Raw genomic sequence first — 144,179 nt, 5'->3', positions numbered from 1 at the left:
CATTATAAAAAGCGTTAAGAGTAAGATATCAAACTGAAATTTCTTTTAAAATGTAGTTGGACATATTGTCTAATCGAATGTGAAAAACAATTGTCTTCCCCGACGAGCACGCCATCGGGAACATTTGCTGAACTTTGCCATTTTTGGCTTAAAATATTAGCCGTAAAATAAGGATAAAGTGCTTATAAAATATTTACTTTGGAGAAATAACTGCAAATTAAAACTTGTTTTGACAGAAAATGGCAAAATTTGAAAGTTTGTGACAAAAAGACAACATCTTTTCGTCCGTCTGTACGTAATTTAGGATAAAAGCTGTATTTCCGTACTTTAAATAAAACTTCAAATAATTGTAGAATGTTCCAAACACAAGATATTTTAATAAAATAACTTTTATAAATTATATCTAATCATTGTCTAAACAGATATGTAATTTGTATATTTTTACCGCCGACAGTTTCATCGGAGGACCGTCTCAAAATGTATCATTTTTCGTGAAAATATGCATACTTCTTCATATATTAAATAGAGGGGCGGGCCTTGTCAGAGGAGTCATATTTTCATAACCTGATGTCCGATTTTAACGAATGATACCTTGTTGAAAAGGGCAAGCAAGTATCTAGAGAAAACCGGCCACGTCAGGTTCGAACCCGGTCAGCTAGGGTCAAGGTCAAAATCCGGTAATATTCTCAAAATATGAACTTTTCAGAGCAGTCAAGGCACTACCTTCACTGAGTCCAATGACACTATTGGAGTAATTCTCACGGCTCCCCGGGTTGGGCCAGTTTAGTCTTGGCCAGCACCCTACCGCAAATAACAAGTTTGGTCATTTTCTGATACCTGTCCTGAGCTCTGATGGCATCATATGGACTTGTAAGTAGCTTAAATGTAAAGCTAAGACATCTACAAACATATTCATATTTGGTATAGGTAGGCACCTGGGGTGTAGAGACTCATACAAGGGTCAAAATCTGACATAGTGTCATTATCAAGTGAAATTCAGTATATCCTCCATGTATTACCTCCCCTGACACCTATGGCTTTTTGAACATGGTCTTAATCTGTAGCCAGGACCCGTACCTAGTCGATCATGTATAAAAAGGGTACAAGTTTATGTCAAAAGGGACCCAACTGGGTCGAAAACCTTCCAGTCATGGTCATAGAAGCCATTTCGAACCTACTTTGTAGCCATGACATGGCCATACATCTAATAAATATAAATCTATTACAGTTAATTGTAACTGTGTACATATAAACAAAAACTGGCGGCAGCTTTGCTACCTAGTACCCTATTTTTTTAGCATGTTACCAGAAACAAACTTTTTAAGGGCCATATCTTCACATTCACGTCGTTTTTTTTTTCAGGGTCAAAAAATGTTACTGTAGTGATGCTTAAAAAGTTCTTATAGCCACTAAACGGCACTGTAAAACTTTCTATTTTTTACTATGTGTTTACGGGACGTATTAGCGTAAAATATATTCAATTTTGGTAAAAAAATAATACGGATGGATATGTTTTTAATGCTGAGCGAAGTTTTTTTTTGTGGAAAATTTAAGTAAAAAGAAAACTCGTTTTCTGGCTCTCATTTTTTAAGCGAAAACGTAGAGCAATTCCGATTAAATCATCGTCTGGAGATTCATGTCAGCTTTCATTTCATGTATAATATATGGATTTAGGTTAAAAAATATTGCCGGTACAATAATTACAAGGCAGATTTTGTCCCCGTATATCTGACGTCAAAAGTGCTCTGAAGTGGTCATGTTTGCGACGTCATGGAAACGTCACTGATGCATTAAACGTAAAAATATACACAGATCTAAATCAGAAATATCTTCCAGTTTTTGTTGGTACCAGTCAATAACGTGGGCTCTGAAAAAAAGTTATAGTATGGTTCCTCCTTAAATAGACTATATAGTGTGAAGAGGCCTGTTGTATAAGTATACATATATATATATATGTAGTTGTATACCTGGACTTCCCTCATATACTGTTCGCTGCTTTTCCGAAAAGGAACTAGTGATAACAATTATATACTGCGTTTAATGCAGTTTGTTCTATGCACCATGTATCCCGACAGACTTCATATTTAATCAGAAAGTAACAAATTGAACTTATATCCATTCAATCACTTCATCATCGTATAGTCTGTAAGGCACGACAAATGTACGTAGTTAATCAAATGCCATATACTTATACAATCAGTCTTACACATGGAGTTTTTTTTACATGGATAATAACTAAGAATTTATACTTATTCTTGCTGAATGTAGGCTTTAGCAAAAGGAATGTCAATCTATATTTCAGAAAATTCCATTTTTACATTATTGTTCGATTCTCGTATATGCCATAACTGTTTTCTTTTGGAAACAAAATTATTTTTCTTTCTAATTAAATTGTACTTAGCATCATATGCTGCATTGTTTGTTTCAGTCACAAAATCTAAATTTTGAATTTCATACATCAATTTTATCAATAAGAGTTAATATGCGATCCGTATTAACGGTTTCGAGTAGAAATCAAACGAGTACCTCGTATTACAGTATATTGTTTTGCTATTTCAGGTGAAACAATAAATCCCATCGAAGATTATGATTTCTGCTTGGATTACAAACGACGAATCAGTCGGATGTCGGCAATGTTTTGTAATTATATGTTGAATGGCTCAGTGGTTGGCTACAGAGATCCCTTGAAAATATTAAAGCTCTCCCAGAGTCTGGGCTTGAGGGACGGTTCCTACTGGCTAAAAAGTAAGCAATGGCCAGTGGGTTTGAAAGAATTATTATGCTTACCCGAAAATCGGTATATATACTATTAGATAGACAATACTTTGTTAACCAAATGTCTCGTATTGATAGCCATCATATTTTTCATGGAAATATAGTCAGCAAAAGAACAATGTGGATAATAAGACAAATTGTCTCGTGGTGAGATTTGTAAAAAATCAAGGTTACTTTATTGTACCCGATTATTATTAACTAGCAATGAAGTGTCTTTGATAGCATTTTTATAGCATATCGAATAACGTGTGATAGATTTTGTTTACATCATAATTTAGTCCTGTCCACACCGACAGAAAATTTTACCTGTCAAGAGGTCTGCTTTAACGCTTTAAGTGCTACTGCATGCATGTTTGCTGTTTTTTTTTGCAAGTGTCTGGTAATCTTTGTTATAGCTAGAACAACGCAGAACTGGTACATCAGTGTTTTTGTTTTCATGCTTGTTAAAACATTAAAATTAAAAATAAAGAAAATAAGAATGGTGAATGCTGACAAAATACTTTCAACTTTGGAAAATGGAATACCAGTTTCGACTTCCCGTCAAGCGAAACTTGTTTTCTAAGGTTCATGACCCTCTATTCTTAAGGCTTGCATTTTTCAGATCACTCTTCCATTATCTTAATGTAGCCGTTACTGAAATGCTTCCATTATCTTAACGTAGCCGTTATTGAAATGTGATGTTTAAAATCAAAATCTGTAATATTTAATTCGTTGTTGTCAAGGTCAAGGTGACGTTTCTTTACCTCTCACAAACTGACTAAACCAAACCGAGTCTGCTATTAATTTGCTTGGTTAAAGAGTTATGAATTGCCATGAAATTGAGTTGAGCTCACTAATTAAAGGAAAATGTTCAGATTTTATTCTTAAACGTTTCAAGATATCAGCATGCTTCTTGTATTACATTTTCAAATATATGTGTTTACTAGTAAATAAAAAATATAGCTTTCCAACTTCGGCAAATCCATTTTAAAGTGATAGAAATAAAATAAAGTTCATATTGTTTTAAGACATTTCAGGCGACAGTGTGGAGTTAGGTGGGAAAGGTCTGACGTTAAAAGTATTGGGTAAAGAAAGTTACCTTCAAGCAGCCAATTGCAGGAAGCGTTTGTACGGCATCTGTGCCCGTTCGACAAATGCCACAGATGTACTTGCAAATCCTTACTTTATTCAGATACTGCGAAATATGACGGTGGAAAAGCAGCTGACCAGTAATTCACAGTCTAAACTAACAAGTGCATACGATGATAGGACAATGGCTAAAGTTCTTGGCGGCATTGGTGTAACTGTTATTGTGGTTGTCATAGCTTTACTTGCCGTTACTGATGTACAGAAAATAGTGGTGAATTGCAAACAACGATGGTGTTGTAAGAAACATATAACAAATACCAGAGTGCAGCCGTTACAGGTGTTGTAGGTTATAGAGTGTTACTTTTCACAAAAAAAAAACAAGGTTTTTTTTCTTTTATTTGCTGGCATATATAGTGTTTCTTGTTTGGATATACAAATATATTTGATTAATATTAACTAACATGGATCGATTAGATGGCCAGCTAATAAACAAAGAAGGTCAAGCTTAGTATGCATCTTTTTAATAATTCCGAGCCTTCTCATTGATTCAGAGACCTTAGAAATAATACTCGTGCAGCTCTCGTATCCGATATATACGCAATTTTAGACGAAAATCAAGCAAATATTTCTACCGTGTGAAAAAATGAAAAAAAACAGGTATAAATTCCCAAACTGTTAATTCTTTGGTGTAAATGCATAAAAAATCTTACTAAAATGACCTGAAATTCTCCAAATTTCCGATGTTTACACAAAACTAATGTAATGTCACGTGATTAATATTTCCTTCTCCATCAGAAACTGCAGTTATCGCAAAAATACCGTGGAGCTGAATTTATTACAGTCAACTTAAATCCAGTTAACTTCCTAGATAAATATTTGGCCCTGTTACATGATTCATATTTGTAAATAAATGCAAGATTTGTTTCCAGACTTCCCCCAGGCATGGTTCAAAGAAAAAGCAATGTTACAATTCTGAAGCTCTGATTAGTGCATTTAATGCTGTTAAAAAGGGTGTGCCTGTAAAGAGAGCATCACTACAGTATGGGGTACCAGAGACTACTTTGAAGGATAGGGTCAAAGGGCGTGTACATCCTGCAGAGTCAAAAGTTGGAAAATATACTTTCTTTGGTCATGCAGAAGAGCTTTCTATAGTTTACCTTGTTCAGACTATGGCTGAACTTGGTTATGGTTACAATAATATGAACTGCAACATGTTGCTGGCGGAACAGCTTACAGTCTTGGTAAGAAAGAAAATGAATAAGCCCTAAATAATAATTGGCTGTAAGGGTTTCTTTCAAGCTGGAAAGACACACTCTCCACACTAAAACCGTCTATACTTGATAGCAGTCGTGCAAAGTGCATGACCCCAGAGGCTGTTACGAAGTATTTTGACAATCTTAAATCATGTAAGGGTTTCTTTCAAGCTGGAAAGACATACTCTCCACACTTAAACCGTCTATACTTGATAGCAGTTGTGCAAAGTGCATGACCCAGGAGGTTGTTACGAAGTATTTTGACAATCTGAAAGCTATTTTTGATACATTACTTGCAAGACAGACCTCATCACGTCTACAATTTGGATGAAACTGGCCTGCAACCAGACCACAGACCCCCAAATGACAATGCCCTGCCTAACAGTAAGCCACAAGTCATTACCTCACCCAGATCAACTACAACTACGCTCATGGACGTGCAAATACTGCTGGTAATTCCCTTCCGCCTTATTTCATTTTCAAGAGAAAGGGTTATAACTCTAACCTTATGTAAGGATCAACTCCAGGAGCACAATATGAAATGTCAGATTATGAGTGGTTCAATTGAAAACTATTCACGCAGTATTTAGACGAAGACCATGTTCTACCAAATATGAGAGGCCCATGGGGACAATCACGTTCTTGTAATTTATGATTTACACTCTTCGCGTTACAATGAGCCATTGATAAACTGGGTCAATGCATGCAATATTATTCTGTCTGTTCTTCCTGCACATACATCGCAACTGTTGCAACCCTTAGTTGGGATTTTTGGACCGTTGAAGTCTTTCCATTACACAGAATTTGCAGTGTTCATAAACAAACACGTGGGAAGAAACATGTCCTGTTATGACATGTGTCAGATTGCCTGCAAAGCATACCTGAAGTAGTCAATAACTCCTATGAGTATTTAATAGGCTTCAAATAACTAGAGTGTTTCCATGTGAACCGGAAGAAATACCCGTGGAAAAGCTATTTTCATGTAAAAGCTTCTGGAAGAAAAAAAACGCAAGAAAAAAAGTAAAAGCTACGAAAAATGGAAAAGAGGCAGTAGAGGAATTCCTGATAATGAAGTTTGAAAACAAGACATCCCAGGTTGAGGAAAGCAGATGCACTGAATGTAAGAAAAAATAGGTAACAATTAAAAACCTAAGTCCTGGAGAAGGAGAGGTATTACAAGGGAAGATAACATTGAGGAGATGAAGAACTATCTAAAGGCCACATCCTCGTGCGTCGGAAGAAAGTGTTGACGAAACAAATTAAGTACGAGAGAAGACAGTGGAAAGGTTGAAAATTGTTGAAGATGCTCCCCTGACATCAAATGCCCACTGTCCAGTACTTTCCACAAGTTAAATAAACATCACTAATGTCAATATTTCTGACACAGGGTCTGACAATGATAAGACTGAAGATATGAAAATGAGTTATGCTGTGTATGCAAGCGATTGTCCCTACCAAAGCTGAAGGACTTGTCATTCTTGAAAATTATAAACTGAGCCCAGTGTAATAATTGCTATTATTGGGTTCACCTAGCCCTGTGTACAAATGTACATGTTGCAATGAGACACTGCACATTCTTGTGCCTCCATTGTGAGCATTAATGCTTACAGTTAACACTTGTACATAAGCTTTAAGATTTAATTTGTTGACTTATTCGTACAGTTTTGACTATTCTTATGAATTAATTTAAAATGTGTCTGTTAATTTGTTAATTTAAAACCAGTAATGTACTTTATCACTAAGTGTTATAAAACTACTAACTTACACTTTAAACTCGTTTTTATATAGCAATGTGCCTGTTATTAATTATCAGAGTATACTTTGTAAACAAACTCTTCAGTTTCGGAGAACAATGGGAACAAATCACAGGTCTCGGTACAATGAGAAAATTACATAACGATTAACAGGATCGAAGGTCAACATATAAAGGTCACACAAGCATAAATAGTATTCCCTATATATTCTACATAAAGCTGGCATATTTTGAAGAGCTGCCAAACATAGCTAGAATGATTTCAGACAAAAAACCTTGCTTCGTTTTAAAGAATTATGATAAAACTGACAAAAAAATAAAGAGAAAAGTAGGGTTCATGTATCTTCTAAGGGAGATTTCTCTTGTCACATTTGCTTATTGTAAAATTACATCAAAACCACACTGCTGTGACCTGGTAGTACTACTCATCCTAAAATTGACTTTCACTTCACCAAATACAACCTTTTCTCCCATGTTTCTACCAAAAATGTCAGAAATACATCCACAATAAAACTTAAACAAAAACCATTTTTAATTTAGACCTCTGTGACCATGCCAAGTGAAAAGTAAGTGTTCAAAAACCTGTCCGCCGTTACGCGACCAGATGGCTCCCATAGTCATGCCTAAATGGTGAGATTTTTCATTGTTTTCGTTGTTTCGATATTAACATTTTCTCATTAGTAACAGGTCTGTGATTGTACTTGTGATACATACTAAAAGGACTGATTACATTAAATAAGAAGTGAGTACTCCGAGTTATATAATGTGCAGTAATCCAAAATGTAGTTCTATGCTGTTGATAAAATCTGTCATATTAGGATTTGGCAGTTATAGTTTTGGCTTAGTTTTCTTGCTTATTTTATTAAAAAAATATAGATCCGGAGCATTTTCTTTGTGAATTTACAGGTTTTAGTTTTATTCATTGAGAAAATGTGTACAAATTTGTAATTATTAGCTAAACGGCAATTTTCATTGGAGCCTTTTCAGAAAGTGGTGTTTTTCAGAACAGATTATTTTTCTTATAAAAAATATGTAACATAAATATAAGATCTTATCATATTTATTAGCATCAATATCTTTTTTTATTTTTGGTAAGAAGACATTTTATACTAAATGACTATATATGGTTTTCGTATTATAGAAATGCTCTAAAGCACTGAAAATCAGGTTTCAAGATTTTATTGTTTATATGAAATAAAGAAGTCCTGTGCATCCGAACAGTGATAAATCAGATAACACGCCACTTGAAAGCAAAAACAATAAGCATCAAGTTGTCATGTTTTCACGTCATATGCTCATGCATTTGATAAACATTTCTTTGCTCGTGTATTTGATAAACATTCGTTGGCTCATGCATTTGATAAACATTCCTTTGCTCATGCATTTGATAAACATGCCTTTGTTCATGCATTTGATAAACATTCCTTTGCCCATGTATTTGATGAACAGTCCTTTGCTCGTATATTTGATAAATAGTCCTTCGCTCATGCATTTGATAAACATGCCTTTGCTTTAGTATCTGATAAATTTATTTGCTTATGTATCTAATAAAGATTCTTTTCCTCATATATTTCCTCGTATTTGTAAAACTTAAACACTTCACTGCACCTCTTTTATGTTTAACCTCATAAGTACACTCAGAATGACGTTATTTTGTAAATACACTAAAAGATGCTATGTGAAAAAATCACAAAAGGATACATATTAAGACTAGGTTTCAGCAAAGATAGTGTACAAAGGCATATAATGGCAGCACAAAAGTTATATAAAACAACACAAAATAACTGATAGTTTAAGGCATCTAAGGCAAAGTAAGCAAACATTACATAGTATGGCTAAAAACTAAAACACAAATACAAAATGAAGCAAAACTGAAAGACAACTAAAAGCAAGCTGGATAATACAACAGAATCACAAGCAAGCATTCAGAAATGATACAAAAAAAAAACAAGCAAATAAAAGACAAACTACATACATAGGGAGCTTTTACAGAAAGGTCCAGTCCAGGTGCGGATCAAATAAAGTAAAAGTTAAAAGACAACTAAAACAAGCTGGGTATTACAAAAGAATAAACACAAGCAGGCATTTAGAAATGATACAAAAAACAAGCAAACTAAAACAAACTACATACATAGGGAGCATTTACAGGATGGTCCAGCCCAGGTGCGGATCAGTCTCCTGAACTCTTTGAAGTTATCCACCTGTCTGATTTCATTTGGGAGGCTGTTCCACACCTGCACTGCCTCATACCTGAACGACTTCTTACCATAGGTAGTGGATTTTACAGTTGGTACTAGTAAAGTATTTACATACCTGAAAAAATAAGAATCATTTTTAAAGCTAACAAGATCATGAAGATAGGAAGGAGAAATCTTGTACAAACATTTGAACGTTTCTATAGCCAAAGCTCGTATCCTGCTAAGATGTAAGGTTGGCATATCAGCCTTATGTAAGAGGTCATTATATGAGGATATAAAATCATTGAAAGTTATTTTCAATGCTCGGTGTTTAAGTTTTTCTAATTTTTCAGTATTAGCTTTATTGCAAAAGTGCCAAACAAAAGGACAATAGTTAAAATTGGATCTAATAAAAGATTTGTATATAAGTATTTTGTTTTCAGTATTAAGAAATTTGCTCATGCGTAAAAGTACGTTCAGCTGCATTGCTGCTTTCCTGCACATCTTGGCAATTTGGTCATTAAAGTTTAGCATAAAATCAATGTTTACACCCGGCAACTTAACAGTATCATCACAAGTAATACTTACATCTCCAACTTGAAAGGTAGGAGAGACATCATGCGTATATTTTCCAACAGAAATTGCTTGAAATTTGTCAGGGTTTGTTTGCATCTGGCTAAAGTTGAACCATTCTATAAGATTTAAACTTTCTTCTTCTAAAACAGATTTTAAAACATTTATATCTTTATGATTAAAAGAAATGGTATTGCCATCAGCATAATTATACAGTTTAGATTTTTCCACAAAATAAAAAATATCATTAATAAAAATGTTGAAAATCATTGGTCCCAAAATTGACCTCTGTGGAACACCTTTTGAGAGTTCCAGCCATGTGCTAGATGCCTCTCCTATTTTGACCGTTTGTTTTCTATTTGACAAGTAGTTATGTACAAGTTTGGAGGCTCTGTCAGTCAGCCCATATGCCTGTAGCTTGAGGACAAGAAGATCATGAGGGATACAGTCAATAGCTTTTGACAGATCCATAAGTATTGCGGCCACGTGGTCTCCTCTGTCCAGTGCAATCTTCCAGTCCTCAACCACACGCAAGAGGGCTGTCTGACAGCTATAGCCTGGCCTGAAAGCAGAAAGTAAATCATTAAAAAGTTTGTTAAAATGTGTATTAAGCTGATCATTTAAAACTTTTTCATAAATTTTGGACATTGTTGGGAGGATGCTTACAGGTCTGTAATTTTTTACAACAAAAGGATCATCTTTTTTGAAAATTGGTGTGACCTGTGCTAGTTTGAGATTTGATGGAAAAGATGAAGTGTCAGTCATAGTGTTGATTACTCTTGAAGTTGGACCTGCAAGTACCCTTCAAGCAGATTTTAGTATTTTAGGAGGGGTGCAGTCATATCCAGTGGCTTTTTTAACATTCAAATTTTTAAAATATTTAAAGACAATTTCAGGCGAGACATGACTAAAACTAAAATTATCTATATCAGGGTTTCTATGTTTAATTTGAACAATGCTAGGATGAGTATTATCCATTGGGGTATTGTCCTGGATGCCTATATTTTTGGCTACATTGATATAAAAATCATTTAGGATCCCGCAGACATCTCTTTGAGATTATTTTGTTTTCTTCTTTTAAAATGATTTCTGATGATTTACTTGTTGACTTATTTGACAAAAATGGTTTGATAGTACTCCAAAAGTCTTTTGATTTTGGTCCTCCACCACACCTTTCATGAAAGTAGATAGAACTAGATTGACGTTTTATTTTTTATTTTTGATTACGAAGTTTCCTAAAGTTTTCCCAATTTTGTGGACATTTATTTTTAAGAAATTTGTTGTGAGCCTGACGTGTTTTATAAATAATTTTTCTGTACTCTGCATTCATGTAAGGGGGTGGGTTTTTTCTTGGACGTTTCTTTTTTATAGGAGCATGATCATCAATAACTTGCTTTAGTAATGTTTCATGAACTAAATAAACATCATCAATGTCATCAAAAATATGAGCAATATAGAAAGGAACATGTGAAAGATCCTGATTAAACTTTTCTTCGTCAAAGTTTTTATAGCTTCTGAACAAAATCTGTCGGTTTTTAGTACTTGGTAAAGATTCACGTAGCGTTGTTATTATCATACAGTGACAATCACTAATACCACAATTTGTAACGGTAGTGTTGCAAAAAAGATTTGGTGAGTTTGTCATTATTACATCAATGAGTGACGGTTTATTATTTTTTGTAAAACAGGTTGGCTCTTTTATCAAATTTGTTAAGTTATAAGCATCTTGTAGATGTTGTAGAGTAAATAGAGAACAATAACATGGTCATAAATTAAAAACATTTTGTAAAGGGTAGAACTGATATCATTTTCAAAAATAGCATCTTACATAGAGGGGGGCCTATAGGAACACAAAATGCCCCATTTACGTTTGTCCATATGCAACTCAAAACATAGTGTTTCTACCTGGTCACATTCAAGGTCCTTTCTCCTCTTTATTGGTAAGTCAGCTCGCACCAGAGTCATAATGCCACCTCCACGTGATGTACGGTCTCTACGTTCGAGTTTATAACCATCTACTGAAAAGAGATTATTGTTAAAAGAATTATCAAGTTTGGTTTCAGCAGTTGTTAATATGTCAACTAGTTTTTCATCAAGAATCTCGCGAAGTTCATGAAATTTGTATCTCACACTATTCACATTGATGTAGGCAATTATTGGGCGTTTTATGTTTGCCTCACGTATTCGTTTAAGTTCATCAAATACACTGGAATTGTCATTCTCACCGGAAATTGTTGTTGACATTGACGTTTCATGGGCGCCGCCATGTTGGATTTGTAAGGGGACATCACCCCAATCTTCTTCTTCATCGTGAGAAGAGAGAAAACTGTCGTTTAATTTGAGAGTACAACCCTCATTTGTCTCCCTTTGATGTGGTTCGTCCCCACATTGATTCGTACCCGAAGTCAAAGTTTCAACATTATTTGTCTCATTTATTTGGCTGCTGATGTTTTCTATACATATCGGACAGATGAAATGATTCGACTCAGATGATGTATACTTTTGTGATTTATACTGAGTAGCAGTCAAATTTGAACATTTACGATGAGTCCACAATAAACAGCTAGTACAGTTTAGTACTCGTTGGTTCAATCTTACGTTGGCGCAGTAATTCCAATACTTATATATATAATACATGTAACATTTATTTCGAATAGTGCTATCCTAAGACCAATGAATAATATTAGATATTGGTCATGTTATTTTAAAACATTGACATAAATTCGTCCCTTTTCTGCAGAGAGTAAGTCAAATATATAGCTAAAATGCGAATGATATTTACATCAGTATTTGACATTAAACTATAAAAAAAATTCTAAATTTGGTAACCTAAAATATTTGTCTGGCAAAAATGTCTCTCTTAGGTCAAAATATAACGGACATATGAGAACAAAATGATACACGTCTTCAATGTGACTCTCACAGTACTGACATACACGAAAGTCTTTACAAATATCATAGTATCCATAGTATCTACCTTCTTCGATTGAGAGATTATGACAAGAACTTTCAAACTTTACCATACAACTTCTGAACTTTTCAATATCAAATACTATAGTCAGCTTTATAGTTAATATAGTGATATAATTTACTGCTACATATACACATTGACCGCCAGCCTTGTATATACTCATCTCTAAGTCTTTCGATATATTCTGAAACAAAAAGCTCTTTATTTGTCTCATTCTGCAGTTCCCATATTTAGCCAAAACCATTTGTGTGCAAGCTATTTCTGATATCAGTTACCATATTGCAAAAACCTAGACTGTCATAATAAACAAGTATTTCATAACACAATTTTATATATCTATTTCTTGGTAAATCTAGCAGACGAAGCCAATATCTAATAAAACGTTTAGATGAATATATATATATATACATACGTAATTTTCCCAAATCTCCAAGTACTGTGTCGTTACATGTCCTTATGGGTACTTTCAACAGGCGTTTACATGCATATGTTTGTACAGTTTCTATACAGTGTGGTTTCTTCAGCCCCCATAATTCTGATCCATACAGAAGCACAGATGAAACTTTGAAATCCAATATTTAAAACATTGACTTAACTGGCAAACCTGGTATACCTTGAAAAGAACTATATATTGGCATAAGTACCCTTTTTGCTTTAACGGACATTTCTTCAGCCATTTTGTAAAAAGATATTCTACTGGAGAAATAAATTCTAACGTAAGTAAAGCCATTTACAACCTCTAATTCAGTGTTTGCATAAACCCATTTCTCTCTTCTTGCCAATTACTTCCCTTTTTGAATACAAGGACTTTTGTTTTAGATCTGTTTACTACAAGTTTACTTTCAATGCAGATCAGATACAGTATATTTGATTGTTTTTGCAAACCAAAAACTGTGTCAAATAGTAGAGCAAATGTCGTCAGCAAACATAAGGAGGAATATTTCAATAGTATCAGGAAAAAGCTGATACATCGCATATCATTACTACTTAATAATGTGTGTACTGTTAATTCATTTATAAACATATCGAAGAGAATCGGACTTAAATTACATCCTTGACGCAAACCTATGGAACATGAAAACGTACCAGAGCACCCTTCTATAGTTTTAACCGTTACAAGCTTTTACAGATGAGTATATAGCTTTTATAGTGTTTAACAAACTTCCTTTAATACCATTCTCCTGCAAGATTTCAAATAATTTCAAGCGGTTAAGAGAAGTGAACGCCTTTTGTAAATCTATAAAGGCCACATAGACTGTTCTATATACCGTTCATACAAAAATATCGGCTAACAATTGAGTAAAAGAACAAAAGCATTATCTACTGTCGAGTACCCACGTCTAAACCGACCTGGGCCTCTGAATGTTTGTTATAAGCTTCAACTTAAAATGTTACACGTTTGCTTACTAAATTGATATATACACTTTACTTAGTAAATCTATTAATGCTATTCCCCTGAAATTTTTTGTAATAGAACATTGAGACCATAAACTAAATGCTGTGGGATAAAACTACCCCCGGTCGCGGGCTTTTATAGCTTTTATAGACAATGAATTATCAACTTCTGCTACATTTCCTTGTAACTCAATACCGTCAGATGAAAATAGTTTACTACAATGTTCATATCAATCAAGTAACGATATATTTGGTTCAGATCTAGATTTACATTTCAGTCGATTTACCTCACGCCTAAATACTTTGGTGTCATTCACTGAAGCGTCTAGCTCAAAATCCCTTGCTATATTCAAGGCGTTTCCGTTTACATAGAGACTGATATTCTTGTTTACTTAGAAGATAGTTATTTAGACTATTCTCACCTCGATTAGCACAAAAATGGTTTAACATTTTCTTGGTATCCGATTTAGCTACTTTGCAATCTCTATCAAACCAAGGTTTATTTTCCTTCTTTAAAGTAGCTTGCTTTATTTTACAAAATTTATCACTACTCTGAGTAATTGCTGTAAGATAAGATAAGATATGTTTATTATAGTCTCACTCTGCATGAATACAAATATAATACAGTTACATTTACATATAAAATATTCATGCAAACCTTTCTTAAAAGAAATATGAGAGACTAGGAGAACAAACATTACAGAATTAAACTTTAAAAAAGTTTCATATTAATATTCTATTATTACTAAAACTTTTAAAAGGATTTTATACAATTCACAGTAAAATCTCCATCTACTAAAAGAACAATATATTGATATTACACATTATACACACACATGCCTTTAGCCCTTGGAAACAGACAGACTGTATCAGTGTATCAGGGACAAATTTCTAAATGCCTAAAACATATATATTCTTTAAAATCATCTAGGATCTTATCACAAAATACAGGTTATCATCATCCAGTAAGTATACCATGTTTAAATTCTTAATATAATATAGAGATACTATTAGACAAATAGAATTAGTGACAAATTCTTTAACCATAACCCTGACATCCAGTGAAGTGGAGTAAACTGAAGTATGTAGTATCACCAGAAGTACTGGAATGTAGTGAGTATGTGAGTTATGGAGTAGAACATCAAGTGAGTGAAGTAGACTGCACTAAAATGTTTGATGAAGCGGCGTATTGGGTTGAAGTTGAGATACTGAGTAAGAATTGAATGAGAGCAAAAATAAACAAGAGCCCCACCGACGAGCGCCATCGCTCGTCTGAAAAATCATAGTTCAGAATTTCTAAGTAAAAAAAGGACCCTAATTCTGACAAAATGCAGGATAGGGTTATGGGTCTTGGCCTACATAGTCATATAATAATGATAAACACGTATGCCTTAGCTGTTACAGTTTTTGAGAAAGGGTGGACATAAAAAAAAAATAACCAAGAAACTCAAATTTTCTAAGTACAAAAGGGCCATAAATTTTAATAAAGTGCATATCAGGGTTATGATTATTGGCCTATTAAGTCACCTTATGTTGATAAACAAATGTACAACGTTTCAAAGCTGCAGCTTTTATAGTTTTGAGAAAAGATGCACCTAAAAAACAGAGACGAGCTAAAAAGGCAAATAGTTTTCCATAAAATTAGATATTAAATGTGATACAGTATAAAATGTTTCCAAGGACCAAATGCATCATTACTTAAAGATCAACCATACCGTACTATTTTCCTTCTGTTTAAGATATTAAAACAGGTTTTGGCACTTAAAAATACAATGTCTGTGTTTGAGAGCAAATACCCAACTTTATCAATATCGGTAAGTTCTATAAACTTTGTATTAAAGTTTGAAGCTGTTTGTATCAGTTCTGCTCGGAAAGAGCTATACAACGGACAGTGTAATAGAACATGTATTTCATCTTCAACCGAATCTCTACAGTGAAAACAAGTTCGTTCCTCCACCGGTATACCATTATATCGTCCTAGCTCAATACCAATTGGGGCTGTGCCACTTCTGAACTTTGCTAATGCACCCCTATACGATCTATTAAAGACTGTTGTACAATATTGCTCTGCATAAAAACTTTGTTAAATAAAATGTTTCCATTTATGAAACCTGGTATTGTATAGTATGTGAAATTTTCTTTTGTTCGGTTCGATAACTGGGCAGAAACTAGTACATTTTTAAGATATTTCCATAATATTCCTATGTGATGTATGATATACTTTTTCGGTTCGATAACTGGGCAGAAACTAGTACATTTTTAAGATATTTCCATAATATTCCTATGTGATGTATGATATAGTTTTTCTTTACACCATAGGACTATGTTTAAGTACCTGTATCAACAGAAGATATGTCCTTATAAACATTTGTTATTTTCTTTTTGACAATAATTTCCTCTGGAAATAGAATAAGAAGAGAAACTGCATTTTTAAGTGTCAACAAAACATAGAAATGCTATTATAATAGTATTTTGAAAGAAATTCTTTTACATGCTCATGATCTTCTCGCACCAAGTTTTTTTTATATTTTCTATACACATTTTGTTATTACACATAACCCACATTTTAGAAATATTTTTCATAGAAGTTATGGAAATACTATCCATGTTCGGAAATATAGCCATTGTTTTATATGGATGAAATAAGTATCTTATCACTTAACTGCCGTGGCCTAGATGAGAACAAGAAGAGAATAGATGTCTTTAAATTTTTGAAGGAAAAAAACCATCACATATACTGTCTACAGGACACACATTTTACCAAGAGTCAAGAAAAATTTATTTACTCTCAGTGGAATGGAGAGTGCTATTTTAGTTTCTCGAAGTCTAATGCTAGAGGTGTAGCGATTCTTTTTAATAAAAATGTTGAAATTGATGTTCATAAATCTGTAAGGGATGATGTAGGGAATTTTATTGCATTGGATATTACAATAGGAAAACAACGATTAACTTTATTAAATTTGTATGGACCGAATAATGATGATCCAAGTTTCTACAATAATGTCTTCCGAACAGTTGAGAACTTCAACAATGAAAAAGGTATAATTTGCGGTGATTTTAATTTGGTCCTAAATCCAGATATTGATTATTATAATTATAAAAGGATAAATAATAAAAAGGCCAGAGATAATTTGATAAAATTTATCACAGAACATCAACTGGTAGATCCATATAGGGAAAATTTTCCAGATGTACGAAAGTATACTTGGAGAAGGAGTAATCCTATACAGCAAACTAGACTAGATTTTTTTCTCATAAGTGAAGAATTGTTACCGAATGTAAAAAACTGCGAAATCAAGTCCAGCTATAAATCAGATCATTCCTTCATCTCATTAAAAGTTGGCTTCTCTAATATAAACCATGGTAAAGGACTTTGGAAGCACAATAACTCTCTTTTTAATGATATTGAATATTTAAACTGCATTAAGGAAAAAATTAAAGAAGTAAAGAGACAATACTGTCTACCAGTTTATAATTTTGAGAATATAGACAATGTACCAAACGATGAAATTCAATTTGTTATAAATGACCAGTTATTTTTGGAAACACTTTTAATGGAATTACGTGGGAAATCAATATCCTATGCAAGTTACAAGAAAAAAAAACAGTGTCGACTAGAAAAGGAAATTATGAGTAAGATACAATCTTTAGAAAATACATTAAAAGAAGAGAATTCTGATGAACTTTACTCATTAAAGAAACAATTTAATTCTATTAGAGAAGAAAAACTTAAAGGACATCTATTAAGATCAAAAGTTAAATGGATTGATGAAGGAGAAAAGCCAACAAACTTTTTCTGTAACCTTGAAAAACATAACTATTTAAATAAAACTATTTCAAAGTTAGAAAATGAACATGGTAAAACTGTTGTATCTCAATCAGAAATTTTAAAGGAAATGCATGACTTTTTTCAAAACTTATATGAAAATAAAGATTAAAACTTAATCAATGTAGACTTAAAAAAAGAATTTGATAATTATAACATTCCAAGCTTATCAAACTTAGAAGCTGAATCTATAGAAGGAATGCTAACTTTTAAAGAAGCAGGAGAAACTTTACAGTCAATGTCTAATGAACAAAGTCCGGGAAGTGATGGCTTCTCCGCTAATTTCTTTAAGGTCTTTTGGAAGCAGTTAGGACATTTTATTATTCGGTCTTTAAATGATGCTTTTAACAATGGTTTAATGTCAGTAACACAAAGACAGGGAATAATTACTTGTATACCAAAAGAAAATAAACCACGTCAGTTTTTAAGGAATTGGAGACCTATTACACTTTTAAATACAGTATACAAAATAGCATCTGGATCTATTGCTAACAGATTAAAGACGATATTAGATAAAATTATTAGTAAGGAACAAACAGGGTTTTTAAAGGGCAGATTTATTGGTGAAAATACTAGATTACTGTATGATATAATGCATTACTTAGAAATAAACAACTCACCAGGTCTTCTTCTACTTATTTATTTTGAAAAAGCATTCGACTCCATTTCATGGCACTTTATACATGAAACATTAGATTTGTTTCATTTTGGCAACTCCATAAAAACATGGGTAAATATTTTCTATAATAATATTGAATCATCTGTAGCACATTGTGGTTTTTTAACAGAATTCTTTAAAGTAGGCCGCGGCTGTCGTCAAGGGGATCCTCTATCACCTTATATTTTTATCCTCTGTACGGAAATACTCATTCATAGAATTAAAAAAAAATGATGCAATAAAAGGCATTAATATTGGTGATGTAGAGCACATTATATCTCAATATGCCGATGACACTTCCATCCTTTTGGATGGATCAAAGGAGTCTCTAGATCAGACATTAAATGAACTGGAATATTTCTCTAAGTTATCAGGTCTTAAAATTAATTTTGATAAGACATGCATCATTTGGCTAGGGTCCAAAGAATACAGTGCAGACTCTATAAAAACAAAATTTAAACTACTTTGGGGACAATGTAAATTTAAATTACTTGGAGTTCATTTTCATGTTGATTTAGAAAAAATGATAGATTTGAATTATAATGAAAAAATAGAGAAAATTAAGAAGTCAATAATTTTTTGGAATCGCAGGTATTTAACTCCATTAGGAAAAATCACAGTGATTAAAAGTATTTTAATACCAGTTTTTAATCAGCTATTTCTCACAATACCAAATCCTGAAGGAACAATGATAAAAAAGATAAATGAACTTCCATTTGAATTTTTATGGCAAGGTCCAGCTAAAATAAAAAGAACAGTAGTTATTAAGGAATACTTTGAAGGTGGTCTTAAAATGGTAAACTTAGAGGCATTCATTAAAAGTATGAAGCTGACATGGCTAAGAAGATTAGTTCTTCATGAGGGTCAATGGCAATCTCTTACTAATCTCTATTTTGATGAAAGTAAATTGTTCAACTGTGGCAAACACTATGCAGAAAAAAAATGGCAAATATATGCAGTAATTTGTTCTGGAAAGATGTACTTTCTGGTTTTGGAGAGTTTATTTCTGTAATACAAGTTGATTCAAGTAACTGTTTAAAAGTACCTCTTTTCTATAACCATAATATTTGTATTGGCAATAAAAGTGTTTTCTTCAAATCATGGTACTTGAACGGTATCAAATACATCAATAACATTTTTGAAAATAATGAGATTATGAATAAAGACAAACTACAAAATAATTATAATATAAATATTAACCTTCTTCATTACATGGGAATGAAAAATGCCATTATGAAATACTTCAGTAAAAGTCACAGGGGAAAACAATTAGATAAACATCAAACTCCTCTAATACCAAATCCTATGTCAATACTCTTAAAACATAAACAAGGAACAAGGCCATTCTATGATATCTTTAATAAAAACAAAGAAGTTCCTACCAACCAAATAAAATGGAACCACCGATATTCCATTCAACAAGATGAATGGAAGGTGTACTATAATATGCCTTTTGACTGTTTTAAAGACACAAGTATGCAGTGGTTTCAAGTCAGGATATTACATCGTATTTTGCCACTAAATGATTACCTATTTAAACTTAAAATAAAAGATACACCTTTATGTTCATATTGTAATGTAGAAAATGAAAGTATTGAGCACTTATTCTGGTCATGTACTCATACATCAAATCTCTTCAGTGAAATAAGGTCATTGTGTGAAGGAAAAACTATCACTTTTTTGCCAAATGAAAAAAATGTTATCTTAGGTACCACAGATAAGCCATTGAATATCACTTTGTCACTACTTAAAAAATATATTTTCCAAAATAGGTCTTTACAAAGATCTTTGACACTCGGTGGATTTGTATCCTTTCTTCATCATAATTATAAACTCAATAAAGATATTGCAATAAAAAGAAAGATAGTGCAAGTTTTTGAAAAAGAATGGACCATGGTTAAGAATATATTCCAGTAAATTTTATTGATCCTCTTTCTAAAATTAGGAATTTATTTCCTCCTTAATCAATATTCAATCTGTGGATAACTATATCAAGATTTTTCTGTCTAAAGAAAAACACTGAAATCATGTGGGTTATGTTCTTCTTTCTCTCTTTCTTTTGCTCTCTAGTTTTTTTTTTGGTTTCCTTTTTGCATTGTAGAAAAAAAAAAAAAAAATATTGTCTCTCAACAGAGTGTGATGAAATATTGTTACATAGATATAGTATATGTTAATGTAAAGAATTTGTCTTGAATTCTGAGCTTATTTTATGAATAATACTATAGTATGTAATTGTACTTTTGATTAGTTATCACCAATTTAATAATTATGCCAACTTTGTAAGGTGCTGAAGTGGATGCCCTCGACCCTTCAGTAACCTATGACGAGGATAATAAAGAGACAGTATAAAAAAAAAAAAAAAAAAAAATAAATATATATATATATAAAATCATCAAGAATTTTAGGTAGCATGTATACATCAACTTTATGAAATGCTGTTTCAATATTACAAAATATATCACAACCATACTGTTTAAACTTTTGACCGACTTTGTAGTTCCAATTCTTACATCTATTATTTGACATTCTGTCTGACCAAACAAATATTTTCTTATTCAATCTTAACTGACTCATACTACTAAGTCTACACCAATTAGCAATCACAGATTTCCAACAATTATAAAAAAATTGGCGTCCAACCTATATCACCACAAACTGCAGCATTTGGAGTGTATCTACCTACATTTAGGAAATACCTAGCAGCTCTATTTTGTACTGCAGTGATGCATGAAAAAGTATCACACCCCCATACCGATGATGCATAAGTTATTACTGGAACAACTGTGGCCTCGTACAATTTCGTAAAAGCTTCATACGGTATGCCTCCAAACACTTAAGTTCGGGCTATTAACATACCTAAAGCTCTATTTGCAGACTGTGCAACAGTTTTAGCAGTAATTGCAAAATATAAATGTTGAGTTAATAATACTCCTAAATACTTATACTGTGTTACATAATTAAGAGTTGTGTCACCAATTCTAAACACAAATTCTGACTGATTCACGGACGGATTGCGAAAATGTATAATATCTGACTTTAATGGGTTTACATTCATTACATTTGTGACACACCATAAATTCAGTACATTTAACATACACTGTAGGTCATTTTCTGAAGCTGCTATTAAAACAATACCATCAGCATACAATAATATAGGTACATTTTCACCATCAATATCAATCCCATTACATGTAGCTTTAAGTTTTAAAGCTAGATCATTTATATGATGGCAAGGTTGAATAATAAAGGTGACAATGAACAGCCTTGTTCTAATCCAGTATTGACAGCAAACCAATCTGTATTGAAATGATTTAGTTTCACTGAATACAAAACATTTTGATGGAGTGACTTAATAGCATCAATTAATTTCGAATGAAAACCAAGTTTAGTCAATCTGGTGTACAACAGCTGAATGTAAGCCCTCAACAATAACATTTATATCAGAGTCATTGTCGCTTAATAAACTGTCAACTGTATCAAAACAACCGTTAAATGCATTCTCAGCTAAACAGTGTAAATACTCATCACAATTATTCTTATCTAAGGAATAATACTATTGCATTTTATCCGTCCCTGAACTATCAGTTGGTGTATTCTTAGCAGAATAACAGAAGAAAGGCAAAATTCAAATGGAAAATGACAACTCTCAACATTTGATAAAATCTGAAAATTTTCTATCTTCTCTAACAGCGCATTCGAAACAATAAAATAATCAATTGTGCTACACCCATTTCGGTTAACAAAAGTAAACCTATCACTCTCGTTACAATATAACATGCATAAACTTTGCAAAATTCAATTAATTCTTTGCCATATTTGTTAATCTTTGTATCTTGAAATAATCTTGAAGTACTGATATCACTGTCAAAAATGTCCATATACTCGTTCAGCTCTGCGACTTTTTTTATCAAATATAATAAAATCTGGAACATTCGTAGTCCTAGCGTTAAAATCTCCATTTAACATCAGTTCTTTGTCAAAAAGTGAGAACTTTGTAATATACTCTTCAAGCTGTTGTAAACCAGATACTTTTACAAAATCATAAAATGAGTTTTCTGGAGGAACATACATACACACATAAAGTATATCTCCATTCAGTGAAAACAATGACTTTTCTAATAATAATATTACACCAAAGCATTTGCTTTATAAATGGCAGTAAATATTTTTTAACAAACACTGAAACACCACCAATAGATCGGTCCCCCAGCAACAGATTTTATATAGCGTTACAACTAAATAATGCATAGTCTGGAAACTCAGCTTTCTGACTGTTAGAATCTAACTCCCAAGTTTCCTGAAACCAAATATATAATTATATTATAATTAAATAAGATTTCAAAATATAATTTATATTACAGTTAATCAATTTTGACTTGAAACCTTCAATATTCCATGTCAACAATTTAATGGTGTGTTGTGCTGGGCGTTGGCCATCTACCTATTTGCTACCTAAACTGGCATTGCCAATATAAGAGGCTACTAACTCTATATCTTCTGTTTCATACATATCCCTAGCATTTTTAGGGTTAGCACTTCGGCGTGCAAGTTTAAAGACTCTTGATTCACCGTTATACTCCTCCTCCGGTGCAGGCTTGTTGAAATAACCCACTAAACCTTTCCACTTAACCTCTTTAAGTTGCTGGCGCTGAATATACGAAATATCATTTAATAAAACATCATTCTGCCTAAGAACACCTCGGATTTCAAATAACTTAAATTTCTCATCGCTATTTGTAATCTTAGCAATAACCATTCTAGGTGTTACCCCTGTCTTTTCACCCACTCTTTCAGCACGAACTATAGGCTCAGAAGAAATCTTATTGTTACTTTATTCAGCCACACTCAGAATCTCCTCCTCAATTATAGACTTCAGTGGTTTATCTTCGTTTTCTTTCTCTTCTAGACCAAAGATTCTCAAAGTTGTTTTCAATCTAACTGACTATTACAGTTTATATGTACATGTAGGAGTCTTTATCGGACGGACAGACAGACAAACAAATGTATTGTTTACCATAATTTAATTATACTAAGTTACAATGAGATAACATGATATATTACACAATGGATGAAATGATTACATGTGGTTTTTGTCACGTTTAGTAACGAAAAGTGGGCTGAATACCACTAACAATCTAGAACTGAGGAGACATGGGCGCTTTGCTAGATCATGAAAATTGTATGTGAACATATCATACTAAAAGTATGTTATAATACAAAGCAATGATTTCGTATGACATATTATAGAAGAAGTATGGTATATGCGAATTACAGTTTAGGTAAATGATGCTATTTACAACGATAAATAATATTTATATTTTTGATTATTCATAAAAATATGCACTGATTCCAAAGCAGTCTCGAGTCTTCAAAAATACAGTATTCTGTATGTTTTTAGACAAACACCTGTCCAAGACTAAACAAAACCAGTATATTCCCTTTTAGAAGTGATCTTTTGTGACACAGCCGTTCTGTTGCACTATCTTTTAACCGGATGTGGATTTATGCTTTCAAACGCATCCAATCCACCCCAGACCGGAAGTGGAATAAGTACTTTACAAATTGGGCAGGGAAACAACCCATTTCTGCAGTATGTATGCACGTGAGCTTTCAAACAATCCATACAGAACATATGATAACAGTTGAGGATCTTTGGTTCTTTGAAAGGCTGTCTGCACACTGTACACATCCAGTTCCGTGGACCCATCGGACCTCCGCCCAAACTCAGGTGCGCCATCTGTAAATTCTGCCTGAAAATGTTGATACTGTAATTGCGCTGATGTTTGTAAAACACGTGAAAAATATTCACCTTACATTACTTTATATATCCATTTTAAAGAACGTAATTTGATAAAATCCAGAGTTAATAAACTATAGTGCATGTGTTTAAGCAGTTACGTAAGTGTTAGACTAGTACCAATACAAAAGTCAAATAAAGTTTCGGTAAACAATAATATCGAAGTATTTTATAACCAGTTAACAACTATGATATAAATGTTTATGTTTAATACACGGGCCATAGCAATTTATAGATAGTCTATTACATGGGTTATAGAGTTCTTTATAAGAATGCAGTCATACAGTTTCGCTCAATAACTTTCTAAAGACAGTATTGATTAGCTGATTTCTGTTAATAATTTATTCGTACCAGATAACACGCAAATATACATATACCATAACTGATATAGGTTTTACTGTTTTATCAGTATATATATGAATATTGGGTATGAATTTACATACTAGTCTGGCTACCGACTTGATAATCTTTTTAAACGTTTTTCATTATTTCTCTTATATATTCTGACCGATCTTTTTTGGCTCCGATTATCCAGTGTTTTGAGAAAAAAAGAGACCTAATTATACAAAATTTGAATAGCCTCCTGTGTACAAAACTGGGTCTGATACATACATACAGTATTATCAAATAAACAGTGGGCGGACTGCCGATAGCTTGAAAAGGCTTCGACAGAATAATATCATCATTAAGTTACATTCTTAAATCAAACGGATGATTTTTTTTTATTTTTATGTATAATTGAAAAGAGAATGTGAAAAAATGTCAGTATAAGTTTTATCGCCCAAAATTTTTAGGTAAAGTTGTTGATGAACCTTTTTATTTATGACCTATAATTATTGTTATTATCATTATTCAAGTGTACGAATATTCGTGTAAACAGGATGTTTCCCATTGTAAGCTATTTAACCTGGTTTTTAGCCCTTGCCCTGCTAAATTCCTATAATGAACTTGTCCATCTTTCAATTTGGATAGTACAATTAACTGTTAAAAGGGGTTCTTACCAAAATGATACTGACTGAGTGATGAACAGTGCAGATGATGATCAGACTGCACGGATGTGCAGGCTGATCATTATCTATACTGGCCGCAAAGGCAGAATCGTTCGTGTCCAGCATGATAAAGGTTAATGAGAAACATTTAACGAGTTCACCGAAATGATGAAAATCTCGTCAATATACAAACTAGTAAATGATATATCAAACTGTACGGATATGAACTTTTAGGTCGATTTGCAACATACAGATTCAAAAACATCGGTCTTAAAAGCAGACGACCAAAATGCAAGATTTGAATTAAACAGTGCCTAAGGAAGAAATTAGGAAATTTATAAATCGTTTTGTCAGAGTTCAAATTTGTATTTATCAAACTTGGCAAATAATACATTCGAATTAATAAGATACACACAATTTAATTGACCGCAAATTGATTACGACCACCTATAGAATTTCATTTAATATTCCTTAATGCTTATCAACTTTGTCCGACAAATTCCTTTGATAACCAGGTCGCCTATGTAACATTATCTTTTATGAAAGGAATGGTTTGACCCGGATTTTTACTGTGCCATCCCCTGCATTGAGGCGCTACAGTTTTTTCCATTTGTGAACACATAAAAGGTCGGGTGATTTTTGCAAACAAAATGATTCAAATTTTGTATTCATACGAATCAGACAAACATATGCAATGTTGCCTTCGGACATGGAATTAATGAGAAAGATGTACTTGAAAACAAGAAATGTTTATTTATTTTCTGTTATATGTTTCAATTGTTTGATCTTACGAACTCACGCTTTTCCGTATGGTAAGTCACAAAATATTGTTCATTTTTTCTCTATCAAATTCCAAAATTTATAATAACTGTGACCATTCCATTTTAACTCCTGCATTATTGACCTGTCGCTAGTAATATACTTTGCATTAACATTTTCTGTGACACTTCTTTATTTTTAATGATAATGATTAGCAACGAATGATTTAATGATTTGATAAAGTGGTTAATGATTTAATAAAGTGGTTAATTATTTAATAAAGTGGTCCGGACACTGCCGGACCGTCCACGACGGCCTTGAATATACATCAGTTAAACTGGTTTTACCAACAGTGGGAGTCTATTCCTCGATTACAAACTATATGAGCCGCACCATGGGAAAACCAACATAGAGCATTTGCGACCAGTGGGCAGGCTGGTCAGGATGCATGATGTTCGCTAAGAGTTTCTCTAATTGTAATAGGCTTTGAAAGCGAACAGTATGAATCCTGACCAGACTGCGCGGATGCGCAGGCTGGTTTGGATTCATGCTGGCCGCAAACGCACTTTGTTGGTTTTCTCATGGTGCGGCTCAATTATGTTATGCAATTTCTTCTTTAAAAGTTGTCGTTTTTTAAATTAGTTAGATGATAGTATACTGTCGAGGCACTTTATTAAATCTATAATGTGATCAATACTATACCACTGAATAGTAAACTTTATAGTAAGATTCACATACATGACACATGGTGATACGTTATTCGTTTAATCGTTTAAAAGCAAATCCTTAATCGTATAAAGATGAGATAATCGTTTAAACAAATTTATTTATAACGAAAGACGTTTGTAGGTTGGGGTTTTTCTTTCTAGAACCCCTACACTTTGAACGGCAACTCCTTGGAAATTGCATGTAAATATTTTAAATATGAACAGCTTTCTCATTTCAACAATTTCATTAAAGTAATATATTCATATTTTTCCTTTATGAGTTTTGTTTTGATATGTTGAACTGTAAATATTGTTGTCGTATGTATATTTGTATATTGTCATCCACTCAATATGAAGTCATTTACTTACTTTTACTTACTTACTTACTTTCTTACTTGATAACGAACGAACGAACGAACGAACTTACTTTCTTTCTTACTTACATACTAAATAGCTAGCTAACTAACTAACTAAATAAATAAACTTCACTTTACTTTACTTTACTTACTTTACTTTACACTGCTTATTTACCTATCTACTTTACTTTACTTTATTTTACTTTTACTCTGCTTACTTTACTGACTTAACTTACTTACTTACTAACTAACTTTACTTTACTTACTTCTTTTCTTACTTACTTACTCACTCACTCTTCTTTACTTTACTTTACTTTACTTTACTTTACTTCGCTTCGCTTCGCTTCGCTTCCCTTCACTTTACTTTACTTTTACTAACTTACTAACTTTACTTACTTACTTACTTACTTACTTACTTACTTACTTACTCACTCACGCAGGCACGCAGGCACGCATACATACATATACAAATATATACTTAATTAATTAATTAATGCTTACTTACTTACTTAACTTTTTCAGATTTGCTCTAATCAGACTCTGTGTGTGTGTGTTTTTTTGTTGGTTTTTTTTGTTTTTTTTGTTGTTGTTTTTTTGTACGACCCAACAGGCTAATTAAGTTAGTTAATTATCTAACATCTTTCTCGGACATCTCAAGCCTAGTGTTTAACACGTAGCATTAGTTGCTATTCCACTACTAACCTGTTTCAACCATGTATCCCTTGGCCAGATGTTGAGTCTCGGCAAGGGCTAGGGTTTAATGCGGTGTTTTTATATTGCAAACTGTTATTAATCTTATTCTGCAAATATGTATGCACAAGACACATTAGCATCTATTAATAGTACATGTACCTTAAAATTTTATTGCCTCCGAAGATGGACATCTGTTGAAAGATCTACGTACTTTAACTTTAGTTCATTAGTTGTTTCATACGAAACACTTCGCTTCTTTAGTACAAATTTTATACGATTAAAGGATTACATAAAATTTTAGTATGATGAACCAGATGCCTAACATTTCGTACCTCAGCTATACACTTTAAATGGTTTAAAGGCTACCAATTTAACCTTTTACACAAATGTGAAGCATGATAATGTAAGTCGCATAAGAGTCAGATTCATTATATTGTCTCTTGTTACCAAAACCCTAACTGACCTTGACTTTAGCGGTATGCACGCGACACGTCTCAGTATTTGTGTTGAGTTTCATTTGAATCCGTTATAATGGCTAAATTTCATAGCTGAAACGCATTCATTAACGTACAGACATTGCAATTACAATATGTTTTCTTTCAAGTGTATTTAAATACGCTCCAGCTTAAATAAACAAAATACCTTTTTTCCTTGGAGAAAAGGACAACATGTAACCTAATGTTAAACCCTGAAGCATTTTGAGGCTTTGATTTCGTTTAAGATTCTGTTTTACTGAATTAAGGTTTCGTCATAACGAATTAAGTATCTGTTAAAACAAATACAGAATTCGTTTAATTTGGAGTCAAATATGAGGAATTAAGATTTCGTTAAGGCGTAAAAAAAAAATTTTCCGGTATCCCGAACTACCCTTAATTTTTGCCCCGACCCTAAATGTTTTTATCGCATTGGAGAATATTTCTTTCAACTTTTTAACAAAAAGATGCAAAACTAACTGCATTTTTTTATGTTTAAAACATGGTCACTGATGTTAGAAATCAAGTTACTGATACTCTAAAGCATACCCCATACCCCCTTATTTATAATCATTTTTGACATAAAAATAATTTCCGAAAAGTCTTACTTAATAAAAAAAAATCACCCCCCCCCCCCCCCCCTTAAAAATAATAATAATAAAAATAAACAAATAAATAAATTCCGACCTACCTACCCTAATTATTTTAGCATGTTACCGGAAACAAAGATTTTTAAAGATTTTTTAGGCCTAAAATGACTTAAAACTCGTCATAACGAATTAAGATAAACAAACAAATAATTTGAACAATTAAAACAGGATTCTTCTGTGTTTCGAAAAGAAGGGTCTGCGTTATTGTTGTTTTCCAGTATTAGTTGTTCAGTTTTATTTTGATACGAGTGTTTGTAAAGATGAAGGACATCCGGAATGTCACGTATCGAAAATGTTAAAGTTAATGAAATTTGTACTGCTAAATGCCTTTTTTGCGTGACTAATACGCACGTAATCAATTTATATCTTCTTTCTATTGCAACTATTACAAAAAGCATCTTAAAAAAACGAAACTGTTTGGATGCAGTAGGAGGCGTGTCACCTTTTCTCGTCTTTAATTGTTGAAGATATTTAGGTAAAAATATCAAGTTTTAAAATTTGATTCTTTCATGACTGTATAAGTATGCACTGACTGTATACTTAAAATTGTTCAAGATAACATTTAATTTTACAAGGCTTACCAGATTTAGACAATCACAGTGTCCTTTATTATCAAACAAACGAATATGATGACCTTAAATTTCAATTTAGGACAGGGAAACGACAGTGAACAAAACGAAAGGAGTGACATACTAGCTGGTGAAAAGAGGAGTGTCGAAGGATTTTATACAAGTCTTCCTAGTACTGTTTCACTGCAGACATTGACAAATGCGTCCATTATGATGTGCGCAGATGCGATGGCCCAACCTTATGCCAGGTGAGTACGTTCTTTTAATCTGACAATACACTCCTTAAAAGTGACACAGCTAAATACAGGACAATAACAATAGTCATTATATAAAATAAACCCAAACACTGTGAAATGACTATATTGAACGAGCATTTGATGGAACAATCGACTGCTTACACATGGGCCATGGAGTGCTCAACTAGCCAGGAGATCAAATGGTTGGGCATGAGACAAAATTACGTACGGACATTCGATCAACACTCGTCACATGCCGTTGCGTTTCAATCAAGTTAATAGGGTTTCATGTTATTTTGAATTATTCAGATATGTACAAGCATCAGTTTTGTATATATGGTACACTTGGTTTCATGTTTTAGCTTCCTATCTTACGAACTAGCTGGTAACATGTAATATGTTTTGGCAGTTGATCGGTCGATTTTATTCATTTATTATTTATGTATCATTATTTTATTTCATTTGTTTTGGGTGGGGGATTGGGGGTTTAATCGAGCTGGTATGTTCGTGGAACCATTATAAATGTTGTCAGGCTTGTATGTTCGGGGAAGAACCTAAATGCTTGGCTCTGCATTTTACACCGGTCATTATACTCGGTTAAATCAGCAGTTTTATGTTGCGCAAAACGTATTAGGTTAAACAGTTGGGTTTCTTCCAATAAATTTAAAGCAGATTCGAATCCCGCGCTGAAATTTGTCACTCAGCATTTCCTATTATTCCTAATATTATCATGCACGAAAATAATGAGTTTCTACGTAATAGTTATCTGAAACATTTTATGATTTTCGAAAACAAACATGCAGTAAGCGTTATTTGTTGATTTCCTGTTTAATCGATTCCTTTGCAGTTTTAACTGGAATTGTAAGTGAAAATAGATCGGGGTGTTTGACTGATTATATCCTGTAAAATCTACAGAACTTGTTCCTAGTATATTTCGTATACAAAAAGTAATTATAATAAACATACAGATGTATACAATGATTACATTATATATTCACCAGAATGGTTCAGCTGAGCGACGAGCAAATGAGAGGTATTCTGCAAGACAAGGGAGGTAACTACGTGAGAGACTACATGGCTGCTACGCAGGAGGAAGCGCTGGAAAATTTCCCCAACATGCTAATCTTAACTAAACCTATTTCTGTAAAGTATTTTTCTTTTAGTTAGGATGTTTTTACTATACTGTACATAAACATGTGTATTATTATACTTGATCAATAGATTAAGACATTATGTAAAACAATTTAAAAAGAAAAAGCACTCAAAACTATAGAATCTAAAGCCTCGCTTTTACAGAAATAATATCCTTGGAGGCACATATTAGTTTTAGCAGCTGGACATATAACACGACCATATATACCCTAACAACTTGTTTGATACTCCATATTACATTTGTTTTTCTTTTATTCAGGCGAACGGAAGCATTACTTCCTTCTCGGTAATGGACAATCTCGTCACGAAGCAAATGGTAATTGATGACTTGAACAAATTGGCTGCATTTTTAATGGGTAATCATTCAACGACGAATAAAAATGAAAGTCATCCAGTTGACACAGATAATGCTCTTGGAAGTGAGTTTAACACTAAAGTGACATTATCAACAAATGGCACTTTAACAAGCAAACAAATATATTCGAAAAGCAACTCAAGCGTTACGACTCCTACGCCTGCAAAAATGCATTTTTCAACAACATCGCTAAACAACATTGTAGACACGCCAGACGCATTATCGACAACTAGTTCTGTTTCTGAGAAATATACGCCAAACATAGAATCTACTACACAAGCCAGTGTTACGGAATCCCCCACTCATAGTACTGGCATAGAAACAAGCACTGTGTCTTTGCTTTCAAGTGGAACTGAACAAACAACTTTAGACGCTATAAATGGCTCAAGCCTCTTATTTCCTGATGCCACCACACAATCTTATTCAGCAAGCAGTTCAAATCAAGCGGCACCTAGTACACATAATTCAGACGCTAAGACCTTGACAACATATTCACCAAGAACGTTGACACCTAAATCTTCAGGAGGTAATCCATCAACGATGGAAACAAAAACAACGACAGAAGATCCAAGAATACTAAATGGTATCGAGCAGTTACAACATTACGTTCAGGTAAAAACAGTTCGAACATGCATCTTCGAAGAAATTGCATCTTTCACAAATAAGTATTGCAAATTTCTCTGACTCACGAGCGGTTTAATTTATTCCAATTGAATGTTTATATTAGTTTGATAGTGTACGAATACTAAGCACATCGATTTTACAGAGCCTGTTTTAGAAATTCATTGCAATGTCATAATCCATACTTCATAGTCAAGCTTGTTTCTATTTTCACCGTTGTAAAAACGAAACTTACCAACCTATTGGGATCGTGTCCCGTGCTCCATGCTACTTGATGACATTTCATGTTTAATTTATTCTAATTTATGATAAATAGGTGCATGTATAATGGTAAGTCAACTTTCTCGCTGTATTTTCTCTTCTAGGGAACTGGTTCGTTGAGTAATATCAGTAACCTAGGGAAAAGAGAGTTAGATTCTATTTGGCGTAATGCCAACACTACATTACATCCGACGACCTTGCTTGGGCTTGCTGCCGGTAGCAGGAGAATAAAAAGACACGCCGATGGTAATATGTTATCTTTACTTTAAAAAAGAACGAAATTTGAACTATTATTAATTACACATTCATAAATGTTAAAGATATACTATTCATCTTTGACATTTGTAGGTAGATAATCCTAAACCGTTAAACGACAAATGTAATAAATTTGGCTAACAGTATAAAGTCTACCTGTGTGCTGTGCTGTATAAACGGTCAAACGTCATATGGTAACAATTATACCTTACCTTCCTAAAATTCTATAATGAAGTTGTTCATCGTTCAGTTTGGACAGTACCATTAACTGTTAAAAAGGGTGCATTCCAAAGAAATACTGACTGAATGGCGAACAGTGCAGATCATGATCAGACTACACGGATGTGCAGGTTGATCATGATCTACATCGACCGCAAAGGCAGAATCAATCGTGTCCAGCATGGTAAGGGTTAACTGTAGTACTGATTACGTGTGTACTCGCACTTGCTTGTTTACATAGATACTTCGCAGTAATTGTCCGTTTCTTCCAATACGAAATTTGGGCATAGTATAATATTTTTAAATCCATTGTAAATGTATTCCCTCTATCTTAAAACTGTGTACGATATATACAATGTATTAAAAACTGTAATGTAACTTTTATAGGTTCTTACAGTGAACAGGAGTATTGTCAGAATAAAGGTGCCCTAACAGAGGATCACAAATTTGTCCATCTATGTTCAATATGTGCTACAACTACAAAGCTTCCGGGAGACATGTTCCCGCGCTATATCAATGAAGCCGTGTGCAAGACAGGCGACACAGACTGCTTCACAATCGGTGGAACAAGTAAGGACGCTTCCTTTAAGCACTATGTTCACATGTCCTGAGTTTTTAAAACGACAGTTCGTATAATTATGTTTTTTACAAAAGTAGAAATTCCATCCGCAATATATATGATACAAGCAATGCTGGAAATATGTTGAAGCATTTCACTTTGCTGAAAATGTGTACGATGCTATTTTAGCGCGTTCAATCCCAAAGTAGAAATACCTTTCCGAATGTTTAAACATAAAAGTGGCAGGTATCTGAGTTTATCTGTATATATATAAGACTGACAGATAATCATTTAGACAAACAGATTTACAAACCGAAACTTATTTTTATATTTACTTGACGTGTACTACGAGATATTTTAATGTTTTTTTGACAGAAAATGTTCTAGTACAGAAGACAATATACGACTTAACAAGTTTATAATGGTTCATATTTTTCATACCTTAATAAATGACCTGGATTGTACCTGTCTGTAAAGTCGCCTATGAAAGTTTTTCCTTGCTTTTATGGCACTTTATCGGGCTATATAATTATGAGCCGTGCCATGGGAAAACCAACATAGTGGCTTTGCGACCAGCATGGGTCCAGACCAGCCTGCGCATCCGCGCAGTCTGGTCAGGATCCATGCTGTTCGCTAATAGTTTCTCCAATTCCAATAGGCTTTAAAAGCGAACAGCATGGAGCCTGACCAGACTGCGCGGATGCGCAGGCTGGTCTGGATCCATGCTGGTCGCATACCCACTATGTTGGTTTTCCCATGGCACGGCTCATATAATATACGTAATCTCTATTTTCAGGTCATGGGCAGTGTAAACAAACAAGGTTCTCTTTGAATATGCTTCGCAAGAAGTCTGGACATTGTAATATGTTAATACATGGTGGAGAAACGTTGGTATTTGAAAACTGGGAGCTCGTACCACAGCTTATAAATGTCTCGTGCGAATGTACTATAAACAAATTATCTGTGTTCAGCAAATACGCTGGACATAATGTTCCTCTTGGATGATAATGATTGTTTGATGCACACGGTTGAGTTCAACCTTGATCGAAAGACTTTCTGTTAAGTTTAAACAGTTTTGTCAAATATGCTGTTACAGTTAATTTGAATATCTGATTTTTGAACGATGTACTGTTCCTCACGTGCAACATTTCTGAATAAGGCAGTGGTGTATGTCAATAATCTGATTCATGAAGTCCGGAAATGATTAAAGTGTTTATTGAGTGTCATATAAAAGCTCACGATGCCTATATCTACAATGTGGCTGCACATATTTTGGGTTATAAACATAAAATGTAATATGTTTTCACATATCTACGATAATCTAAGATATTTGAAACTACTGTTTCATCTAACGAATCCGTAATAGTTTTTTTTTTCGTGAACTGTACCTTAACTATGCACGATTCAGATATAACTTATCAAACATTCTATAGATCACCGTGTTTGAAAATTTTCAAAAATGTATTCTTACGTGTGTAGAATTCTGGCCCATTTATGTATTTTTCGAAGATATGCAACCTGTTTATATAGAAATGTTGCTTATTTACTAACTAAGATATCCTGAAAATTCTTAATTATAATTATAATCCACCAAGAAACTAAGTCAAAATTGATTTATGTTCAAAATGGCCGAAATATACAATGGAAAATGTCATATCAAAATATTTTTCTTTTATCTTATTTTTTTTTACAATATAATTATACAAATTTAGATATTTTGAAAATATAGAAAGTTCCTATTACCACCTTAAAGCTGCATAATGACATTAAAATGATCATATTAAAATAACTGCACATGTATTATCTTGTATTAAAAGTGAAATGTTTCTGAAACAGTGGATCAAACAGCAGGTCGAGTGTTATCATCGGTCATCAACCCTTATCCTGCTAAATTTCTATAATGGACAGGTCCATCATTCGATTTTGGCAATACCGTTTATAATTCGAAAAGATGTGCACTGAAAATGTACTGACTGAATAGCGAACAGTGATCAGACTGCACAGATGTGCAGGCTGATCTTGGTCTGCACTGGTCGCAAAGGCAGAATCACTTGCCGCCAGCAGGTTAAGTGACGACCACCCTGTATAACCCGAAAAAGTTAGTTCATGTGTGTCATTAAGAATCCCATTTAAACCATGCAGTTACACAATATCTTACTGAAAAACTTTTTTTAATATAAGTTTTATAGAACTCTCGGTTGATGATACAGTTATGTAGACATATGCATGTAGCTTAGTCCAGCATTTAATAGATACGAGAATAGGACATGTACTTCGAAAGAAGTATGAACATTTGCTAACAATATGAGCCGTGCCATGAGAAAACCAACATAGTGGCTTTGCGACCAGCATGGATCCAGACCAGCCTGCGCATCCGCGCAGTCTGGTCAGGATCCATGCTGTTCGCTAACAGTTTCTCCAATTCCAATAGGCTTTAAAAGCGAACAGCATGGAGCCTGACCAGACTGCGCGGATGCGCAGGCTGGTCTGGATCCATGCTGGTCGCAAACCCACTATGTTGGTTTTCTCATGGCACGGCTCATATGATGCATGGTTATATAGCGTTCTAAAGGACACTTGTTTATCTTTTATAAAACATGCTAACAGGAACGTCTACTGTTTAACACAATAGTCATTCATGTCTATTCTGGAAGCTGTTTAACTGAGGTAAACAATATTAAGTTGTTCCTCAGCAATTTACATGGGTTCATCTCAATTTACTTGTGTTCTTTGACTGTCATACGATTTTACAGTAGTGTTAAAACATTTCGATTGAATGCTGATCCAACAGGAAACTGTGGCCAACAGTTCCGTTAGTAAATATTATTTCCCAAAAAAGAAATAAAATTCAAACACAGGACCACTTTCCTCTTCACAAAGAGTGTTCGGTTACGGCATGAACATTACATTATTGAATGTATTTAAACTGAATCAAAGTAATTAAACCACGTTGGCTGAAGGTAAAATCCCTCAGCAATATATATATATATATATAAATCCTGAATAACCTGGTTTGTTGGAACATTCTTTTATTAATGATCTATGATCGTTCCAAGATCCCAACAAAAGAATGTTCCAAGATCCAAGATCCCAGGTACATATAACGGCACATTACGGAATGAATATAATTACGTTCCAACATACCAAGTATTTTAAGGGTATATATATACATCGATAGATATGACCGTTTATAAATTAAAATGCAAATGCTTAACATTTCATTGGAATGCAATAAATGAGGAAGTCTATAAAATATATGTTCCTGTTATAATAATTTACCCAGTGTTGCAATTCAGATACAATGCTTTATATTATATGTAAGACATACACTTTTATATCATTAAATTACACTATGTTGAGATGTTTAGTTCTGCTTTTTAATGACACCCATCTTTGTAAAAATATCAAATAAACGTATAATCGATTGGTATGACTTAGGAATAAAACTTTCATACTGCAAATTTTGAAGTTTATATTGCTTGTTCTGACAATATCGTCATCTTGCATTTGTGAACTTATTGTTCAGCGAAGCTACATATATAACCAATTGTAACAATGTTCTTGCTACTTAAGATTTACCGGTATACATTTTGTTACAAGTGCAGTGCCAATAATTATCAAACAGGTCAAAGTTTAGTGGAGCAGTTGAACGCAAGTGAAATATCTCATATTAGTGAGAGTGGATATAAGCTAATGTTTTAACAGTATCTTGAGCCTTTTCGATGAGTCTTTGAAAATTCAATATCTGCCCCTCTGTACCCTTATCAGCTTTTGAAAATGGGTAGAGATAGTCAAAGAATCAAATTATACTGTCACATTAATAAATTTTATTGGACATTTTGATGTGTTATCTGGAATATTGAGTCCGATTCGGTAATGTTTACTTATCACATGACTCTTGCATATGTGTACAGGCATATGTGTACAGCATAGACGTTTTTGTGTGAAACTTTACCGATTATGTCAGAGATTGGAATTAAAACGCGGCTTTGGTCGAAAAAAGTGTAGGGGAACCCGTAAGAGTCGATGAGTTTTGAAATCATAAAAAGTGTGTCAAAATCAAGCAATAGAGTGTTTTCCGTGAAATTTGGAAAATTTTACAGTGTTTGGCTGAATGCTTGACTTTTCAATTCTCTCTTTAAAATAGTAGGTGTCTGTAGGCATGTAGCCTCTAAATGCCATTCAACAAAGGTATGAAGGTATTAAATGCATCCGCTGCTATTTTCTATATAAAATTAACAACTTATAACATATTTTTATCAAGATTTCTAGCCTTTCACTTCCTGCGAGACTACCCTTGTCTTGAAGGTCTGTCTTTAGGCAATCAAAATATACCCAAAAAATATGGGGTTGACCATAATGCAGTGAAACCATGGTCACGTGACTGAGACACGTGATGAAAACGTTAATATTGCGTAGGTAGACATCAGGAAATACCTACTTTCACTTTCATTTTACAAGGCAGCTTCCAGTCATCTTCTGAGGCATATAACGTAGCTTAAAATCATCTGCGGACATTCCTTTTTACAATCAAGCACAAATAAAGCTTATATCTGGCATGAAAATGGCCTTTACTAGGCGGGAAAATTGCATTATATATTGATATGGACTACATTCGAGTGGACCACGGAGGCATATCCGGCTAATTGCCCCCTTCATGCCCAAAGGGGGAAGGTTCGTCTGAAGAAAAATTGTAAGAAAATGGATTGAATAAGCCTATATAAAATTGCTTATTTTTATGTGTCTGAAATGTTCTCTTACTGAAAAAATCACATTTTAACGATCATTTCTAAATTTTGGGGTATGTGACAGGGTCATTTCTTATAATTGAAGTCTATGGAAAAAACAATAGCAGTGCCTGACCATTACCATCTCATCTTACCGAAGATATGTTAATACAGGATATACACATGCAGTGTATACATTTTCGTTTTCACTTCAAAGTTTGCAATATTTCTTTCAATGTTTTATTGTCGATTATCATTGATATGTAGACGCATGTAGAGAAAAAGACAGATGTTTTATTTGGTCACTTAATGCCATTTTGAGTTGGGGTTTTTTTTTTGTAACTGTAAAACCGCCTGAGTGTAAACTCCTCGATTATTTATTGCAGATTTTTTATAAAACTGATGACGTCTATCGCCAAAACTTGATTAAACAGTTTATGTTGAACATTTTTTTTGATTGCCCATTACATACCATATCATAAACATCAGTCCTAGATCTATCATATAAATGTAAATCAACGCTGAGTCTACCAAATTTTAAAATATTGCATTTGATACCTATTTCGATCTTACAACGAAACAAACAAATTATATATCTTCTGTATATTTTAGTTCATAATTTTTCGTCTTGACATTTTCCGGATAAAGTGGAGGGAGTCTTTTTGTCTTAACTGTAATATTGTTAATACGAGCTGACCAGTTTAGATCTTCCTTCATAGACAAATCAGCAGACTGCCTGCTAAACCTGGGTGGCGTATATCTTTGTAATGAAACAATGATGTTCCTATTTAGTTGATTGTACCATAAAATTAAAAGCAAACTGTGTGAAAGCCATGATTGAACGATCTATGACTTTTTTACGTTTACAGTCTACTTCGTCATTGCGGGTCTTTCTTGAACAATGGATATCTGTACCACTAAGGCATGTAAGTAGCAAACTATAACAATTGTATGGCTTCATAGAAAACAAAGACAAAAATAAATAAAAATGGAAAAAACACTAGAACAACTATCCAACAGGAAAAGCCACGTTCTAGGCACTGCAGGTCACAGCAGGGCATTCACGGACGAGAATAAGACCACACACACACACACACAAACGCGCGTGCGCAACACCCCCCCCCCCCCCCCCCCCCCCCCCCCCCACCGATACATACCCATAAATACACCTATAGTCAATTATGACGAAAATAGGGCAAAATAAAAAAAAAATCTAAATAATACATTGCAAAACATTTTATCACAAATCTCGGTAACAGCTGTTGTAATTTTGGCCCGCCACGGCGAGACGATAGGAATTTTATATGAAAATCAATGGTAAAGTCTGAAAATCTCGCTTGTGGAGAATGCAAACTTGAAAGGTTCCCGCCAACGAATAAATTCTTTACATCGGACCAGCAGCTGTGCTTAATTGTAATATGAAGACACTCTCTCAAAAATAGATTCTCTGCGTCGGACCAGCAGCAACATTTTATCGTCATCTCAAGATCTATATTTCAGGCATAAAGTCTCTTCGCTGGACCAGCTACTCTGCCTAACTGTGACCTTTCTGTCTCCGTCTCTTTGTCTCTCTCTGACTCTCTGTCGCTCTCTCAGGTGAGGCTCAAACTCCGGAGCTCTCGATCCGGAGTCGAACGCTCTACCACTGAGGTATCATGGCACACGATTCCTCTTTCGCATGAATGAGATGTGGAGACTGATGTCTATATTGGTAGAATTTGTCTCAGGATCATTTTAATTAATTTAAAAAAAAAAAAAAAACAGCATTTTGTATAAGATACCGATATACTATTTTCGTGCTAATTATACATGTACATGTAAAAGGGAGCAACCATCTGACGTGTTGTAATCGATGAGTGTCGATAAATATTTCTAGTAAAATTAAGCAAATCCTCATACCATAAAATTACATTTGAACGAACTTTCTAAATGTTTAAAACATGTTAAAGTAACTATTTCACGAGATTAAATCAACAACAGACCGCATACTAGCTTGTATTAATGATACATTTAATAACAATAATGACAGTAGGAAAGGTCGAAATCTTTTATAGTAACACAAGAATGAAAATACTCTATATAAAATTTAAATGCAAATATCGGTTACTCGCAACTCAGCGATACCCTATTAAATCTTAATTTTCATTGGTTAGAATGAAATAAGGAAGACATTAAACGTTTCTTTCAGTGTCATTAATTTCACCTAGTTTATCTACATTAAATTTACCTTCTTCTGTAATGTTCTTTTTAAGGGTAAGATTTCATCAGATGATAACTGCAGTTTCACATTCTTTACGTTCTACCTGACGTCGCTGGAGAAAAATCGTGATAATGCTAATGCTAACGTTTATTTTGTTAATTCTGACAATATTTTCATCTTGTTCCTCTGGAATAATTGACGAACGAAAATGTATACACAAAGACAATGTAACGGTGACTTGTAACCATATTCCTGTGGATATCCTACCTAGGATTTCAAAGGTTCGCATCGCTGATATTCACTTCGTTACAGATAAAGTGCCGGTGATTATCAATCAGATCAATTTCACGTCGAGGAGTTGGTCTCGAGTCGAATATCTTGAAATAAACGATCTTGAACAAGGTTTTAATGGAAATTGGCGCTTCGAAGACAACTGTTTTGGCAGTCTGAAAGCCTTAAAAGAATTACACATACATATTCTGTATTTGAAGATATTTGAAGGTACGTTTATTGGACTAAATAAGGTTACAGTACTTGATTTGAGTGATTGTGCCCGCCTGAAAAGAAATATATTGCTACCAGCTCTAAATGGGACATATAAACTTCCTAAACTTCAGAAACTCTTGTTGCGTAACTGGAACTCGTACAACCTTCCTTACGGTTTCGATGAAACCTTTGTTCAAACACTGCTTCCAAGGAAAGTAACACATCTTGACATCAGCAGCACACATATATCATTATTGAATTATAGTTCCATCTTCAAAAATCTAAGGTTTTTGGAAATAATAAATATTTCATATGCGAATATTGAGGAGGTGCTCTACAGAGAACCGGAAGTAAATGGGCCGGAAGTAAATGGTGACGAAATGAAGCACGTCCGGGTATTCGATTTAAGCTATCCGACATTGCCAAGACAATTCATGTCGTTTGTGCCAGCAGTTCTTTCACTGTCAAATATAAATATCAATTTTTCTAGATTAGAGGGTGATTTCGATGCTTTCTTATCTACAGCAGAATCGTTTAATTTCAGTGGAATTATTCCACAGTATACATCTATTTACATTGAACTTATGAAATTGACTATTGACGTAGAAGTAAAATGGTCTGTTAAGGACCTTATCTTACGACAGAATAATTTGAAAAGTTTGGATATTCAGTGTTTTTGTGATAATTACACGTTTTCCTCTATAGAAGAACTTGATATTTCAGACAATGGTCTGGAATTTATACACCCGACTTTCCTCTATTGTATGTCAAATGTAGAAAAAATAAACTTGGCTAAAAATCGACTATTTAAAATGAGGAATGGAAACAGAACAGTGTTTGAAAAATTATTTCTTGAACTTAACTACCTGAAATATATAACTCTTTCAGCAAATGGCCTATACGATATTCCCTTCTATACTTTTACCAAATGCAGAAATATTGAAGTTATTGACCTTTCTAACAACAGATTAAATCAGGTAACATTCATACTTAACGGCCTAGAGCGTCTTCAGATTTTAGACCTGCAAAACAATCGCATCAAAATGCTTGATAAGATATCTATAAATCGTTTGAACTTTCTCTGGGCAGGCAACAAGTCAAATGAATTCAAAGCAATCATAGTATTACGTTCAAATCCGTTATCGTGTTCCGACTGTTCAACGAAATCATTTATTAAATGGCTTACATCACAAATGTCTTCTGCATTAGTGAAACAAAATTTAACCTGCACTAGTGAAAATGAAAACAAAGAAATTATCACTGAACAGACACGCTCCATTGTACAGAAAATTTGCGATAGAGAAGCAATGATTATTTCCTCGGCTGTTTCTACAGCAGGACTTGTATCAGTCGTCATCATTCTTGCTTAATTTATTTCCAAACGACGGAAACGTCTTAAAAAGGTACAAAACAGAGCAGAAATAATAGATCTATTGCGCCATGGTCAAGGTCGGTATGAATTTATGACTTTCCTTTCTTTCAGCAGCGACGACGAGGAGTTTGTCGAACATTATATTTTACGACAAATGAACGAGCACCTGCAACGGGTAACTGGAATAGATAGGAAATTAGTGTGTACAGGTGACCGATATTTTCGGCCAGGACTTTATGTTCATGACGAACTGAATAGATGTCTGGACTCATCTTCAGTTGTAGTTGTAGTGATTTCAAACAACTTTTGTGCTAGTGAATATTGTTGTCGAGAACTGGACCAAGCTTGCGTTAAAGGAAAGTCAGTACTGCTTATGTTCATTGAGGTTGTTGAAGTGGAAATGATGACACAAAGAATGAAGGAACTATACGATAGAAATGTAAGGTTATTATGGACACGCGATGAAAACGGAGAATACACCCTGAAAACCACGTGGGAGAACGCAAGTGAATCCATACTGGACCTAATGGGGAAGTAAAATGGCGTTATGATATACGTCTTTTAATACCATATGGACAATTCTAGATGTCAGGTTTCGTTTCTGTTCAAATTTATGTATTGTCCAGTTCGGATTGAGTGGGCCAGTATCATTGTAAACACGTTCGTTTCATATTTTAATCATATTTCGTTATGGTTGTACGTCTCTTATGTGTTATAAAAACCCATTGTTCTCGTTTTTATAACTATGTATTTGATTAAGGAACAGTATCAATTTTGTTTAGTTTCTAAATATACGTCTGGTTCATATCAATATTCTGCATGGCCCAGATTTGAGCCTACAAGTTTGTATGAACTCAATTCCTTGTTAATATCTATGTCGTTTTCATACTTCAGAAGTAGGTAGTCTAGTTTTTATTCCCAATGAAAAATGTTCCAGTTTTAGTCAAACTGTCATTTTAGTGATCCAGTTAGTATTCTGATTATACAAATTCTGAAATACTCAAAAGTGCTGCCAGTTTGGATATAGGTGGTGGCTTTTTTCTAGTTAGAGAATCTATAGTAAGTGAATTACCTTACCATTTAAACAATACAGAAGGGTTTTACATTATCAAGTACTTCTTCAAATATATATTAAAGTCTATATGATGATATAACATACAAATATCTAATCTGTTCGGCACAAGGCAAATTTCGTTGTTAACCTTTTTCCGAAACAATATTCTCCATTTTCTTACTTCGCTGCAAGGATTTGTATAAGTTTTTTTTCGAATGAAAAGACATAGATCTATTGTGTTAAAATATAAGAATTTTTTCATTCAACTCTGGTATTACAAATTGTCGGTCGGAGACTGTGGGTTACATTATATGGTACTTACTCAGTCAAACATTTAGTTTATAAGGAAATGTTCAACAACATTAAATAATTTCCTCCGTTTTGTAAAGTAAACCTCCCGGTGTTCAGCCTACTGATGCCGCTGTATAGGAAGCTTTCTGCTATAATGGCTGCTACAGCACCAATGTTATAAGAGGATGCTAACGTTTTTTGCTGCCATACACGAGGTAAAACTTGGTCTCTAGACCTATAAGTTGCTTCGCATGGGGAAGAACCACTGTAAACAGTTTTAAATTATTGCAGAATCTGCTTGGCTGGCACATTCACAGAACAAAGCATCTTTATGAAGGGCTAACTGAGCTAGTTTCCACAGTCTTAGTGAGCTTGTTTCTGCAGTGAAATTGAGCTTGTTTCCACAGTCTATGTGAGTTTGTTTCTGCAGTGAAATTGAGCTTGTTTCCACAGTCTTAGTGAGCTTGTTTCTGCAGTGAAATTGAGCTTGTTTCCACATTCTAATTGAGCTTGTTTCCACAGTCTTAGTGAGCTTGTTTCTGCAGTGAAATTTAGCTTGTTTCCACAGTCTAAGTGAAATTTTAAGATTCATCTTTGTGCATTAACAGTAGCGTAATTATTGAGTTTGATAAATGAATATGTTTGACTTATGATGGGCTTTATTAGGATATATTTAATATTGAAGGCACCATATCAAGAGTAGTTTTTTCAAGATGTCAAGATCGTATCAAATTATTTCAATTAAAATCGAATTTTTAAATTATTTGTTTGTCATTGAAATCTTATTTTTTCTCGACATATAGACCTGATGCAAGAACACTTCTTTCCATTGATAATATATCCCTGAAATATTGAAAAACTAATTGCAAAACTTCAGCCGATTTCTTTTCCATGGTATATACATGTAACCATTCAATAACCATTTTACCGAGTTGTCACAATTTCAATTTGGACAGTCGTTGACCACTGTAGCAAAAATGGTTTGAAAACGAATAACAAATACTGAAGAAATTCATTCAGTCATATATAAAAGTTCGCAGTAAACTCGGTTGTTCTTTGAAGAGCTTTTTTGCCGAAATAACCCGTGTTTATGGGTCTAGTAAGGTGTCTTCTGAGACGGTTCGCAGGTGGAAAAAGAAATTTGATTGTGGTGTTGAGTCTGTTGAAAATGCCCCAAAATCAGTTCGGCCAAAGACAGCAACGTGTGGCCAAAATGTTTTGAAAATCACAGAAATTCTTCATATCAAATGATCCTCGATATACTGCACGCGACATTGCACACATTGTTGGCATTTCACTATCAACAGTTCATTTTATTTGAAAGAAAATCCTGAAAGTTAGAAAGATTTCTGTTAGGGGGTACCCCACCTTTGACTGACGACCAAAAAAGGCTACGTGTTGAAACGAAACTGCCAAAAGATTGCTAAAAATGTTCCCAAAATACGACAAAAAGGTTTTTGCAAATTTTGATACCTGTGTGCATTATTTTGAACCTGTCAGAAAGGTTGGGAACAAAATATGGGCCACTAAACATGGCCAAAGGCCAATAATTGCAAAATGCACTTCGAGTGCAAAGGAAGTTTTGCATGTCATATTCTCCTCAAGCGAAGGTATAGCAGTACATTTTACAGTAAAAAATGGTAGAAGTGTGACTGGTAGGTACTACCGTGACGTTAGCTTGAAAATATTAAAGAAGTACTACAAGAAACGTCGCCCAGTCACAGGTTTCAAACATGTCCGACTATTGCATGACAATGCTCCAGCGCACACCTCTAGCACAGTAACACAGTTAGAGAGAATTACCGTGCTACCACATCCACCTTACTCACCTGATCTGGCGCCATGAGACTTCTTTCTGTTTCCAAAACTTAAAATCTTCCTTTCTGGTCATAGATATCGACCGCGACCAGCTCTCGGTTCTGCTGTCCATCAGTACCTCCATAGTATACAAAATCAGCCTACCGTAACGCTTTCCGGAAATGGATCCATGACTAAAATTATACATTTCTCACCACGGGGAATATTTTGAGGGTATGAAATGACAACATGCACTTTTCCGTCAGTTTTCAAGGTTTAAACCCACAATACACAATACTTTTCGAACACTTCTCGTATTATAGTATTATGTTTCTATATTAAATACATGTATGCATAACTTTACTTCCTCATTGTGGCGGCATATTTTAAATTTTAGCTTCATTGTGATATGTTTACTAATCATCAAATAATGCAGCTGTAATTAGTCTGAGAAGTTCTTTGACTTTGTACTTGATTAAGACAAAAAGAAACAATTAACAGCTTGAACTTGACTCAATATGATTACCAGGGCATCTTTTCGTACAAACTTTAAAGAGTGTGTTAATCGTATGTTCATGATGACAGAAGTGCATCAAATGGCCAAGTAATACCAACAATGCCTTTATCAGTGGTAAAACAGAAAAGAGACCGAAATGAAGAGATCTAAGAAACAATTATAGTACTGTACAATGACAATTGTTATTTGCTGTATAACCAGTAGTGATATTTCTTTAGCAATATTTTAGGAAGAGAGTAGTTGATTGTTTGACTAAGAGACTACTGGTTATGTAGTTAATAACAACTGTATTTATAATTCTTCATGGTCAAAACAGTTGTCTTGAAAACTCCAGTTTCCACGGAAAATTCAAAATATTTGTCGGGATCAACTCACCAACGTAAAACTGACCCGAGTGATTACGATTTGCCCTTTAATTGTAACAAAATGCATATCAGTGGCAAAAACCTTTAAAATCCCAGAACCAATGGCAGGAATATGGTTAGAAGGTACTAATATGAGTCGCGCCATGAGAAAACCAATATAGTTGGTTTGCGACCAGCATGGATCCAGACAAGCCTGCGCATCCGCGCAGTCTGGTCAGGATCCATGCTGTTCGCTTTTAAAGCCTACTACAATTAGAGAAACCGTTAGCGAACAGCATGGATCCTGACCAGACTGCGCGGATGCGTAGGCTGGTCTGGATCCATGCTGGTCGCAAAGCCACTATGTTGGTTTTCCCATGGCACGGCTCATATATTGTTCTTATAAATGCAGTTTCGCTGATGAAATATTCCACAGGTACACGATGACAATATTGTTACAACAAATTTATCATCAAATACAGCATAATGACAGTTTTCCCTAATGCTATATCAGCTAGCATGTAAAATTGTTCAGATGCAGTGACACAAGGAAAGTTTATTAGATGAAAACGTATCCTATAATTGAAATCAGTTTCACTGCTGGTCAAAAACACATTTGATGAAATTCCTCATTTCATTATATTATCAATTGAAAATAAACTTATGTCATCGTGAGTTTTGACATTTAAAACCATTTACAATGTTTGCCCCTTCTAATGGTTCCCTAAACGCGTTTAAACCCCTAGATGTCTTTATATAGGTTACTGACCGTTCCAATGCGGTGTATTTTGTGTTGCGTATGTTGTCCTGTTTGTTGTTAGCGTTTCTTTATCTTTCTCCTCACTCCCTCTATCCCCCCCACACACACACACCTTTCCTTTTCCCTTGCATTTGCGCTCCCTTGCTTTGGCATCCCTCCCCTTCTTCCCCTTTTACTATGAGCAAGTTACCGAGCAAGTTACCGTGTCCATCTTAATTTTGGCTGCTGGAATCCTAAGGCGGTGCCCGATTGTTGTTTTTTCCTGCTTGTATGTGTGCGTTTGTGTGCTTGTGCGTCTGTGTCTTGGGCGGTACCCTACAGGGTTGTTATATCTTACTTGTCTGTTTATCTGTTAGTTGCGTGCGTGCGTTCGTGTGTGTGTGTATGTGTGTGTGTTTTGTACCTTTTGTACCCGAGTGTCTGTACTGCTGTGGTTTACTTTGTAGGGTAACTGTGATTAACGAATGTAGCATTCCCTTTTGACTATTCATCCTTGTTCCATTTTCCCCTTCATCACCCTACCCCCTTTAGAGAACTACCCTGTCCCCCCCCCCCCCCCTCCCCACTCTATTTCTAAATTTTGCATAAAATCAAAATGTACTTGGTTGGATTTTTTAAGCAACCGTCTGTAATATTTTAAATTTCCGTTACAGCTTCTTTTTGTTCTGGGCCTAATTTGTAAATGCGTGGCTCTGAGGCTGTGTTTATGGTGCTCTGTGCTTCCGAGAAAGCTACCCTTACCTATTATCTTTCGTCATTCCGGCCCATTCCAACGGGTCGGTATAACGATAGGATTATTGTTTAAAAACAACGTAAAATAATGGAGCTTTCGAAGCCCATGTAGGCTTTGGTACCTTGCTTTCTGTGCGAGCACTTGTAACTGCATTGGCAAGCTGAGAACCAGCTGTTGCAAAATATAAACCATAACAGACTCTGTATGAAAGTTGTTCCATTATTACGTAACTGGTCGATAGTATATCAGTATATGTATTTAAGTATATATCAGCTTAGTTATGTCGAATATCATCATAATAAACGAGGCGCTGACTAGTTTTCACAGTTTGCACAAGTCTGTATAGTACTGGTACCTTTAATACATGTTTTCGTAGCGTGATGTTCTTCTCATACACGAGTTAAACTGTTTCATACTCAAAGAAATTTTATACTAGTATTTTGTCTTGGAAATGACTTGTTAAAGAAATTGTGTGTCTCTAAACATGAAATATATATTTTAATTACATGGAAGGTATACTGTATATGATTCTGAAAAATGATCAAGTGAATGAAAATAAATGTTAGATTTTGGTAAAATGACAATTTCTCCATTAGTTCAAAAGCGTTGCAACGGTTTACTTCCTTCTGCACAAGAGTTTTGGTTATTTATTTGGATGCTTTATGAAAATCATATGCCAAAAAGCTTGTACCACCGGTATGGTGGCTCATTTCTGCCATTTCATTATTTCGTTCTGTTGCAGCGGCACAAGGACACAAACGTCGTTATGACGCCCCGCCAAAGGTCGCACCACCAAACGTCGCCCCGCCAAACATCGTAACGGGGCGACGTTTGTTGGGGGCCAGGTCCACCTGGGCCACGTTTGCCGGGGCGACGTAGGCGACATTCGGCGAGGTGAATCAGTTATTAGAGTTTTCAAAAAGAGGTAAGTGTTCAAGTGAATGATTTTTGATGTAATACATAGATCTACGTCTTATCACACAACTAGAAACCAAAATATTACAATTTTCCTGCGTGAAAATCTACGCCGTAGAAATCAGCATTTGCGAGCATTACTTTTTTTTAATTCTTGGCAGAAGACTCCCGAATCCCCGCAAAACACCCAAATTGCAAAAACATATACTTATACATACATATATATATGCGGAGTAACTGCATCATGAATATACAGTGAAACACCGCTCCCTCGAGCATCGATGACTCGAGCACTTGGGCTCGCTCGAGTAATTCATGTGGTCCCGGCCGATTTCCTTCTATTTTCTATGTGAAATTACCATGGCTGGGTCGAGCATCGATAACTCGATCGCTCGAGCATGACACCTGGTCCCTGTGTATTGATTTACTCTTTTTTGCTTCTGGCTAACTCGAGCAGAGGTGTCAAAATTTTTCACAGCTTCGGCGAGCTGAATGTATCTGTAAATTAAAAATTTTGCACGCCGTGAAAACGTGTAAATTGCGTTGTCTATTCCCCGACTATCTTAAATGTTTGTTTGTCGGTATATTTGATCTGATTATAAGATTAATTATTGATGAAAAGTTAAAGAAAAGTTTTATTGATCAAATATTGATCAATTACTGTTTGCTTAGATTAAAGCAAGTATGTTATTACTTATTACATCATAGATAACGCTTGTGATACGTTCTTTTTAAATGTCACGGGTTTGTTATTACTATGCGTCACCGTTTCCTCTGCAAATGGTTCCGATGACAATTGATACAATAAAACTTCAATTTTTCTTCGTATGTTGGCAATGTTTGGGTCGCTCGAAACCATGGATAACTCGAGCATTTTGCTCATCCCCTTGCGGCCTCGAGCGAGCGGTGTTTCACTGTACATAATTTTGTAATTAATGTTTACTTTCTTAGTAAGTTTGTAAATATCTTGTTATAGTAGTGTTTTCCAAAAGAGTTTTTAAATTGAAAAAGAAGGGTTTTTCACGTGATATATTATAGCGGTTCCAAATCTTATAAAATCCATTTTTACTCATTGTTGGAAAGTGTTCAAACCATTTGAAATATTATTATTCTTAATGCATGGAAAGCTACGTTGAAAACTTAATACTACGACAAGAATTCACCAGTTGCGTGTACTGTTTTTTGTTTTTTTTGTGTGTGTGTGTGTTGCAATGGGAGGGGGCGAACCCGCCTCCTTTGAAATCATCTACATCTACAGTGGTCTGCCAAACAATCAATAAAGATTACAATTAACTGGGGTACTTTAGCTGGGGCAGACGGTTAAAAGATGAGAAAGCTCATTAGGAGTAAGTTAAAAAGAACTATATATTACTAATTTACATTTGCCCTCCAAACTGGTGCCCAGGCCCCGTGTTCACAAAACAATTTTCGGTCTCAGATAAGTTTGAGTTTGAAATTTCAATATCAATTTCACTAAAACTAAAAGGTTAAATTCCAACTGAGAATGACAATCAGTTCGGAAAAGCCACTTTAAAAATGTTAGCATAGTAACTTAAAAATAAGTTTTAAAAATGCTATTAATTAAAACATAAATGGCACATAAAATTTCATTATCAAACTCAGATGATACTGAAAATGTTTTGTGAACACGGGACCAGGACTGTATATACTTAGAGAGACCTTTCCAATAACGTATGGTTCTCTGAAAAAGGAGTTCATGTGGTACTGGGAATGAGGTGGGGTCATTATTATTATTAAGTAGCTCATGTGGTGTAAAATAGGGATGTATAACCAGCGGCAACAAGATTGGTCTGCATTTTTTAGGCGTTAGCCGAATGACATGGATTTTGACCTAGATTCTGTAGTAATCGGGAGACGGGACAGGTGCGCGCTGAGAAGATAAACCATTAATTTAATTTATTAAGTCTTAAATGACACTGATTATCAGAAGGCACATATTAAATGGAACATATTTACTAGTTTTGTTACCCTAAACTAAAATGATATGTTCTAATTTAAAGTTTTTAGTAATTTATCACCGCTAGAGAAATCGAAAGTAAACTTCTTCCCCCGTTGCGTACCTCGCTTATGGATGAATGAATTGTGGCTGGTTGTAACTGTAGAGTCAATGTATCCGGTGTCGGACTGTACTCGGTTTCGCACACACGGCAAATTCATGTTCTTCGTGAAAATAAAGCAGAAAATTTAACAATTCTTTGTTATTATTTCACGAAACTGAGTTATTCCCTACATAATTTGACACCAGGGGTCTTTCCCCACTGGAGCCTCGCTCTGGCAAGTGCAGACAAAAACAATAACAACACCAATATGGAGGCCTACTGAAATTTTTTAATTTCATGAAAATAATGGCTTTGCAAACAACAACAATGTGCAAATTAAATTTAAAAATCATTATTCCATCATATATTATGTAAGTATTTACCTATTACTTTACCCAAATAAAAAAAAATTCAACATTTATTGAAGGTATCCCAATCTGCAAATGTTTGTTTTTTGCTTTAAGTTATTGTTTTTTTAACTGAGAACTTAATCAAGTAATTAAAGTTATGGGGGTCACTACTAGTGATTTAAAAGCTAGGGTTTTATTTTCATGTCAACTGCTTAAGCCTTTTCCAGTCCAATTAATTGTACGCTGGCCGACATATTGTGCTAGTGGGTTACTTATGGGGGATTCTGACCCAACACGAAATTATTTCAGAATCAGCCTTGGACGTCAACTCATATTCACCTTCTATCACTGAAAGGATACCTATTGATCATTTAAATTTGCTGCTCAGTTGGAATATTTGCAAATGAATAATGTGTTCGTATTTGCATATCCAAATATTTTCTGTCTGTACATTCTGTTTAATTCTGAATTTTTCATGCTCCAAACATTATTACCTCTACGCCGTTTGTCTTTTTAAAGACATTTCTTGTCACAATATTATGAGAGGATGTTTCAAAGCATTTGGGTGATACTGCTTGTTTTACCATAGTTGTTATGTACGTATTGAGCTGCTGACCATTGTACTTGTCTAATTTTATAAATGAGGGGTTTTTGTCCCGGATACTACTAGATGGTGGAGCAGTAATCAAGCTGAGGGTGGGCATAAATGTTCTTTAATTTTTTCAAGGCTTGATTGTTTGTCATTTCTCTTGATTAATCTAAGAAGTTAAAGTGGGTTATTTGCTTTTGCTGTTACTTACATGCTTTGACAAACTGAGGGTCAGAGACCATTAATTCAATTAAGTACAGGTAACTTACTGGGAATAAGGTAAGCGTATACCTGGCAATAATGTAATGTTTGTCTGTTCTGATAGGTCAGTTATATAAGCAAACCCGAGGAGTGATTATATTATTTTTTTTGTAATTGAAATATTTTTTATTTTTATTTATTTATTTATTTATTTATTTATTTATTTATTTTTAATTTACAGTATTTTATTACATATTTTGACAAAATTTGCTATATTTTGTGTGTGTTGAAAACAACAACAACAACGTTTTATCAAAAGAATTTCTTCCGCCGTGCAAACGGTGTAGACAAGGGGTCATCTCATTCACACGAAAATTACTTAAATAAAGTACATAATCACTATTCATGTTTTTTCGTCCGATATTTTGGTGGAACTAAGATAGTTCTTGAAAAATATGTGATTAGAGTATAAATGTTTCGATTTACGGAAGGCCTTACACGTCACAATTTTATAATGGAAGTCTATGGTAAAACAATTGGTGGTCTCTAACCTGAGATTTTTTAAATTACTTTAGGATTGATCCTTGAGAAACTAGTTGATCCACTGAGATGCTAATGGATGGACTCCCAGAGTATGAAACTGGAGCATGATTACTGCAATTTTCCAATCTTTTGCAACTTTACCACTGTCAAGAGCTCGTTTTAAGAAATACCTTATTCATAATTGGTCCGGTATTCTCTGTTTGTAATTTGGAGAATCTCCATCAGGCTGCTGGCTTTATTTATGTTTAGGCCCTTCAATCACTTTTCCACATCCTCAATAGATCATAATACATTGTATATGGTCCAAAAAGTGCACGTCTGCGCAAAGGCATATATTTGTAACCGCTAGATCTATATCCCTTTGGTTACTTTGGTTACATTCTATATAATATTATGTCTTTGGTTACATATAGTGATTGAACATTGCATGGTAACTAACAATTTTGCAACCATCAATTTACAACTGCCTAAATAATTTTGGTTACACTCTATATGTCTTTGGTTACCATTGGTTATTAATTAAATAGGTTGAAAAAATGTGTTATTAATTCCCTTTATAGCTAAAAATATTTAGCTCAGAGATGTTTATAGCAGAGCTACCGGCGCCGCGAAGCGGCGCCGACAGCGTCGCATTACGGTTAGACGTGTGAAAAAGAAAATGAATAAAACTGTGTACAGACATTACTATCGAGTTGAAAATTCGTGGTAAGTTTTTGGAATCGGTGTTGTTCGGGTTTCTTCCAGTACGCAATGCTCATAGTAATTAATCAGTAAGACGTCAATAGACGCTTGCTGTTTACAGTTGACAAAAGCGTTTCGCTTACTGCTTTGAACGTTGAATAAAAATGTAAATGAGCGCCTGATAATAAGAATTTAGTGCTAAATACATTTTCTACGAAGAAAGAAAGGTAAAATACAATATTTTCAATGTGAAACGATTTTCGTCACGCTGCCGCAACTGAAGTTTATTATATATACTTATATTTGTGGTGATGACGTCATATTTCCACACTGGTGCAGTGGTTAGCGAGGTCGCGTTGAAATCCAAAGGTTGGGAGTTCGATCTTCACCAGAAGCGTCATTTTTTTTTTTAATTTCTTTTTTATTTCAGTTTTTTTTATCTTATTTATTATGGGTTTTGAAAGTATTGTAAAAACAATAAAGTCATTCATGTGATATTTAACAAGTGTTTTTGTAAGTGATGTCAGGTTCCAATGTAGTACTGTCTGTAGCCTACAGTAGTCAGTAGATAAAACTTTTTTTTTAAAAAAAAAAGGTTTTTGGATCAAAATTTACAGGCATTGAACTGTGAAAAGCACAAAATGCTCTTCTCCCTGTTAACATATATTTCATCCACAAGCTTAAAAATCACTGACCAGAGTTTATTACTAGAAAAAAAACTATTGACTATGAATTATCAATAAACCTCAAAAAGGCTCCTACTAGTAACTACCATTCCTAATCTGTATCAGTTGTGCTAAAAGATTAACCATAAAAATGTTAACTTCGCAGTTCAGTAAATAAAACAGAAGTTTTCGAGAATTTCGGCAAAAAGTGATTTTCTCTGGGTAAAATTCTCATCATTTACATGTACAAAGCTAGTCTTTTGGTTTTTAAACAAGCTTTGTACATGTAAGTGATTTTCATTCTCCCATACCAGAGGTCTATCATAGCAGTATTTTGCCTTAAAGCTGGACACATTATTCTTTCTAAAAAGAACTGTAACTTTCTTTAAATTTAATCTTAATGCATTCTAAGACATTCATTCAGAAATCAGGAATTATCATTAATTCATGAAAATTTTAATAGATCGTAAAGAACATAAACTTCCCAAAACGGATCCATAATTCCAGGTCATTCCAGCAGCACTCCTTTAATTTTCAAGGGGCACTGGTGATTTTTCAAGGGAGCTCTGCCTTCTAGGTAGCACCTAAGTTCATATTATGCTGTTATGGATCTCTGCGCTGAAACGAATCCCGTACTGAAACCTAACCAGGAATCGTGCCAGAAGTCTGTCACGCTATAATTTCATCAAATGAAATGCAATGAACTCACCTTTTATTTTAAAATGTTTCTAATTAATTTTTCTTTTGATCTGGTATAAAATAATCCATGCAACGTAATTTGAACACAAGTTATACACACAAGTTTCAAATTTTTACCCCTGTCTGCAATATTGTGTACGCCATATTGCAGTTGTCACCAGATCAGGGTACTCTTCATTTGAAAACAAATATTCGGTATAGAATTGTTATTTATCGACCTTTTCTGAGAACTTAAACTTTCTAGGATGTTTTAATGAATTTTTATCGAAATTGGTTATGTTTATGATTGAAATAAATACATTAATAAGTGGAATTTTGAACTTGATTTTCAAAAATAGCCACGTGCTCTGAACTGTTGCATGACGTCATCCGTTTCTCACGAGAGAAGTGTGCGAGATGTTGCGGTTTGATACTGGTTAGTTAACCAAATGGGGTTTCGCCATAACGTAATGGACGCGACCATCAGAAAATACGCGACCATCAGAAAATAAAAATAGCGTCAGTTAAGTTATGCTAGCCAGAACTATTCCCTTTAAATATAATAATGTGGAATGAAAGAATTTTAAAGAAATTTATATCATACAATTCCATTATTAAACTCAGAAACTCTGATATTCATTGAATAACATTTCTTTAAGTAAATTTTACCCAATTAAAAATATATATTGGTTATAACCAAAGGGATATAAGGAGCCTTTGCGCAGAGGTGCACATTCTTGCCATATCTACAATAGATATAAGGATCACTGATATCTCTGACCAGTACTTGTTGAGCATTAATAAGCAGAAGCTGGTACATATATAATAATTATGTAATAATTGTATGAACTTTTAAGTTTATACCAAACACAACTCTGCGGTGATGGTTGGATGATAACAATATCTGTTCTTGTTTTAATTCGTTTAAGTACAACATTGTTGAAATAATTGGCTATTCTTTTATCACCCAACGTAAATTGCATAGTTATAAAGTTTCCTGATGGAAATTAAACCGACCGTACTTCGTTTGACCACAGTCTTAACTATCAAACAACTTTCTTTTTTGTTTTTACCGAAATTTCACCATATAATGATAATTTATTTGGGAAAGATACTGTTGGTTATATGTAAGGTCAGCCATTAGAATAGCGGAAGTTAGACGGTGACTCAACTTACGGAAGAGATCGAATTTGTGATATAAACAGTACAATTTTTGGTAAATATTTCTGTTATTTGACATAGGAAGGATTTATTTACGCCGATTTATTTTAGTATATTTAAAATTTTATAGAAAATATTGTTATGAGAATCGTATAAATTCTTGAACATCTCGCTCGTACATTGTTTAGAAAACTGAAATTACCCCACCCAAAATTTGGAGGATTTGTAGCTAAAAATTAAAATTTAAGCCTAAATTATGTAGTGGCTAGGGGTCCGGTAACCAGTATTATCAATTTTGTTGTACTGTTATGTACTGTCACAAATGGATATGGTAATTGCTGAGGAAAAGTTACAATTATGTAGTTGTAAGGAAGTGGCTATTCCTACGGTCCCGTAAGAATAGCGTCACAGGCTATTCCTACGGCTCTCCCGTAAGAGTAGTGAAATAGCCCGCAAGTGGCTATTCCTACGGCTCTAAAGACAGTTTTGTATGTCCATCTTGAACTGCATTGTACGGAATTAATTTAAATGGTATATTTTCGAACAAATTGTTTACCTTTTAGTATCACATCGAGAGAGAACTTTGCATGTCAATTTTCAAGAAAAAATAGTTATATATAAGGTGGTTTTGAAACGAAAAACGTATACGGGTGTTGATTTCGCCAGATTCTACTGTATACGCAGAAATTTTAAATGACAGGCAAAATCAAGATATAAAATTTAAAGTGATAATTTTTTAAAGAATCATTTTAAGCTTTTATTCATGAAAAACGTTTGAGGGTGTTGATTTGGACAGAATTTATATGCAAAGAAATCTCAAGTAAAAGGCAAAATCAAGACATAAAATCTAAAGTGTTGAATACTTTTTAAAATCTTTTTAAGCTTTTATTTAGTATATATTTCTACGTGTGCATGCCAATTTTCAAGAAAAAATATACTTATACTAAGTATTAATTAGAAACGAAAAGTATATACGGGTGTTGATTTTGCCAGATGGTCATCGACATGCAAAATCAAGTCATAAAGTCATAAAGATTACAGGGAGCACTTTGGTAAAAATTATTATCATTTCATTTCAAACCACAGTTTGTGGTTCCCATATCCTGCCATCCAAATTAATTGCCTTATTTTTTCAGTTCACTTAGAGATAATCGTCTTTAAGATATGTAAGTGTTATTTTACATTGTTTTAAAGAAAATGAAGTAATATTCAAATCACTGAACTTAGCGCAAATATCGGTTAAAAACCAATAATTATCGGTATGTTGTTAGTACCAGGTAGATAAATGGTTTATAGCGGTGGAAGAACAATTCATCAGAAAATAGTTTGTACTGTTTTTCAAGGAATTTGTTTAATTTTTCAAAGTTTCTTTTTAAGAGTTTTACTTCAGTTTAGACCACAATTACTGCCTGTGCTTGTGAACATGTAGAAAATATTATAAGTCTTCTTATAAAACAATGTTTCACATTCTGAGTACATTTTCATGTTTTTTTTTGAAAAGGGGAAAATCTGGGTGAATTCGCCAATTTCACAATAGATACTTATTTGGCAGATGTGAAATAAGTACATGCACTTGTTAAAGGACGTGGCTTAAAGAAGCTGCATAAAATTTGATCTTTTCAAGGAAAAATAAGTTTTCTAATACCACTTGCATTTGGCCTCCATTACATGTTCATTATCATTACGTCACTGTTAAATTTTGATTGGAAGGTAGGTGCATTTTCTTTCGGGTGGTGATCAAATATTCATGCATTAAGGCTTTCATTGCCAGACAGCTACATATTGTGTGTGAAAATGCTTAACATAACATTGACAGGAAAATGTGTCATTTGATGATTTTCCAGCCTTTCTGGTACTAGAGGAAGAATCCAGGCGCTTGCCAGGCACGTAGGAAGCATTTTTAGAGTGGGGACGGGAGCTAGGGCGGCGTACATTTTGAAAGTCAGCCGACCTATAACAAACCCAGTTCCATGAAATGTTAAACAACGTTTTGTGTGTGTGTGTGTGTGTGTTTTTTTTTTTTGTTTTTTTAAAAAGTGGTTGTTAAAACCTCAAAAACAACTACAAAACTGCAGGACACAGCTAAAATTGACTCGTTGTCAAAAGATTGTTAAGAGAATTAGCTTAATTGGTCAAATTTTTGGGAGGGGGCGCCCTGGGCATGAAACTGAAAAGTAAACCATTTGTTCGAAAATATACCAGTTGAATTTATTCAGTACAATGCAATACAAGGTGGACATACAAACTGTCTTTAGAGCTGTAGGAATAGCCACCTGCGGGCTATTTCACTATTCTTACGGGAGAGCCGTAGGAATAGCCTGTGAGGCTATTCTTACGGGACCGTAGGAATAGCCACTTCCTTGTCATAAATTTGCCGTTCTAACGAAGTGTTTCGGGCATTAACCTGTTAACCGGTAATAGTCCCATCTGTATATGGAATGAACGAAAATAATATTAAATATATGGTAAGGTGCATTTTTGATACTATTAAACAAATGTGAATTTTATAATTTTGGATGTTTTTTTATAGTTCTAATTACACACTGTAATTTATATTTTTCAGTGTTGTAAGTGTACCCATCAGACATGGGTTCCTTGAACATAAAATGGGATCCAAAGAATTTGGAAATCAGAACAAAGTCTGTAGAAAAGACATTGGAGCCATTGGTGACACAGGTGATATATTATATAAATCTTACATTTCATTGTTTTTGTAATCCCTTCAATTAAACAGAATTTATCTGCATTCTGTTAACTTAATAAATAAGTTAATTACAGTTTTTAATATTTAATTCCATGTGGCGTTTGTTTGTTGTTGTTGTTTTTTTTTTGTTTGTTTTTTTCAGAATATTTTGGGGATGAAGTTCGGCCTAAACTAAATGGCAAATACATGTATTGTTTTTCCCCAATTTCAAAGTCAGTTTTGTTTTTATTTTTCAGTCAAAACTGCCTCTATGAAACTTTAAGCATTTGAAACACAAAAAAGTATTCTGAGTCAAAGCAGTCATGACCAATTGTTTCTTGAATATAATATTTTAATGAAAAATAGCAATTTTTTAACAAGTCCAAATTTAGACATTTTACGACACATTTTTCCCCCTTTGAATTGTAAAGTCCAGGCCTATCCCAATTCAGTGGAAAAAAATCTACTGTGCTAAATGGCATAAGATACAGTTTCATGAAATCTTTATTCTACCAGTGTTATTTAGAATACTTTCCTGAGCCGAGAAGAAAGTCCCTAAATGAGACGTGTACAAAAATTACTTACTTACTATATTCTTGAATTTTTGGCTTGAATAACACCAGTTTTCAGGATAACTCCAGTTTTGTAGCATTTTGTTTAACACTCCTCAGCACCTACAGCTATGCAAAAACTTCTAGTTTAACTTTTGTAAACACTTTTAATAGGTGACCACTTTAGTTAACCAGAAAGGTCCATCAAGTAAGAAGAAAGGTCGATCAAAGAAGGGACATGTCCTTGCTGCTGCTGTTCAGAAAGCCACACAAAACTTCGTTGAGAAAGGAGAGGAGATTGCAAGAGAAAACCCAGATGTCAAAGAAGATATGCTAGCTGCTGTTGATGAAGTCAGAAAAACAGGTGCATTTATCGGTTTGACAATACATTTTGTACTTAGAAATTCCTTCAGTCTTTAAAAAAGCAATATCACAGGATTGTTTGTTATTTCAGGTTCATTGATATACAGTGGTATTTTTAGACCTCACATCCAGATTCAACTAAAGTTACAATAATGTTGAAGTGCCTGGGATAATCTTCTGTCAATTCCTTCCAATCTAGGTCATTCATACAAAAGTCTGGTTGCCATGGCAACCAAAAAAAGAAAACCTGTTTAAAAATGAGAAACTGGTCTTATGTCTATGATTGAATCAGTTCAACATTAACCATTCATGTATTTGTATTCAGGAGAAGCTATGGGTGTGGCCTCTGAGGAGTTTGCAGCAGACCCTTGTTCCTCTATGAAACGTGGTGCGATGGTGCGTGCAGCACGTGCTCTGTTATCTGCAGTGACGAGACTGCTTATCCTAGCTGATATGGTAGATGTACATCTCCTGTTAAAATCTCTTCGAGTTGTAAGTTCACTTATACTCTTGAAAAATTATAACTGTTACCTGTGTAACTATTTACCAAGCTTGAAATGAAGAGATTTGTTACTAGCCTTTAGCCTGCTAAATTTCTAAAATAAACTGGTCCATCAGTCAATTTGGTCAGTATCATTTATTATTCAAAGGGGTTTTCACTGAACATTCACTTACTGAATAGCGAATACTGCAGACCAAGATCAGCAACTTGAAGTCAGCAAACTATAGGTTAAGGACTACTTTCAGTTATATATAACTGAAATTATTTAATATAATCAGTTTTTACAAGAATTTAATGTGTTAAAACTGTAGTAATCTCAATTTTCAGTCTCATATTATTTGCTTAATGAAGGGCAATTTTTTCCACAACAGTAAATATTGATGACCAATTATTCTTAATTCCTCTTTACAATATATAGTGCAGTTTGAATAAATATATATAAATTGTAGGGGGTTGTGGTAAATATTCTTCCTGTTTTTGGTCCAGTAATCAGTTTGACTTTTCATCATAGAATCATGTTAGTTCCATATCTTTTTAACCGCTTGACAGAATTTTCTATAAATTTTGCATGAATGGAAATTATAGTAAGCCATTGTACAGTTTACGGTTAAGGTGGAGAGAAGATCAAACCATTATGAAACACAGAAAATTTGAGACGACATATACATATGAGCCGCGCCATGAGAAAATCAACATAGTGGGTTTGCGACCAGCATGGATCCAGACCAGCCTGCGCATCCGCGCAGTCTGGTCAGGATCCATGCTGTTCGCTAACAGTTTCTCCAAGTCCAATAGACTTTAAAAGCGAACAGCATGGAGCCTGACCAGACTGCGCGGATGCGCAGGCTGGTCTGGATCCATGCTGGTCGCAAACCCACTATGTTGATTTTCTCATGGCACGGCTCATATGTGCTGAAGATGTAATTTAGTATGAAAGTATTTTCAAATAGCTTCAGATAGATGTTAACCATAATGAAAAGACATGCAGAACTTTTGGCCATGTCAGTGCAAAATAATCCCTGCATTTTAGTGTCTAGACATTACATATCAGTAAACCCTTCCATTTATGAACTCTGGCTTTCTGAACAGCTGTCTCTAGTAAAGGATGCTCAAGAAAATAACTGTAATACTTTGCTATGTTTCAGGTTGAGAATGATTTAGATCGTATTCGTAATGCCTCTAGTCAACAAGAGTTAATGGACAGCTTTAAGGAGTTTGGAAAGAGTGTAGTAGAACTTTCTGAAAGGGCTGCACAGAGACAGGCTGATTTGAAGGTGAGGGAATCAGCCATACTTTATGACTCACAGACAAAACTTTGATTACTGTTACAACAATTTGTCACAAGAACTACTAAAATATTTCTGTTAAAATTTTGAATAAGCTGATACAAATTAAGTCAGTATTATTGTAAAGACCTTTCTGTTAAAGCTTTGTAAACTTCATTAGACAGAGATAATTTATTGGGTAACTATAACATTTACTATAAACTTCTGTAAAATCTAATATTTTTGTGGGACTATAGGTTCATTGTTGTTGTTGTTTTTTTTTTAATGTAAACAAGTGCTGTGAGCCTTTGATCGAAAATTAATGATATATGGCCAAGTTAAAGAACTATAGATACTTTCAGGAGTTTTTATTTTCATAAAAATACACAGCAAAACAAATCCCTCACTTAAATTATGGTTGTTCTATTTGTATTATGTGTAAATATGTTAAAATCCTTGACAAACTATGTTATGAAAATCTGAAATCTAAAATATTGATGTATACAGGACCCAAGGAGACGTGACGACCTTGCAGCATCAAGGGCAACACTGAAGAAAAGTAGCATGATGCTGTTAACTGCATCTAAAGCCTATGTGCGTCATCCAGAGCTTGCTGCTGCCAGAGCTAACAGGGACTGGGCATATGAACAGCTGTGTGATGCTGTAAACACAATATCTGGTGTTGCCCAGGCAACGGGGCAGTCAAGTGCACATCCCTATGAAGGTGCTGGAGAACTTGCTGCTGCACTTGATGAACTCATGGTCAGTTGTCTTATGTATGCTACGAAAGAAAAAATGAATTTGTGCCTTTCTCAAATTTGAGACTGGTTTTAAAATTTGAAGCAAGTTTAGAATGGAAGTTACTATTTATAATTAGTACCACCCTATTAAAAGCTGATTCTATTCTCTTTATAGGAAATTTTTATTGAATGGAATATTCTGCAGTAATTGCAGTTTGGATCAAGATATTTTTCTTGATTGAGTAATGTGAAAAATTGTCCATTTTTAGCTCATCTGATTTTTTGAAAAAAAATGATGAGTTATTGTCATCACTTGAGCGGTTGTCGGCGTCGGCGTTGCCTGGTTAAGTTTTATGTTTAGGTCAGCTTTTCTCCTAAACTATCAAAGCTATTGCTTTGAAACTTGGAATACTTGTTCACCATCATAAGCTGACCCTGTATAGCAAGAAACATAACTCCATCTTGCTTTTTGCAAGATTTATGGCCCCTTTTGTACTTAGAAAATATCAGATTTCTTGGTTAAGTTTTATGTTTAGGTCAACTTTTTCTCTTAAACTATCAAAGCTATTGCTTTGAAACTTGCAACACTTGTTCACCATCATAAGCTGACCCTGTACAGCAAGAAACATAACTCCATCTTGCTTTTTGCAAGATTTATTGCCCCTTTTGGACTTAGAAAATCAGTTTTCTTGGTTAAGTTTTATGTTTAGGTCAGCTTTTATCCTAAACTATCAAAGCTATTGCTTTAAAACTTTCAACACTTGTTCACCATCATAAGTTGACCCTGTATAGCAAGAAACATAACTCCGTCCTGCATTTTGCAAGATTTATGGCCCCTTTTGGACTTAGAAAATCAGTTTTCTTGGTTAAGTTTTATGTTTAGGTCAGCTTTTATTCTAAACTATCAAAGCTATTGCTTTGAAACTTTCAACACTTGTTCACCATCATAAGTTGACCCTGTATAGCAAGAAACATAACTCCGTCCTGCTTTTTGCAAGATTTATGGCCCCTTTTGGACTTAGAAAATATCAGATTTCTTGGTTAAGTTTTATGTTTAGGTCAACTTTTTCTCTTAAACTATCAAAGCTATTGCTTTGAAACTTGCAACACTTGTTCACCATCATAAGCTGACCCTGTACAGCAAGCAACATAACTCCATCCTGCTTTTTGCAATAATTATTGCCCCTTTTGGACTTAGAAAATCATTTTCTTGGTTGAGTGTTATGTTTAAGTCAACTTTTCTCATAAACTATCAAAGCTATTGCTTTGAAACTTGCAACAGTTTTTCACCATCATAAGTGGACACTGTACATCAAGAAACATAACTCTATCCTGCTTTTTGCAAGAATGATGGCCCTTTTTAGACTTAGAAAATCATGGGTAGGACAATATTACTATTACACAAAAAAAATCAGATGAGCGTCAGCACCCGCAAGGCGGTGCTCTTGTTCAAAACTTAAACAATCTTTAAAAATGTACCTTCAGTTATTGATGTTTAATTGTATTAAGATTTTGGTTTTCTATACTGAGGAGTTCTTACAGTGTTGTATCATTTAATAGCAAAAAGTCATCATGGATCCATTGACATACAATGAGGTTCGTATGCGGCCATCCCTCGAGGAGAGACTCGAGAGCATCATCAGTGGAGCAGCTTTAATGGCAGATTCAGCATGTACCAGGGACGACCGCCGAGAGAGAATTGTCCAGGAGTGTAACGCTGTGCGCCAAGCTCTGCAAGACCTGCTGACAGAATATATGAACAATGTAAGCTCAGTAACTAAATAGTTTTGTCAAGTCTCCTATTTAAATAATGGTTGAAATTGAAATTTAGATAAAGTAGTTCATCAGGAATTTTTTTTTCTGTAAGACAAACTGGCTATTCTATTATAGAAACAGTCTCTTGATATGCTAGGAAGGAAATCTCAAGCTTGAAATGTTACTCAAGAACAGTTGCCGTCTTATAGCTTGGGCAAAAAAAAATATCATTTTGACTTTTATTATATACATGAGTTTATTCAACCTAAGAAAGAGGCACGTTAATAGGGCTTATACTTGTTCCATAAGTACTCAGAAAAGTTAGGATGACTCAGATTTGTAACATTGTCATAGGTGTTGACAGTTATTGTCTGCCAAAATAATTAAGATGAATTTTGTATATTGATAGTGTCGACCAAAGTTTCCTATAAGAAAAACTAGATTCAAGGTAAACAGTTATGAAGGAGATATGCATCTTTCATGAGCATGTTATGTTTCAATATGTTTTACATTTTTGTTTTCAGTTCATACCTTGTTCTGTGAATTTTCACTCCTATGAGTCATTCATTAAATCTTTTTTTAAAAAAAACATCCCTATGGCGAAAAAAGCAGTTGCCAGAAACTGGGAGAGAATGAGTTAAATTTACTAAACTTAAGACAAAATTAAGAATGAAACATCATTTTGAGGTTTAGTTGATAATTCATGTAGAAAATTTTAAGCGTGTAAGTTTTAAGTACATTTGTTACAAAAACCAGTTCAATGTTTATATTCATACAATGTAAGTTATGTCAGGTAGAGCTGTTTGCATGTTTGTAGCCATTTATCATTTATGTTCCGTCAGCCTTGTGTCAGGTGAAGTTAAGCCCTTATTGAAACATAATAACACACTTTGTTTTTTCCCACATCATTTTCTCCCATATCACATAACACAAACTTGTGTCAGTTTTCAGTTTGTTTGTATACATTTTCTACAATAATTACATGAGTCATTATAACACTGATAAATCTGATATGTATGCATGTAGTTTACTGAAATTTGATGAATTTGATGAGTCATGCATAAATCAATGAAACATTGTTACAGGTAGAGTTCAGATTTAGCCTTTACCCTGCTCTAAAATGGACTGGTCCATCATTCAGTTTGGGCAGTACCACTTTTCATTCTTCAAAGGGGTGTTCACTGAAAATTATCTCACTGAATAGCAAACAGGGCAGACCAAGATCAGCCTGCACAGGCGTGGAGGTCTTATTTTGATCTGCACTGGTTGCAAAGGCAAACCAGCAGGTCAAAGGTTAATCAGGCATGATTTACTAACATGAAACAATGTGTTATATGTTCATGCATATGATTAGTAATTGTCATTCAACTACCATAGACTTTCTATTAACCGTTATGAAACACAGAAAATTTGAGATGACATATACACTTGTGCTGAAGATGTAATTTAGTACCATATTTGCTCTGTTAACTGTTCTGTATGAGCTACAGTTGAAAAACACCACTGCTTATACATGTACCTGTATATATAAGTAGACATTTTCTAATCCTACTTGATAGCATTACATTGGAAAAAGAAAAACAAAGAGTTATTTAATCATTTGAAGTCTTCTATTTCAAGTGTTAAAAATCGAAAAATGGTGTAATTTTAATTTTTTGTTTAAATCACTCTTTAGTAATATATTAAATATATAAGAGTAGTTGTGAGATTACTGAAGTTGCTGAAAAAAAACATTCCTTTGCAATGTTGAACTTATATTAAGAATGTTTTCTCATCAGTTCTTTGCCAGTTACTGTCAGTGTTACACAAAAATAATTAAATCCATACAACATACGTTTTGCAGTAAAATTCTGTTTAGTAGAGATTGATTTATTTACTGACTGTTATATCAATATATTATTTAGGCTGGCAGATCAGAACCAAGTGAGGCCCTGGACAGGGCAATTGACAACATGCAGAAGAAAACAAAAGATTTAAGAAGACAGGTATAATGATTTAGAAACAAAGATATTGAAAAAAAATTACATGAAGCCTTTTACATTTGAGCTCGACTTTTCACAGAAAAAGTAGAGCTATTGCTCTCTCTCCTAATTTAACTTAGAATGTTCTGGTTAAAATTTTTGATACAGTCAAATATCTCTGTTCCTATCAAAGCTTTTCACTTGAAACTTGTAATAGTTCTTTACTGTCAAATTTCTACACCAGGGGAAACAATCCCCATAACTCTGATTTGAATTTGGACAAGGGTTATGCTTCTTTTTAACTTAGAATAATTTATTTTGGTTAAAGTTTTTACTGGCAAAGCTCTAATTCAGAGTCAAGCACTGAGAAAAGTTGAGCACGATAAAGATTTTTTAATGAAATGTATTAAGTATCAGTCTTGTAATACATCAAATATTTTACTACTTGCGATACAAACTGTTGAGTAATAACTTACTCCATTCCTCTTTAAATGGATATCATTGCTGTTCTGTTCTGTAAATATCTTGAATATTCATATTCATTATTTGGTAAAATATATCCTTTTAAAGTTCTGGTCTCCATGCGCACTTGTGTACTAAATGTATGTTGATATTTCAGTTACGTAAAGCAGTAGTTGACCATGTCTCTGATTCATTCCTCGAGACAAATGTACCACTCCTTGTTCTGATAGAGGCAGCTAAGGCAGGAGATGAGAAAGGAGTAGAAGAGTATGCCCAGGTGTTTGCTGACCACGCTAACAAACTTGTGGAGGTAACACACACTTGAAAAAGGATAATTTTCTGTCAAGCATTTTAAAATTTCGGAACAATTTATTTTATTGATTTGTCATACAGGCGCATTTTGTATAAATAGTTACATCCATTAAATAAAAATTGTTAAAATGTCATAGCGGTATCAGTTTTCTAAAATGTTTTAGTTGTTCTATGGAACTGCTTGTGTGCATCAAGAAGGAAGATGTCTGTGGAATATATAAACATTCCTGTAACATTTTCTCTTTTGTATGACCTATTCTAGCCAAAAATGTGATAGGAAAAACTGAAACAGTGCCACAATATTGTACATTGACATCATTACCTGTTGAAGACCTGGTTGAAAGGTTGGTGGTTCTACCCAGGTGCCTGCCCATGATGAGATAATGCATAGAGGGGCACCCTAGGGTCTTCCTCCACCATCAAAGCTGGAAAGTCACCATATGCCCTATAATTGTGTCAGTGTGACGTTAAACCAAACTAAATATATAAATAAATTGTATATCTGAGTTCACTTCAGTTCTCCTTAAAGGCACTGACCTCCAGATTGTACGACAGCAAAAGAAATAAAGAGAAAATGTTTAGATATCAGAAAATTATTGCTATATTTCTAAAGAAGGCTTTGAAACTTAGTTACTGACAGATTATCTGTTATGTTGACACATAAGAATTGGTTGTTTAACTAAATTTTCCATTCTAAATTAAAAAACGTTTGTAATGGGGTACTGGAGGTAAACTGCCTTAGTTATAAAGCTTTATATTTAACAGTTGATGTGTGTATTCCTCTGTGGTGTATATTGGTCAAGACCACATGAGAAGTTTCATTGCTGCTGTGACCAGGGTTTGATTCCCAACATGGGCATGTTTTTTTTTTTTCTTGATTTGGCATTTTTAAGATAGTTAAGAAACAAAAATTCATGTTCTGATGTTCATAATATGACCAAACTTCAATTTCAAAGAAAGATCATTTTTAGCCAAAATTTGGAGGTCAGTGTCTTTAAGCAGCCTTGTACATATTATTTTTCAGGTAGCTAACCTGGCCTGTTCTATGTCTAGTAATGAGGAAGGTGTCAAGATGGTCAGACTGGCAGCTTCAGAAATAGAAAAACTTTGTCCACAGGTTTGTTGTTACTTCATATTTACTAAAACTGTCTTGTTGAGGTGATGGAGGCAGTTATACTACTGAGGGACCAAGGTCAGGCTGGTTTGACATATGTTCATTTGAAAGCTTTATATATTAAACCTAAAAGGGGTCAAAGTTTGTCATTCAGAAATACAGCTTTACACTGATTTGTACTGAAGTGATTTTTAGCTCACCTGTCACATAGTGACAAGGTGAGCTTTTGTGATCACCCTTCGTCTGTCGTCAGTCCGTGCGTCTTGTGCGTTCGTGCGTCCGTCAACAATTTCTTGTCTGCACGATAGTGGTTTCATTTATGATTTTGTTTTAACCAAACTTGTACACAACTTGTATCACCATAAGGTCACGGTTCCTTTCTTCAACTGGCCAGATCCCATTATGGGTTCCAGAGTTATGGCCCTTGAAAGGGTCAAAGTTAGCTATTTTGACCTTTTCTGCACAATAGCAGCTTTATTTATGATTTGAATTTTACCAAACTGGCACACAACTTGTATCACCATAAGATCTTGGTTCCTTTCTTGAACTGGCTAGATTCCATTATGGGTTCCAGAGTTATGGCCCCTGAAAGGGCCAGAATTAGCTATTTTGACCTTGTCTGCACAATAGCAGCTTCATTTATGAGTTGATTTTAACCAAACTGGCACACAACTTGTATCACCATAAGATCTCGGCTCCTTTGTTGAACTGGCGAGATTCCTTTGTGGGTTCAAGAGTTATGGCCCCTGAAAGGGCCGGAATTAGCTATTTTGACCTTGTCTGCACAATAGCAGCTTCATTTATGATTTGAATTTAATCAAACTTGCACAAAACTTCTGTCACCATAAGATCTCGGTTCCTTTCTTGAACCGGCCAGATTCCATCTTGGGTTCCAGAGTTATGGCCCCTTAAATGTTCAAAATTGGCTATTTTAGCTTTTGCAGCCGTATAGAGACTTCATTTATGGTTTTATTTGATACTAACTTCCAAAATATCTTCAGCAACAATAAATCTTGGATTCCATGACAAATCACATCCAATCATATGTTCCAGAGTTATTTTATATCTGATTACCTCCCCTGATTGTAATCAAAATGGATTTATATCAGTAACTACTTACAGGACTTATTTGAAATTTCATTATTGTAATTAGTTGGACTGAGACAATCAGGGTAGATAACTATGGACTGATTTTATGTCAAATTACCTCCCTTTATTTCAAATTTAAATTGTTATATCTCCATAACTTATGAAGATACTGATCTGAAATTTCATTTATGTCAACAGATTTATTTGGCAGATCCTTCTTTTGTCCACTTAGAATATTTATTTTTTTTAATTACTTCCCTTTTACGTTACTATAAATAGCTTATTTTAGTAACTTTTTTATTATTGGCTGTAGGGAAAACACTAGACCAGTTTTCTGTGGTACAACATGGAGATTACCTCCAACTTTTAGGTGTATTTTAACATATCTATACCTTGTAAGATTTTTTTTTCTTTTTGGTTAAATTACTTCCCTTTGTTGTTCCTGTCCTTTGGACTTAGATATTTTTTCTGAGGACCTTCTTGTCCTCAAGTGCAATGATAACAGGTGAGCGATATAAGGCCATTATGGCCATCTTGTATTATTTATTTTATTGAAGTGATGATTATTTATATTTTTAAAAAGTGAACAGACTCTTTTTGCTAGATTTGGAATTAATTGTGCCTAGTGTTCCTTGATTCGCATTTTGATATTTTCTGAGAAGGAAAAAATACAGAAAATGAAAGCTGTGATAATGTTAATGGAAAAACAACAGAATATGAGTACTGATTGGTTTATTTTAGAAATTTTACAATGGTGTCTGCTCTTTTTGAAGAGTTGAAATAATTTAGAATTACCTGTTATATAGGTAATCAATGCTGCTAGAGTGTTGGCAGCAAGACCGAGGTCAAAGGTTGCCCAGGAGAACATGGACGTGTTCAAGGATGCATGGGAGAACCAGGTACGACTACTTACAGACGCAGTGGATGATATCACAACCATTGATGATTTCTTAGCAGTTTCAGGTATGATATTATTGCTAGAAAATCTTCAGGACTTAGTAGTTTTAACATATAAGATGTTGTTTCATCTGGATAGAACAGATAAAATTGTTCAACAATGTTAGAAAGATGTTGAATTTGTGTTTTCTTACTAGTCATTAATGATTGTTTACTTGAAAAATATTTTTGACAGTATTCACCATTCCACTATATGAATGAGTATTTTGGAATCAAGTACAGCTGACATATTTTATCTTGATTTTATCTTGATTTAGAATACTGGAATTGTTCAGTGTGTTAGATTAGACCTCTTTTTGTGATACTGAGTTTTTAGTATCATTGGATTCAATAAAATTTTAATGTCATATAGATCCAGAATCTCTGCTGGGTGTTTAACTTGTACTAAGTTTAGAATAGAAAGTTGAAAATAATCATTTGTATTTTTGATTGAAAAAATGTAAATGCTCATGTTTTAGAGAGCCATATTTTGGAGGATGTGAATCGTTGTGTGTTTGCCCTGCAAGAAGGCGATGCCGACACATTGGACCGCACAGCTGGAGCTATACGAGGTCGTTCAGCACGGGTGTGCAATGTTGTATCAGCCGAGATGGACAATTATGAACCGGGACCATATACAGATAGAGTGATGGAGGCAGTTATACTACTGAGGGACCAAGGTCAGTCTGGTTTGACATATGTTCATTTGAAAGCTTTGTTTATCCCAAAAGGGGTCAGAGTTTGTCATTCAGAAATGTGGTTGATGTTGATAACAGTATCAAAATGTTAGTTCAAATTTGGCTCAGATCCACCAGCTCAGATCCACTGACTGATGATACGTTTTAAATGTTTGGTGTGATCAAACTTGCACCTTGGAAACAGTTTGGTTTTTTAGCTCATCTGATTTTTTGAAAAAAAATGATGAGTTATTGTCATCACTTGAGCGGTTGTCGGCGTCGGCGTCTGCGTCGGCGTTGCCTGGTTAAGTTTTATGTTTAGGTCAGCTTTTCTCCTAAACTATCAAAGCTATTGACTTGAAACTTGGAGACTTGTTCACCATCATAAGCTGACCCTGTATAGCAAGAAACATAACTCCATCTTGCTTTTTGCAAGATTTATGGCCCCTTTTGTACTTAGAAAATATCAGATTTCTTGGTTAAGTTTTATGTTTAGGTCAACTTTTCTCCCAAACTATCAAAGCTATTGCTTTGAAACTTGGAATACTTGTTCACCATCATAAGAAGACCCTGTACATCAAGAAACATAACTCCATCCTGCTTTTTGCAAGATTTATTGCCCCTTTTGGACTTAGAAAATCAGTTTCCTTTTTTAAGTTTTATGTTTAGGTCAGCTTTTATCCTAAACTGTCAAAGCTATTGCTTTAAAACTTGCAACACTTGTTCACCATCATAAGTTGACCCTGTACAGCAAGAAACATAACTCCATCCTGCTTTTTGCTAGATTTATGGCCCCTTTTGGACTTAGAAAATATCAGATTTCTTGGTTAAGTTTTATGTTTAGGTCAGCTTTTATCCTAAACTATCAAAGCTATTGCTTTAAAACTTGCAACACTTGTTCACCATCATAAGTTGACCCTGTACAGCAAGAAACATAACTCCATCCTGCTTTTTGCTAGATTTATGGCCCCTTTTGGACTTAGAAAATATCAGATTTCTTGGTTAAGTTTTATGTTTAGGTCAACTTTTTCTCTTAAACTATCAAAGCTATTGCTTTGAAACTTGCAACACTTGTTCACCATCATAAGCTGACCCTGTACAGCAAGCAGCATAACTCCATCCTGCTTTTTGCAATAATTATTGCCCCTTTTGGACTTAGAAAATCATTTTCTTGGTTGAGTATTATGTTTAAGTCAACTTTTCTCATAAACTATCAAAGCTATTGCTTTAAAACTTGCAACAGTTTTTCACCATCATAAGTGGACACTGTACATGAAGAAACATAACTCTATCCTGCTTTTTGCAAGAATGATGGCCCTTTTTAGACTTAGAAAATCATGGGTAGGACAATATTTCTATTACACAAAAAAAATCAGATGAGCGTCAGCACCCGCAAGGCGGTGCTCTTGTTTAAGATGTAAATTCAATAGAATCTTATTGTTTCAGTGATGCCAAACTTTGCCGAGAAGGTTGAAATTGCAGTAGACTGTCTGTCACAGAATATGCCAGACAGGATAGATGAGAATGAATTTATAGATGCCAGCAGGCTGGTATATGATGGAGTTAGAGACATAAGACAAGCTGTACTCATGAACAGGGTAAGTGCAGTCAGATCACTGGTTAGACAGGTCTAGTTTCCAAAAAGTATAGAATATAGTTTAAGAGTTTTTACTCTAAAGATGTAAACAACATTTGTTACTGGTTAGTTTGTCTACTGATGCACTCCAGCCCGAGCTTTGGTCTGTTTGCTCTCTTTTGTTTTTAATGTTAAATTATCTTAACACTGCAACTAAGGAGATATGTCTTACCATTAACAAATTCCACCAGGCTTGCACCTCTGTTAAAATCTGAGATGAATGTTAGGAGTGATTCTCTTATGTTGCATGTATTTTTGCAGGCCCCAGAGGAGCTGGATACAGACACAGATCTGGAAGATGAAGCAGACCATTATGATACTAGAAGTAGATGTAAGTCTTAATACATGTTACCAAAACACAAAATGCTTATGATGAGCTTTTCGTATTGTTGAATGTCTGTTGACAATTTCTTAAAGAAATAGTCCTAAACCACAAAGCCAGCTTCAGCCAAACTTGCAAGGAAAGTTGCTCTAAGATAGCGTGCTTATGAATTCCTTCAAAAATAGGTCATCCATGCAAAATTCTAGTTTCCTTGAAAACTTAAAGATATCTTCTCAGAAATTGCTAGCCAGATTTCCTAACAGATTCACATATGTGTATGTTGGGTGGCCTTCAAATTATTTCATTTGTGAAAAAATACTGCAGTCAGCAGGGTCGCTAGTTTTCTGAATTTGGCTCAATTGAAAACTTGGGAAATCTTTTCTGAAACCACTGATCTGGTTTCAAAATTAATTTTACTGAAATATCACTTTGGTTAATTTGTACCAAATGCTTTCAGGTCATGTTGATTTGTTAAAAAGTATGGTCCCAAAGGGGCATGACTACTTTTCTTTATATTGCTGTCTTTTCAAATCCTTGCAAAATTCTGGTTTCCATGACAACTAGAAGGAAGAACTTTTAAGAATCTCATCAGAAATTGCTGGTCAGATTACAAAATAATTTCATGGCAAGATTCGTTGGGTGACCATTTACCAAATTACTTCATTTGAATTAGATTTGTTTAAAAACCTGTCTGCGAGAGAGGATGTTGCTAGATTTTTTTACATGACCAAATATATATTTTATTTATCAATACACAATAGTACTGAGGAAAAATTATAATGTGCAGTCCATACCAGCGTTATTTAGAAATAAATGCGGAGTCAGTGATGATCTACAAAGAAAATCACAGATATGTTGTATATTTACAGCGAGTTACCAGACAGATGTAGATGATCTACATGGAAAATCTGATAGAGCTCTTATGAGAGAATTACCCCAAGAGGAGAGAGAACAGATTCAGGTCTGTACTCATACTGTGACCATTCATATGATAATACAGGGTTGGAAATACTGGTTACTGATTCTGAAATAGTACTTACTTAAATGTGTATTATATCGAATGATATTGTGGTTTAATTTAATTCCATTCTAGATGGTGATATATGTATCCTCTCATCTATTTCTGTTCATAAATTCAGGTTCACAAATCATTTCCTGTTATTTTCATTCTGTACAACAAGTACAGTTAAAAACTTTGTTTGAAATATGTTAATTGTCTAGCATATAGAAAAGTTTTCATATTTCTATTGTAACTCAATTACAGGCACAATTTGAAATGTTCCGAATGGAGAAAGCAAAGCTTGACCGGGAAGTTGCTAAATGGGACGACAGTGGTAACGATATTATTGTCATGGCAAAACAGATGTGTATGATCATGATGGAAATGACAGATTTCACAAGGTAAAAATATTGCATCTTGTTGACTTACAAATTTCAGTCTTGTTTGTCTGAATTGTTAAGGTTGCTGACTTCGAATCAGTTACCACACACCGCTATGACTTTGAAACCTAGGTTAAAGTATAGAATTCATTCATCTGAGGGAACTATCCTGCTGGCTTGTAGAAGGTCTAGAATAAACAATAAATTTGAAAAAAATGTTTAAATTTGTAATTTTCATTAACTTTTAGACAGTGGTAAAATGAGGAAGAATCCCTGTTTGTTGATATTTAACCAGAAAAGATAAGATGCATGTGAACAGCTATAAGTAATGGTTAACTTTGACATTCAAATGTACATATTTTTATGCCCCCAAAGGGAGGCATATTAGTTTTCAACTGTCGTCTGTTCGTCACAACTTTAACTTTTTGCATGAAGGCACTTTACTCGTGAACCACTACACCCAGGACCTTCAAACTTCACATGCTGATTGTACTTATTAGGTACATGACCCCTACTGACTTTGGGGTCACCAGGTCAAAGGTCAAGGTGCTGCGGGGGCATTTGTCACCATTAGTGACAGGTCTTGTTTGAAGTATAGGTATGAATAAAGCAAGTTTTAGGTTAAGGGGATCTTGCAGAAGTACTCCATACTGAAAAGCATTGCAACATTCATTATATTCACTTCACTTTTGCAGTCTCTTTTTCCCAATGCTAATTCTGAGGGACTTTCTTTCAAATCACATGCAATCCCTGCTGTGGATTTGGAACATCACTTTAGAGTCTAGAAGTCTTTGTTGTGAAGAAGCCATCTAGCTGGCTAACAGAAGGTCGATGTTTCTACCAGGGTGACTGCCCATACCTGAAATAATGCATGGATATATACCAGGAGTCTTCCTCTGCTATCAAAAGCTAAAAAAATGCCATATGACCTATGAGATTTATAATTATGTTGGTGTGATGTTAGCCCCAACCAAATGAATTAGATAAATCTGCTTTCTCATAATTTTATGACATTGTCAATATTAATTACAGAGGACGTGGTCCATTAAAGAGCACAATGGACGTAATCAATGCTGCAAAGAAAATTTCAGAAGCTGGAACAAAATTGGATAATCTTGCCACAAAAATTGCTGACCAGGTACTACCATATATCTAGCATACTTATTGATGAATTTTGTTCTGTTTATACAGTGTAATAAGCTGCCTGCAGCATTATGTTTTTCTCTGTTAAATGTATATTACATTAGCTTGACTTATATTAAAGTTAGTCCATCAAAAAACATCAAATGAATATTATGTGTTTGTGTTGTTGTTTTTCATGAAACTGAAATTTTTAAAGGTTATGAATTACAATTGATTAAAATGTTATATAGTAAGAGAAATATTGGAATATTCAGGGTGCTTTGTTTACAATCTGAAATTTGTGTGTGTTTGTAGTGTCCTGATTCAGCATCAAAGAAAGACTTGATGGCATATCTACAGAGAATAGCACTGTATTGTCATCAGCTGAATATCACCAGTAAGGTCAAGGCTGATGTACAGAGTGTGGGTGGGGAACTTATTGTCTCTGGGGTGAGTATTCAGTTCTTGTCTTCTATATCATTTTGTAAGATTACATATGTTTTAGTAAAGAGTGGATGACACATTGGTTAACAAGTTGGATCACAGTTCTAGTGAACAGGGATATATTAAAATAAATTAGTTAAACTTTGCTGTCAGATATTATATAGATTTGTTATCAGCATTGATCACATGGCTGTGTTTGTTTTGTTCTATTCTTTATTTATAGTAAAAAAATTAGTCTCAATTATACAAGCCTGCCACAACAAAAACTGAAGTATTCATGAAATCACTTAAATGTGTTATCTTTATTTCACTTCAAGATTCAAACAACTCGATGAAAAAAAATAAATAGAGCTGTTTAAGTTCACCTAGAATTTTCCTGCTGGTGAATCTTGTTACTGTTATTTCTTGTTCTGTGTATAAACGTACCATGTATATTGTGTTATTACAGTTGGACAGTGCCACGTCATTGATCCAGGCTGCGAAGAACCTGATGAATGCTGTTGTTCTTACAGTCAAAGCCTGCTATGTCGCTTCTACAAAGGTATGTTTCACTTTGTTTAGTTCCAACGTAGATCACTTTACAGAGTACTTTTTAAGTCGCAAGTAAAAGATCTTTGCACTTCAAATATTCTGGAATGACTTATAGTCTGTATCACTTGAAATTCTGCATTAGAAAATGGAAGTTGTTGTGTCAGCAATACAGCACACAATGAAATTTCATTTCTGTCTTTTGTTTGTATGTAAGCTTATCAATAGTAATCACCAGTAACCTGTATTTGTGACTCCTCCGTAAGACTGTTAAAGGGAGGATAGTGCAAGAAACCGAAGCACTTTAGTTCCAGAAGCTTTCCTGTTTCTTTAGCATGCCAGGTGTAAAACATCCATACAGGACCATTTCTATGTTAGTAAATTGTAGTTGGAGTAATTGGGGCTGGAGTCCTAGTTTTATAGCCAGACAGTTAGTTGCAAGGCCTTTATAACCAGCTGAACATACATGTATATCCCTCCTAGCCTTTCATTCACTTTGATAAATGTACTGCTATTGAACAGCTTACAGATTTATCTAGCATATAATTTAACACATTTTTTGTTTGTTTTCAGTATAAACAAGCTGGAAAAACAGTAAGTAAAATAAATATAATTTATCTTTTTTTATTATCTCAAGTTACATCATTTATCAAAATATTTAGTATTAAATATCAACATTTCCTAACATGGGAAGCATTATGTTTTTGAATAACCTTTGAACAGTTTTAACCTTGTCAGGTCTTTATTATAATTGATTTCAGATATCTTAAATTTATCCAAATATAATGAAAAACAAGGTGAATATCTAGTATGAAAAGCCAGATTCCAAGAACCTGTCTTAAGAACAGAAAAGTAAAATACTGGCTGTTTTCTCTTGGCAATCCTGCATATGTTCATTGTGTATTACAGAATATAGTTGCTTGGAAGATGAAGCCCCCAGAGAAGAAGCCGCTTGTAAGGAAAGAAGATCCCATAGAATTTCACAGTAGAATCAGTAAGAGTGCTGGCAAGAAGAGAATTGAACCAATTAAAGCATTGAATGAATTCCAGGAAGTAGACATGGATAGTTTCTGCTGATAATAGTGCTCCACATAGTAGTGAATATTTCAATCGGATTGTTTTACAAGTATTCTTGTAGGAAGGCAGTTGCTTGGCAACATAGGAATGAATAAATGTATACCATAATGTGTACAAGCAACAAACTGGAATTTTCTATTCAGAGAGAAACATATTTCTTGGCATGTTAAACAGTAAATATGTTGTTTATTGGAGGATAAAAGCCATTGTAATCTGAGTTTACACATGGCCTGTGATGGTGGTTTTGGGCTATGTAGAATAGAGCATTAGCGCATATCATACTAAATGGGTGCATGCTTTCATTTTTCACATAATATCAAGAGAATGTAAATAGTTATAATGTGATCCAAACATCAGTTATACAGTCGTCATTGCCACATGCATATAGCGTGTCATAACATATTTTATTCAAGTGAAAAAGTTCAAAGTTCTGTTTTTTAAATACAACACTAAACATGTGTACAAATACTCTGGTTGGCATATCATATAGTGTATGTGTAAGTTGAAAATGGGACCAGAATTGCATTAATAACATCAGACAATTCTTTAAAGGGTCAACACTCACTGGTATTACAGTAAGGATATGTAGCTGGTGCTATGTAACTTTATACCCCTGTATGGGCTAAAAATACACCAGAGTGTGTTTATACCAGTTGATAAATTCTACATGCATACTGATCAAGGGCAGATAACAGAAGTTATGACATCGTATTTTTTATAGAAGATGTATGTAAATGCTACATGCTTATGACTGTGCTTTTAGGCACAACAGTAAAATGGACTATATCTGATATAAACAAACTGAAGAGATTTGTTATTTGAATTTGCACTGTACTTGCAGATGATAGTTTCAGTTGTACATAAAGTTTTGTGAAAACCCCTTGGTAGGATTATCCCAGTAAAACAGTCTTCATGGAATATTTCCTCACAAATCATCAGTATGCAATACAATGAATAATGTTGAGAGTTAAACTGTGAGTAGCTTCCAGAGAAAACAGTATTTATCTCTTAGCCTGCTAAATTTATAAAATGGACTGGTCCATCATTCAATTTGGAAAATACCATTTATTATTCGAAAGGGAGTTCAGTGAAAATTTACTGACTGAATAGCGAACAGTGTAGACCATGATCAGCCAGCACAGATGTGCAGGCTGATCTTGGTCTGCACTGGCTGCAAAGGCAGAATCACTTGTTGCCAGCAGGCTAAAGGTTATTGCAAAGGTTGTGTCTAAAATTATTTACTATTTACATATACCTAGGAACAAGCTGATCCATTCCATGTTGTGTTTATTTCCAGTGTTTCTACGGGCTTATTTGATATAGTTCTGTTTGAAGAAACATTGAAAAAGTATTTTGTCAATAGCAATATTAAAGATCCTTCAATTCCTCTTTAAATAAATAGTATTTAGAAGCTTTACATATGCTTTTTGTCTTACTTATATAAAGAAAGTTACAAAAAATAATACAGAAATCAATTGATGTTTGAATTATGAATAGGGAAGTATTTTACTGTTTTTTTGTTATGATATATATTGTGTGTCTTCCTGGGTACGAGTTTTTGTTATTTTTATGAACAAATGATTTTAATGTGTTTATATATATTATATATAGCATTTGTCTTTCTAGCATGCAGTTGTGACATTTACGTTTTTAGATATTTTTCTTATATTAAATACCAAGTATTGTAAAAGTAAAATGTTTAAAGGAGAATATAAAGATATTACTAATTCTGTTCTCCTGCACATTTTTGTAATATAATATCTGAACTTTCTGTACTGTTTTGTATTTAGATATCTTACTTAAAGCATGATTTCTGGTTTATGGAAAATTTGGTCACAACAAAAGTATTCTGGTTATTTCCCTTGTATCAGTGCTACAGCAAACATTTTTGCATTTTTTTTCCGATTTATTTTTACCTAGAAAATCTATGATCAGGCTTTATGATTACTGTAAATTATGTATTATTATGTTTTAACAGATCATGTAAGTTATAAAACGAGGAGACAAAACTGTTTGTTTTTCTGTAAATTAAAAGTATGAGTTTTATTTAAAGACAGATTTAATTTTCTCATTCATTTTGTTTTTTTTTTTTTTCTTGAAAACGTTGACATAAAACAGAATCTCATTGTCATTTCACCATGGAAACTCAGCCACCTGTACTAGTTCATGTCATGGTTCATCTTTTGCTGAAACAAGAACTGTTATCTTTTGTTTCAAGTGATTTTGAGTTGTTGAGTATTGACATAACTGAATTTACGCATGATAACCGAATGTTTTTGTATGAAATTTATATTGCATTGGTTGTGATTGACACTTTATATTTTTTTCATTGGACTTCATAAAATATTTAGATTTTAATGTTGTTTAGTGTTTCTTGATATATCTATATCCCATTTGTTATTAACTAATATAATATGCATATCACAAAAGTATTGAAGGACGTATGCGGCAGTTTTTGGTAAAAAAAATCCCAGTAATAGAATTTGTTTAAATTTTGTATATGAACACAGTGTCGTGTTAGAAATAGAATTATGAAAAAAAATCGAAGGTCACTGTGCTTGTTCAGGAGTTATCTGCCCTTGAATATGCAAATTTGAACTCCTAAACAAGCACGAATGATTGTTTTTGCATTTTTCTGTTTCTTACATAAAACTGTGTTCATATGTTTTTGCCCCATCTCTCATACAAGGAAATGGAGCAAGGGTCGTTAACCAAGGATCATCAAACATCATAGATTTTTTTTATTCAGAATGTGAGGTTTTGTTTGAGATTTCTCTAAGTAAGACCAGAATTCTGGCCCTTGAATGAGTCAAACATGCATAAAAAGTTTGTGTATAGCATATCTTAGATTATTCGTCCTAGACACATGAAATGTTTTTCAGCCTGTGAAGTTCTAGGATTTTATACTCGGCCAGATCAAGAATGCGTAAAGGGCCTGTAAGTTTGTGTTGCATGGATTTAAAAAGTATTTGACCAAGAGTCTTAAAACAGGATTAGTGTGTTGGTGCGCCGTAAAACCCAAATAAATAAATAAATAGTACCTTGGTTTTTGTTTAGGATTACCCTCCGCGTGACCAAAGTCATGGCCCTTGATGTAGTAAAAAATGTGCATAAAGTGCTTAAAAGTTTGTGTAGTAATGATCTCAAATGGTATTTGACCTAAAATTCCTGAAACTAGTAATGAAAAAGTCGTGCACCTGGAGTTTTGTTGGGTATTTACCTCCGTCCGAAGCACCGCCACCATCCCACCTCCCAACCCGCCCGAAAAATCTCAACAGCGGGGGGAACCAGTGCCCTTTGGACAAATTAATGGATTGTTATTCTAGCATAAGCTTTTTTAAAGGCCGGTAATAATAACGAAAGAGGATGACTATTTACCAGCGGTATATAGAAAGGCACAATAACATCGCCAGTTGATCACGGAATGTCGGATAGCTTAAAGTGTAATCTCTGGACACAGTGACTCTATGGTAAATTAAAAAGTTTTAAAAGTATTCATATAGCTGCCCTATGTTTTAATGTGGCATGACAGATTTTAATAAAGCAGTTAAAAATGTTAGAAAGTGAGTTATATATACTCTTATCTGTATTGAATCTAAAGCAAATATTTACAAACGCCTATCAAATGACTTTTCATAAAATTGACTTGTTATTGGAGTACCATTACTTGTAGGGGAATTTTACACGGCTGGTAATCCAAATTTTGACCCATGGCAGTTTATTTTTAGTACTCGGCTATGTAAACATCACTTACCTTTTGTTTTTACAACAATCAATAAAATAACATCATTCTAGTGAAACTGAATGACCCCCGCATAGATCTAGTATCAATAGATACTGTACTTTTAAGTATCCTTTGATGTGAATGGACTGTAGAATTTGAGGGAGTGTTTACATATACTAAAGTGGTCACCTTTAATGTACCTTTAATATCGGCGTAATGTGACTTTCATGGAAATAAAATGAAACGTCATAAAAACTAACAAATCAAGTTAATGCAGTGCTATGTACTTTTGTACATCCGGAATATAAGATCATGGATTTTAACCCAACGTCGATCCGTTCACTATGTATGCTGCCCGTAACCGGAAATAAGTTAACTTCACTCTTTGCAATATTTTGGTCAAGTTGGAGAAGTTTAAACTTAAGTTTTGGACTTATCTGAAATTCTATGTAAACGTTTTTTTTCCACACTTGTTGTGGTGCCTAAATAATGGCCGAAAGTGAAACTAAAATCTAGGTATTTCTGATAATATCTGCTCATTTTTTGTATTCTTTAAAACCTAAGGTATTTTGTTATAATTCTCTGCACCTAACTGAGAACAAAATATGGAAAACGGTATAAAGTTCGATTTAATCATATTTTATTGCTTTTAAAAAAAACCATGTAACATAATAAGTACACAACTATGGTGGCATATTTCTGCCAGCCACATTTCCACATATTTATCTCGATTTTTTTCGTTAAAATGTCACTTATTCAGTTATTATCTGGCAAGTGACAAAACTGCTTGTTAACCACTTAAAATTTCTTAACAGGACAAAACTCCTTGTTAGTGCCCACTACTGTCATCCACATATTCACTTACGTTAACTAGGTATCTCGATGTTTGTCAGTTAGTCAGTTATGATTGGCAATATCCCGTAATCGTCCCTTATCATTACGGAATAAATGAAAATACATAAAGGGGCATAACAATTATGAAAATTTATCATTCCAAATCCTATCTATAAGCACAAACCATTAGGGGTGGTGGTAGGGGATGAGGTGGATATACACTCATTCATTCTGTCACAGGGTGAGAAAAAAGTGGTGCCAGACCGAGACTCGAACCCGAGGCCTCGGAATACTGTTCCGATAATCTACGGACTCAGCTACCCGACCGCCTACACATTTTCTCCTCGTTTAAATATTCAAGTTCTATACCGTGACATACTTCCCCACCATTTTGAAATTCGTTCCCGAATTTCAGCGTGTACTTTATAAATCAAGCCATTACAGGTGTCGGAGACTAACCAGTGTAATGCCGTCAAGGCCCCATGTTGGGCGCCAAATGTCATAGGATGAGAAAAATTTGCAGCAAGATCGGAACTCGAACCGGGGCCTCGGAATACCGCTCTGGACAATGCTGTACCGACTGAGCAACGCGGCAGCCTATACATTTTCTCCCCGTTTCAATATTCAAGTTCTATACCGTGACAATTCTGTATAGGGGAACCGTTAATCGCTAATTTGGCTACGAATATTAACTGGATATCAAGAAAACTTTCACAATAACCACTTATTTATGTGGATGGCAGAAGTAAGCACTAACAGGCAGTTTTGTCCTGTTAACATAATTATCTGGATAACACGCAATTTTGCCACTTGCCAGATAATAACTGGATATGTAGCATTTTTAGCTCATCTGATTTTTTGAAAAAAAATGATGAGTTATTGTCATCACTTGAGCGGTTGTCGGCGTCGGCGTCGGTGTCGGCGTCGGCGTCTGCGTCGGCGTTGCCTGGTTAAGTTTTATGTTTAGGTCAGCTTTTCTCCTAAACTATCAAAGCTATTGCTTTGAAACTTGGAATACTTGTTCACCATCATAAGCTGACCCTGTATAGCAAGAAACATAACTCCATCTTGCTTTTTGCAAGATTTATGGCCCCTTTTGTACTTAGAAAATATCAGATTTCTTGGTTAAGTTTTATGTTTAGGTCAACTTTTCTCCTAAACTATCAAAGCTATTGCTTTGAAACTTGGAATACTTGTTCACCATCATAAGCTGACCCTGTACATCAAGAAACATAACTCCATCTTGCTTTTTGCAAGATTTATTGCCCCTTTTGGACTTAGAAAATCAGTTTTCTTGGTTAAGTTTTATGTTTAGGTCAGCTTTAATCCTAAACTATCAAAGCTATTGCTTTAAAACTTGCAACACTTGTTCACCATCATAAGTTGACCCTGTACAGCAAGAAACATAACTCCGTCCTGCTTTTTGCAAGATTTATGGCCCCTTTTGGACTTAGAAAATATCAGATTTCTTGGTTAAGTTTTATGTTTAGGTCAACTTTTTCTCTTAAACTATCAAAGCTATTGCTTTGAAACTTGCAACACTTGTTCCCCATCATAAGCTGACCCTGTACAGCAAGCAACATAACTCCATCCTGCTTTTTGCAATAATTATTGCCCCTTTTGGACTTAGAAAATCATTTTCTTGGTTGAGTATTATGTTTAAGTCAACTTTTCTCATAAACTATCAAAGCTATTGCTTTAAAACTTGCAACAGTTTTTCACCATCATAAGTGGACACTGTACATCAAGAAACATAACTCTATCCTGCTTTTTGCAAGAATGATGGCCCTTTTTAGACTTAGAAAATCATGGGTAGGACAATATTTCTATTACACTAAAAAAAATCAGATGAGCGTCAGCACCCGCAAGGCGGTGCTCTTGTTAGAGAAAACTGTCTACATAAATAAGTGGATATGTGGTTGGCAAAAATATGCCACCATACACAACAGAAACAGGAACATGTAATTTATTTAAAGCAAAAGGATCGGACCACAAGTTTTACCAACATTAATGACGGCCCTTTCCTAACAAAGTTAAGTAACAAAGTTCGTAATTTATGTGTAATATTTAAACCAAATGAATAAGAGAGAAAAAAAGTTAACTGTTTGGATAGCTATGTATGCACTTTCATATGGCTGTAGAGACAAGTTAGAAAAAATAACAGTATTATTGAAATATTTGAGAACTGGTTGAAAACAAAAGTACATTGACTAAATATCATGTTACCAAAATACACAACGCCTTTAAATGTAATGGAAGAAAGCAAGTAAGGTTTCAAAAGATATTTAGGGGTCTGTCACATAATTTGGAAATGAGAAACTAGTTACAAAATTAATATAACACGAAAATAAAAAAAATACCATTAGAAATTGAAGTCTGATACACAATCCAACCCAAATAAAACTAAAAGTAATGTGGTATTCATTTAAGATTACCCCGTATGATTCCCTGTGAAACGGTTTTTACTGATATTTTGATTATTTTAGTGTAACTGCAATTTCCTCTCCACCACAGCACTTTGATTGCTGTTAATTTTGATGTTCGTCTCTCAAATATCGAACAGAACGGTGGGAAGGTAAATCCGAAAACGGAAGACTGTCTAATCGCTTCAGGCGATATATGACCATTTTGTGTCGATTCGCCGTAAAACCCTACTCACTCTTAGAACAGGAACAGTAGGCCTTCTGGGATCTTAAAAGATCACAGTATGCCCTTGACCTTGGAAATGAGCAGAATAACATCTAGGATTTCTCCTTACAATTTCATGGCTGTCCATTGATTTATACCTGCAATATTATGAACTCCACACAAGAATGCTATCACGAACGGCAAATATAACGATATTTCTGTGTTCATAAATTATTTTCTTCTTTGATAGTCTATCCAATTTACAATAAGTACAGTGATAAGCTGGTTTCATAACTGCTAAAACAAATAATATCGAGTGATTTAATATTGTAATGATTTACACGTGCCTTATGCAAGCTGCCATATTTCAGTTATATAAGACTTGATTACCTGATTTATGGTAGATAATGATAATGCATTTATTTAATGTACATATTAATACAGATGAAAATAACAAGAGAAAAAAAAAACCTGTATTTACGTGCAAGCCATCCAACAAAACGATAAAAACAACGGGTATTTCTGGATGTGAAAGCGTGAATATGTACGACAAACTTACACTACCATTACCAAAAACTAGCACCTTTTATAGGTTTGTAGTGAGTGTCGTAATGTTTTTTTCTTCTAAATTTCATATGGTTTTCCGGCCTGGACAATAACATTTAATCACTACGCTCAGGGAATTAATTGCCCTTTACCACCAGGGGTTTGGGTATCACCCTTTCTTTACCTGTGAAGATTCGGGAGTCACTTGCCCTTCATCGCTGATGTTTCAGCTTTGACAGTTAATGCTTTCATTCAATGAAACTGTCTGTGCATTGTCGGCGGTGGTAGTCAAGTAACCATCGGAAAGAAAGTTCTGAAGGATCTTCTTGGGTCTTCCATCCGCATTAAATCTGGAAGGTCTTCATCTGACATATTTTACCTGTTTGACACATATTAACTTCGACATGTTTTAGGTACTTCTATTAGCTATTCCATGATTTCGGTTAAACGAACCAGTAAATGTTGCCGTCACTGGATCTGGCAATGACATCAGGAACTTTTGTATTCAAATTCTCTTGACAACTAACTGCGCGTGCCAAATTTTTGTCGATATGAACCACTTTATGTAGCTGTTGTGCTGTCAACAGATATGTACCTTACATGCGTTCATTGCTTTTAAAAAGACTGAAAAGTTTTTCGATTTTGATTATCTCCTAACAATCAGAAGTGAAAATAGAAACTTTCATTGTTTTGTACTCCGCGCACTCCTGTTAAACAAACAACTTGACTACATAGAGAGTACATATTACAAATCGTTCTAACAAAATATAGACATTGGTTACAATTGTGCGGATCAATGTCTCTGACTTTTCAATGAATCTGAACAAAGTGACAGTAAAAAATCTATTTGCTGTCGGTTATTATATTTTAATATATTACAGGGGTTTGGGCGTATCAGTATGAAAGTGTCTACATTTCAACATTTTTTAAACAAATAATGGAAAGCTTCATTTCTGTGCGATAACATTTTGATCGTTTTTCTTATTATTTTTCTATTATGTATTATTATTATTATTTGTTTTGGACTTTGGTCGCATTTAAAGTCTTTCGTATTTGAACACTTGCTTTTCACACAACATATATCTCTTGTACCGGGTGTTGTGGTAGCTTCTTTCCAGGCCGAGGACGAGGTAAAAACTGTATTGAAAAGCAAATCGAACCTCAATAAATCTGTCTACAAGGATGTTTTTGTTCATGATGACCAGACAAAAGAAGAACGATTGGCAGCTAGCAACATGAGAGCTGTCGTAAATGCAATCAACAAAGGTGGTAGTTTATCAGTTTGACGAAACAGAATTGTGAATAATAAGTTCAATGGGCATAATAATCCCATGAGTAATGTTCAGGCACATAGTGGTCGTATAAATCAGGGAGCAGCTGTGCAAAATTCAGACGGTAGAAACCCGTCACAGAACGCTAGAAATGAACAGGGTCAGCGAGGTCAAGGACAAGGTTACAGAGGAGGGTCAAGAGGTCAAGGACGAGGGCGACAAGCTTATGGACGCGGTTTTCAGAACAATCACCGAGGGAGAGGTCAACATTAGGTCAAAACGGGGTTTTAGAACATTAACGGCTGGAGTCAGAATGAGAACTGTGATAATTTTTATATCAGAAAACATTGTGTTAACTTTTTAGACTTTGATATCCTTGGTCTAGCAGAAACACATCTTATAAATGATAATGTCATAAATATTAAGGGTTTCACTTGGTTTGGTAACAACAGAAAACATTTACATGTAAAGGCCAAATCTGGATCTGGTGGAGTTGGGTTTTTAATAAATAATTATTTTTTAAGTAAATATAACACATCTGTTGTTGAAAACACTCATGATGGTATATTATGGTTATCTTTTGAAAACAAAGTTTCTAAGTTTAAGTTTTTCACCTGTGTGTCATATTTACCACCATGTAACTCATCTAGACAGGTTGAGGCTGAAGTTTTCTATGACAATTTATTGTCATCCATTTATACTCTTCAAAATGAAGGACCAATTATTTTGTGCGGAGACTTAAATAGTAGAATAGGAGATAATGATGATTACATTTCAGGAATTGACTGTTTACCTGAAAGAAATATTGTTGATTTTTGTATGAGTAGTCATGGTGAAAAATTATTACAATTTTTGATTGACACCAATACATGTGTATTAAATGGAAGGAATTATGTAAACAATGATTTCACCTCAATATCTACTAAGGGTTGTTCAGTGTTAGACTACTTTATTGTGCAACATGAATATTTACATTGTTTTAGTGATTTTAAGGTAACACGAGTTTTAGATTTGTTGATGGAAGTTCAAGATGTAATTGGCTTAACACCTGTATCTATACCTGATCATTCAGTTTTGTCATGTTTATTTAATTTACCAGTATTTTCTGAGGATAATGCTAGCTTTAATATAGATGAACATGCTCATGAACAAAATGTTTATTATGATAAATTTGACTTGAAAAATATACCTGATAGTTTCATGGAGTCAGACTCCATTATTCACAAGGTTCATGATACTGTTTTTAAACTAGAACAGGGAATGAAATGTCAAACTGATATTGACAGTGCTTATAATGATCTATGTAAATTCCTTAAAGAGGAAATGTATGAAAATATCAACCATAGAACTATTTATATGTCTAATAAGTGTAATAAGAAACGTCGTATTGCTAAACCATGGTGGAATGATGACCTATCCTACCTTTGGAATTCCCTCTGTATATCAGAAAGAAACTGGCTAAAATGTGGATCTGTCTCACAATCTGAAAGAAGGGCTCTAAAAAATTTATTTGTTACAGCTCGCAAACAATTTGATAGAGCAGTCCAGCGAGCAAAACGCTCTTACTGGGTCTCTTTTCAGGAAAATTTAGCTGCAGACTGTAATACAAATCAGCAAGAATTTTGGAAAACTATAGGTAGGATAGGTGTTGCACATTCCAAAAATAAAAATATACCAATAGAAGTAGTAACGGAAGATGGTAGTATTTCCACTGATATATCTCAGGTTCTTAACAAATGGAAAAATGATTTTAGTTCCCTTTTAAATAAGAACTATGAGTGTAATCAAAACCAAGATCATGATAGTAGTTCCTATGATAACTCAGAATTAGATGAAGAAATGAATGTTTTGAATTCTAACATTACCATTGAAGAAATAAAAACAGCTAGTTTTAAGGCTAAAAAAGGCAAGGCAAGTGGTTTTGATGATATTCCCATTGATATATTTAGAAATAAGTGCAGTATTTCATTTCTGCACGTTTGTTCAATGTATGTTTTACAGTTGGTAAAATACCAACAAATTGGGGAAAAGTAATTATTGCTCCTATTCCAAAGTCTAACAACGCTGATCCTCGTGATCCATTATCTTATCGTGGTATAGCTTTATCTTCGTCAATGTACAAAGTCTATTGCTCTGTATTGAATAATAGATTGTCTGTCTGGTCAGAAAACAATGATATCTTAGCAGATGAACAAAATGGTTTTAGGAAATCTAGAAATACTATAAATCATGTATCGACTCTTTCTAACATAATTGATACAAGGAAGAAGCTTAAACAGTCCACCTTTTGTGCCTTTATTGATTTCAGAAAAGCTTATGATTTCATAGACCGCAGTTTGCTGTGGAAGAAACTGTTTGATATTGGCATAGGGGGTGGCATGTTTAATGCTTTGAAATCACTGTATCAATCTGTATCATCATGTGTTAGAATTAATGGCCGATATACTGATTGGTTTGAAAACACGTGCGGTCTGCGTCAAGGTTGCTCTTTATCACCTTTGCTTTTTAATCTATTTTTAAATGACTTGGTTACGCAAATAAAAGCTACAGGTAGAGGTGTTCATATAGATAACGAAATAGTCTGTATTCTGTTGTACGCAGATGATATTGTGCTTATAGCGGAAAATGAAAATGATCTTCAATATTTACTTGATTCATTATCAAATTGGTGTTCTATGAATTCTATGACTGTAAACCCAAAGAAAAGTAATATTATACATTTTAGATCACCTTCGGTTACAAGAACAGCCCATATCTTTACATGTGGTGAACATAATTTACAGACTGTCAATCAATACACTTATCTTGGCATTCTTTTGGATGAGCATTTAGACTTTGATAAAACCACAAAGTCTGTTGCACAAAGTGCTGGACGAGCACTTGGACTCTTAATAGCAAAGTCTAAATGTCTCGGTGGCATGCCATATAATGTATTCACCAAACTATACGATAGTACAATATGGCCAATAATATCTTATGGTGCATCAATTTGGGGTATTAAGTCTCACTCTTGTATCAATGCCGTACAAAACCGTGCAATGCGTTTTTATCTGGGTCTGGGGAAATATACTCCGACTGCAGCTGTATTTGGTGAGCTTGGTTGGCAACCTCCGCATGTAAAGCAATGGGTATGTGTTGCAAGACAATGGCACAGATTTATGAAAATGGATGTTTCTAGATTGAATTATAAGGTGTATGATTATTGTAAAAGAAAGTCAAGTAATAGATGTAAGAATTGGCAATATAACTTTGTACAACATATGAGCTTGATTAACTTGTCTCAAACTTTAGAACAATGTACTCTTTTTTCATCCAGATCTTTCTGTGACATTGTTGAAGAACATAATATGAATATTTATATTAATGACTGGAAAAAACACATAACAAGTCAAACTGGTTCTAATGGTCGTGCCAGAAATAAATTGCGCACACACTAACTTTTTAAACATAATTTTGAAAGCGAAAGATACGTATATATTCCGATGCCTCTAAAACATAGATCAGCACTGGCTAAGTTCAGGTGTGGGGTTGCACCCATACGGTTGGAAACAGGGAGATATGAAAACATAGCTGTACATGATAGAATATGTCCAATTTGTAAATCAAGTGTAGAAACTGAAATCCATGTATTAACCCAATGCCCAGCATATGAACCACTTCGAAATGTGTTGTTTGATCAAGCTAAGGATATTAATGCAGATTTTGAAAATTTAAATGATGAACAAAAATGTATGTTTGTACTCTCCAATGTTAACATTGCTAAGCTAACTGCCAAAACCTGTGATATTTTAGACCATTTCATACTAGAGCGCATATAGTGCACCTGTCACCCTATTGTTCAAATTTTATCATTTCTTTTTTAATGAAATCTTAAGACACTAATGTAAATGGTGTTATGATTAACGGACATAGCTTACTTTTTAAACACTTTCTTGTATATAAATTCAGACATATGTAAGGTGTATGAAGGTTTAGTGACAGTATCCCAATATCAGAGATAATTACTCGTTAGATATTTCTGGCACGACTTTTCGAAGAGAAATAGAGCTACTGCACTCTACCCAGCGTCAGTGTTGGCGTTGGTTACAGGTTTTTGATAAAGTCAGATAGTTCTGTTACTGTCAAGTTATTGACTTGAAACTTAATATATTTTGAATTTTGATGGAGTTATACCCCTTTTGTACTTAGAATTTTTTTTTATTAAAAGTTTTTTGATAATGTCAAATATTTCTGTTACTAGCAAAGCTTTTGTCTTGAAACTTAAAATAGCTATTTACTATCAAGGTCAACATCAGGAGAAACAGTCCCACAATTCTGAATTTTTGACAGAGTTATGTCCCTTTTTGGTAAAACTTTTTGATAACATCAAATTCAAATATCTTTCTAATTGTAACTATCAAGTTATTGACTTGAAACTTAAAATAGAATCAAATCCCATAACTTTGATTTGAATTTTGACAGAGTAGTTCCCCCTTTCTGACTTAGATTTTTTTTTTAACTGGCAAAGTTCTAATTCAGAGTCAGGCACTGGGAAAAGTTGAGCCCGCTGTCTTATGGGCAGCTCGTTTTATACTTTAGTATCTATATACCGTAATTGGGATCTGGGTATCTATGCCTTCATACAGAATGTTAGAGTATTTGAGTTAAAATTAGAAGTAAACCATCTCTTATAACTCAAATTCATGAGTGGCAACACATTTATTTTATATATGTTTTATGTATGATCTCTTTGTATTGTGTTGATGAGATGTAAATAAACTAAATAAACTGTATCCTACAATGTGTATTGTTAAAAATGGGTTAACGGCAACATCTGAAACCAAACAAATGTGGTTTATGGTGAAATGTCCGCAGTGTTTTTTTTCTTGTTTTTTTTTTCTCTTCAAATCCTCTTGTTTGGATTTTACAAGAGACTAGATTAAAGGAACTTTTTATTCAAAACTTGATATATCTTTTAAAGTTATCTCTCCAAATTTTATACAACTTTAAATATCTTTATAGGTAAATATGATGAGCTCAGTACTTGTTGGATCAATACGGCGCTTTACGAAAACAGCCTGACTGACTTGAAATCACGGCTCATCAACAATGGATGTCAATACTTTGCAGAGAAAAAAGTTACTGTCGTCTGACTTTTGCTTAGTTTCCAGGGAAATTTTTTTATTTTATATGGTGTAAAGTCTACAAACTTGGTGTTGTCAACAGTTTCCGGGATATACAGATGAAAGTTATTTTTAATTTTTTTATATGATTTGGTGAGGTTTACAGTGAAAGGTCCATACCTTTTATGACTTACTTTGATCTACAAAATCTACATTTTGCGTTCTTCAGCAGAGAGGAAGTCTGTTTGTTTTGTCACATTTTGCAAAGTCCATGTTTTTTTTTGTGATATATTTTAAGAAGTCTACATTTTGTGTAGTTTAATCCAGAGAAGCCAACACTTAGAGTTTTCTGCAATGCTTGCGTACATTTATACGTAAAGTCCACATTTACTGTGAGATTTGTATAACCGTGACTTTGAAACATGTCATGTTGTTTTATTTCTGCTATTTACTGACGAGAAATCTTCATTTAGATATCCTTAGCCTTTTCACAATATTTGCTGGAACAAGCTGGTTCCTGCTCAATAGCAGGTCAGTAGGGCAGTTCTAATCAAGAAAGATCTAACATCAAGTGTCGTGTCTTCACGTTTACAGAAATAAAACTTGGCAAACAAACAAGATTTCACCGATTGTCTGAAGAGCAGTTATTCTGCATCTTTACAGGAGACTGGTGAAGTATTAGAAATATTTTATACCATAAGCAGATTGCTAATACTAAATGTGAATGTAAATAAATTTAGAGCATTACAAGATATTCTTTTATCCATTGACAATAGACACCCCGCATATTTATATGCAACTCATGAATATATCAATGCGAAGTGATATTTGCATGACGTTAAATGCATACATGCTTAAGCATAAAGGTTTTGTAAAACATAAGCATTTTGCATTTAATAATTCAGCGATTAGAATGGCGCATTGACATTCCTTCTTGGCCAACTGTTAATTGCGACAATGTTGGTGTGTTCGTAAGACAATTCATATCATAGAACTGGGTTAGGCCTAAAAAAACTTTGTTTCCGGTAACATGCTCAAAAAAATTAGGGTAGGTATGTCGGATTTTTTTTTTTTTTTTTTTTTTTTAAGGGAGACTTTTCGGAAATTATTTTTGTGTCAAAAATGAATACAATCAAGGGATTATGCCTTTAGAGCATCACTTAGTTGGTTTCTGACATCACTGACAATGTTTAAAGCATAAAAAGCGCAGTTTTGCAATTTTTTGTTAAAAAGTTGAAAAAAAAATTCTCCAAGGCCATAAAAACATTTAGGGTCGGGCCAAACATTTAGGGTTTTTTTACGCCTTAGTACCTTTCCTAAAGATACCATATATGGTCATATCAGAATTGTGTCAATCAAACAAGGTCAGAGATTCACCGAATATGAATATTTCTTTATCTCGCACATCAATTCGGTTAATTGGCATATCCGGCAGACGATATACCCATGAATTCTACCCGGAAACCTGTCACTATTAATGGAGATTTATTTCTTGTCTGTGGAGAAAAAAGATAAGATGGTTCATTCATAAATATCGGTTTTATTGATTAGCAATCAGCGTTCGCTTAATAAGAAACAGTTTTGTTTACAATAAACGAAAGAACGGCTTTCCGAACAGAAGCAATAAACAAAATGCATGTACAATACATTGATTGTAGAAGCCGAGACAAAACAGCTGTACTTTTCATTAAAAAAGAACTAAACTAATACACTTTGTTTGTTGTTTATCGTTGTAGAAACGTACAAAAAAATGCCATTTATTCAGGTGGAATTGCTTCCGTCCTTGGATGGTCTCAAAACAGCTGAAACGAGGCTATGCACAATGAATGTTCTTCTAAACACGAGACAAGCGGTTTTTTTGCAACATTTGCGGCATTCAGACGGAAAGGGACTTTTAATCCGGGGTTTCAGGGTAGAAAACAGAACTATGTTGCACAAAAAGCATAATTTTAGGCCGATCTTTAGCGAGAGGTATTGTCGTGGGATCAGGGTTCCGGGATATAAAGCGTTTCTTCTGTACAATTCTGAAATTGGTCTCCAACCTCATATTTATAACCTTGGAACCTTAGTACTATACTATACGTTTGCAAATAGATACGCTTTAATTAAATTTTGCTATATTATGCACTTTAATTAATTGAATATATTTTAAGCTGTAATTAACTTACTATATTATCCGATTAATTTTCATCAATGTATATCAGTTGAAGGCCATACTGGAAATAAGTTGTAAAATATCTGTATTTGTACACTTAGTATGTCACCTTCAGAAAATAAAGTTATTATTATTATTATATTATTATTATCCATTTGCAGAGTGCATGAATCCCTTATATTAGGAGAATCTCCAGTGCATGGTAACTGATTTGCCTCTCCACCTTTTGGAATAAAGACTTACTGTATATGTATTTAACCAAATTGTTGATTGAAATTTCCAGATATAAGCATATTTCAGTACAAAAAAACAAACAAAAAAAAACAGGTACATGTAATTTCAGTCTGCACTAAATTTTCAATATTTGCTTCAGCAGAAAGAACACTGTCTGGATCACAGCAAGTGTAAGTGATATAAACATATTTTTCACCAAGTACATTTAATAGTGGTTAAAATTTCATACTTATGTACGTGCAAGTATACCTGAGGAATCCCATGCTTTATTTCAATAAGCGTCCGAGGGGTCAATACTGAAACCATTTCAATTTTCACAATGTTGAAAATCCTAAATCTGAGCCCAACACTTGTATATTTACGGGACTAGATTTCAGCACGTACTCGTATCTATAGGCGTACACATGCGTCACTTTTTTCAAGACTACTTGTGTACATTTTATTACTGAAATGCTATCAAAATATGTTACTAAATATAAGAACATTTCTACACTATGTTTATTTTGGAAAGAATTTTATTGCGTAGCGGTGTGTACATGATAAAATATTATTTTACTTTATAAACAAACATGTCGTAAATTACATAAAAACAATCAAAATGAAAGTGAACTTGAACTTATTTCAAGACAAAGTATGAAAGGCTTACTGCTGAGCCTCTTTTTGTAAATATATACTTCACATATACTTAACAAACTAATAAAATAGATATAAACTGATGTAGTATAAAGATTTCATTTCAGGCCCTAGTTCTACAGCTCGTTTTGCTCTCATTCGCCCTTGAAATATTCTAATATTAAAAAATTCAAATATTTTATCAATAGAAATTGTTTGTATCTACAGGTGGAATATAAGAAGTGGAACACGTTTAACAAACGTCAAAGATATGAGTAATAATTTAAAATTTTGGCTTCTATTAAACTGAAAGTTTTAAAATTTAAAACAGCCGAAAATATATATGCAGATCTGGAATAATCAGTTACTTTATATACAATCGGCACAATTTCCGATAATTCGTTTCACCTTTACTTAACAAATGCACATAATTTATTCTAATTAGTAACACTATTATTTTAGACAACAAAAAAGATTTTTATCGACAATTTTTTATCTATATACCTTCTAGGTCTTGGTAGAATGAAATATATACTAGTACTATTTTTGTACTATTTTAGAAATACCAGTTGTGAACTTGAATAGAGAAGTGTGAAAAGAAACGTGCGTCTTCAAAGGTTATTATTTTTTTTAAATATTTTTTCTTATTGTCCATGTAGTCATGAGAGAATACTTTCGATAACAATATGAATCTTTTGTAGTCATTGTTCCTCTACGACAGCACCTGTGGTTGCACGGTACCAAAGTTTTATGGATAGTGTCAAAAAGTAGTACCAAATATCGTACACACTTAAATATTAATTATGTTGTAACATTGTTTGAAAGTCAAAGCTTTTTGCACGCATAGTTATGTCTTAATGTAAAGACTTGATCGAATTAGGATTTTAGAACACGCTCGTGACACGGAGGGCTTCAAAGCAGATACACGTAAGTCAATCTGATCCCGTTTGAGTTTGAAATTTTAATATCAGTTATACTAAAACTTCAAGGTTGAATTCCACCTGAGGCTGACCATCATTACTGAATTGTCACTCGAAAATTGTTACTAACTTAAAATTTAGTTTAAATCATGTCATTTTGATATAAATGACAAATAAAGTTTCATTATCAAACTCAGCTGAGACTGAAAACGTTTTGTGAACACGGGGCCTGGCTCTGGATCTGTAACTTGTTGTCCGACTCTCGGCTGCCAGTCGCAACATTTTCACGCTACAATTTTCAGACTAGAAGTGGGCACAGTTAGAGTACAATTACTATTAGCTATTGCAAACGTTCTAGAAGAGCCTGTGAATTCTGTTTTCAAGACCTCAGATATAATCATGTCCACGTGGCTTTGTAGGCTAATGTAGGATCGAATGTTAAGAATTAAGTCCTAGTTCAATGGCTATTTTGAAGTGACTAGTTTGATTATCAGTCACAACTGGAATTGTATCTAGAATTTCTAGTACAATTTACAATCAAAATTTCAATCTTAAACTCAGCTGAGACCGGAAACTGTTAAGTAAAATAGTTCATTGGCTAATACAATCAGTTTGATTCCAATCTATAATTCATGTGGACTTCGGTACCAGGGCAGGGAATTTTTCAAGATTTAGCAATTAACAGTAATTATAGCTTATGTCACAATTTAAATATTTTTTTTAAATACCTGCACGCTATGGTGGTATGGTAAATATTATTGGGTTATTAGATAAGAGAATTCAGGTGGCTTCGTTTAATGACATTTTAGGACAGGAGCTGTTATACACTGAGCGAAAATCTGCTCATACAAAGACAATTCCAAAATGCTTACCGATAACCTCTCCCATTGTATTACATTGTATTATTTTCTGAAAAAGATAACCCCAAATAGATAAATGCGTGCGATTTTTTTTTTTAAATTTTAATTCAGAAAGCCCGTCTTAGAGGATGTGCCAACAAAGTCATTTTTGTTAATCTCTAGCTCTTAAGTGTCATGCGAAAGCGGAAGTTCTCTTTGAAAGTGTTGCGCAGAATCAAAATGCTTTTCGGGACGCGGCGGAAGAAGCGTTCCACCGAGAAAACGACTTTCAGTTCATCAAATTAAAAAAAAAATTATGTTGTAAAAGTTACTTGCGGGAGAACAGGGCTGTTTTTTTATCTAAACTTAATGTTTCTTGAAATTTCGGCTTTTGAATTGTTAGATATAAGGCTTATTGAGTAAATGAGTTTAAAAATAAGCCTGTCGAATAGTTTAATTTATAGGACCTTTTACAAGTTGTGGCAAAAAAAAAACCTAATTTTAGAGACAGTCGTTAGCTTCCTTTCTTTTTGAATACCAAAGCAGATCAAAGAGTTAAGGCACTTCTAAAGCTGAAGTGATAATATTTCAATTTTATATCCTCTTTACAATTGGTATTACGTGCGGACGTATATGCCTTTATTATAAAGAAAATACATTTTCCTTTAAGTTCAAAAATTATTACGTCAATATTTTTTTCAAGTTCTTTAATAGCACAATACACAGGATAATTATTATCTCGTTTAAGACTTTATTGAATGTACATAAAGTGGACGTAAATTAAAATTAAGGCTTTTTAAAGGCTAAGTACGAATCGTTCACATAAAAGTAATAAAAGTATATAAAGACGTCTTCAATGAAAAGATTACGATGACTTCAAAAAATTGTGAAATTCCTGAAGTGTTTAATTTAAAAGGTATTGTGTTTGTTTCGTTTTGTCAATATTGAATATAACCGAGTAAAATGGTTCAGAAGTAAAATATCTAATTAGTGGGCACGTGTATATCAGGTTCGGGGTATTGCAAACTGTGTGTTTTGGGTTCTATTACCTCTTGAGATTTATTTTTTGTATATTTAAGTTCTACATGACATATGATGTGAAGTTATTGTGAACACTTCTTCGATATTTCGAACTAATAAGTGAGGTGTCATTTGAGCCGCGCCATGAGAAAACCAACATAGTGGCTTTGCGACCAGCATGGATCCAGACCAGTCTGCGCATCCGCGCAATCTGGTCAGGATCCATGCTGTTCGCCGACAATTTCTCTAATTGTATTCAATAGTCTTTGAAAGCGAACGGCATGGATCCTGATCAGACTGCGCGGATGCGCAGGCTGGTCTGGATCCATGCTGGTCGCAGACGCACTATGTTGGTTTTCACATGACGCGGTTCAATTTTGATTCACAAGAGACAATATGTTTCTTTTGGGACGAAGTAAGAGCCCAAACTGTATTTCGTATACCCTTTCAAACAATTCAAAAGATAAAATGCATATTTTAATCAACTTTGGGAAAGGATAATGAGTAATACGGCAGTGATTGCATATTCATAAACATCTGAAGTCAAAGAAATTAAAATTCCGCCGTTTGCAGGTTTACATTTTGTATGTGTTATACATGAAAGCCGAAATGGAGAAACATAAAATACCAAAAACTCGTCATCAAAATGTAAACTGTCATGAATAAGAAAAATTATACCAAATATAATTGGTGAACTGACACAACAGCAATACTTTTAACAAAATATTATGTTAATAGGTAGTTTGTAAGATGCAGTTTGGAACTGTTCGTGTCTTTTTTTCGAGCAGCGTTTGCCCCATCATTTAAAATATTTCTACATGTTTGAACTCTTACTTCAGATTAAATCCCCTACTCCCATTTATGTATTTTTAAATGACATTAAGTAATATTTTGTTTTTGTTCTCGTGCATATTTAAATCTGGTACTTTTACCTCATTTTTACCTTAACCCAAAGTTACCGTTTGGCTTTTCAGAATATTTAGGTCGGCTTTCTATATTCTTAATTCAGAAGACCCTGGAAAGACATCCCAGTTCTGTTAACATTTATATTGACAATGACTACGACCCAGTCGCAAAACGAGACGCCACATAAATTATACAACTAAATGAAAACCTTTCTATAATTTCTTTTTTTATTTATTTCTTTAACGAAATATTATCATAAAATATAAATAAATACAAATGGAAATGAATGTATTATGAGAATTCCATTCAATGGTAGAAAACGATCTTAATGTATATGATGACATATCATGCAATATGATTGATACAAAATTAATTAATTTGACATAGTCGTAAAAAGACGTTTTTAGGTATCATTGATATTGAATATTACTTTCTTAACTACTCTGCTCTTTTCAGACAGCATGATTTAGAAAAAAGAATCATTTTCAGTTAAAAAAAAACTGAAAGAAACCGATCAAATGTATCTTACAAGGAATGGTGTCACCATGTTTAAATTGTAAACAATTGAAAATTGGACTGCATTCTTTTTTATTTTTATTTTTGTTTGCTCTAGTTTTCCTCTGCAATAATTCATATCAACAAGGCAGTATTTGATTTGGAAGAACCCTTTCTTTCTGTTATTAAAGAAAGTAGTAATTTGGTTTTCTACAGAAGAAAGTGACACCGGAATGATACTCGTTGAAACGGTATGGAGTCATTTTGACATTTTTTCCAATATTTTTTAATTAGTTTGAATAATGAAGTCTCTTTTCAAAGTATAACCATACGTCTGTATGTATAATGGTCGATTTAAATGAAATTGAGAAGATATATTAATGGTATGACATGAATTACATTTAATTGCACTTCAGTACTTAAAAATTCCTATACAATTTTTAAAGTAAGGCAAAGCTCATTAAAAAAATCTATTAAGTTCATAGATTTATCATAAAAAGTAAACTAAGATGACAGAAATCAAACTTGCCTTTTCATACAATCACTAAAAAATCTAAAACATAATAAATTAACATTTCTTATCACAGGTTAATGCTACTGTCAAGACACTGTTACACTCTATATGTACATACGGTACAGAACCTTAAAATAATATGAAACGTATATTTTCTAAGAGTCAGACATACATACTTTCTGTGTACACAAATGTCAGCAATATAAAACGTAACAGTTATGAATGGAAGCACCGAGATTACAAACATCTTTTTTTCATTATTCGGCAAATGTCATGTGGACATACGTGTATCAACATTCGAGCTGTAGGTAAATGTCAATGTTCTATATGATAGCACCAACTTTGCATTAGTTGACACATGCAAGCAGCCCCTGTCTAATGTCTTTGCATTATAGCCGTCATTGTATAAGGGCCTTTAGGAACCTAAATTTAATCCAGCATAATTTATCAAATGCCTCATTCTATCCGCTTCCGCCGTTCGAAAGTAAAAAACTTTTACCGTCGTTTGTTGTTTTAAATTGTTTTTTGGCAGGTCGCAAGTAGCGACAATCCTCTAGATCTTCCCAGTCTTCTTCCCGTGTCGGAGGCGGTAATAAAGGCGGTCCGGAATAATCTCGCAAAATAAGGGGACGCGGTGTCAGCGTATAAACAGGCGGTAACATTATTGGCGGCAATTTCAGTGGCCGCTCCCGCTTCACACCGTCCTTGGGCCGGTTTTGTTTTTCCGTTTCTTCAGGTTTCAAACTTGGAAGTCCTTGTTCAGAATCTTCCTTAGTTTCACTATCTTTCTTTTCGCTATCATCCGAAAGTCGGTCGAATGAAATCAATGTCCCGACATCACCGTTTTGAAACAGAATGTTCGCCTGTAGTGTTCTTTCACTAGAAGATTTCTGAAGCTTGTGCAATGCCTTATTGTCAATAGTTCCATCCACAGATAATATCCTCTTTAGGAGCTTCATTCTGAACTCATTTGGAGGAATATACACTGGGGACTGAGTCTGTTTGCTCGGCGAAAAGCTGTCTTCTTGTTGCGACATCCGTGCCTTATCTCCCGCTATCGGCGGTATGCGAGATAACGTTTGGGTTGCCATCTTAGTTGTCCGATTTTTGCGTACTTGATCGAGAACAAATTGTTTATATATCGAAGATGACCCACGCTTTAGGCCAGTTATCAACAGTCTGTATGTGGTACGTGTTTGAGATAAAATGTTTGAAGCAGTTTATGAACAATTCAAGAGTAGCTATTACAACACTAGCGCTGATAACAATGTACTTACTGTACTCTGTTCTCTGCTAGGAGATAATGGACAAGTACTGTCCCAGTCAGGTTACAGTAAAATGTAAATTGAGAATCTTCTTCAAAATTTGTCCACAAAAATTTAGAAATTAATTCACCCACTTCAGTCAACAAAACTTTCCAATCTGAATCGATCTGCGGAAAATTGTTTATGGCAACATCCCCGGTAAAACAGCACGAATTCTAATCTCACTCAATCACTCAAAATGATTTCAGTTCTTTAATCAATATTGTAATTCAAAATATCATTCACTTGAACATCAATAATGATTTGAAAAAAAACGTTTAAATGTTCCTCTCTCTTTAGCCGCAAAGTGTCGTCTGCTTGTACCGCTCTGTTCGCGCCTGTATTTATACTCTCTCACGTTTTCAAGTGCGCCCGGTATCAATGAATGTCAATACAATGAACCTTATTGATACACACAACAAATAAGTTTTAAAAATAACCATTTTGTAGTTTATTGTGTATCGATTGACTGTTTTCAAGTTAATAGAATTACAAATCCCATTAATAACTTGAAATAAAGAAGCATCGTTGTTTATTTTTTATTTTTCTTAAGCATGCCGACAATTTATTTATGGATAAAAGGTTAAGAGAGCGAAACAAAAGCACCGCCTTTCTGGTGCCAACGTTCGTCTGACGCTGTCAGACATAAGTAATATGAAAAACAGAGTTTATGGTTCCTGTCCAAGAAAAGAAGTACCACTTTTTCAGTAAAAAATGGGACATATTTGTACCAAAACGAACGAGTGTTATTGGTCCATTTACGGTTCTGGTCACGATTAACAACTCTACCAAGGTTGAAAGCAATAGGTCTTTTAAATAGGAGAAGATTATCAAAAATACCATTTTTAAGTGTAAAAAGGGTGTATTCTGAATTAAGGTATATACCAGTGTATCACGATTTAAGGCTATGCCTCTTACAGCATTGAATAAACGTACACCTTAACAAAAGGTTACAAAATACAGCATGGTACTTATATTAATCATTCACAACTACACTTACTTACATCACTATAGGAATGAATGTCGCCGTACGTACATCACTTTAGGAATGAATGTCGCCGTACGTACATCACTATAGGAATGAATGTCGCCGTACGTACATCACTTTAGGAATGAATGTCGCCGTACGTACATCACTATAGGAATGAATGTCGCCGTACGTACATCACTATAGGAATGAATGTCACCGTACGTACATAACTATAGTAATGAATGTCGCGTGTATACATAACTATAGTAATGAATGTCGCCGTGTATACATAACTATAGTAATCAATGTAGCCATACTTACATCAATTTAGGAATGATGTGGCCTATTTACGTACACCAGTATAAGAATGAATGTCGCCGAACATACATCAATTTAATCTTATAAATGAATGTCCCGTACGTACATCATTTAATAAATGATTGTTGCCGTGCGTACATCGTTTTATAAATTGATGTCGCCGAACGTACATCGTTATCTGAACAATGTCGCCTGAGTACATCACTAAATAATTGAATGCCGCCGTACATACATCACAACAGAAATGAATGCCGCCGTACATATATCACAACAGTAATGAATGCCGCCGTACATACATCACAACAGTAATGAATCCCGCCGCCTTACATACATCACAACAGTAATGAATGCCGCCGTACATGCATCACAACAGTAATAAATGTCGCCGTACATACATCACAATAGTAATAAATGCCGCCGTACATGCATCACAACAGTAATGAATCCCGCCGCCTTACATACATCACAATAGTAATGAATGCCGCCGTACATACATCACAATAGTAATGAATGCCGCCGTACATGCATCACAACAGTAATAAATGTCGCCGTACATACATCACAATAGTAATGAATGCCGCCGTACATACATCACAACAGTAATGAATGCCGCCGTACATACATCACAACAGTAATAAATGTCGCCGTACATACATCACAATAGTAATAAATGCCGCCGTACATACATCACAACAGATATGAATGCCGCCGTACATACATCACAACAGTAATGAATCCCGCCGTACATACATCACAACAGTAATGAATGCCTCCGCCGTACATACATCACAACAGTAATGAATGCCGCCGTACATGCATCACAACAGTAATAAATGTCGCCGTACATACATCACAATAGTAATGAATGCCGCCGTACATACATCACAATAGTAATAAATGCCGCCGTACATACATCACAACAGTAATGAATCCCGCCGCCTTACATACATCACAATAGTAATGAATGCCGCCGTACATACATCACAATAGTAATGAATGCCGCCGTACATGCATCACAACAGTAATAAATGTCGCCGTACATACATCACAATAGTAATGAATGCCGCCGTACATACATCACAACAGTAATGAATGCCGCCGTACATACATCACAACAGTAATAAATGTCGCCGTACATACATCACAATAGTAATAAATGCCGCCGTACATACATCACAACAGATATGAATGCCGCCGTACATACATCACAACAGTAATGAATCCCGCCGTACATACATCACAACAGTAATGAATGCCTCCGCCGTACATACATCACAACAGTAATGAATGCCGCCGTACATGCATCACAACAGTAATAAATGTCGCCGTACATACATCACAATAGTAATGAATGCCGCCGTACATACATCACAATAGTAATGAATGCCGCCGTACATACATCACAATAGTAATGAATGCCTCCGTACATACATCACAATAGTAAATTAAATGAATGCAACCGTACATACATCACAATAGTATTGAATATCACCGTACATACATCACAATAGTAATGAATGCTGTAATGAATGCTGTAATGAATGCCGCCGTACATACATCACAATAGTAATGAATGTCGCAGTATGTATACCATTGTAGTAATAAATGTCGCCATACGTACATCACTGTAGGAATGAGAGTGACGGTGTACATTTCTATAGGAATAAGTATTACGGTACCCACACCACTGTTGGAATGATTGTCTTGGTACGCATATATCGTACATAAGTGTGACGGTATGCACATCACCAAGGAAATGAATTTGACGCTACGCACATCATTATACGAATGTACATTACTACAGCTATGAGTGTCGCGATGTAAATATCTATATAGGAATGAGTGTCACGGAAGCCGCTAACGGTGTGCACACCACCGCAGGTATGAGCGTCAGGGTGCACACATCACAGAGGGAATGAGCTTCATGGTGCACGCATCACTAAAAAAGAGTGCCAGGGTGCAAATACTTCTGTAGGAATGAGTGTAAGATATTCGCAATGAATTTGTTACTGATGATACTTTTGTGCTCAGATCCAAGATGATATTACACACACCGCTATCGGAATGAGCGCCAGTGTGCACATAGCACAGGAATCAGTGGCACTCTAACAATATCAGTTACGTAATAAATGTCACTGTACCTAAAGCAGAGTTAATATCATGATACTTAAATAAGTGGCTCACAAATTGTCATGGAGTGTTCAGTATATAACATAGCGTTTCGATAGATCAGTAACGTATAGTAAATGTAACAGGTTTAACTACAAGGTTATAGTAAATGTCACTTTATTGTACTACAGCTTTGTTGAGATGCCTACAAATACTAAACACTGAATGTCACAATTTTGAAAGTATATCAATACGACATTGAACGTCTGCATGAACAACACGGAAGACTAAACGCCACGACAAGACACATCAGCTGTGTTCTAAAAGTAAAAAATGACTGTTACGGAACGCATATCAGTCAGTCACGTACTTAATGCCAAATTACATGTATCGTTTCGTCACTAAATGTCATGGTAAATGCTTAATATCACGGTACTTGTTTCGTTTTGACACCAAAGTGTTTAGTAAATGCTAAATGCCACGGTACCCGTTTTGTTTTGACACCGAAGTGTCATGGTAAATGCTAAATGCCAGGGTACCCGTTTCGTTTTGAAACCGAAGTGCCATGGTAAATGCTAAATGCCAGGGTACCCGTTTCGTTTGAAGTGTCATTTTAAATGCTAAATGCCACGGTACTCGTTTCGTTTTGACACCAAAGTGTTTGGTAAATGCTAAATACCACCGCACTCGTTTCGTTTTGACACCGAAGTGTTTGGTAAATGCTAAATGCCACGGTACTATTCTTCTTTTTGACATTAAATGTCATAGTAAATGTCACGTTAGTTTGTTTTGTTTTGACGCTAAATTGTACGGTGAATGCTAAATACCATGGTACTTTTTTCGTTTTGACACCGAAGTGTTTGGTAAATGCTAAATGTCACAGTACTTTGCTTTTTTTTGAAATCAAATGTCATGGTAAATGCTAAATGTCACGGTACTTGTTTTGTTTTGGCATCAAACTGTATGGTTAAAGCTAAATGCAACAGTATGTTCAAAGGTCTGCGTACATTCAGAATTGGTGTATAGAATATCAGAACAGGATAGAAGTTTTTAGAACAGAAATTTTATTACAGACTTGCACATCATAACACATGATCTTTCTTACACTATTGTAGTACTCAAGAAAAAAAAAATTATGATTTCATTTTTTGTCCTAAATAAATGGAATCATCGATTTAAAGACATGTACCAATTTTAGGAAAAGGAATTGAATATTAATGTTATGCATTTTAACTACAGAGTCACTGGCCATTTTCTTAAAAAAAAAACAACTTTATAAATTCACAACAAGATTAACGACCAAGGCAAAAGATCTTTTTACTTAGCCTGTCATGTCATACAGACATCCACAATATGCTACAAATTTTAAACAGTTTTGCAAGGACAAAACGGAGAATGTTTGAAGTTACAAAATCAAAGGCTAAGAAATCAAATTTATGACCGATTGATTATAGCCCTGTATCGTTTTTCTTTTGTTGATTACAACCCGATAAAATCCGAGGCAATTGAAAATAAATAGTCCTGTAGGTTTGTATGTCATTTTATTTGATTTCAGATTAACCACGTTTGCCCTCAGCGTACTTTTATTCTAAGACGGCTAATTATCGTCCATAGAAAGTCTGTTTACGGCGAAATGTAACTGAAAACTCAAAATATTTGATTAACTTCTAATGACCCGCACGATCTCAGAGAAACACAAATTCATTCACTTGTTACAGGTAAACTATTTCTTTTTAAAAGAAAATATTTGATGACTAACACACCTACGAAGTATATAAGCGTGTTTATGAAGAAATGTTATTGATAATTAAAACAATATTTGATTAAATTCAAATGACCCTCACATAATACAAAGTACAAATTCAAATACCTGCTATCAGATAAATAATTTGTTTCTAAAGAAAAATAACTTATGAACTTTTTATAATGACTAAATCTCTTTAGTATAATTATAAACATGGCAAAAGTTAATGAACTTTGAGGCATTATACAGTTATAGCGCACCCGTGTACGCCGAGTCGGTGTCATAGATCATGCATTCTAGTGAGCGAGTCTGTCACCCGGAACAGATCTATCTTGACAAATTGTCATCCTGCCATCCTGTTTCTACAAGACAAGCACCCCAGGTAACATTCCACACACAAAATTTCAATTGAAATGTACCCAAAATGCTCTTCGGGTAATTCCCTAGGTTTGGTTATAAAGATAAAGCAAACACCGATCAGTTTAAAACAATGGTTGATAAACAAAATAGATATGTAATTTACCCTAAAATCAACACTTGACAGGTAATTCCCCGCTAATGTGGTTTAACTTGACATAGATGTTGAGTTTGATATTGTGTGTGCTTTTTTTTTGTGTGGACAAAGTTATAAAAACTCGAATTCGTACTTAAGTGACTGTAAATTAATCAAATCAGTATCTGCATACAAGAGGCAATGAAGTTACCCACTAAATTGTGCAGTATTAGACTTAAAAATGTGCTTGACACAACAATTTACAACATGACGTCTACATATTTAGTTGTTTGTACTGAAAATTTAATATATAAAATCATAACATTCGTTTTGTTACGAAATATTCATATTTAAAACATACTTATGTACTTAAACGCAGGTGTGTATCATAATACCGTACAAAGCAAATTTTCTTCCGCTTAAAATATTAATGATATTAAAGTGCTGTATACCAACAACCCGAACTATGGTGACTGATTTCTGCCATTTCGTGTCTTCGGGGCGAGGACACGATAGGATGAAAACACGAACAACTGCTGTTTTGTTGTGCCTTTGTGTCCTCGCAAAACGGGGCGAAGACATGATGACACGAAACATTTATTACAAATAACGAAAATTACTGGTCGGAGGACGCGAAATATTTCATTGGCAAAATGTCGCGTCGGCGGGGTACAAAACGTCGTGTCGTCGCCCGGGTTTTGTCTTGGCTTCGCCCCGAGTACACGAAGACGCAACAAATAAACAGTTCGTCTCATGTCTTCTCCCCGAACACAAAATGATACGACATATAAGCAGCTGCACGTCATTTCGTGTCCTCGTATCAATGCTTCGAACACATGATGACAGGACAAATCGGCAAATACACGTGCGCATAAAGAATGAAACCTGCTCTTGAGACACGAGGACGACAAACTGCTGCTTTCGTGTCTTCCAGTGCTCCAAGCAAAGGCACGAGGACACGAAAGGATCACACACAACTGCCGATTTTTTTTTTTGTCTTCATGTGCTTGGGGCGAAGACACGGAAGGACACAAGCTGTCTATGAGTCGTGTCCTCGTGTGCCCGGGACGAAGACACGAAAACCTGAGAACGACAACGACACTTAGCCAATGAAATATTTATTGTGTTCGTTTACAGTAAAACATTGCGTGTCCTCGTGTGCGGAGGAGAAATGGCTAAGTATTAACAACTGATCTGTCATAGAGTACAGACATTGCGAGACTGATAATTTAGTTGTGCCCGCCCATGTGTTGATTCGTTATATGTACACTTACAAGAGCATACAAGTTTTCTCTCGATTTTCTGGATTACGTGTTCTCTGCAAAGCCATATGCCATGTTTATCATCCTTCCTACTCTTAAATAATGATGTATATCTTATATGTGCGTTTTCCACCTAAATTTATTTCATTTTCCAAACATTTGTTCTTTAGATGGCACTCTAAGGTTTATATGACACACACAATTATAAAGCAATATTGCATTATACAACAAATAAGTATTTTCTAGCAATCTCTAGTTCGCTGTTAGTATTGAAATCTTTATTTTCTTCCAACTCTATATATTTTTATTTCACTAAACAGCTCAGCGTGGTCAAGTCCTTGTGGTATGTCAACTGAACATGATGTCGAACTTGACCGAAATTGTCCAAAATATTTGAACTTCAGCTCAAGCAGACGTCAGCGGTTTTGTTGAAATAAGGACTTTACAGACAAGATGACAGGGGTCAACGGCCAATTTGACCAGACACAAACTGGTTCCAGAGAGACAGACACAGAAAACAAATTTGCTATTTACATTACAGTATGAATATATATAGATCAGTATCATGAAATCAAAATGTTTACGTCGTTCGGACATAAGCAATACTGCACAGTGGAGAGATGTATGGACCTTATCCATTTTTTCGTTTCGTTCTCGTCTGCAGCAACCACCGTACGAAGGAAACAGAGCTATGGTTTATAATACCCTTATGTTGAGAAATAGCTAGAATAATTCAAGAGACCCGATAGGAATTGGAAATCTCTGAATGCCAAAACCAACATTCTTGACCGAATGATTAACTGTTGTCCAAACCTGTAAACATTGTTTTTAACATCTCAGAAAGTTCATGTTTACTAAATATGTCCTTGCACGCAAGACAAGCATGCGATAGATGTGGAACAAACGGCAAAGTTTATCAAAGTCAATTAAATCAAATTTCAATTAATTACCCCATGCAGTCAAATAAATAGTTTGTTTTGCAAATAACCGCAAAGGTTTGTTTTTGAAATTTGATAACCTAAAATGTTCTTTTGTTAATCGATTGATACATACATTTTGTACTAACTACAATAAACTCTTGTTCGTACTATTTCATTAAAAATTACCTGTATTATATTTTTTCTTTGCGGAACCAGTGCAAGACTTATCTATAGCATGGTGCCTTTTTTAAACTAAGAAATGACTTTCAGTGATGTAACGGGTACAGAGAGAACAACGGTATTGAACTAACCACCTCACTCTAATTCTGTTTGCTTTGTATGGTCATGAATGCCCGTGACCTCAATAATTTTGCGGCATCTGGTGAAGACAGGTCGTGCTCCAAGCCAGTATTGAAACTTACTTGAAACATGCTAAATTTTCAATTCGCCGTGTTTTCGTCAAATATGCAAAAAAAAAAAAATACAAGGAAACTTTGCAGGAATCTTTTTTGTATTGAACGTCACACTGACACTATTATAGGTCGTATGGCGCCTTTCTAGCTTTTGATGGTGGTCAATGTGTTCATGAGTGGGATTTTTATCATGCCATTATAATAACCACTGCCTGATAAAGCCTGCTTTTCTCTGGTCACTGACCTGAGAAAATTTTTACACTGTTTAAACCTATGATAAATTCCAAGGATATCAGATTGTAAGAGCCCCTCGTTTATAAATCGCATATTCACGCAGTTATTTGTGCTCCTACAAAAAAATTACAAGTTGTTGATAATGGCTTAACTAGAGTAACAAGTTACTGTCTTTTGAGAAAGGGATTTCTCAGACTCGGCTAGGTATGATCGACCTAAATTTCATAAAGATATTCTTAAAAGGGCCCTGTCAGCTAGTAAATGTGGCTTCTCGTGATAAAATGTCCCTTGTTCTAAAAATATAGCCCTGTAGAATGTTTCCCGTTGGACCTAGTGACCTTGTGCTCGGCTGTAGATGACGTTTCAAACCTGACCTACATTTCTTAACATTCTGAAGATCATGTAGAAAATGTTGTTTCTGGTGTTGCTGAGGTTAAGTTAAATGGATTTTAATCGCTTGTCCCTCACCTTTGTGGGTTGGAAACCTTGTATGTGGTGTAGATTTTTTTTTCATGCGAGGAAGCCATTAAGCTGGCTTACATGTTAATATATTTTTTCTCCGAAATTTGACCTTCTGTCCTAGTTCCTTACTTTACGTGACCCAGTAACAAATTTATCCAGTATTTTTGTGACACCTATTCTGACCAAGTTTTGTTAAGATTAGACCGAAATTGAAAGCTCATTTGTTTCAACTGTGATTGTCAGGCAATGGATGCTAGATGAAAATCTGACTCTGTCTGAATCTATCTTTGGTTCTGGTGAATAGGTACAAAGGAAATGAGATCATTGTTTATTTCATTATTTCAGATATGACAACATATCACAAATAATGCTCAATTCTGGTGTTGTAAAATTCGAATCAATTCTGGAAATATTGCATTAAAAGCAGAGAAATTCATTTTTCCTTTATAATCCAATACATACATACCATTCACCACTTCTCAACAGATTGTGTAAGTCAACTGCGTAGGAAATCCTGCGAGACCTTTGACATTTTGTTTGGGACATCCACTTACCTAATGAAAATAGCCAACAAAAAGCAAAAAACTGTTTCCAATCATGAAGACTTTGACCTACACAACAACAGAAGTCATCTGTGTGGCATCTAATACAAACAGGCAATTATCCTTAGGTGATTTAAGGCCATATACCCCAGTGTTCCAACATTTTTGGCCTGAAACCGTTTTCAGACTCTCAAGTAACAATGGCCTTGAATTTTTATCTAATGACTCAACCACCACAGGCAAAAGCAATATAAAGTTGTTTATCAGAAGCTTTATTTAGTCTCAAGGTAACTGTGACCTTGACTTTATACATTTTGATCCCAAAAATAAAGTAGGAGTTACATACTTAACACAAGCATTTATCATATATAGATGGACTTCCAAATTTTCGAAGACAGAAACACATTAAAGCCTAGATATTGATTTACAAGTCCAACAAATAAGTAAAAATCATTTTACAAATGTGAACATTATGAAACAATTGCTTATAGCAATTACTGAAATTGATATTTTTGCATAGAATGACAACTCCTGTCTCAAATGCAAATACTTATATGGGATATCTAATAATTTACTTCCCTTGCACTTTCACAACTTAGGGAAAAATGAAAAATGGTTTAAACACAACAAAGTCAATTAAGATAATATTCATCTTTGTAGGATTTATTCTTGTTTAACCACTTCAGATGTTTTTGTCAGCTTCTTTATTGTTAAAAAAAGAACATTAAATAGTTCTATAAGTTCAGTATTTTATAGGGAGGATACAACATTTTTGCTTGCAATAAAATGTTTGATTTAAAAACACACCAATAGTATCATAAGCGATTATCCAGCTTTTCATGGTGGAAGAAGACCCTAGACCCATCATAACATGGTGCCTGAGAAAAACGACCGACCCTCTGTAAGCCAGCTGGATGGTGTCCTCACATGAAGAATTCTTAGTCCAAAGCAAGGCTCAAACCCATAACGGTGACTGGCAAGTGGTTTTAGGTCAGCGACCTTAATCACTTCGCTAGAGGTTCCTGCTGTAATATGTAACAGGTAGGATAATAAGCATTTTAAACTTTTGACCAACTGATTCAAAACACAATACAGTTCATCTCCTGACCAAAGCCTATCATCCCCAGAAAGACTGACAGCCACAGACCCACATCTTCTCCTGTTACTGAATGGAATCCAATTGGTTTACTGACAAACCAGAGCAAAATCTATCACATTAATGTCATCTCTACAGGGGGCAAAAAGCACAATTGTTGTGAACTAAATTAATCTGCAACTGTATCTTATGTTCTTAAATGACACAAAGTAAACTGTGCCAGTCACAAAGTATTAGAAACCACTTGTCTTATTTAACACAAAGATTGTTTTTTTTAATAAATAATATTCAATTTAATTACATTGGTATTTGCCTTTGGATCTTTTATAAAAAGTTACCAATCAACATTGTGTATGCTTCCTTGCAGTATGATACTGATATGCAATTTAAAACTATTTACTATGACTTATCAAATTTAAACCACCAACAAAAACAGCAGATGTGCTGGACAATTGCATTTATAATGAATTTCATAAAAAAATTCACAAATCTTTCTTCGCGCCAATAACTTTTCCAAGCATACACACACAACATTTTTGCAGTCATAACTTGTGATCAACACAACTTTCATCTTTCTGCTTCAGGTAGGCTTAATTAACATTCACATTTAGAATACAAATCACATATACACTTCAGTTCAAGTAAAGTTTGATAAAGGATCTTCTTCTCTCCGTCGTTTCATCCTCCATGCTTCCATTTCCTCCTCTGTTGGAGCTTTAGCATCAAACATACTGTTATAAGGTCTCTTTCTCTCATCCATAGCCAACAACTCCTCTGCTTTCTTCTGACTTTCTAATTCTCTCTTCAGAGCCTGAAGAACAAAACAATAGAGATGTTAACATGTAAACAAAAACTTCAACACCAGTAAAGAAACTGAAGTTTAACTGCTTACTATTAAATACACGAAAAAATGTTGACAAATAAATGGAAATATTGCATTTACTGTGAAGTAATTTTATTTCATTGGCATGAAATTTCATGGTTAGGTCTAAATTTCTGTTCTGTTTTTTTTTCTTTAATTCTGTATTTAAAATTCTGAAACTTGATTAAGAAATGTATGTGTTTGTTCTAAATTAGCTTCAAGGATTGACCCCCACCATGAGAAAGTTAAACAACATCAAATATGAAATTATTTCACAGTATTAAAATTTATAACAACTAAAGGGAGATAACTAAACTATATATAATCAAATCTTAAATACAAGTTATCACAGGAGAATTTTCATACTGAATTTATTAAATAATAAAATATGAGGTTCTGCCAACTATTTTATCATTTTAAAGTGTTTCATAAATTCAATATAGAAAGACACAAATTTTATATCTTTCTATTATATTTTAGCTTTCTTGCTGAATTACCAAAATTTCTTCTTTCTTCACATAGTATAAAGTAAATTCCACCAACATCTATGATCATAATGCTTAAAACAACACTAACATCATCATGTTATAACGAATGTGTTATACCAAAATTATCTAATGGCCACCAACATTTTCAGACATAAGATAATATTTAGAATATGAGCTGCACCATGAGAAAACCAACAAAGTGCATTTGTGACCAGCATGGATCCAGACCAGCCTGTGCATCCACACAGTCTGGTCAGGATAAATGCTGTTCGCTAATGGTTTCTCTAATTGTAATTGCCTTCGAAAGCGAACAGCATGGATCCTGACTAGACTGCGTGGATGCGCAGGCTGGTCTGGATCCATGCTGGTCGCAAATGCACTATGTTGGTTTTCTCATGGTGCAGCTCATATGATAAATATTAACATCCACCAAAATATCACATGTATCACATACCTTCTTTAATTTTTTCTGTTTTCTTCTTTCTATCTCACTATCAGATAAATCACTTTCTTCACTAGAACTGCTGCTACTTTCCCTCTTCTTTTTCTTCTTATGTTTGTTCTTCTTCTTTTTCTTCTTTTTCCTTTCTTTTGACTGCTCCTGGTGTTGCTAAAGTAAAAATGTATGTTGTTACTGGTTGCTCTAACAACTAAAATCATACAATACTGTTGTCAGTTTCCGGATATGACTTAACCCTTACCCTGCTAAATTTCTATAATGAACTTGTCAATCCTTCAATTTGGACAGTGCCATTGACTGTTAAAAGGGGTGATTACCAAAAAGATACTGACTGAATGGCAAACAGTGCAGACCATGATTAGACTGCAGGCTGATCTTAATCTGCACTGGCCGAAAAAGCGGAATCACTTGCTGCCAGCAGGCCAAAGGTTACTAACTTTACATTACACATCCAAGACTATGGTGTGAACTGACAACTGTAATGCATCTGAATTTATTACTCAGTCAAGCAGTTAAAGCATCATTTATATTTGGAAAGAAATACAGTCAAAATCAAATAGAGCATTGTCTGGAAGTTTACTTACTTCTAATAAGGATTTTTGTGGAACTTCTTCTTCTTCTTCTACTACTGGAATCAAGTTTCTCTATAACATAGAAACAAATATAATGTTACATAGAAACAAACATATTGTTACATAGACACAAACATAATGTAACATGGACACAAACATAATGTAACATAGAAATGAATCAACATAATGTAACACAAAAACAAACATAATGTAACATAGATACAAACAAACATAATGTAACATAGACACAAACATAATGTATCATAGAAACAAACATAATGTAACATAGACATAAAAATAATGTAACATAGAAACAAACATAATGTTACATAGATACAAACATAATGTTTCACAGAAACATACATAATGTAACATAGAAACAAACATAACGTTACAAAGAAACAAACCAAATGTTAAATAGAAATGAATTAAGATAATGTAACAAATGAATAAACCAATATAATGTAATACAAGATAAAACAACAAAGGGAAGTAAATCCTAAAAAAAATCTATATAATACAAGTCCATATGCTCCGGACAAAGTCATTCTTGAATTTGACATTTGACCGCTAAGTATGACTTTGACCTTAGACCAAGGGACCTGGTTATTGTGCATGACAATCCGTCTCATGATGGTGAACAATTGTGCCAAGTAACATCAAAATCCCTCCATGCATGAAGAAGAAATGCTCCTGACAAAGTAAATCTTGTATGTGACGTTTGGCCTCTAAGTGTGACCTTGACCTTAGATCTAGGGACCTGGTTCTTGCGCATGACACTCCATCTCATGATGGTAAACATTTGTGCCAAGTAATATTAAAATCCCTTAAAGGATTGTTGAGTTACAGACTGGACAGTTAAGAAAAACACTTTTTGCCTTTGGCTTCCAAGTGTGACCTTGACCTTTCAGCTAAGGGCATGTGTTTTGCGCATGATACATTGTCTCCTCCAGGGAAATATTTTTGCCTACTGATATATAAATATTTATAAATCCTGTTTTGCATGACAAAGTTATAGACCAGACAGGAAAAAAATCCTACTGACCTCTGAGTGTGACCTTGACCTTTAAGCTAGGGTTCTTGGTGTTGCGCATGACAAGACATCTCATCATGAGGAACATTTATGCCAAGTAATATCCCTTGATGGATGACAGAGTTATGGACTGGTCCGTAAGACAGCCAAGCTCGACTATTCGAAATATTGTCCCAGAGGCAGGAAAATATTACCTAAAAAGGTTAAATATCAAAAGAGTTTTAAGTTCAAAAGGGGGAATAATTTGACCAAAATGCATATCAGTTATGGGACTTGCTGCTATCAACTAGTTTTATAACCCCTATGGCACATGTGAAGTTTCAATTCAATATCTGCATTAGTTTTGGAGATAGAAACTCGCATGTAAAACTTTAACCAGAATTTTCGAAGTCCAAAAGGGGGCATAATTTGCCCAAAATACATGCCAGAGTTATGGAACTTGATCCAGTGAGGTTAGTAATTGATCTTGAAAAAGAAAAAATAAGTTTCAAATCTATATGCCTTTTAGTAATAGCTGTATGTACTTGCACGCAAAACTTTAAACAGAATTTGCTAAGTCCAAAAGGGGGCATAATTTGGCCAAAATGAAGGTCAGAGTTATGGGACTTGCTGCTATCAACTAGTTTTATAACCCCGAAGACACATGTGAAGTTTCAAATCAATATCTGCATTAGTTTTGGAGATAATAACTTGCATGTAAAACTTTAACCAAAATTTTCTAAGTCTAAAAGGGGGCATAATTTGCTCAAAAAACATGTCAGAGTTATGGAACTTGACCCAGTGAGGATGGTAATTATCTAGAAAAAGAAAAAATATGTTTCAAATCTATATGCCTTTTAGAAATAGCTGTATGTACTTGCAAGCAAAACTTTAACCAGAATTTTCAAAGTCCAAAAGGGGGCATAATTTGCCCAAAATACATGCCAGAGTTATGGAACTTGATCCAGTGAGGTTAGTTATTGATCTTGAAAAAGAAAAAATAAGTTTCAAATCTATATGCCTTTTAGTAATAGCTGTATGTACTTGCACGCAAAACTTTAACCAGAATTTGCTAAGTCCAAAAGGGGGCATAATTTGGCCAAAATGAAGGTCAGAGTTATGGGACTTGCTGCTATCAACTAGTTTTATAACCCCGAAGACACATGTGAAGTTTCAAATCAATATCTGCATTAGTTTTGGAGATAATAACTTGCATGTAAAACTTTAACCAAAATTTTCTAAGTCTAAAAGGGGACATAATTTGCTCAAAAAACATGTCAGAGTTATGGAACTTGACCCAGTGAGGTTGGTAATTGATCTAGAAAAAGAAACAAGAGCTGTCTCCGTAGGATGACACATGCCCCCGATGGCATTTTGAATGAATAGTTATGGCCGATGTTAGAGTTTAGGACCTTTGACCTACGGACCTGGGTCTTGCGCGCGACACATCGTCTTACTGTGTCACACATTCATGCATAGTTATTTTAAAATCCATGCATGAATGACAAAGATATGGACCGGACATGCCCATCAATGCACTATCATGAGAAATGATCTTTAACGTCTAAGTGTGACCTTGACCTTTGAGCTACGGACCTGGGTCTTGTGTGTGACACGTCGTCTTATTGTGGTACACATTCATGCCAAGTTATTTGAAAATCCATCCATCGATGACAAAGATATGGACCAGACACGTCCATCAATGCACTATCCTTTAACGTCTAAGTGTGACCTTGACCTTTGAGCTACGGACCTGGGTCTTGCACACTGCACGTCATCTTACTGTGGTACACATTCATGCATAGTTATTTGAAAATCCATCCATCGATGACAAAGATATGGACCGGACACGCCCATCAATGCACAATCCTTTAACGTCTAAGTGTGACCTTGACCTTTGAGCTACGGACCTGGGTCTTGCCCACTGCACGTCGTCTTACTGTGGTACACATTCATGCCAAGTTATTTGAAAATCCATCCATCGATGACAAAGATATGGACCGGACACGCCCATCAATGCACTATCCTTTAACGTCTAAGTGTGACCTTGACCTTTGAGCTACGGACCTGGGTTTTGCGCACTGCACGTCGTCTTACTGTGGTACACATTCATGCCAAGTTATATGAAAATCCATCCATCGATGACAAAGATATGGACCGGACACGAAAATTGCGGACACACCGACAGACTGACAGACCGACAGACGGTTCAAAAACTATATGCCTCCCTTCGGGGGCATAAAAATAAGTTTCAAATCTATATGTCTTTTAGAAATAGCTGTATGTACTTGCAAGCAAAACTTTAACCAGAATTTTCAAAGTCCGAAAGGGGGCATAATTTGCCCAAAATACATGCCAGAGTTATGGAACTTGATCCAGTGAGGTTAGTAATTGATCTTGAAAAAGAAAAAATAAGTTTCAAATCTATATGCCTTTTAGTTATAGCTGTATGTACTTGCACGCAAAACTTTAACCAGAATTTGCTAAGTCCAAAAGGGGGCATAATTTGGCAAAACTAAGGTCAGAGTTATGGGACTTGCTGCTATCAACTAGTTTTATAACCCCGAAGACACATGTGAAGTTTCAAATCAATATCTGCATTAGTTTTGGAGATAATAACTTGCGTGTAAAACTTTAACCAAAATTTTCTAAGTCTAAAAGGGGGCATAATTTGCTCAAAATACATGTCAGAGTTATGGGTCTTGACCCAGTGAGGTTGGTAACTGATCTTGAAAAAGAAAAAATAAGTTTCAAATCTATATGTCTTTTAGAAATAGCTGTATGTACTTGCACGCAAAACTTTAAACAGAATTTTCTAAGTCCAAAAGGGGGCATAATTTAGCCAAAATGAAAGTCAGAGTTATGGGACATGCTGCTATCAACTAGTTTTATAACCCCGAAGACACATGTGAAGTTTCAAATCAATATCTGCATTAGTTTTGGAGATAGTAACTTGCATGTAAAACTTTAAACATGCAAGTTACTAAGTCCAAAAGGGGGCATAATTTGCTCAAAATACATGTCAGAGTTATGGGACTTAACCCAGAGAGGTTGGTAATTGACCTAGAAAAAGAAAAAAATAAGTTTCAAAGCTATATGCCTTTAATTGATGGCTGTATGTACTTGCATGCAAAAACTTAACCAAGGTGTGACGCCGACACCGACGTCAGGGTGAGTAGAACAGCTAGACTATTCTTTGAATAGTCGAGCTAAAAAACCCTGTTGACCTTTGACCTCTAATTGTGACATTGACCTTTGAGCTAGGGGTCCGGGTTTTGTGCACGACAAGTCTTCTCATCATTGGGAATATTTGTGCCAAGTAATATAACAAGAGCTGCCACAGGAGACAGCGCGCTCGACTATTTCGATTCTGGATATTGAAACTGGGCACATCTGAGGAAACTGGAGCTGTCACTGGAGTGTTTAATGACTCCAATGGTGGATGAAGATATTGCACAATAGCTTGAGTCTGTGTCAAAAATATTAAGTAATAAGAGAGGTAAAGATAAAATGTATCAAAACACTATATAACTATAATTCTAAGCAAAAAGGGGGCATAATTCATACAATATTGGTGCAAGAGTTATGCACCTTGTGTCATATGATGGGGGTGATGATGTGGAACAACTACTTCAAGTCTGAATCAAATGCATTTCGTAAGAATTGAGATACAGCGAAAATGCATCAAAATTAACCTTACATTCTAAGTAAAGGGGGCATAATTCATGAAAAATTGGTGCCAGAGTTATGCACCTTGTGTCATATGATGTGGGTGATGATGTTGAACAATTATTTTAAGTTTGAATAAAATCCATTCAGTAATAACAGAGATAGAGTAAAAGTGCATCAAAACTTTAACCTGAAATTCTAAGTAAAAAGGGGGAATAATTCATGAAACATTGGTGCCAGAGTTATGCACCTTGTGTCATATGATGTGGGTGATGATGTTGAACAACTATTTTAGGTAGGAATCAAATCCACTCAGTGATAACAGAGATAGAGTGAAAGTGCATCAAAACTTTAACCTGAAATTCTAAGTGAAAAGGGGGGATAAATCTTGAAATATTGGTGCCAGACTTACGGCCCTTATGTCAGATTATGTTGGTGATGATGAGAAATAACTATTTTAAATTCTAAGTAAAAAGGGGAAATAATTCATGAAATATTTGTGCCAGAGTTATGCATCTTGTGTCATATGATGTGGGTGATGATGTTGAACAATTATTTCAAATCCATTCAGTAACAGAGATAGAGTGAAAGTGCATCAAAACTTTAACCTGAAAATCTAAGTGAAAAGGGGGGGATAAATCTTGAAATATTGGTGCCAGAGTTATGGCCCTTATGTCAGATGATGTGGGTGATGATGAGAAACAACTATTTTAAATTTGAGTCAAATCCATCAATTAATTACAGAGATAAGAAGAAACAAGAGCTGTCTCCATAGGATGACACATGGCCTCGATGGCACTTTGAATGAATAGTTAATATTTAGTTATGGCCGATGTTAGAGTTTAGGACCTTTGACCTACGGACCTGGGTCTTGCGCGCGACACGTTGTCTTACTGTGCCACACATTCATGCATAGTTATTTTAAAATCCATGCATGAATGACAAAGATATGGACCGGACACGCCCATCATTGCACTATCATGAAATATAACCTTTAACGTCTAAGTGTGACCTTGACTTTTGAGCTACGGACCTGGGTCTTGCGCGCGATATGTCGTCTTACTGTGGTACACATTCATGCCCAATAATTTTAAAATCCATGCATGAATGACAAAGATATGGACTGGACACGCCCATCAATGCACTATCATGAAATATGACCTTTAACGTCTAAGTGTGACCTTGACCTTTGAGCTACAGACCTGGGTCTTGCGCGCGACATGTCGTCTTACTGTGCCACACATTTATGCGTAGTTACTTGAAAATCCATCCATGAATGACAAAGATATGGACTGGACATGCCATCAATGCACTATCATGAAAAATGACCTTTAACGTCTAAGTGTGACCTTGACCTTTGAGATACAGACCTGGGTCTTGCGCGCGACACGTCGTCTTATTGTGGTACACATTCATGCTGAGTTATTTGAAAATCCATCCATGGATAACAAAGATACGGACCGGACACGAAAATTGCGGACAGACCGACAGACGGTTCAAAAACTATATGCCTCCCTTCGGGGGCATAAAAAGAGAAAGTGTAAAACAACTTTAACCAAGCTGGGGATGCGGAAGGACGCCGACGCTGGATCTAGTAGGACAGCTCTCCTTATACTTCATATAGTCGAGCTAAAAATCCCTTAAGGAATTACAGAGTTATGGACCGGACACAAAACAGACCCTGTTCATGCCATGTTAACATCAGACTGCCAAGTGTGATCTTGACCTTTGAGCTAGGGGTCTGAAAGTTGTGCATGACACATTGTCTTTTTATGAGGTACACTTGTGCTAAATAATATTAAAATCCCTTCATGGATGGCAGAGTTATAGACCGGACAGGAGAAAAGCCCTGTTGACCTTTGACCTCCAATTGTGACCTTGACCTTTGAGCCAGGGTCCAGGTTTTGCGCATGACATGTCGTCTCATCATGGGGAACATATGTGCCAAGTAATATTAAAATCCCTTAATGAGTTATGGACGGACATGAAATTGCGGGCGGACAGACGGACTGACGGAATGACAGATGGAAAAGTGCAGTCCTTAGTCCTCACAACTGGTTTTTCAACCAGTTGGGGACTAATAAACATCATGTAACATAGTGATAAACCAATACTATGTAACACCGGAATAAACCAGGAACACTGAACCAGGAACACTGGTTATGTTAACCTACCATTGTTATACAAATGAAAGACAATTGAAGAAACAGCATGAAATCCAAATTATGCAGACATTTTCTGTACTTATTTTAAATACCACAATGCTGTTACATATATCCTACCTCCTGTGCAGCATCTATGCCTGCCTGACCTGTGCAGTAGGACTCCTTGATGGTAGAACAACAACACTTGTAACCCCAACTTCCTGCATGCCAGTACGAGCCCCATACACTCTGTAAATAGGGAAATATTTTATACATTCTTTAATATTCACCTTGTTGTACACTGTGTGAATATTAGTGATGACAAGTTGGAACACCATGCAGTCAATACTTACAAGCAAAAGCAAGCAACAAGTTTATAGAATTTCCTCTATTGTTTACAAAAAATCTTACATACTAGTCGGAGATCAACAGTGAAATCTTACATAGCAAACTCCAATGTAGTAAAAGTTTGAATACTTTCAAGTTGCTTTATATGATAAGCCGCGACTTACTTTCCGGATTTCAGGGTATACTCATTTAGGTCTGCATTTTAGATTTTGAATAAGCTTGCTTTGTGACATACAATCCAGATTTTTTTTATATTCACTCATTAAACTTGCTTATTGTGCTTCTTATCATGTCATTCATAATCCTATTATGACCCAATTTGTTTTCCTATTAAACAAAGAAGGCTGAAAACTGTGTGTTATTATGAACAATTCATTTTTCTGACATCACAATTATTGCGTAATTATTTACATGCTGGAAAGGAATTCAACAGAAATCAGGCAAATATTTGATGAATATCATTAAGGACGTACATGATAATCTTTGATAACATGTTAGAAGTGATATAATATATTTCAAACAGTGATTTGCGCGTGAATAAAATCATTGTCGTTAAGATGCGTATTATTATATCACTCAGGCTGTGCCCTCTGCTCGTGATATAATTCCTTCGCATCTAAACTCTAAACAATGATTTTATTCAATGACAAATCACTGTTTTGGATATATTCTTTCTCTTTAACTTACTTTTCCAGAATATTAATAAGATAATCTTACCGTATGGTTATTTGTGTAAACATCCTCCTCATATTTTGACCTCACCACAGGTTTTTCGGCACCTTTCAGTACAGTTCCATGTCTTGAATATTCCACATAATCTTCCTGAAAAATGTTGTCATGGAAACAAGTAAGCATCAAATATGTTCTATTTGAAAGAAGTGGCAGGTTTTACAACATATCAATGTTTGTGTTGTTGGATTTGAAGTAAAAGAGACATGAACAGGATAACAAGCATTTTCCTGCACACTCAAGGTACTCCTAAGGATACTTTTTCTGGCAAGATCACATATCTGAATAGTACCACATACCCATAACATGCTACCTACATTATTTTTCCTCATAAGAACCCAAAACAAGAGACGTGAGGAGCATTTCACATGGGAGTGTGATACATGTAAACAATGATGTAAACATAATGGATAAATATCTATCACTGGCTGATTACAATACAGATGACAATATGAAATCTAGAAAGATTACTATATTACTTTTAATACTTTCCACACTCAAAATTAGACTGGACACCAGATTGGACAGAGAATGCAACCTTGTCATTGGTCAACTGCAAAAGTATGCTATGGAATTATCAATCAGATGCTGGAGATTTCAGATTTCTCTCTAAATTAGGTTTTATAACCTTTGACTAAAGAGAACATAGCATTAAAACTCACAGTTTGAGCCATCAGTAGTTGTTTTGGTGGCGCCTCTAGATGCTCTTCTCCACCATATTTCTCTAGAATGCTGTTCTTTGCCTGGACCTTAGTATCTTCTTTACGTTGTTTGACCTCTCGAGCCAGAAGTTCTAGCTTTGTGGGGTCAGCCTGGATGTGTACATCTGTACCATGCTCATAGGCTTCCCATGCAAACACTGGAAACAAAACAATTGCATTACTTTGTTTTCATTGCTTTAATTTATTCAATTTTTACAGCTACATGTACTCTCCCAATAAGGATTCTAGAGACAAAACTTTGTCTTTTTGCAAAATCCTTAAAATGTTGACATCTTTGTAGAGCAATTGAGTCCCTACTCAGTTTATTCAAAATCCGAACAGATTTATTTTAAAGAACTAATTTAGTGTTATGATTAGGTGATAAAAAGAAAATTCAGACTCAAGTGGCAGCCCTAAATTTGGTCTCACAGACTTGGCTTGCACATGAACCACTAGCTATAATACTTGTAAAAATCTTACATGAAAGATTAAACTTCTGTTCAAACAAACTAGGTAGTGGGTCATTAGATTATGCTTCTAATGTCTATGTCTTAAATTTATCTCTTGTATTTTTGAAATTGCTTTTTAGTGTTCCATATGTATTTCTATGTTAAAACACTGACTTCTGCAGTAGCCCTAAATTTCAAACAAGGTGTTAAACTTCAACATACTTGGTACTGGACCAAAAGCTTATGCTTTATTTGGAAGATTTCATCTCTAAGCCTTTTGTGAGATTTTTTTTTTAAAATCCTTATCTGATTATAAATTTAAATACTGTCCTGTAATAGTCCTAAATATTGCCCAGAAAACAAATTAAACACATTTGTGAGATGTCTATGGGTTCAGAAGAGTTAAAAATCGGAATCTATGCTTTCGGCAATTATGATATGTATGCAAAGCACAAAATAGTATTTACATGGTGTATATTCTCTATAAATCATAAGCATGTATGGATAAGAACAACTTATGTTGGTTTAAAAAAAACTTTATATGTAAGAACAAGTGTTCGAAAATTAACACAACCTGTTACTTACCCTGTTTTTTAGCAAAATTCTGTGCATCCCCAGAATATCTTGTAAAATTGTCACCGTGATACTGAGACCTATAATTAAATAAGTAAATAAGAACATACAAAATAAACTGCATTTAAGGATGTGTAAATAACACTGTAAATTACTGTACTTCTTGAAAATTTCATTTACTCAACAAAGCAGACCACCTGTGCACTGAATATATTGTTTATCTTCTTGCAACAACGAAAACTAGACTTTAAACTGAGGTCATTCACTGAATCAGTAAAAGTGCAATATGAATTATGCTAAAAAAGACAAATGACATCACCCTGAAATAGTGTAACCTTATATCTTATAATCTATGTTGAGGTACATGTTAAGTCACACAGAAACAATTAAGGTAATATGAGCCATGCCATGGGAAAACCAACATAGTGGGTATGCGACCAGCATGGATCCAGACCAGCCTGCGCATCCGCGCAGTCTGGTCAGGATCCATGCTGTTCGCTAATAGTTTCTCCAATTCCAATAGGCTTTAAAAGCGAACAGCATGGAGCCTGACCAGACTGCGCGGATGCGCAGGCTGGTCTGGATCCATGCTGGTCGCATACCCACTATGTTGGTTTTCTCATGGCATGGCTCATATAGGTAGTGACTTTTTTAACGGTTTTCAAAGGAAGATCTCAGATCCCCTTTGTAGAACCACCAACTTTCTGTAAGCCAGGTAGATAGCCTCCATGCACGAAAAAATCCCCTATATCAAACAACCTAGAGAGATGAAATGCAACATAAACCACTTCACCAAGGAGGTCAAGCACACTCCTTACTTGGAAGTGGGTCTTTAAATCCACAGTGTGACGTAAATATAAATAATCACTGACTGACCAAGTTAAAATAGAAGATATACTCACTGTTGTTCTTTTCCAGTATTCTTGAATGGATTGTCTCTCATGGACCTTGTTTTGGGGTCATAGTAAGAAGAGTTTACATCCAAGTTGTATAAATACTGAAATACAGACATAACAAATCTATTACCTCGTTATACAAAGTAAACCTACCACTCCCTTAAGCAAGGTTTTACCATACATTTGGACATCAAAAAATAAAGGCTGGATTTCTTTTTCCACAATTCAGAGGGCCTGGTATATTTATCTTCTCATTGTTCTGTTCATTGTTATTTATTATTGCAAAAACAGAGCACCTGTCAAGTAATAGCTTTCAAAATAAAATAATTTATAATCATGGTAGGCTTATACAGAATTTACATGCATATTTGTGCAGGTCAGGAATTTCCATAACATCTGAGACAGTGAGGAGCAAGAAACTGTGTTAGCGGCGTTTCTTAACCATGTTGTCCCAATGGTTAGGAAAACACCTGTCTTACACAGGCAGACATGTAAGATAATACGTGACTCTAGTTACCTTTCCTGAAGGTCTGTCCACTGAGTCACAAGCACTGGCTGCTTAAAACTGGCATAATCCACATACTTCAGTCTTCCAGACATGATTGTATGATTGTAAACGAAACATAGATTTGATGGTGAAAAGAAATATATTTCCTAATAGAAAATGTTCTCTTGTGCATGGTTTTGTGAAACATGACATGTCACCATGTGAGCATTTTGGATACAATACATCATACATCTATTTTAACTTTTAAACAGTTGTCATCATTTCAAGTCTGACCAAAACTACATTTGTCCAATTTTTCTTTACTTGTTATGTATTGACCTGCTATAATATAGAAGTGATTTTTAAGGCCACATGCTATTCTAAACATATAACAATAAAATATGAAATGATACCTTGGCAGTGTCTTCTCTGATACGCAAATTTCTCACAGTGATTCTCTGTTTTGTTTCAAACTTCTGACCTGGCATAGCCACATCATCGGCATACTTATCTTCATCATCAGAGTCATCTTTTGTCTAAAATATCAAAACATTCATCTTTTCTATACCTCAGGAAAACAAGTTATCAAAAACTTTTTGCTAAATCATCAATTCAATATCCATGTGAATTGTGACTACAATTCTTTACAATTTATCATTTCTATAAATTTTTTACAACCATACTTAAACAAGAGCAATCACTCCAAAAACATTCGAAGATTCTCCTCAATGTCACAATACATGTGAATCCTGTTAAGATACTGATGGTATTAAAGGCAAAGGCAATGTTCTTTTGATGTTAATTCCGTCTACTGGTATTTCTTTAATCATTCAAAGAAGTGAAAGAATTTTTAAAATTGACTTAAAAATGAGAAAGTTTTGAGCATTTAAATTTTTGATCAAAATGGTGGCCATTTTGTTTCCATGGCAACAAAAAACAAAATGACCGATTTATTAAATTTCTAGACACGTATTTGAACTGTATTTACTTATTTCTGTAAAATAACTTCTCCATATTTTCCAGCTATAATGAAAGAAATTACTATGTTTGACATCTTACACTCAAGAAACATATAGAATTAATCTATTTAAAAGGTTATTTTGCTAAATATAGAATTCAACAGTGTGTAAATGAAGTCATAAACACACAAAATGGCTGCCTCCATGATCAGCAATTTTCTTAAATTTCAAACTGCTGTATCTTTTTCAATAGTGGTTCGATTTTAAAAATTCTTTCAGCGTTATGAAAGGCCTGATGATGGCTTTCATATGAAATTAACTTATTGTCCGGCTTTCCTTGTCCTTTAAGTAATGTTGACTCTGAGTGACAAATCTGTAGTAAATGGTAGTAAATGTTAGTGTTTTAACGTTGATCTTTTATCACAAGATGGTTTTTATGTCAAACAAGCTGCAAGACTGATATAAGAACAAACCTGTGTATCAGTTTTCTCTGTAGAATCTTCATTCCCTTCTAACAGTTCTTTCTCTATATCATGCTCCTTCAACATTCTCTTAGCCTGCAATATATACATGCATCAGTAAAGTATATACATCTATATCATGAGATGAACAGACAAATATATGGAGAAAATAAAAAGATGTTCAAGTTCTCCACAATGTCACCTACTGGTTTATCAAATTTAAAAAAAAATTTAAAAAAACCTTAACTATTAAAAGTTTTTGCAGAATCCATATAATTTTCATATTTTTGAACTATAACACACAAGTCCCCTCAAATGAAACATGGTAAGGAACTAATATAAGTAGATGCATATGTAATAAGAAGATTGAGCTTTGAATCGAAAAATATGCATCTGTTCTTTTGCAGAATGATAGTGAGCTCCTTAAAAATCATGCAATTTTTCTATGACTGAACTTGTGCATAATAATAAATAATTGATAATAAAAAATCTAATAACTAGTGAATATAATCACCCTACAGCATTAACATTGACTAAATCATTTTAAATAATATTTTTGTAACATAATTATTATAATCCTGCCTACCTGTTCTATTTTCTCAAATTCCTCATAAATCCTCTGATGTTCGTCTGGATTGTAGCCGTTCCATCTATCTCTCTTACCCTCATAATCAAACTCTAAATTAGGCTGTATATGTTCATCTGGGGCAAAATTATCACCTGTAAACTTGGCACCAATTTTTCTTGGACGCTAAAATAGCAAACATATCAATATACAAGTAGTTCGTTTTCTGACGTGAATTTCAAGAACCAAATAAAATGGTCTTTGATGCTTATTATTTGCACAAATTCAGAGTATTTACTCCTAATTCTATAGATAGCAAGATAAAACTGTCAATACCTAATATCATGCTTATCAGTCAAAGTATAGTTACAAGTAAATACGCAATTCACTTAATTTATGTTATTGACCCTTAACCTGCTAAATTTCTATAATGAACTTGTCCTTAAAAGGCGTGCTTACCAAAAAGATACTGGCTGAATGGCGAACAGTGCAGATCTTGATCAGACTGCATGGATGTGCAGGCTAATCATGTTCTACACTGGTCGCAAAGGCACAATCAATCGTGTCAAGCACGATAAGGGTTTAAGCTTACCTCCAGACAGTCTTTCTTCTTATGTGTCATTGCTCCACAATTTTCACACGCTCCTTTTCTAAATTTTGTTGAAACTGCACCCTGAATATACAAAATCATAATCACATGCTTAACAGATCAACAAGAGCTGTCTCCATAGGATGACACATGCCCCCGATGGCACTTTGAATGAATAGTTATGGCCGATGTTAGAGTTTAGGACCTTTGACCTACGGAGCTCGGTTTTACGCGCGACACGTCGTCTCACTGTGCCACACATGCATGCGTAGTTATTTTAAAATCCATGCATGAATGACAAAGATATGGACCGGACACGCCCATCAATGCACTATCATGTAGTATGACCTTTAACGTGTAAGTGTGCCCTTGACCTTTGAGCTATGGACCTGGGTCTTGCGCGCGACACGTCGTCTTACTGTGGTACACATTCATGCTAAGTTATTTGAAAATCCATCCATGGATGACAAAGATATGGACCGGACACGCCCAACAATGCACTATCCTTTAACGTCAAAGTGTGACCTTGACCTTTCAGCTATGGACCTTGGTCTTACGCGTGACACGTCGTCTTACTGTCGTACACATTCATGCCAAGTTATTTGAAAATCCATCAATGGATGACAAAGATATGGACCGGACACGCCCATCAATGCATTATCCTTTAACGTCTTAGTGTGACCTTGACCTTTCAGCTACGGACCTGGGTCTTGCGTGCGACACATCGTCTTACTGTGGTACACATTCAGGCCAAGTTATTTGAAAATCCATCCATCGATGACAAAGATATGGAACGGACACGAAAATTGCGGACAGACTGACAGACGGTTCAAAAACTATATGCCTCCCTTCGGGGGCATAAAAACAAATTTCAGTTTTATCTGCTAATTCAATATATAAATGGAGATCCTATTTTATACTTTGTGTACTTATTATCAACAAATAGTTGCAGCATATATCTCTTTATTTCCACCTGAAACATGAAAATCAGACAGTTTTTACATTTAGTCTTATAATACCAATTTCATATATACAGTATTTTGGTGCTTCAATTAATGAATCAATATTCCATTCATGTTTTTTTAAGACTACATCAGTAACATGTATGGTTTTGAACTCACTGGTAAATGTCTGAAATCACAAAATGAGATGGAAATTCTGAACAGTATTAACAGTATCATATATTTTTTTGAAATTGTCAACCAGTAATGCAGCTGACAGATTGTGTAATAACCACATGACAAATACAATAAGCTTACATCTTTGACACCTTTATTGAACCACTGTGTCAGCTTGGAGTATTCTCTCTGTTTTTCTGGTTGGGGCCTCTGATGCTTCAATGTTGGACGATGCTCACCAAAATACCATGGCACTTGCATAATATACTGAGGAATATGGGGGTTTATGTCCCTGAAAAAATGATTACAGCATTAAAGCCACACTTCATAGCTGAACTGATATTTCCTACTGAAAAATACGAAATATCATAATCTTGCCAGGTTATATATCTTATCTACTGCAATTAGGAAATCAGTCATTTACTTGCAAAAGTTCTGTGTATTACTAATTAGATGCATATAGGACCCAGTTCATTATACAAATTAGTTTCTTAAGCTGGATTACACTGCTAAAGTGAAAATGGGAATAAAGCAGGAAAATCTAAATGAAAAATATATAATACATTTTATCAGTCTAATAACCCTGGATACACTTACTGAAATTTCAGAATCACTTTCAATAAACTGGCACAAATAAACTCTGACTTCTTTGTGTTAGCGCTTTTGGTTTAATGTGATAAAAATATACAAGAGGGCCATGATGGCCCTATATCCCTCACCTGTTATCATTGCACTTGAGGACAAGAAGGTCCTCAGAAAAGATATCTCTGTCCAAAGGACAGGAACAACAAAGTGAAGAAATTTAACCAAAAAGAAAAAAAAAATTCTTACAAGGTACAGATATGTCAAAATACACCTAAAAATTGGAGGTATCATCCATGTTGTACCACAATGATGTGGTCTCGGTTTTTCCCTATGGCCAATAATAAAAAAGTTACTAAAAATAAGCTATCTAAAGTAACGTTAAAGGGAAGTAATAAAAAAAATATATTGTAAGTGAACAAAAGAAGGATCTGCCAAATAAATCTGCTGACATAAATGAAATTTCAGATCAGTATCTTCATTAGTTACGGAGATATACCTATTTTAATTTGAAATAAAGGGAGGTAATTTGAAATAAAATCAGTCCATAGTTATCTACCCTGATTGTCTCAGTCCAACTCATAACAATAATGAAATCTCACATAAGTCCTATAAGTACTTTCTGATATAAATCCATTTTGATTACAATCAGGGGAGGTAATCAGATATAAAATAACTCTGGAACCTACGATTGGATCTGATTTGTCATGGAATCCAAGATTTATTGTTGTTGAAGATATTTTGGAAGTTTGTATCAGATAAAACCATAAATGAAGTCTCTATATGGCTGCAAAAGCCAAAATAGCTAATTTTGGACCTTTAAGGGGCCATAACTCTGGAACCCATGAAGGAATCTGGCCAGTTTAAGAAAGGAAGCAAGATCTTGTGGTGATACAAGTTGTGTGCAAGTTTGGTTAAAATCAAATCATAAATGAAGCTGCTATTGTGCAGACAAGGTCAAAATAGCTAATTTTGGCCCTTTCAGGGGCCATAACTCTGGAACCCATTATGGAATCTTGCCCGTTCAAGAAAAGAACCGAGATCTTATGGTGACACAAGTTTTGTGCAAGTTTGATTAAATTCAAATCATAAATAAAGCTGCTATTGTGCAGACAATGTCAAAATAGCTAATTCTGGCCCTTTCAGGGGCCATAACTCTAGAACCCATAATGGAATCTGGCCAGTTCAAGAAAGGAACCAAGATCTTATGGTGATACAAGTTGTGTGCCAGTTTGGTAAAAATCAAATCATAAATAAAGCTGCTATTGTGCAGACAAGGTCAAAATAGCTAATTTTGGCCCTTTCAGGGACCATAACTCTAGAACCCATAATGGGATCTGGCCAGTTCAAGAAAGGAACCGTGATCTTATGGTGATACAAATGTGTGCAAGTTTGGTTAAAATAAAATCATAAATGAAACCACTATCGTGCAGACAAGAAATTGTTGACGCACGGACTGACGACAGACGACGGACGAAGGGTGATCACAAAAGCTCACCTTGTCACTATGTGACAGGTGAGCTAAAAAAAATACAAGAGTTGTCCATAAGACGGTGCGCTCAACTGTTTGGCAGCTTCTAAGTCAAATATATGGGTCATAACTTGGCAAGAGTATGTAACTAAGCTACTTTATAACAAATGGTACCAAAATAAATTTTATATGGCAATGCTAACAATTTGCATGCAAAACTTCAATGGGATTTTCAAGTTAAAAGGGGCCAAAATTTGAATTAAATTTAACAAAGAGTTATCTAACTTATTAACCAAGGTGTGAGCTTACACCTGGGTGAGTAGGACAGCACTCACCATGAACAGTCAAATATCTACTTTTGAGCAGGACTGTGATGTGTCAACATGAGTCAGAAGTTTGTACAATTGCAAATTTACTACCACTATGTTAAGATTTTTTCCTAATCTTCTACAAAGGTGTCAGAAAAAATAAACATTAATGGTGAATAGTTTAAAAAAAAAAATTGTAAGTACTCTTACTTTCCCTCTTCATCCTGCATAGCTGGTACAGTTCCAGCCTTTCTTGCCTCCTCCAATTCTTTCATCTTTTTATAGTCCTCACGAGACTTTTTCTGTGGTTCTTCCGAAACATCTTCTGTTTTTGACTGTTTCGCAATCACAGATGGCGGTAAACTTGTTGTGAATGCCATCTTGTTTCCTCTACTTGATCACGCTATGTAAAGTGTAACTGTAAGTTTTCTTTTCAGAATCTGTAAGAATATAACAAAGGAGAACTGTAAAATATCAGCAATGTCATATACATACTACATGTACCTAGCTACCTATATTTTCTGCAGCATATGAGTCTAAGAAACATCCAACAAACAAAGTCATTTATTTAATTAACCCTTACCCTGCTAAATTTCTATAATGAACTTGTCGATCTTTCAATTTGGACAGTACCATTAACTGTTAAGAGGGGTGAATACCAAAAAGATACTGACTGAATGGCGAACAGTGCAGATCATGATCAGACTTCACGGATGTGCAGGCTGATCATGGTCTACACTGGTCGCAAAGGCAGAATCAATTGTGTCCAGCATGATAAGGGATAAGAGAATCAACTGAACAACGTAACTATAATTTTAACAATAATAACTTTACTGACACTAGTTTTATTTTCTGAGTTATGACATAACCCAACGTATTTACTTAACCACAGATGAATCAATTTTCATCAGAAAACTGAAGATGTTATGCTAAAGTTTGTCAAACACACATGGCAACACATTGGTTACAGTGTATTTAAAAGGAAAAGTGAGTAATTAAACTTTTTATGAGAACCCAAGGGCTTAACTGGTTTTTTAACCAATATTGTGGCATTCTGCCATCAAGAGCAAATTACAGAAATTCACTAAGAAACCTATTTCTTAAAAAACATAAACTGTTTTCAATTCAAACTCAAAGTTAGTTTACAAATGTAATGGCCAAAGGTTCAGGGAAGTCATGGTCACTTTGCAATTCAGGTCTATGAACTGCAAATTCAATGAGTGTCAATGGCTAACAACGAAGCTCGTCATAAAAGATGAGAAATTTAAAAACACCTGTTTTGAAAGGCAGTTAAACTTAGGGAATAACATTAAGTGAGTTTGGGTAGAGAAAGAGCCAATTGATACAAAGACACAAGAAAGTGAAAATAAAAAATATATCAAGTAAAAATTAAAGGTGTTTAATGGATATTACAAACAACATGAAATTATATATAAAAAAAACAAGTAAAAACTTAATTTGAAGGTGGTGGGGGTAATATTGGTAGGTGGTGATAGGATACTATGGGACACAATCAAGAAACACAAGAATTTACAAGGGGGAGTAACGCGGCTTATCGAGGAACGGGGTACGAAGAGACAGCACCAAGAAACACAATAACATATAAGGTGGAAAAATGTGGACTGGGGAAGGGATACAAAGAGACAGTATCAAGAAACACAAGGAGGTACGCTGGGGTGTTATGTTGGAGACATGATATTACAAGACAATATAAAGAAATGTATACAAGATAATAGAATTTAAAAGAACCAAACCTAATATCTATCTATCTCTTTATACTGCCTCACACCTCTCGCGAGTATTACGGGCAGGGTGCGCGTCGGTGATTAGTACAGAATAAAAGAATAAAAACTGAAAGACAGTTCTTTCAGCAACAGTAAGAATGTGAAAGTGACGAATGTTGTTAAAAAAAGGATAGAGTAAAAAGATAAAAACAACTGCAGTTTACTTAGTAACTGAGCAGGGCCACTGCCTGCTTGAAGGACTCAATGTCAGGCAGGGTTGCAATATCTGGGGGTAACCTATTCCACAAGACTGTGGTATGGGGGGAAAAGGAATATTTCAAGTAATCTGAACTGACATGGACTTGACAAAGACTTAAGGGATGCATGTGTCTAGTTAACCTGGTAGCAGCCTGTAAGTAACTGGGGAGGGAGATAGCTACAAGGCCATGATATATCTTATAGAACATGACGAGCTTGGAGTCTAGATGTCTATTTCAAGCGTGAGCCAGACAAGGGTGTTTTGCATTTGTGTTACGCTGGAGTAATCATTCTTGACACATCTGATTGTGCATCGCTGGATCATATCCAGCTTGTGAATATTGACCTGTGTATGTGGTGACCATGCACATGAGGCATATTCAAGCTGCCGCTTGACCAATGCCTTGTATGCTAGAGTTTTGATGTTTTCATGTTTTATTTTGATGTTTAACTGGGGACAATATTTGGCCATGAAGATTATAAGGGAATTCAATGGGTTTCCTGTTGCGTGTAATATGGAGGACCTGACATTTACTAGGATTAAATTCCATGTCCCATAAAGATTCCCCCTTCCTTAACTTGAGGAGATAATTTTGTAGCTTTTGACAATCAGAGTGGGAAGTTACAGTGAGGTAGATGGCCGTGTCATCTGTGAACAGGCGCACCTGGGATGTGACCATGTCAGGGAGGTCATTAACGTAGAGTAGGAAGAGGAGGAGCCCCAGAACAGATCCCTGGGGGCCACCGGACATGACAGGGACTTGATCAGACGCAATGCCCTCTACTACTGACTGGGATCTGCCTACCGACTTAACACGTTTTTGTCGATATAACTACGCATGTTCCAGCAGTTTACGGACAATTTTTTGAATCTGCCAGTGTAGAAAATCTAAGTAGAGTTTGTAGGGGAAGTAGCTTGAAGTTTTCCCAATACAGTACAGCGAACTTGCCCTTTCCGAACCAGTTTTTAATTTTTTATCGTTTTTCTTCGTCAAGTTTATATTTTAAATATAAATTTCATTTTAAATGCTGGACAAATATGTCACGATTAAAATAATGTGAAAAGAAATTCGAAACAAAACATTGTTTGTAACAGATTTCTGTAATTGATCAGACTGGTACTGTGCGTAATCCGGGTCATACTCGCCTATTCCGAATCACCACAAATGACCTGAAATGGTTTTCTTACTACTATCCACAACAACATAAAACTACCATCTTGAATCGAAAACTGAAATTATTTTATGTCAGGAATAGAAATAATCGCATTTAAGGCCAATTAAATGACTAAAACGATAGGCATGACATCCTTCTTTTGCATTATTGAAATATTCTGTTTTAAAACAGTCATGTGGGCGGTCTTGTCCTTTATGTGAATTAAATAGTCACATTGTATAATAATACCTCCGCCTTTTTCTTTAACATCTGGCCATGGGTAAAAACAATAACATAAATTAATATTTTGGATACATTGAATCGATATTTTTTTTGCAATCTTTAAACAACGTGCAGCAGAACAGAACTGAAAATGTGTGATTCGGAATAGGCACAATGTATGCCATCTATATTTCTTCTTTAGGCATCTCAATGGTCAAATTGTTTTTACTGTGGGATATATGACTGGAAAGAGCATAAAATTTTCTTCTTTTTAATCTCCCTTCCGTTTCATTTCATTAAAATGCTAGAACGCAAGCGCTCTTTGAATCTGACATTTTTGTTTACATTCGTCAAATTTCCACATAAGAAAAAATATAGCATTTGGACAATGTTGCAAATATGTATTATGTAAGAATAACTTGAACATTTACCAGCAATTAATTATTAGTTTAATGTATTATATATAAAACCAAAACATAGCTTACGGTTTTTCTTGACGTATGAGCGACGTCTGCTTAAAAACTTTGAAATGAGTCAATTTACAGACTGGTTCGGAATAGGCAAGTTCACTGTATAACTAGCAATTATTGTGTATCTTCTTTTTAAGTGATTACATTACTCTTTCAAGAGTATGGAAACTTGCATTTGGTAATAACAAGAGATATATTAACAAACCTTTATCAAATGTGTGTGACACAAATAATTTAAAAAAAATCTACGTTTCTTTTCGTTTATTTTCCCATTTTTGAGACGGTTTGCATAAGAGATACTATCCGTGATTTTAACTTTGCAGGGTCAAAGAGTACTAAAATGTATTCAGGTCAGAGGGTAGTAAATGTTCGAAGTTACAGGATACTAAATGTTTAAGGTTACATGATACTAAATGTTTCAGGTTACAGGAAAGTAAATGTTTTCAGGTCAAAGAGTACTAAATGAGTAAGGTCACAGAATACTATGTTTGAGGTCAAAGGGTACTAAAAGTTTGCTGGTCAAACAACACTAAATATTTAAGGTTACAGGATACTAGATGTGTAAGGTCCAAGGTTACTAAATGTTCAAGGTTAGAGGATACTAAATGTTTAAGGTCAACGTGTACTAAATGTTTGCAGGTAAAAGAGTACTAAATGTTTGCAGGTAAAACAGTACTAAATGTTTAAGGTTACAGAATACAAAATGTTTAAGGTCAAAGTGTACTAAATGTTTAAGGTCAAAGTGTACTAAACGTTTGCAGGTCTAAGAGTACTTAATGTTTCAGGTTAGAGGATACTAAATGCTTAAGATCAAAGGGTACTAAATGTTTAAGGTTACAGAATATTAAATGTTTGAGGTAAAAGGATACTAAATGTTTGCAGGTTTAAGAGTACTAAATGTTTCAGGTTACAGATTACTAAATGTTTAAGATTACAGGATACTAAATGTTGAAGGTCAAAGGGTACTAAATGTTTGCAGGTCAAAGAGTACTAAATGTTAATGGTTACAGAATACTATATGTTTCAGGTCAAAGGGTACTTAAAGTTTTCAGGTCAAACAGCACTAAATATTTAAGGTTACAGGATACTAGATGTTTAAGGTCAAAGAGTACTAAATCTAGAAGGTTACAGAATAGTAAATGTTTAAGGACAAAGGGTACTAAATGTTTCGGGTTAATAAGTGCACTTAACCCATTTTTGCACCAATAAATATTACACAATATTTTGGAGAGAAAACCCAAGAAGGGCTTTTATTGGGTTTTAGCACTTAAGGTATTAGGCCCATAACAGAGTACCTCCTTTTTGAAGAATATTCAATTCCTACCATAAACCTACTTTGACTGCAATTTTCAGTGGGGCGTAGGTTCAAGCCCCACTGGGACCAAAATTTTTTTCCTTATTTTTCTTTTTTTTTCTAGTAACTTTTTTACTTCTTTCAATACTTGTTACTCACTCAGTTTACAAAAGTGGAAAAACATTCCCTTGATAAGCGATTTCTTGCTGTTCAAAGGGAATTTACCTCTGAAACAGAAGGGGTAGAGTTAGACACCTTAAAAATATTGAGTTACATGCGGTAAAAGTTCTCTATTTTGCCTTCATTCTTTAGAGTACATATTGTGGAAGAAATGTAGGTAGGTTTTACTTCTGCCCCAAGGGTATTTTTGAATGAAGTGAGCAAAATTCAAAACAGACCAGCAGGATTCAACCTTAATTTTTCAATGTTGGAGTTAGAATTCTGTGTCATTAAATCCCTTTTACTTGAGGTACCCCAGAAAAAATGATATTGACTGTTTTATTTTAAGTTTTGTAATTGTTTACCACTAGTTTGATGTTTCTTTCATAAAAAAATTGGTATAATGAATTCTCTGCAAACGTTTTGGAAAAAGGCTGCCACTTTGAAATTTGTCTCTACTTGAGCTTAAGGAAATACCATAAATTACACAAAATTTATAAAAAAAACGGCACGGTAAAAGTTTTTTGCAACAAAGTGCGAAGCACGGTCACCTGTAAGAATATACCAAGCAAATGCCATTTTTTAGATATCACTTTTAGGGGCCTAATACCTTAACAAATATTAATGTAGAGTTAAACCATTTTTGCAATGTTATCAAAAGCATCATTTTTCATTGGACATAATATCCAATACTTTTTCAGTTGATGCATATATCTATTTTGAAGCCAAAAAATGTAAAAATGTATTTTTTTGTAAAATTTGGAGTTAGACTGTTCCTGCGCTAAGGTGACGCTATATTGTATATAAAATTGATAACCTAATATAGCTAGACAAATTTCAGGGTACAAATCGTTACCTCATTTTGAAGAATTATCCTAAAACTGACATGAAATGAAGAGTAAAGTGGAGTTCATACATCTTCTAAGACACATTTTTTCCTGTCACATTTGCTTACTGCAAATCACACTTTGGGACCTGGCATTTTTACTCATACTAAAACTGCGTTTGATCTAAACAAATATGGGCTTCTCTGTCATTTTTCTACCAAAAGGTCATAAATACATGGACCCATAATGAAATTTAAAACAAAAACTACCCTTAATTTAGACCTACTAGTATGCGGCTGGCCCAAGTGAAAAAGTAGTGTTCATAACCTATCATCATCTTCAGTAATCGCCTCTAAAAGAGTATACTCGCGATGAAAAGGCTAAAGTTCTCTCTTTGTACAAAGTTTAAAAAACTGACAAAACAAAGACTGGAATCTAGAATGTGTTGATATTTCCAAGAACAACATTAAAGCCCTCTAGCGCAGGCTGATTTACGGCACATAGAGGCAGGTTGTGTCAAATGACATCAGTGGCAGGGAAGAATTTGTGTTGGTGCAAATTTGCTACAGGAGATTTGGTTGTACCGTTGGTTGTGGATTCTGGCAGATTTTGATTGCCGTAGAAGAGTATCAGGAATAATGTCAACAAGATTGTGCTTAATTTTGTACAACATAGTTACTCTGGACATATTGCGTCTGTGCTGAAGTCTACTAGTATCCCACTGGAGTTCATGGAGCATATTCGAGACTGTACATTGGTAGTCGTTTTTGACAAACATTTCAGCTATTAACTGAATCATCTCCATTTGGCTGATGTGGCTGTCAGCGTAGGGGGACAACACAGTGGAAGGATATTCCACCGTGGGACAAAGGTATGTCTTGTAGGCTGTTATTTTGGCACTGGGTGGACTTGAACGGATGTTCCTGCGGATGAATGGCATGGTGGAACTGGAGTTGGTAATGTTATTAACATGGGTTTTCCAAGAGAGATGGGGTGTGATGGTGACTCTGAGATATTTAGCGCCTTCTGTAGGTTTCAGGTGGGTTCCATGGATGGTGTATGTGAAGTCAAATGGATTTCGTTTATTTCTTATGTGGATAACTTCACACTTGTCAGGATTAAATGACATGAGCCACTCACGTTCCCTGTCTTGCAAACAATTAAGATCGCGCTGGAGTTGTCTGGCGTCTTCCTGGTTCCTGATTTGTCTGTACATTAGATATTAATCTGCAAAAAAGCGGACTATTGATCTGACTCTCGAAGGCAAGTCGTTGATGTACATGAGGAAGAGAAGAGGGCCAAGAACACTGCCCTATAGAACACATTATGAGACAGAAGAGACTTCTGAACTAGCACCATCAAGGACTATTTGTTGTGTTCGACAGTTGGTGTTGACTAACTGTATCAAATGCCTTACTAAAATAAAGAAAATATAGCATCTATTTGCTGATTTTTGTAGATGCCTTTAGCTAGGTCATTTAGTGAGAATAAGTTGGGAATCACCGGAACGTTTTTTTTTTTCGAAGGTCATGCTGGAATTCAGTGAGTATATTGTTGGAATCAAAGTGAGACATGATGTGGCTGAAGATGATGTGTTCTAGGACCTTAAAGGTTACAGAGGTCAAGGAAATTGGACGGTAGTTAGGAGTGGAGTTGCCCTTCTTTAACACAGGCGACACTAGTGCAGTTTTCCAGTTTTCCAGTTAGATGGTATTTGACTCTGGGCGGCAGACAGTTGGAAAAACCTTTGTAAGCACTGGCGTCAGCTCATCAGCGGCAATTTTAAGAAGTTCAGAAGAGATCTTGTCTGGCCCAGAAGCTTTGTGTGGTTTGAGCCCTTGTAGTATTTTTAAAGAAACACCTTTCCTTATGATGTTGATGGTGCCAACTGAAGGGATTTTACTGGATGGCAGATTGGGATGGTTGGTATCATCTTCTTTGGAGAACACAGAAGAAAATTGCTGGTTTAGTATCTGTCATTATGCAATTAGACAAGATGACTCGTGCGCTGCTTTATCAATTGTATTTACATAGTACAAGTTCAAACTAAATGCATGAAAAAACACAAAGTTTCAGTTTGATAAAATCATTACGTCACTGCGTCAATTTTCATTCAAAACAGCTGTCGTGGCATAACTTTTATCTATTTCTCAAAGCTGGAGCATATCTTTCCTCTATTTAATTAAAAACTATCTTACTCTAAATTGCTACACACTAACACTTTTAAAATATCCAATCTCACCTCTGACAGCTATAAATCGACAAAATTTAGCCTGTATATACGTATTCTGCTCCTGACTTGGGGCAGATTGTTTTAATGGGGAAAAGATTATATCCTCTTTTTCCAGCTTTAATGCACTAAGTCATAAAAGTATAAGGCAGAATGATCATACATAATACAACAAAGTTGTTTGTTTTTTTGCTTATAACAAGTGTGAATATATCAAATAAAATTAAAAATTGTTTTATTTGAGATCATGAAAGATTTGTAAGATTTCCACAGAATAACTCTTTTTGGATATATTAAGAATCCTAAGCAAAATTTTAGATATCTAAGAATCCTCAGTAAAATTTCGGATATCTAAGAATCCTCAGCAAAATCTCGGATATCTTAGAATCCTCAGCAAAATTTCGGATATCTAAGAATCCTCGGCAAAACCTGAAGTTTACGATTACTATTGACAGACTTTTTGACATTAACTCTAAACTGTCCAAAATTTTAACGAACAATTTCTAACACGACTAGCAAATTAATTAGAACTGTAAGTTATTAAACCATAGTCAATTTTTATAATATTGTAACGGGAAAAACGACTGATACTCGGTCCTGTTCCTAACGTCCGTTCGGCTACGACGGCAGACGACAATTTCCGTATACTTACTGAGGGTCGAGCGGAATTTAATAAAGGGAGAAATAAATAAGCTATATGTTTAATGAATAAATATATTTAATTATAATAGCTAAAATTTAGTAAGGTTAGTAATATTAGTTTAAATGTTAATCTGATTTAATAGTTCTAATCAAATGTTCTGGTAAAGTCTGTGTGATATCCGTATTTTATCTAAACTTATATTTACATTGCTGCTGGTCGGCTCCTGTATGGTTCTCTGATCCTCCAGGGAAATGTTAATTATAATATTACGTTAGTATTGTTAACTTTATAATGATTTATTAAAGAAATTTGATGACTGTAATTTTGGGTGGTCCTGGCCGAAAATAGAAAGTGAAAAGCTGGCGTTCCGGGTGCGCATGCAGTTTTATATGTTCCGCGCCATAATACTTCGATTCCAAGGCTGAAAGCGGTAATTTAACCGTCCATCCAATCAGAATACCGGATTCCACCGAAATGGCTATTTTCAACCAATCAGAAACTCTGCGGAATTTCCCTTTCTGTGTAACTATCCGCCACTCCAGATGAGCAAGAAATAGTCTTCCCTTGGGCTTACTATAATGTTCTTAATCTTACGCTGGGTAAAAGGACTGCTACCATTTATAAGTCACAATATAAACTATAAATGATTGGCGATACAGTATGGTAGAGTTTTTACCAATAACAGGAAATATGACGACAATGTTTACAAGTGAATGTGGCGCCGACAGACAAACAAAATGTGTCAGTTTTTCAAAGTAAATACTTGTGAGATTTCTGAATAACTGAATATTCTGCATCTTATTTAGGTAAGCAATCGATGCATTCATTCGTTTGTCATTGACATATAGTTTAGAAAGTTCAGTTATACATAAAACAACTTTCGTTTTGGTGAAATGTCATACATTTTCACGACCCGGAAGAAGCTGCAATAATGAGGTTCTCGTATGAAACAATGAACGTCTATACGTTTTTGAATGATAAAATGTTGAATAATATACATGTATGAATGATTAGCTTATATCTTGACAAATTAGTTGTCACAAGAGTACCTCATATTACACTTCCCCCTCCTTTATTATTTAATCCTCCTGGATTAACCTCATAGGCATAAAATTGAAAATAATGCATTTATAACATATGTGAACTTGTAATAACATTTTACATGACAAATATAGATATAGCAAGACAAATATGTATTTTACTGTGAAACAGTTTAAGAAAACATTGTCTGAAGTCTTTTAATTAACGTACAAAACCGACCTAGGCACAGCTACACTTTACTACTTATATTTTCAGTTTAACACCTGAAGCATCTAATTTTTCTGTTATGTGATCAGTGTCAGCCCATCTACAGGCCCCCTCTATGCTATTTACTAAACTCCTGGACATCCTTGTGTCCTGAACTTCACCCCTGGCGACACACTTTATGTAACTATAATTATAGTATCTAATCTTTGCATCGGTCTTGTCACCAGAATCTGCCTCCTCTTGTGGTCTTCCCTCTCCTTCCAATGCCATGAAATTATACTTGTCAAGCAGTGCTCTCCTAGAGAGCAACGGAAATCCATTTCCCAGTGTCTTCTCCAGGAACATAGAAATAAATTCATGTGACATAAGTTTCTGGTCCGGGGTCATTCTATTCCAATTTTCAGGAGGCCAATTTACTTTGATCCCCATCGACTCTAAACTGAATTCTTCGACAGTTGTCCAGTCCCTCCTGGCAGGTGGGCATACAGGCATAAACCCCTTCATCAGAATGCGCTGGGCTCTAGCTTTAAGGCCATTATCAAATCCTGGCTGGGAGATAGTTGTTGAGTTGGAGCATGATGACGAGGATGATGATGTTGGCGAGGATCCTCCGCTGCTAGAAAATGATGGCACTCCAGCCTCCTCCTCCTAATTCTATGTTATCGACATAGTTCTCAAACCCCTCGTCAATCTTTCTCTGTTTGCTTTTCCTTTGCTCTTCTGCATTACTTCGATCTCTTTTCTTACTATTCTCCCCCTCCTTATCGCCAGTCCTGTCCCTATTGGTATTCGTCTCTCGCTCTCTCTCCGTATGTGTATCAGTCTTTCTGTTATTATTGGTATTTTTAGCTTTGTCTTTGTCTGTATATGTATTTATCTCACTATCTCTTTCTCTACGTGTATTCTTCACTTTATCTCCATCTGTATTGGCCTCTTTGCCCGTACTGCTATCTGCCCCTTTATCTCTACTGGTATCTGTCTCTCTGCTTCTACTGCTTGCTGCTTCCTTATCTTTATGGCTTTCATTCTCTCTATCTCTTTCCTTGTGGGTATTCGTCACTCTATCTCTTTCTCTGTTGGTATTCGTCACTCTATCTTTGTCGGTGTTCATCTCCCTATCTCTGTCTCTAATTGTATCTGCATCTCTTTCTCTTTCTTTGTGGGTATCCTTCGTCAGTCTGTCTCTTTCTCTGTTGGTGTTCATCTCCCTGTGTTTTTCTTTACTGGTGTCTGTCTCTCTATCTCTCTCCGTGTTCGTCTCCCTATCTCTATCTCTACTAGTATCTGTCCCTCTGTCTCTTTCTCTATTGGTAGTCGTCACTCTGTCTCTGTTAATGTTCATCTCTCGGTCTCTATCTCTACCGGTATCTGTCCCTCGGCGCTCACTATCATTCCGCAGATCTTCATCTCTCCCCTTCTCAGTATCAAACTTCCGACTTTCATTTCTCCCATCTCTCTTTTCAGCATTATCAAAGTCTCTGCTTCTTCTATTATCATCCCTGTCATGTGTCTCCACAACTCTTCGGCTATCTGCACCTGTGGATTTTTCCCTTGAAATACTCCTACTCTTACTAGGTTTAGCCTTACTGCTAGCTATTTCTACTCCAGCTTTCCATCCTGTATTCCACTTATCAGCTCTAACTTGACTATCATCAAAGCTCTCAGCCCATGTCCTAACCGCGTTTCTCGCCTCACGTGCAACATCTGAATTATAAGGCCCTATTTTGTCCACAATCCTCGCGTAATCCTTTGGATGCTTTGCAAGGTAGAATCCATTGGCCCTTGTAAATTTGTCCTTTGTGACAACTACAGATGTATGTGTGGTCCTGACATGGACCTCTAAGTCATGAATTCTTGTAAATGTCTTTTCTCTGCCTACACACCATGGGCATAAAACTGTCAACCTCCTGTGAGCAGAAGATATAAGATGCGAGTGTAGCAAAGCCTGGGTTGGAAACATTGCCTCACAAAGCTGACATTTCTCCTGAAATATATAAATTTATGGCATACCGTAAATTAAAGGTCAGACATCAGTTATCATAGGCGTCTTAGTAAGTGTACATTGATGCCGTTATGTAAAAAAATGAATTCACGATCCGTTCTATTATCGTGTCTGCCGTTCGCGACGTTCCGGAATGAATCTAACAAAAAGTGCAATACTTGTTGAAACTTTCACTGTTTATTTATACAACTGTTTCATACACATACTTATTACGTTTATGCACATGCATGCACTTCGTGTTTTTTTTCCATGAAGTTTATTTATACAGCTGTTTTATACACATTTTTATTATGTATATTCACAATTCTTTTTACATAGTTTATTTATACATTATTTATTTATTTAGTCTTAAAGATACAATTGTTCTGCAATTATATAAATGTACATGTGCTTCATAAATAAAGACAACTGCATTTTACTGCTTGGGTCTCGTTTCTTTTACCACCCAGTTGGGTATTTTATTCCCTTTATAAGGATATAGCCGATCTACATGGTAAGCCTTAGGTTTATCTCTCTGCGTCCGCTTTATCAGACAGACCAGGTCATCTATCACTTTCGTAACCAAGTATGGTCCTTTCCATTTGTTGACTAATTTTGAGCTTATACCAACTTTTCGAGATGGATCATGTAACCAGGCAAGTTGTCCGGGTTGATACAGCTTTCTTTTGCAGTTACTGTCATAATACTTTTTCTGGTAAGCAGATGCGGCATGGAGATTATCACGTGCTATCTCGTGACATTTATGCAATTTATCCTGTAAATCAATAACATAATCATCATTAGCCGAACTATGTTCATCCTCTACTGGGCGACCTATCACCGCTTGCATTGGTAGTACAACCTCACGGCCAAACACCATTTTATTTGGAGTCAGTTTAGTGCTGCTATGAATTGAAGAACGGTAGGCCATCATAACTTGCTGAAGATAGATGTCCCATTTGTCTTGGTTTGTCTTGCAGTAAGCTTTCAACATAAATATAAGTGTCCTGTTGAATCTCTCTACCAATCCATTTGCCTGCGGTCTCATCGATGTTGCATGCGTCTTTTCAATGCCCATCAGGTCGCACAGGTCTCCCATTAACTTGGATTCAAAACATCTGCCTTGGTCGGTGTATATTTGTAGAGGTGCACCAAACCTACATATAAAGTTATCTCGTAAGGCACTGGCAACCGTTTTTGCTTCCATATTTGGAATAGGGACACATTCTGTCCATTTAGTGAACCAATCTGCTATTACCAAGATGTATCTGTTGCCAGACTTTGTAACCGGAAGTGGGCCTAAAATGTCCATTGCTATCCGCTCCATTGGTTCTCCAACAATATACTGTCCTAATGGCGCCTTGTTTGACTCCCTTGATAACTTTCGGACAGTACAGTTGTCACATTCTCTAATAAACTTCTTGACGTCCTCTGCCATACCTGGCCAATAGAACGACTGTCTGATTCTGTTAAGTGTTTTATCGACCCCAAGATGACCACTAGTTGGGATATCATGATGGTATTTCAAGACCTCTGGGCGGCTTACTTTTGGCGTTACTAACTGATATTTTTGATCTCCATCATCAGTTGTAAATTTTCGGAACAGGAGACTACCTTTGATCACAAGACGATCCCATTGCCTCCACAGAGTTTTCAATTCAGACGTAGCAGCTGATACCTGTACCCAATGCGGCCGCTGGTTCCCTTCCTGGAGTAACAACTTTAACATCCCTATGTTTGCATCTTTCATTTGATCTGTTGATATTTCCACTGGATCCCAGCCATTGAGAAGATACTGATTGCTGGTTAACTCTGAATCCTGATCTCTTGTACCACTTCTAGTGACAACTCGTATTTCAGTGTTGTTTTCATCCTTGCTATTTTGTCCGTCGTGATTATTATTTTCAAATTCGTCTTGGAGCTCTTGTTGACGTTTACATGCCTTGCATGGCATACGCGACAGGGCATCTGCATTCCCATGGCTTTTTCCACCCCGGTGAATAACAGTTATGTTGTATGTATTTAGTTCTTGTAGCCAGCGAGCTACTTGGCCTGTTGGTACTTTAAGTGTTCTCATCCAGCTTACTGCTGAATTATCTGTTCTAAGGACTATTTCTTGGCCATAAAGGTAACTATGGAAGTGTTTCAGTGCTATAATTACTGCCAGTAATTCTTTTCTAGTTATACAATACGCCCGTTCATGTGAGTTCATTGATTTGCTCATGTAAGCAATTACTCTTTCAACACCATCTTGAACTTGTGAAAGCACAGCCCCAACAGCAGCGTCTGAGGCGTCCGTATCAAGAATGAATTTTGAACCAAGTTTCGGATAGGCAAGTATTGGTGCTGACGTCAAAGTTTCTTTCAGTTTTTCGAATGATTTCTGGCACTCTTCTGTCCATTTGAAACGGATGTTCTTTTCACATAGCTTATGCAACGGTCTAGCGATATCCGAAAACCCCTGCACAAACCGTCTGTAATACGAGGCTAGACCGAGGAAACTTCGCACCTGCTTACATGTAACTGGGGTTGGCCATTCACGCACAGCAAGAACTTTTGATGGGTCTGTTTCTATACCACTTTCACTAACTGTATGGCCCAAAAATTTAGCTGTCTTCTGAAAGAATGTACATTTTGACGGCTTAAGTTTTAAGTGTGCCTGTCTCAGACGCTTGAAAACATTTTCCAGACGTTCCAGACATTGGTCAACTGACT

At 34.8% G+C, this 144,179-nt stretch overlaps 6 protein-coding genes across 9 annotated transcripts; 3 read left to right on the top strand and 3 right to left on the bottom strand.

Moving 5' to 3' along the window:
• The first annotated feature begins 25,823 nt into the window (after positions 1 to 25,823).
• Positions 25,824 to 34,768, top strand: LOC123547797 (uncharacterized). Its single transcript, XM_045335055.2, has 7 exons — positions 25,824 to 26,047; positions 29,525 to 29,690; positions 30,680 to 30,821; positions 31,090 to 31,797; positions 32,172 to 32,313; positions 32,929 to 33,111; positions 33,897 to 34,768. Exons 1-7 carry the CDS (start codon positions 25,930 to 25,932, stop codon positions 34,103 to 34,105), a joined length of 1,668 nt encoding a protein of 555 aa, XP_045190990.2. The 5' UTR covers positions 25,824 to 25,929; the 3' UTR covers positions 34,106 to 34,768.
• Positions 34,769 to 40,158: 5,390 nt separating this feature from the next.
• On the top strand, positions 40,159 to 41,883 carry LOC123546005 (toll-like receptor 3). The gene has a single exon (XM_045332193.2). It carries the CDS (start codon positions 40,159 to 40,161, stop codon positions 41,881 to 41,883), a length of 1,725 nt encoding a protein of 574 aa, XP_045188128.2.
• Positions 41,884 to 49,107: 7,224 nt separating this feature from the next.
• Positions 49,108 to 78,505, top strand: LOC123546629 (catenin alpha-2-like). 3 transcript variants are annotated; one of them, XM_053550947.1, is made up of 22 exons: positions 49,108 to 49,246; positions 57,788 to 57,900; positions 58,633 to 58,822; positions 59,147 to 59,313; positions 60,469 to 60,597; positions 61,096 to 61,350; positions 62,889 to 63,092; positions 63,493 to 63,531; positions 64,988 to 65,068; positions 65,664 to 65,816; positions 66,843 to 66,935; positions 68,828 to 68,984; positions 69,437 to 69,637; positions 71,081 to 71,232; positions 71,532 to 71,601; positions 72,462 to 72,553; positions 72,857 to 72,993; positions 74,005 to 74,110; positions 74,410 to 74,544; positions 74,987 to 75,079; positions 75,640 to 75,660; positions 75,976 to 78,505. In XM_053550947.1, the coding sequence occupies exons 2-22, from the start codon at positions 57,811 to 57,813 to the stop codon at positions 76,141 to 76,143; spliced, it is 2,733 nt and encodes a 910-aa protein (XP_053406922.1). In that variant the 5' UTR covers positions 49,108 to 49,246; positions 57,788 to 57,810; the 3' UTR covers positions 76,144 to 78,505. The 3 variants fall into 3 exon arrangements, with proteins under 3 accessions (XP_053406922.1, XP_053406921.1, XP_045189005.2); XM_053550946.1 differs by lacking the exon at positions 49,108 to 49,246 and adding an exon at positions 55,141 to 55,279; XM_045333070.2 differs by lacking the exons at positions 49,108 to 49,246; positions 63,493 to 63,531 and adding an exon at positions 55,141 to 55,279.
• Positions 78,506 to 97,152: 18,647 nt separating this feature from the next.
• Positions 97,153 to 99,574, bottom strand: LOC123546628 (uncharacterized). The gene has a single exon (XM_045333069.2). It carries the CDS (start codon positions 99,032 to 99,034, stop codon positions 98,405 to 98,407), a length of 630 nt encoding a protein of 209 aa, XP_045189004.1. The 5' UTR covers positions 99,035 to 99,574; the 3' UTR covers positions 97,153 to 98,404.
• A 9,391-nt stretch (positions 99,575 to 108,965) lies between these two features.
• On the bottom strand, positions 108,966 to 133,410 carry LOC123546626 (pre-mRNA-splicing factor SLU7-like). Of its 2 annotated transcripts, none has more exons than XM_053550945.1 (15): positions 133,332 to 133,410; positions 129,464 to 129,693; positions 127,034 to 127,184; positions 125,778 to 125,858; positions 125,207 to 125,371; positions 124,633 to 124,716; positions 123,614 to 123,736; positions 122,720 to 122,814; positions 121,830 to 121,897; positions 120,757 to 120,953; positions 120,083 to 120,187; positions 119,156 to 119,266; positions 112,205 to 112,264; positions 111,615 to 111,770; positions 108,966 to 110,621 (listed from the first exon to the last, which is right to left on the bottom strand). In XM_053550945.1, the coding sequence occupies exons 2-15, from the start codon at positions 129,631 to 129,633 to the stop codon at positions 110,448 to 110,450; spliced, it is 1,740 nt and encodes a 579-aa protein (XP_053406920.1). In that variant the 5' UTR covers positions 129,634 to 129,693; positions 133,332 to 133,410; the 3' UTR covers positions 108,966 to 110,447. The 2 variants fall into 2 exon arrangements, with proteins under 2 accessions (XP_053406920.1, XP_053406919.1); XM_053550944.1 differs by having other exon boundaries at positions 133,288 to 133,404.
• Positions 133,411 to 140,099: 6,689 nt separating this feature from the next.
• Positions 140,100 to 141,443, bottom strand: LOC128559219 (serine/threonine-protein kinase fray2-like). Its single transcript, XM_053550435.1, has one exon. It carries the CDS (start codon positions 141,441 to 141,443, stop codon positions 140,100 to 140,102), a length of 1,344 nt encoding a protein of 447 aa, XP_053406410.1.
• Between the last annotated feature and the right edge of the window lie 2,736 nt (positions 141,444 to 144,179).

The sequence above is a fragment of the Mercenaria mercenaria genome, chromosome 9, assembly GCF_021730395.1.
Source record: "Mercenaria mercenaria strain notata chromosome 9, MADL_Memer_1, whole genome shotgun sequence".
Lineage (NCBI taxonomy): Eukaryota > Metazoa > Mollusca > Bivalvia > Venerida > Veneridae > Mercenaria > Mercenaria mercenaria.
The sequence above is the reverse complement of the archived record's forward strand: the minus strand, read 5'-3'. Positions and strand labels throughout refer to the sequence as shown.

What these genes read in the sequence shown, in the direction of transcription:
- LOC123547797 (XM_045335055.2), top strand. Translation starts at nt 25,930, where the DNA reads ATGTTGCCTTCGGACATGGAATTAATGAGAAAGATGTACTTGAAAACA. An exon ending in TCTTAACTAAACCTATTTCT is followed by an intron (nt 30,822 to 31,089) that starts GTAAAGTATTTT and finishes TCTTTTATTCAG; the next exon opens with GCGAACGGAAGCATTACTTC. An exon ending in AGTTACAACATTACGTTCAG is followed by an intron (nt 31,798 to 32,171) that starts GTAAAAACAGTT and finishes TTTCTCTTCTAG; the next exon opens with GGAACTGGTTCGTTGAGTAA.
- LOC123546005 (XM_045332193.2), top strand. Translation starts at nt 40,159, where the DNA reads ATGCTAATGCTAACGTTTATTTTGTTAATTCTGACAATATTTTCATCT.
- LOC123546629 (XM_053550947.1), top strand. Translation starts at nt 57,811, where the DNA reads ATGGGTTCCTTGAACATAAAATGGGATCCAAAGAATTTGGAAATCAGA. An exon ending in TGATGAAGTCAGAAAAACAG is followed by an intron (nt 58,823 to 59,146) that starts GTGCATTTATCG and finishes ATTTGTATTCAG; the next exon opens with GAGAAGCTATGGGTGTGGCC. An exon ending in TATACTACTGAGGGACCAAG is followed by an intron (nt 69,638 to 71,080) that starts GTCAGTCTGGTT and finishes TTATTGTTTCAG; the next exon opens with TGATGCCAAACTTTGCCGAG.
- LOC123546628 (XM_045333069.2), bottom strand. Translation starts at nt 99,034, where the DNA reads ATGGCAACCCAAACGTTATCTCGCATACCGCCGATAGCGGGAGATAAG.
- LOC123546626 (XM_053550945.1), bottom strand. Translation starts at nt 129,633, where the DNA reads ATGGCATTCACAACAAGTTTACCGCCATCTGTGATTGCGAAACAGTCA. An exon ending in TTTACACAAATAACCATACG is followed by an intron (nt 119,267 to 120,082) that starts GTAAGATTATCT and finishes CCCTATTTACAG; the next exon opens with AGTGTATGGGGCTCGTACTG. An exon ending in AACAGAAAAAATTAAAGAAG is followed by an intron (nt 110,622 to 111,614) that starts GTATGTGATACA and finishes TTTGTTCTTCAG; the next exon opens with GCTCTGAAGAGAGAATTAGA.
- LOC128559219 (XM_053550435.1), bottom strand. Translation starts at nt 141,443, where the DNA reads ATGTTTCCAACCCAGGCTTTGCTACACTCGCATCTTATATCTTCTGCT.